The 144,179-nt window shown below is 41.5% G+C and overlaps 1 protein-coding gene across 2 annotated transcripts; it reads right to left on the bottom strand.

The window, feature by feature from the left end:
• Positions 1-10,484: 10,484 nt before the first annotated feature.
• ltbp1 (latent transforming growth factor beta binding protein 1) lies at positions 10,485-119,197 on the bottom strand. Of its 2 annotated transcripts, none has more exons than XM_029520884.1 (31): positions 118,443-119,197; positions 112,223-112,293; positions 98,966-99,326; positions 78,197-78,342; positions 70,471-70,641; positions 59,481-59,714; positions 58,276-58,577; positions 56,935-57,037; positions 48,581-48,640; positions 46,881-47,003; positions 43,226-43,393; positions 39,849-40,022; positions 35,282-35,304; positions 34,751-34,853; positions 33,402-33,488; positions 32,333-32,458; positions 31,719-31,844; positions 30,323-30,442; positions 29,047-29,169; positions 26,522-26,647; positions 26,283-26,411; positions 22,962-23,090; positions 20,280-20,417; positions 19,450-19,611; positions 19,260-19,349; positions 18,865-18,993; positions 18,359-18,499; positions 17,647-17,823; positions 14,796-14,954; positions 13,673-13,822; positions 10,485-13,590 (listed from the first exon to the last, which is right to left on the bottom strand). In XM_029520884.1, exons 1-31 carry the CDS (start codon positions 118,817-118,819, stop codon positions 13,418-13,420), a joined length of 4,701 nt encoding a protein of 1,566 aa, XP_029376744.1. In that variant the 5' UTR covers positions 118,820-119,197; the 3' UTR covers positions 10,485-13,417. The 2 variants fall into 2 exon arrangements, with proteins under 2 accessions (XP_029376744.1, XP_029376743.1); XM_029520883.1 differs by having other exon boundaries at positions 70,471-70,644.
• Positions 119,198-144,179: the final 24,982 nt, after the last annotated feature.

A 144,179-nucleotide genomic window follows, 5' to 3' on the forward strand; every position in this document is an offset into this window, starting at 1 on the left:
GTTTCACCATTGGTGATTGGTAATAAAAATTTTACTAAACTATTATTATTAAAAATATTAATGATACTTTTAATAAATATCAAAGTTAACCTTGTGGAACCACTCTTAAAAGGGAAACAATAGCCAAATAACCAATTCAGTCTCTTAAAATATTATTAATTTGGATCTCTAAATTTAAATAGCAACTACAGTCAAATTACCAGATCAAAGCAGAAGGATTCAGAGCTCTGCAGAGAAGAAGTTGGCGATATTCCTTCTTATTCATTATATATATGGCATTTATTATAAATTAACAAACTAACACACAGGTACTATTCTAATATGGGAGATATATATTTATGTGTGCACAATGAAGCTATAAACAAGATGGCTGCTGGGACCACATGTCTCCTGTGATCCTCTGTTAACACTAGATCTACCACAGCCATTTGGCTTTTCTACCCACAAAGCCCAATGGGCAGCCAAATGGCTGGATTAGTCTGGAACTAATATCCTAACTCAAGTGTGAACAGCCCAATGTGTCATCATTGTTCTGTAAAGCTCACCCTTCCACCACACACACCCAGTAGGCCTGCTTTTATATTTTCCATTAATCTTTATATGTACTTTTTATTTATCTATTTTCCTATTTTTTGTTTTCACCAGGATTTCAGCAATTGTCAGCAATAAAGATCAAAAATGTCAACTTTATTTAGGCTACTCAAAGCAACCTGTGTCAGCTTCGCTTGAGATGCGCTGCACAACACTCTTGCAGTCAGACATTCAGCCGGTCAAACTTTATAAAAACACCAGATTTTTTTCACATAATACACGTCTTCAAAGTTAGGTCTTTAGGTGGTGACAGGAATGCATATGAACGCACTTGGGACGTGTGAATCTAAATTTATTGAAACAGGTAGGTCGCACAAAGTGCGCCATGGTTATAAAAAAAAGTATGTACCGTATTTTTCGCACTATAAGGCACACTTAAAATCCTAAGGTTTTCTCAAAATCGGTAGTGCGCCTTGTGTGTGAATTCTTGTTGTGATTTCTGACCTCCAACCAATGTTATGTGGTACACTGCACTCAAAAATCTGTCAAAATGTTTTAGTGCCACAAAGCCGCTCCACTTGATGGATTGTCGGAGCATTCCCAGCTGACACAGGGACGTTGTATTATCATTGCAACGTCAGATAACGTTAGATAACTAATTATGTAGTGCTGGCAAACAAACCACCATCCAACATTTAGTCAGTGTTACCTTACTATAATTAGACTTCAAGCCAACGTTAGTTTTTTAACGTAAACCCAATTTTCAAATCCATATCATAATCCGATTATAATCAAATGTTGGGAGACTACGTTGTTCCAACGTCACACTAACTTCAGGTGTTTGCTGTCGCTGGCAACGACATAAACCAATCCGAGAAGAGTATAAAAGGAGTATGGCAATAAAACACTTCAAAATAAATAAAATAAAACCATATTCAATACTATCTACTAATAATATCAAATAAAAGCTAAAACTAAAAACTCAATGCATTTACAAAAGAAAGGTGGCTAACACAGAAGAGACATTATTTCTATAATTAATTTATATATATATATTTCTATATATTTACAATTGAGCCATAATAAAGAATGTTCAGTAACCTCAGAAGCCTATCTGAATTTCTGTCTTTGAGAGATATTATTTTGTAAAAAACAAAATGTTATAATCTAAAATTATAAGGAATGTTTGAGTAAACTGTGAATATCATTTAAGTAGGCTATCTCGTGGCCGGACCAAGTGTCCTCTTTTTTGGAAATCAAAATCAGCTGGCCTTAATTTAAGGCCAGCTGAAATAGTTCCAAGCTGCCAAAGTAAAACGGAAGGAAGCCCAACAGAGAAAGTAACCAAATCTACACCTGTGCTGCAGGTCTGAGTGATTGAATTCCTCCTTAGTTCCTTAAGTTGGTTGCAGTTAAGTTAGCAGTTGATGCTAACTTGAGGCTGGTTGCCTACTCGAAACAACAGGGAGATGTTGCATCAAGTCTGCTGGCGTTCATCTTGTCCACGCTTAGACATTTTAGGTAGGACCTCACATCGGGTCAGGGCCAACCTAAAGCTAATCCAAGGGAGGCCTCAAAGGACCCAAGCCCAGAGAGTATCCAGGAATCAAGAAAAGAGCCCAAGAGGGTACAAGGAAAGCGTGAGACTCAGGAGAAGAGAGGTCGAGGAGGAACAAACAGGTTGTTTTAGACTAGGTCACATGTCATACAGTGACCAATAGCAGCTGTACTTACAGTTTGTAATTGTCTTCTCACATAGCTGTGAAAAGATGAGCATTGTGGGAGGGCTGAGTTCAAATGACCCGCTTTGTCTGTGGAGCAAAGGAGCATGTTGTCTCGTCCATTTATTGAATGGAGTGTAGCCAAACACATAGTTCTGCTCTGTAGTCTCTGTGAGTTTAGACACACATGAACCAGTTCTCCACTGAAGCAGAACAAGGACCAGGAGTGGACCAGGAGTGTTCAGGAAACCACATGCACAACTGAAGATATTATTGTGAATTCAATCAAATCTGATTGAGATAGTGGGTTAGGGTTCTACCTAAATTTCTCCAAACAGATTTCAGTTCTCAGGAATAAGTTCTGCAGTCAGTGCTGATGCTGGGGAAGTAGCACAGCGCCGTTCGTCCAGTGCAGAACCAGTACAGACAAGAAACATGTCTACCCCTACATACGTTAACCCAGTCTCACTCTCATTAGTTAGTTAACACGCTATCATTTGGTTTCACTTCAGTTATTGTGCCTTTGATAAAGTTGAAAATAATAAACAAAAAAAGTTAGAACAATTTTCCATCTGAGAATCTGAAGAAATCTTTAAACACAAGCCGTTACATAATTATCTCCTAGGTCAATCCCAGGATAATTCATTGCTGAGATCAGCTAGAGGACTAATGGTAAAAACACACTTTGCAAAGCCAAGGCTGACTGAAGTAAATTGCAAACAACAACATGGAACACAAGATTTTCAAAAAAAAAAAACAAAAAAAAAAACAGGAAGTGTACAAGGCAACGAAAAAAATAGAGTCTGACAGTACCCCCCCTTTCAATGGACGTCCCTAGAGTTTTGTCAATAATGTTCCGTGCAGGAACCCAGGATCTCTCCTCAGGGCCATACCCCTCCGAATCGACAAGATACTGCCGACCCCTGCCCTGCCGGCCAACGGCCAACAGTCTCTCCACTGTGTAGACGGGGCCACCAGCGATGAACCGGGGTGGAGGAGGAGGGTCGGAGGGAGGGACCAGACGGCTGGTCCTGACAGGTTTCACCCTGGATACATGAAACGTGGGATGGATCTTCATAATGCAAGGGAGGCGAAGAAGAACAGCAGCTGGGCTGATGATCTTGGAGATCGGGAATGGGCCCACAAATCTGGGACCCAGTTTATGGCACTCCCCCCGAGTAGGTAAGTCACGGGTGGAGAGCCAGACCTTTTGTCCCACACGATAGGGAGGAGCCGTTTCCCGGGCAGAGGGCAGTTTAGGCAGGGCAATGAAATGGGCCATTTTAGAAAAACGGTCAATGACTGTAAGGACCACTGTCTTACCCTCTGAGTGAGGCAACCCTGTGACAAAGTCCATCGATATATGAGACCATGGCCGATGTGGAACAGGCAGGGGTCTCAGAAGTCCAGCTGGAGGGCTGCGGGTGACCTTGCTGCGGGCACAGACAGGACAGGCAGAGACAAATCCTCGGGCCACCAGAACCGCTGTGTGATCAAGCTCAGAGTTCAACTCATCCCGGGATGACAGCTCAGTAGGGAAAAGTGTCCCCACTGTAGAACTCAGGAACGGAGCGGGCCTGGGACGAAGAGCCGACCGGGGGGACAGCCATCAGGAATCTGGGTACCTGGGAGCGCACTCTGGACATCCCTCTCAATGTCCCAGGTCACCGCTCCGACCACACAGTTGGGGGGTAAGATGTTAGCTGCATCCCGGGGGTGATCTTCGGCCTCGAATTGCCGGGAGAGGGCGTCAGGCTTGATGTTGCGGGAACCTGGGCAATAAGACAGGGTGAAGTTAAAGTGGGTGAAGAATAAGGCCCACCTGGCTTGTCTTGAGTTCAGTCCTTTGGCCCCACAAATGTATTCCAAATTTTTGTGGTCGGTCCAGACCAGAAATGGATAGTCAGCACCCTTCAACCAATGTCTCCATTCTTCTAATGCCAACTTCACAGCCAGTAATTCTCGATTCCCCACATCTTAGTTGCGCTCCGCTGATGAGAGTTTCCGAGAAAAAAAAGGCACAAGGATGGACCTTATTGTCCTTAAGGGAGCGCTGGGAAAGGACAGCTCCAACTCCCATGTCTGAGGCATCCACCTCGACAATGAACTGGAGCTTGGGGTCTGGGATCTGGAGAATAGGAGAGGAAGAGAATCTGGACAGAAAGGTCTGGAAGGCAGACTCAGCCTCTCGGGACCAAGAAAACCTGGAAGTGGCAGAGGTGAGTGAGTACAAAGGGGCAGCAATCTGACTGTAGTTTCTGATGAACCGTCGACAGAAGTTAGCAAAGCCAAGGAAGCGCTGGAGCTGCTTACGGTCGGTGGGTACAGGCCAGTTGAGGACAGCATCGACATTCTCTGGGTCCATCTTGATCGATCCTGGTGAGATGATATATCCCAGAAAGGACACAGTGGACCTGTGAAATTCACATTTTCCCGCTTTGTCAAACAATTGGTGCTGGAGCAACCGTTGCAGCACCTGGCGGACATGCCCCACGTGCTCCACTTCAGATGGAGAAAATATCAGGATATCATCCAGGTACACAAAGACAAACCTGTTCAACATGTCACGGAGAATGTCGTTGACCAGGGACTGGAAGACAGCAGGGGCATTAGTGAGTCCAAATGGCATAACAAGGTACTCATAATGGCCACTTGGGGTATTGAATGCAGTTTTCCACTTATCGCCTTTCCGTATACGGACCAGGTGGTAGGCATTACGGAGGTCCAACTTAGTGAAGATTTGAGCCCCTTGAAGGAGCTCCTGGATGTATTCATCCATGGCTTTTCTTTCTGGACCAGAGAGGGAGTAGAGGCAACCCTTGGGCAAAACTGCTCCAGGGAGGAGTTCGATGGAACAGTCACATGGCCGATGGGGTGGTAAGGACATGGCTCAAGCTTTGTTGAAGACCTCCTTCAAGTCTAGGTACTCCGCAGGTATGCCGGTCTTTGATATCCTCTGAAAGGCACAAAGGTAAAACATGTCTGCCAGTGCCTCATTATTCCAATGACTCTCAGCTGCTAGGGTGCGAAAACGGATGCCGTGGTCGATGACACGGCTCCTGCCTTGCCTGAGGTTACCAAGAGCTCGGGCTGCCTCTCGGCCTGTGGTAGATTGGCCAAATACACAGGTGAATGCAGCAGAGAAAGCAGTCACAGATTCACAGGTGGGGGACTCCTTGGCCCACTCAGCCGTAGCCCATTCACGAGCTCTGCCAGTGAGGTTCGTTATCATATATGCCACCCAGGAGCGTTCTGTGGCAAAGGTAATAGGTTGCAGTTCGAAAGTCAATGAGCATAGGGTCAAAAAGGAGCGGCATGTCTTGGGAGAGCCATCGTACCTCTCAATGGGTGGTGCTTTGGGTTCAAAATGTGGAGATGCTTGAGGTTGAGAAGAGTCAACAGGATCATGTGCTGCTGGGGTCATAGAACCAAGGTGGGCCATAATTTGGTTAGTCTGGGCAGCCAAGGCTTGAAGGTGCTCCGAGAGTGATTGAACACCGGGCCCCAGGCTGGAGAGGGACTGCTCCAAAGCTGTAAGGCGAACTCTCTGAGCACCGATGGCACGGTGGATAGCATCCCCTTCTGCTGGGTCCGTCATGGCCAGATTGTACTGTCAAAGCTGATGAGAGTGAACCCAGGTGCAAAAAGGGGTAGCGAGGCAGAGGTAGTGAGTCCAGTAGGGCAAGAGCTTTTAATCAAAATGGAGGCAGGGGTCATACACAAAAAGGCTGGCAGGATCAGGCAGACAAAACAGGCAAGGAGTAGGCAGGAGAATCAAACACCAAAAAAAAAAAAACAGTCCGGTCATACACTGGGAGCAAACAACTGGGTACGCGAGAGAACTTAGCACACGAGAGGTAACAAAGACAATCTGGCAGAGACATGGGTAATGGGCCGGGGTTTAAATATACAGGAACTAACACAGGTGAAACAAATTAGGAGTCAACTCATGGCGGGAAAAAGAACTAAGAGGGGAAGTAAATTGCAAACAACATGGAACACAAGATTTTCAAACTAAAACAGGAAGTGTACAAGGCAACGAGTCTGACAGTTTTCATCATTAGCCATTCTACAACTGGACAGGGTTGTAATAGACTTTTTAAAATGAAGCATCTGTGAGACATGCTGAACCAAAAGGAGAATATGAGACCAAGCATAGTTGTTTATTCATTTTTATAAAATGTCTTGTAGAGTTTTGTAAGAAATTGTTTGCTGTTGATACAACTAACATTTTGATATTAGACCTGAGCATAGCTACAGCTGCATGAAAACAAAAGCGTATAACAAAACATTTTTTTAGAAATTAGCATACAGTGCTGTGAAAAAGCATTTGCCCCCTTACTTTTTATTTCTTACTTTTTTTGCACCTTTGTCACTCTTAGCCATTTCAGATGAATCAAACTTAAATATAAGTTTATAAAATAACTCAAGTAAACAGAAAATAGAATTTTAAGTGCCGATTTTATGAGTCTTTCACATGGCTGTGGAGGAATTTTGGTCCACTCTTCTTTGCAGAATTGTTTTGAATCAGCCACATAGGAGTGTTTCCGACCATGAACCGCCTTTTTAAGGTCATGCCACAGCATCTCAATTCAGTTCAGGTCTGCACTTTGACTACGCCACTCCAAAGCCCTCATTTATAATTTTTTTTTTTTTTTTTTTTAAACCATTCAGTGGAATTGCTGGTGTGCGTTGGATCATTGTCCTGCTGCAGAACCTTAGTGCACTTCAGCTTGAGGTCACAAACTGATGGCCAGACATTCTCCTTCAGGATTTGTTGGTAGAGAGCAGAGTTCATGGTTCCTTCAATCACAGCAAGCCGTCCAGGTACTGAAGTAGCAAAGCAGCCCAAAACCATGACACTACCACCACCATGTTTCACTGTTGGCATGATGTTCTTTTTAACAAATGCTACGTTTATTTTTTGCCAGATGTAACGGGATGCACTCCTTCAAAAAAGTTCAACTTTTGTTTCATCAGTCCACAGAATATTTTCCCAAAAGCTTTGGGGATCATCAAGATATTTTTTGGCAAAAGTGAGATGAGCCTTTATGTTCTTTTTTTGTCAGTAGTGGTTTTCGCCTTGAAACTCTGCCATGCATGCCATTTTTGCCTTGTCTCTTTCTTATGGTTGAGTCATGAACACTGACCTTTACTGAAGCAATTGAGGCCTGCAGTTGTTTAGATGTTGTTCTGGGTTCCTTTGTGACCTCTTGGATCAGTCGTTGCTGTGCCCTTGGGGTAATTTTTGTAGATCGGCCACTCCTGGGAAGGTTCACCACTGTACCATGCTTTCTCCATTTGTGGATATTGGCTCTCACCATGGGTCACTGGAATCCCAAAAATGTAGAAATGGCTTTGTAACATTTTCCAGACTGAGACGTGTCAATTACTTTTCTTCTTATCTGCTCCTGAATTTCTTTGGATCACGGCATCATGTCTTGTGTTCAATATGGCCTACGTCGCCTTGTCAGACAGGTTCTATTCAAGTGATCTCTTGATTTGAAAGGTCTGGAAGCAATAAGGCCTGGGTGTGGCTATGAAATTGAACTCAGCTTTCCACAATAATATGATTAATCACAGTTACCTTGTCATTTAATAAGGGGGGCAATTACTTTTTCACACAAAATCATGTAGGTTTGGATCGTATTTTCCTCTTAACAAATAAAATCATCACAGAAAAACATTTTACGTTTACTTGAGTTATCTTTTTTTAATATTTAAATTTGTTTGATGATCTGAAACAGTTGAGTGTGACACATGCAAAAAATCAGGAAGGGGGCAAATACTTTTTCACAGCACTGTAGTTACAGTTGCATAAAGAACTGCTTACCCTAAAACTAAATTTAATCATTATTCAACTACATGAGTAATTGAATAATGATTAAATGACATCAGTCATTAGAGTTTCTTTAAGCTATCTGTACTACCAGATTTGCTTTTGGGCATAGTGGTGTACCATCTCTTCCAAAGGTGTAAGAACATAATTTGTCATAATTTGTTGACGCTGTCGGATGCTGCTTGCACAGAGGACTCATGTCAATTAAGAGGGGGAGGGTGTAACCCAGGTGAAAACACCAGGTTAACTAAATTGAAATCTAAACCCTGAAATCGCAGATGAACAGTCTGCTTTGTGGTAGGATTGTGCCAGACAACCGGATTGGCACCAATTTGTGTTAGAAAGCGTGCACTCCAACGATATCTTAGACTTTGAAAAATTCTTACAGATCACACAACCTCATCTGATCTGACTAACAGTGACCTTGTCCAACTTTAAAGCGCTTGAACAGTGAGAAACACATACAGACATTTTCTTTTAAGGGCCCACTTTTTATTTTTCATACAAATGGTTATTCCTGTCATGTTGCATAATGTTAATGTTAATAATTAATGTTAATTACCAACTAAACTGACTTTGCAGTTAAATGAAAATCTGGTGTGTGTGGTTGTTAATGCACTCATAATCCTTGCTCACAACGAACCTAGAGCGATAGCATGTATTTATCCAGGAGTGGGTTACACATGCCCTGTGTCCCTGGCCTGATGATCTCAGGGGCACTTGTGGTAGGCTGCCCGGGCGGTCCTGGGGGACAAGTGGGGGGTGGCAGTGCCCTTTGATGTATTGATTTGCAGTGGCTGCTGGGGGAGCTGGCATGCTTGCGGTGCTACATTGCCCTGGGGGCCGGGGTCCTGGACCGTGATCCGCTGGATCCTCTGGGGGCCTCATCCCACCTGCGGGCCCATGGACCGTTGCACAAGCTTCTCTGGCTGGAGACCAGGCTCTCACTTAGCTGGCCTCTTAAATTGCACTTGTATCACTTTTCACTTGAAACACTTCACTGTACATAATTTCTCACAGGCACATTAAGAAACATAATAAACATCATACACATGACTTTAATGTATAACACCTTGCACCTTGGGGGCTGGACTGGGGCGGGTTCAGGGGGCTAGCCCTACAACAACTAACTTGTCGTGAGGGTTGCTGATAGTCACATACACACACTGAAAAATGTAAGATTAGTGCATCAATCTCATCAAAAGTTGACACACCGAGTAGTGTTAGTAGAAATGCAAACACACACAAACACATAAAAGGAAAACAACTTCCATAGATTTGTCTGGGCCCCTAGTGTTTAACCATAACTGTCTTGCACTTGAACACTGCCCATACAGTTTTAAAGACCACTTGTCAGACAGGAACTCTGGAGGAGGCATCTGAGTTTGGCACAAATACAATGTACTTTTCTGTGGACCATCTGTGTTACACTCTTGTAAAATTGTTACACCGTCTCCCTAATAAGCATCGTTCTGCAGTCTGTCAACATGCTAAGTCTACCTTTTATTTGAATAGCATTTGTGCCAGTGAGGGTCATCCCCCGTCAGTTTGTTCACAAAGTCTTTAAAATTTCAGACAGTTCCCAGACAGCTTTGTTCTTATAGGATATAGTTTTTTGGCGAAAACGTGTATTTTGTGGGGTACTCAGGGGTCCCTGAAATTGCTTGAGGAAAGGGCAAATGGCATTGCAAAAGATGCTAATGTGTGCACACCTATTCAAAAGACAACGAGGATTGTCATCAATCACTTGGTGTGACATGTTGAATGAAGATCTCCCCTTATAATGTTAGTGGAACTAATAAGTCTAATAACAACTAAATACATTAATTAAAGTTTGCCCCAATATGCCTTCTTAAGGTATCAATAATAATGTTATCAGATCAATTCCTATTTGCCATTGTTTATTGTGTGTAAGGTGTCCAGTTTGTCAATTGAATTAAGTGCAGAGGATGGAGATAGAGTTTATGACTATAACAGTACTGTAGAACAACTATGACCAGATGAACTCAAAAACCACCATATTCATATGTGTATTGTAAACACCACAACAATGTTTTTGAATGTATAAAGGTTATCATCAACTCTGGTGAACCTGGAGCATCTTAGTCCAATACTCCATCTCTTCAGCTCCGTGCTTGGTCTCCACCAAAGTCTAAATGTTCCAGTATTTTCACCAGCTGCTTTCCAACTGACTCTGTGTTCATCATCCTTTATTTGACTCATCACAGGTTCAATAGCCGTTTGAAAGCAGCTTCTAATTTCTATGGTTCTATGGTTACATTTGGAGAGCTACCCTGAACACAACCAACCATCTGAGGTTCATAGAATGCACACAATTCCAGCAATGAAATTCTTCACTTTTGATGTGGAAATAAGTCAAAGTTACAGCCCAGTCAGTATTAAATATAACAATTTGTGGTTTAATAACAAGGGGTTTCATGTACATTTTAATATGAATTCATAGAAAAAGCTATTTATTCATGTACAAATCACAATCACATCAGCTGTGTCTCCACTCTTCTGTTTAAATGTACATGAGTTTCTTCTCTCCCATCACTGTCCCATAGCAGCTTTGCCAACTGGCAAGACTTGGCAGTGAAACATAGTTAAGAGGATGAAAAATGAAACAGACACAGAGAGGAGGGAAGGCCAGTCTGGTAGCTCTCTGCAGGAAAACTGCATCTTCTGTCCTAAACCACATGTAGGACAGTGACAGGCTTTTCTTCATGGCAGACAGAGGTATGACGAAGGAGGAAGAGGAGGAGCAAACAGCTGGCCTCTTCACAGAATTAAATATCCACAATCAGTTTGACTAGGTACAAAATAGAACTTGATCCCCCAGCACGAGGCCATAGGGTTTGTCAATTTGTTAGATGAGCAAAACATCGGCCCCTTGTAACAGTGAAAACTCCACTTATAGAAACAAACATAGAAATGCAACAGACAAACATTTTATACGTCTGTGTTTCTGTCGAATAAATTTCAGTCTTCATTTCACGTAAAGAACTGTTTGTTTCATTTAGTCTGAATCTTCTACAGTGCAGAATATATGGGCTTGATTAAGTAAGTGTGTGTGTGTGTGTGTGTGTGTGTTGTATTCCTATACTTTTAAGGTCCATGTGCCATCTTAGGGCTCAAACTGGTTCAGCTTAACCTCTGCATTGCCACAATGTTGCAGTAACACCACCATTAAACATAATGACTCATCAAAGGGAAGATCTAGGTCAGTTTGAGAAGGTGGATTAATGTGGTAGTTGTGGTAGGTGTTGTTTGAGGATATAGGTTAATGTGTGCTGGGCAGTTTATTTTGAGGAGGGTTAATGTGTTGAGGCAGAGAACGTGGGATAGTGGTCTGGTTCACTCTGGTATGGATCATCACTCAGGCCCTGGTTTATCACAAAGAGCTGGTCTAGATGGTGAAGTTAGCTCAGGATGCTGTGTTGTCTGTAATATGTTTATCCCCAGACTTTTCCTTTGACTCACTCATCAGGTCAGAGTTACAATTTGTTATGAATACCTTAATAACTGCAGAAAAAATAACTGCATTAACATTCACTGTCATCTCCTTACTAACAAATGTCAGCGTGTTAACATGCTTCATCATCATTAGCTGCAGCATGAAGCTATTACCTCTGTGGCTGTGGTCTAGATAACTCTCTTGCCTGTAAAGGCAAGAAATGTGTCCTTCAGTGTAGCATCTTCTGCAGAAGCTTCAGCATTCTGTGACATGTAACCTGCTCACTACTTTTCCTGAGTCATATTTGTGGGTTTATTCAGAGAGCAGAGATCATCTTAACTCTCAATTTACCAAAAGTATTTATAAAACCACTGATACCTCAAACAAGATTGGTTATTGGCCCTCTTTGTTTGAGCCAGAGGTTTTTTATGTGCAGATTCTTATGGAAATGAGCAGTTACTGTTCTCAAACTGATATTTTCGAAAATGCAACAAGTTGTATTTCAATAACCAGGTCACAGTTGTCATAGCTGTGCAGGTGGACCTAAGAGCACTACAGATTCACAAGTAAAAAGAAGAGAAGAAGAAGAAATTAAACCACTGAATCTGTTCCTCTGTGTTGCAGGTACGTAACAGATTCATTTTTTCTAAATCTTTTTATCAATCACCTGTTTGTAATATGAACCTTCTGCTTTCTGTTGTTCTGACAAAAGTGTGTATGTGTGCTCTACCAACCAGATTCAAGTATGCCTTTTTTCAAAAAATATACTGATGTCAGTGTTGGAATGAATTTGTTTGGTTCACACTGTTTAAACACTGTGGACAAGACCACTCTGGAAGTGGAGTGAGAGAGCAGATCTTAGTTAATCTTTCGTGTGGTCACATCTGAACTTAAACCTTTCAAGCTTTCCTAGGATAGAAGTTATAGCCAGGTGTAAACTGGTCTGAATTGGTGTAAACTTGTCTAAAGAGGCATAACATGCCTGAAAAGGTGTGCATTGGTCTGAAAAGGTTTGAACTGGGCCTTAATTGATCCAGGTTTCTACACCACCTGCTAACAGCTTGTGTTAATGAAGACACTAAGCATGATGAATGGATGTCCCACACTTAGTACTTTGCCAGGGCACCTCTGCTGCTCTGCTAACATGCTAACAACATGATGTTCTACATGTATTTTGTTCCCCACACTGAATATAAATAAAACAAACGTATTCAAACTAAAATACGAGAATTCACTTTACCTTTACAAGTGAGGTAAAATTGAACAAACTCTGTGCTGGAGTCAGGATACAATTAGCGTAGCTTAGCATAAGAACTGGCTTGCTGTTTTCCCTAGCATCCCATCTTTGTATTAAGTTAGCTAACCACTCATCTGTCTGCCAGACAGAAAGAACAAAGAAGCCTGGAGCAAGTCACAGTGACAGTAGGTCAGTGGAAAGTTATTGAAAATATTATCAGGATTTAGACCATAACATTATTATTAAGTACTCTATACTATTTCTGTTAATTTTAAAATGCCCATGGTTAAACAACTAAAATGAATATGTGTAAAACAACATTGGAGGAGTAAAACCATTTGTAGCGATGCAGAGTACTGACAGTGGTGAACATATCTGTATTTGGATCAGGTTAACATTATGGAATTTGTTTAAAATCAGGATTAGGTAGATATGTAGATTTTAAACTATTAAAAGTACAGTAACTATGTGATGTTCCTCTACCGGACACCAGACCAAGTTCTGAACTCTGAGGTGGAGTTGGGACTTTGGAAGTGACTTAATGTTGTTAATGGACATCCTCGCGAGTATAGTAATACAAGCTTGTGCGTGTGATTTTGTGTCTGTTGTCGCCCCATAGTGTGTGTCCATGCTCACTGTGTGTGTGTTGATGTTTGGTGGGTTGCAACCTCCACACAGTAATTGGGTTTGTCTGAGGCTTTGAACCCTGGCAGACACACACACTGGTAGGAGCCCACAGTGTTGATGCACTTTGCATTCTTACACAGCGACATGCGACTGTTGAGTTCTGAGCACTCGTTCACATCTGTGGACAGAAAAGGAAGGAGGTCTCATCAGAACTACTGTCAGTCTGTGTCTGTCTTAGCAGCGTGCCACCACTCTCTTACCAATGCATGCCATGTGGGACATGTCTAAGGTGTATCCATCAAAGCAATCGCAGGTGTAGCCTTCCTGAACCCGGACACAGCGGCCATTCTCACAGCCATTGAGGATCCCACACTCCTCTGCTCGTAGGCCTTCAAATGCCCTGTAAGGATCTGATGCAGGGAGACAAGCGTTGAGAAATCAACACCTCTCACTGAATAGTAAACCAACAACCATATGTCTGGAGGACACAGTTTCAGGTGAGAGAAAGAGAAAGCCCCTCAGCACTCGATTGTCTCAATTTGGACTGACTTTGCAATAATCAAGCTACTGCTGGACCATTCTGTCTTTCTGTTGGCAGGCTGCTACCACAGGGCAGCAAAGTGCTCAAACAAGAGAAGCATCTCTCCTCAACAACTACATTATGACCACCTGTTTGTTATTGTGCAGCTACCTTTTGCTGCCAAAAAAGTAATCGTAGTAACATCCACATGAACAGGGGTTTCACAGCAAAGAATTTTCCGAAGCATCACACCTCCAATTCCCACAATGCTTCTTGTTGCCATGCCTTTCCCAGGTAAGAGACACACATAGCCAACAGCATGATTTAAGAGAAGGCAATTAATCACACCAGACTGCTTTCTTCCATTGCTCTGTGGTCCAGTTCTGTTGTGTCAACAGTAGGGGCTTTTGTTGGTTGGTGTCCACCACTGATGGGAACCAGATAATCAATTTTTGCTTCACCTACAGCAGGCCATGTTATATGATATGCTCACATGTAACCTGTTCAATGAGAATGTCTGCATCTATGCAAGCTGCATATTTCTCCCAACAAATCATCCCTGTGACTAATTGATTATTCACTTTACCTGGCGGTTGTCAAAATATAATGGCTATAATGTAACAGCTGATGATCTGACTTTTGACCCATGTTGCTGCAGCTACAGCAGGTGTTATAGTCATTGTGACTAAATTAAAATCTTTGCTCAATCCTACCTGAACACACGACCTGAAGACTCAATAAAGAGTTCAAATATCAGGTAGTCTGCTTTGAAGTGGATATATAACTCAGACTGCTGATATGAGTAATGTCACAAAGAGACGCTGACCCCAGGGACCAATTTGGATGCAATTTGAAATACTCACGCTCTTCATTATAGTAGGGCAGGGCAACTTGTTGCTCAGGTGATGGTGAATAGTCCTGGCTCACTTCATATTCATGGATCGGACCGGCAGAGAGTGCGTCATGACCATACAGCTGTCGCCCAACACCCAGAGGAAGGTTACACATGGTAGCATAGTCCTCTGAAACAGACAGACACATAAAAAATCAGAAATCTTTCACTTCAGTCAGTGACCTGTAGTGTTGATGCAGTGATTGCTGGCTGGAGGTGTGTGAAAGAAGAGTGTTTGGTCTGCTATCATTTCATTTATGTGTACATAATATGTGACAACATTCAAATTTAATATGGGGGATTTTCATCTTACGTTTGGCTCTTAAAACCGGGATCAAAGTCTAAATGACACAAATTCAATCACATCACTTTATTATTCATCCAGAACCATAATCTTGAATTTTTCATTTATTCATCTGCTTCAACTGCTTATCTGTTTGTGGGTCGTGGGGGTGCTGGAGCCAATCCCACCTCACACTGGGTGAGGGTAGGGTACACCCTGGACAGGTCGCCAGTCCATCGCAGGGCCCAATCTTGAATTTGATATCAGTTAAATCATAACATAATTTATGGGAACAGGAAAGGGTTTGAATGGCCCCTGACCACGTACAGGTAGAATCCATGTGTTCCAATCCTGTCATAAACCCGAAGCCTTGTCAGTTCAGAGAGCCACAGTTAGCAGTAGAAAAAGCATTTTAATTGTGACAGCCACTGCTAGTTTCAAGCTATTAACGTAAAGTGGTAAAAGATGCTAACAAACAGTGATGAGTATCAAAGGTGTTAATCCACAGGGAAATGCCCAGAGCCGGTATTCAGACATTGAACATCAGGACTTCTGGAACTTCTGTGATGTCTCAGCCAAGCAGTCACTGCTCTCAACCCCAAGACCCACCCACCTGGACACACCATTCTACCGAGCTGGATTTGGTTTCTCTTAGTGTTTCCTTTAAATCTGCTGTACTTTCAACGGATATGGAAATAGTCAGCCACTCAGTTCACTTCATAAACAAACACTGGAGTCTTTAAATGTGGGGTCTTTAAAACTAGGAATTAATTAGTTGCATTATATTATCAAAATACTTTTTCATACTTTTTTTCATAAATCACAAGGAACTAAAGTCCCAGAGTATCAGCTTATTCAAAATTATTTCAACTTATTTAACTTATTTATTTTATTTAACTTATTTCATTTAATTACCTTCACTTACATTATTTTACATGCTCGCATTTTCCACAACATCAGTTATGATTGACACACAATGTTTCTGAATTCAGTGCCACAGTCATAAAATCAAGCAAAGCTGAGAAGTAACAGAAGAGAAGAAAAGACACAAAATGTCAACCCATTTGAAGCTGCAAAAAGAAAAATAAATAAACAAACAACAGAGTAGAGTGCATAGAAATTGCCATAACAGCACGTCTGTCATGGTTCTGGTTCAAACCTTTATTTTGAAGTTCTGGTGCATTGTTCCACGTATTGTATTCTATGACCTCCAGACTTTCCACGACCATTCGTGTTTCTAGTTCTAAGCTAGTGATTATTTGTTGTTACTTTGTTCCTGAATTGCGTAGTTGTTGTGGTGATTTTCTGTTCATAACTTTTAGTACATTGCTTAACGTTGTTAGTGATTTTCTATCCCCTCCATTCTATTTCTTCTCGCCCAACCTCATCTGTCCCGAGTTCAACCCCCGCCACATTTAGTTTAGCTTTACTTTAGACATTAAACTTTAGCTCCGCTGTCTTTATCTATCTCTGTTTCTCACGCTGGTTGCACTCCAGTCTGTAGCGTGAAATACCTGCATTCGCGCAGCCAATGGGCGTATTAAACGTCATTACGTAGCATTATGGCACTGTATTGATTGGAAATGTAGAATCACGCTCAGAATCACTGCCAGGGGTACAAATGACCGAGAACAAAACATAGCGTAGAGTATATCTGACCGACACGATTGCCTCATGCATCACCGGCCAAACTGGCTAGTAAGTTTTTATCAACACCTGCCAAAATGAATTTTAACCCGCATTTGGTGGGTTGGTCAACTCAAGGTAACAAAGAGCAATGTAAACAAAATATTATTTAAAATATTAATTTTGTGTCATTGCTTATGTAGATGAAGGCTTGTAAGAATGGACTGTAATTGTGGTTATTTTGTAATTGCTAGTTAAGAACATGAGTCGATATCAATGGTTAGTAAAGATGTTCCAAATTTCCACTCAAAAATAAAATGCTGCTGCATCTGCATTATTATTGTCATGAATTTGTGAAGGCACTGAAGTTAAATGCAATAAATGGGTTTTTAGTTTTAAAGAGGAATGTCCATATTTAAAAGCCAATTGATCATTTAATGACAGAATCAGGGCAAGATGGTGGCATAGTGGTTAGCACTGCGTTCAGTCCTCCCCATGCTTGTGTGGGTTTCCTCCCACTGTCCAAACACATGTTTAGGTTAACTGATGACTCTAAATTGTCCATAGGTCTGAGTGTGAGTGGTTGTTGGTCTCTGTCTGTCTCTGTGTGTTGGCCCTGTGATGGAAAGGTGACCTGTCCAGGGTGACCCCGCCCTTGCCCAATGTGAGCTGGGCTTGGTTTCAGCACCCCACGACCAGGAAACGGAAAAGAGATAGAAGATAAATGAATTTTAGAATGATGTCTTTTTTGTCCTTTTTCTCATTTTTACCATTGCCATTTAATATGGCAAAAGAATTAATTAGATTACTCAATTAATTGATAGCATTCTAGAATACTACAGCTGTATTTTACATTCAACAACAGGATGTGACGCATAAACTAGATTGGAAAGGGCAGGATTTGTGTGTGTACCAGTGTGTCTGAGGGGACACAGGGCACAGTCCATGCCCCAGGCCTCTCCGTACAGGCAACAGCACTCTGTGTAGGTGGTCTTCCTGTTGAGACCCAGTGGTTCTGTGCAGGTTATGGTCTCTGTGACTGTCTGCCAGCAGATGCCTTGGTAGTCCACCTGCTCCTCCTCATGTGCCTCTGTGGACAGAGACGGCATTACTACACACACACACACATATGAAATGCTGTTGTAGAGATGAACAGACTGCAAGAGCTGTCCACATTAGCCAATAAAGTCAATTTTCCCTCATTCATATATATAGAAAATACAGCAGATTTAATGAAAGTTGTGAACGAACAGAAACTCGTGTCACACTGAAGTTGACCTTTTAACACACCTAGTTTTATCCATATAATTAGTAAATTGACTGCACCTCTACATCCCTTTCTGACCTACAGTTTACAAAGTAAACTGATCTCAGGAGCTGCTCTGTCTGAGGGCAGAGCAGCTATTTTGCAGCCTTAAATTTGTCGGCCATCTTTTTTTTTTTCCCCCAACCAGAAGAAACCATATCTAGAGGTGAAGTTAGAGCTAAGGAGTATTAAGGGGTGAATCGAAACTGCTCTGTACTTCTTATTGTCAGCGAGGTTGCCATGTTTACTTACAGTATGCCTTACAGTATGTTGGGTGATAGGCGTTTTGAACAAAATACCTACAAAACAAAATTCTTACCGACTGACTCAGGCATGGGCACACAGCGGTTACTGCTGGGATCCAGCACCATGGGGTGAGTGCAGAAACACATGTAGGAGCCATCTGTGTTCTGACACTGTCCACCAATGCACACTGACTCATCCTCACATTCATCAATGTCTGCAGAAAGACACAACACAAAACCATGCAATGAATTTATCGGATAACAAAAAAGATGAAGATGTGGACGCAGGGGTCATGTAATGTACTACTGACCAATAGATTCTTTAACTATGACTAAAGAAGTAAAACATTAGCATCAGGGAGAAAGAGGGGAAAATATGGAGGAAAGGATGACAGGTCAGATTTGAACCAGAGTTGTTGTGGTTAATTTAAAGTCTTCATGGTACAAACTCTACCAGGTGGGCCACCAGGATGTGCCCCATCACAGGTGCTTATGTACACATCTGTGAGGCCAGTACACTGGAAACACAGAATCCATCTCTCTCACACACACACAAACACACACAGTGTGTCCCTCTGACCTCTGCACTTCAGTCTAGCTGGATCATAGTCCTGTCCGGTCTTACAGTAACACTCATAGCTGCCCATAGTGTCCAGACAGAAGCCTCCTTTACAAACCTCCTGGCCAAACAGGGTGCACTCATCAGCATCTGTAAGCACATGGGTGAGACAGGGGTGTGAGGGGTGGCCCCAGGTGGACACATAATGGCTGCAGTCGTGGGGCAGCTGTGCCCCACGACTGCAGCCATGAAGGGATGATAATCATTATTGTCATCATTAGCTGACAACATGCCATGATGTTGTCATGGTCTGTTTCTTTAAGATGAGGGAGTGATGCGGAATGAATTCATCACTGCTATTTAAATAAAATCATTATGTTTGTGTGGCATGATGGGTGGGAGGAGCCTGGTCTCACCTGTGTAGTCGTTAGCATGGGGCTCTCCATACAGAGAGTCTGATCTGGGGATAAAACCTCTCCCTGATGGACACATCTGGTTAAACTGGTCTGAGAGGGACATAAACAAACATCATCCATCTGTATTGAGAGGTCCCCTTCATTAAATCAAACTCCTGTCTATGGAGGTGCCTCCTTCCCATCAACTCACCCGAGCTGTTGACGGGACAGGGGTGAACCTCACAGTTGTCACCCCAGCCAGCTCCCAGCGTGCAGCAGCACTCTTGCAGGGTGACGTGGCTGGTCAGTACGCTCTCGCAAAGGTTCTCGTCATTAAGGTGGTAGTAACACTCCTTACGCTCCACTGCTGATGCTGACACGAGGGTCAAGAGAAAGAAGACACACAATGGAGAGTGAGACTGCACACTATCCAGTCAGCTGAGGATGTTTGTTACTGCTATGGACAATGATCTTTAAGGTTACAAACTCACTGAGTTGCATCCGAGCACCAACACTTGATTTACTTCCACTGCGCTTGTCTGTTTAACAGTTTAAGACTAGAAATTGCAGATCAGTAAAGTGATCCTTCCTAGAACCTCAAAACCTGCAGTCACATGACCAACACTCACCACCTGGTCGGCCATTAAAATGTGTCTCCAGGAACAGATGCAATGTTTGATTTAAGAGGTGTGAAAAAGTCTGAATACATCTGGGCAGATGTGGAACAAGTTGTATTTGAAGATCACCTGTATAATTCCAGCCTGACACTACAAACAGTTTTCTCACCAGAACCTTCTTCTTGATGAACAAGATTTGTTTGATACTTCATAATACAGTGAGTTTTAGATTATTACCGTACAGATATGATGTATATATAGCATCACACAGTCCATATCTTGACAGAAGTACAGAGTTTTTATCCTCTTATGAGTATAGTGGGGGATTCACACTGTTTACTTCAGAGCAAGTGTCAGTTTATGTCCTGTTATGTGTATTGAGATGTGTCACTGTAATCAAAGCAGCTGTTAATCTTTGCCTCACCTGCAGGTACAGGTTGGCACTTGGCATTCATGACGTTGTAGTCCTGGCCACTGGGGCACTCACACAGGAAGGAGCCATCTGTGTTCACACACTGAGCTTCCCCACACACACTGCTGAGTAGCTCACACTCATTCACATCTGAGGGGAGGGAAACATATTTATTATGTTATTATAATATATTATCCTCTTCATTTTCAACATAGTCCATGAAGTGATTCATCAGTTGGCGCAAAAGAGCCAGCAGTTCAGGAGGTATGAAAGGAATGGAGGACTTAACAAAGATCATTTTCTCCCAGACACTCCATCAGTCAAGAGAAGTCATACAGTGGCTGTACTGCTGAAAATGTTCATCGAGTCGGGAACAGGAGTACTTGCCTTGTCCTTCTATTTACTGTCTGATGTAAGAGTGGAGTGGTTAAAAAAGTGATTCTGAGGCACTCTGTGTGTGGGAGCACAGACAATCGGACTGAGGTGATGATTTAGTGGAAACGGTGCCTCAATGCAGTACTCAGCTACAGCACTGCTTTACACTTCAAGTGGAGATTATATGTGTTCAGCGGTCTACTAGGTGAGGTCAGAGTGCCAGATTGAAACCAGCTGAGACTAAAATGAAACCCAGACTAGCCACATACTGTGTTTTGTTATTGTACTTTCTTTAATATCAGCTGAGTTACTGTGAGCTTGATTAGGGACTCTCATTTCTTCTTCTACAGTGTTCAAGTTTTTCCAGTTTAAACAACTCTTAAATCTGGTAAGAAAGATGTTAAACTGGCAGAGTAGTGGCAACACCCCTGTGGTGGGAGTGAAGAGGAAGATGAAATGGAGATCCATTTCAGTCCGGAGGGCGGACTCTTTAGTAATTTTCAAGACCAGGCTTAAAACTTTCCTGTATGACAGAGCTTATAGTTAGTTAAAGTTAAAGTCCTCTACTCCTTAGCTATGCTGCTGTAGGCCGAGGCTGCTGGGGGAAGGACTGAGCTTCTCTCCCTCTCTCTCTCTCTCTCTCCCTCTCTCCCCCTCTCCCTCTCGCTCGCTCGCTCTCCTTTCCTCCCCCCTTGCATGCACTGATAAGAATCATCCTTCTTAAAAAACACAGTTTCATCCAGTTCTAAGCATTTATACTGCATTTACTAACCATGTTCTGCCAAAGTCCCTCTCTCTCCCTGTCCTCATCCTGCAGGTGGTGACTCATCGCCATCCCATGTTCCTGCAACACCTGCTGTTCCCATATTTCATGAATTCTGTATTACAGCTCTACTCCATGAACTTCATGCAGCAACATGTTCACCCCCCAATTCCTATCTCACTCTTTCTCTCTCTCCCACTCTCAACCCAACCGGTCGAGGCAGATGGCCGCCCCCCCTGAGCCTGGTTCTGCCCGAGCTTTCTGCCTTCCTCTTAAAGGAAGTCACCAAGTGCTTGCTCATCGGCGGGTCTGTTGAGTCTCTTTAAATAAATTTATAAAGAGTTTGGTCTAGACCTGCTCTATATGTAAAGTACCTTGATGTAACTTTATTATGATTTGGCGTTATACAAATAAATCTGATTTGATTTGATTTGAGATGATGGAGAGATGAAAGTGAAAACACAAGTGAGTGAAGACAAGACACTTAGAGGAGAGGGAACAAAAAAAGTGAAGTAAGAGAGAAAAGTGGTTTGTGGTATGCCACTGTGCGTATTTGTGTGTGTGTGTGAGAGAGAGAGACAGTCATCTGTAAACCACAGTGCAGTGATGGCTTGGCTGTTTGTTGAACTGGAATTGGTTGAGACCCAGAGGACACCGTGTGTGTGTGAGTGTGTATCTACAGTATGTGTGTCTAGAGTGTCTGTGTGTCCAGAGTGTGTTTGATTGGATGAGACTGCAGGGATCCAGTCAGCCCAGGGAAACCACCAGCACCCAACAGCTCAGACTCAGTCCAAACCACAGTTGAGGAAAACCAATGACTTAGTCCACTGTTTTTTGAATTGGATAGCAAGTCTAACACTCAGAACCTCTGCGGGAGTGAAGAGTTTTAGCTCACCGGGCCTTTAATCCAGATGTGGAACATCATAGTATAAAGTCAAAATGATCTCAAGACCATTTCTGTGTCTCACTGCACTTTGTAGCAACTTAATTCTCTAAGTTGACCATTTGGCAAATTTTTCTGAGGTAATCACAGCTCACGGTGGCGTAATGGTTAGCGCTGTCACCCCACAATAAGAAGGTGGCAGGTTTGCATGTTCTCCCTGTGTCTGCCTCCATGTATTCCGGTTTTACTACGTCCAAAGACATGCATGTCTAGGTTAACTGGTGACTCTAAATTGACCGGGGTTGTGAGTGTGAGTGGTTGTTGGTCTCTGTCTATTTCTGTGTGTTGGCCCTGTGATGGAGTGGAGACCTGTCGAGAGTGTACCCCGCCCTCACCCAGTGTGATCTGGGATTGGCTCCAGCAGCCCCATGATCCACAAATGGAAAAGCAATAGAAGATGGACAGATATTTGTGTGAGACCTGTCCAGAAAGCACCCCACCCTCACACAGTCATGGATGGGTTCAATTGTATGTGTAATGGTTTTTCACAGGTGTGAGGAGTTTCAGGTGCCGTGAAAGATGTTTTGTTGCATTCATGTAACAGTCAGACTAGAGCCTGAAAGCAAGTTTATGATGATCTAAGGTCTCATTAAAGAAACATACAAATACTTACCCATACAGCTGTGGCCATCCTGGGATTCCTGGTAGCCCTGGTCGCAGAGGCACCTAAAGGAGCCCAGCCTATTCTCACAGAAGCCGTGGGGGCCACACAGGGTCTCGTTGAGGCCACACTCATCAATGTCTGGAGGGTGAACCAACACACGTCAGATTGATCTGTCCAAACCACAGTGCTATGTAATACTCAGTACCTCTTGATTATCTGCATCTGTAATATTGCCTTTGAACTCAATATTTTACTGTAAAACACATAAAATTACACCAACACACACACAAATTCCCCTGTGTTCTCATACATTTCCTCCTCAAACATAAAGGTAATCAAAACTGAAACTTAAAGCACATTAAATAGAACTGACAGCTCTATTCAGTATGCATGAGAAAATCTTCAGCCAGAATAGCATCTCTCTTCTCCTCCTTGAGTTATCATGATTTTATTGCTTTTTCATGAGTCTAAACTTCCGTTTCTACTCCAGTAAATATTATAGCAGACTTCTAGCTGAAATCTTTTAAAAATTAGGTTTTAGCAACATTAAAGAGACTTGTTGCCTCACTGCTGTTTTTCCTCTATGGCTGAATCTATGTATTAAAAAAAACTGTCAGTTTAATTTTTACCTCACTATCAGAATCTCTATATTTACATTTTAGAGGTCAGTGACCTAGAGGACACTACATTAGAGCTCAAGTACAGGTTAATTCTCAGTGATCATGCGAGTGGTGACTTCATCCCCTGGTATGTGAGCCTCCTTTCTGAAGCATCTGATTCCAATTTCTATAAAAACTACAAACGTCTACTACAAAAAAAAAAAACAAAACAAAACCATACATTATGGTTGGTGGCGCTTTGTTAACAGAAAATATCAGAAATAAAACTTTTTAGATTGTCAACCTCACTTCTCCATCACTGAGCCAGTCAGTCCCTGGATTCTTATCTATTTCAAAGTCCACCTCCACTTCCAAGTCTCGAGAAAGTTTTCTCTATCTACCTGCTGACTCCCCCAGCATCTTGATTCAAGATGGACCCAGACTCAGACTCCAACCAAGATTTGTGTGACCTCTTCAGCTCAGTCCAGATGTGGACTCTTATTACACAGTGTCTGCCCAGGCTGTTCCTGGTCTCGTTGGCCTGGCTCATGTCTTCGTCATCATTCCCCCCTGCCTCCTGAACCTGCTTAGAACCTTGCTCTCCCAACCTCCTCCATCTGGCCCTCCACCAAACTCTGGTGTGACTTACTGTACAGGCAAACCTTATTCAGCAAAGCCCTGCCCTTCGCTTGCTCTTCATAGAACACACTGACTCATGGTCAGCCTTATTGCTCTGCCCAGCGTTGGTTCACACTCACTCAAAGTGAACCTGGAGGTATGGAAAGCTTCAGGCTGTGTGTTTCAGCCATTATAACAGAGACATTCAGAAAGACAGCTGGAACTGGTTTTAATTTTAAAACTCTTGGTTTGGTTGTCTGGGCAGTACAAACCTGCAAAGTGTCATCAGTCATATTCCAGACTAACACACCATCAGGAGAGACCAAAGATGACAGTCAACAGTTTGCTTCTTCTTACACAAAATCACAAGGTAGCATATGAAGACAAAACTCAACAGAGGGAGAGGCACATAATGTGTATAGTCCTCAGCCCTTCTCAGAGTCAACAGCCATGCTTACAGCTAAATAATAACACAACATGCTGACGACTAAATATAAACACACCGTGCTAACGGCTAAATACTAATAGCAAATGGTTTGAGCTTAATACTAACTAAACATGCTTATAGCTTAGTGCTAACACAACATACTAATAGCTTAATACTGACAAAACATGGCAACAGTTAAATACTAACGCAACATCTTAACTTGGGTCACCAACTTAAAGTCAAAATAAGGGACAGGATTTTTATTTTTTTATTTATTTTTGCAGGTGTGAGACGTGTATGCATAACATTATATTTGATGTGCACACAATATGCTCAACAAATATAATGCTTTACATCTTCATGGGTGCATTATTATTTTACTCACCATGCATAAATAATATACTTGGTTGCAAGAGGCCCCATTCATACCAAATACCACATCTATATGCCCATGCACTAAAACACAAAACTGAATTTGATCAGTTTCCAAATGGAGACAGGTGAACATACATTAACTCAATGTAACAGACTATGATTTGTTAAGTGCAAAATAACAGTAACATTCTGACGGTGCAAAGAACCATTTTACATAATCTTTACATAATCTTTGGGATAAAAAACAGGTCACCTGAACAAAGTAACAATTAGGGTTAGAGTTGAGAGTGTATTTGTATTTCACAAATACATACATTACATCCAGAACCAATAGCCATGTGTCAGGAAGTTGGGTCGCAGGCACACCATAGCACACCATATCTTTCTATTGGTCAAAGAGAACCAATAGAAATGAGAATTCTAGTCGCTATAGTGACACAGTGCTGTTTCATTGGTCAATAAGAAGCTCATTTCAGACAGGCAGAGAGTGGTGGTCCGACACGCAGTTTCATTGCAATAAAAATCACCCAACATGGATTTTTAAGAATACAAAAAACGTCCCTTATCCATTCAATTAGGAACACATCTTTTAGTTTCCAAAAATGGGACAATTCTGTATTTTAAGGGATGGTTGGCAACTCTACAGCTCAATACTTAAATAATAAGGTAACAGTCTCACAATATCAGTCCTGAGATGCTAGTGTTCAGCAGCTATTTATTTAATTTATTTCTTTTTTACTATATTAGTTGTTCTAGCTAACATTCCTTAATAAGTAGTTAATCCAATGTACACCAGAGACTGATGGGAGTGCAGTATTTGGTCACAAAAAGATATTAGACGAATTAAACAGTTGACTACCAGCTTCAGTGGAACTACATAAATGTCTGGACAGGTTTTCTGGAAAGTCATAATCCCTCTGGAGTTAACAATCATCACCACTACGCCACATCTGTATAAATTCACTGCTGAAAATAATCCCAACACATGTACTTAGTTTCCTCATGTAAAAATAATATTTGTGGAGCACCACATCAACTAGCAATTTGACAAAACTATTGAGCTTTGTGTTGAAATGCAATTTCAGACCTATGACAAATATTGAAAGCCAATATTGGTATTGATGTCTTGATCGATCTTTGTTGAAAATAACAGAGAACGGTGCACTTATTCACTACAGCAGATCAACACAGTCACAGTCAACCTAAATGAAGAATACATTTTATAAGGTATGATTTTTTTTTATACTCGTTAATGCAGTGGAATCCAAACTGTGTGTGAATGCGTATGTGTCTGTGTGATTTGCATTCTACCATCACAGGAGGGTGTATCGAGGTTGGCTGTGAATCCGCTCTCACACACACACAGATAGGATCCCTGTGTATTGAGGCACTCTCCGTTGGGGGAGCAGAGCTCTGGGCCATCCACACACTCATCAAAATCTGGAAAATGACATGCATAAACCCACTGAGAGACATGTTTGTTCATCTAAGCAACTCTAAACAAACTAGGTCACTGCAACAGAAACACTGTGGTGGTGGTGGTGTATCACCTCTGCATCTAGTGCTGTTGACCTGCTGGTATCCTTGTGGACAGGTACAGGTGTAGGAACCCAGGCTGTTGACGCACTCCCCTACATCCTCACAGGGCTGAGCCTCCTCTACACATTCATCCACATCTAAAACACACACACGCACACAAACATGGATAAACATATCATCCAGCAAACAAGAACATGAGTCCTCTTTGGTTTCAAACACATATTTCTAGCAGTTTATTGCCAATTGAGTTTTATACATACACACACACACACACACACACACACATACACACACATATATATATATATACAGTACAGGCCAAATGTCTGGACACACCTTCTCATTCAAATGAATAGGAAAGTGTGTCCAAACTTTTGGCCTGTACTGTATATGCGTGTGTGTGTATATGTATATATATATATATATGTATATGTGTGTATCCCTCAGCATACAGTATGCCGAGACTGTGGCATAGCAATAACTATAAATAATGTCTAACAAGATAAATTTGAGAAAAACTGAAAGGCTTACGAAAAAAGAAGATATTATAATGCTATGGTAAACACAGTAACTAAACAAAAACTAATTACGACACAATATAACCTGTTAAGTGTACAGCAGCAGAGTAGTAACATGCAAAGAAAGGTAATGTGCAAAATTGGGTTTAATACATACAATGTACATTCAGGTGTACAGAGCACGTTAATGAACTCCAGTCTCACTTCAACTAACTTATTGAAGGAACAGGATTAAAATCATTAATCACTGATTTTTTTATATCTGATAATGGACTAGCCAGTGTTTACCACCACTAGTTTCTCTTTTCAGTTGGATGCTTTGGTCAGTGATGGAGGAAGGATTTAGATCCTTTATTGTAGTAAAAATACTAATAAATTTTTCATTTCAGGTCCTTTGTGAAAAACGCCACTTAAAGACAGTATTTGCTTTTCAGCCTCAAGGGACCTTCTGATAGTCACCTGTTTCTGATCTCATCAGTATGACTTTGTATATCATTTTATAGCAATGGTAACGCTTTACTATAGTGGAAGTGGTGGTGTTCTACTACTCATGATCAAGTTGACAAAAAGTTGTAAAAAGTTGCCCATACTAAAGCTCCTCATACTCAACACAACAGAAGCACAAACTGCACAGTCAAAGATGAAATTCAAGTGCTTAATTAATTCAGACCTTTCTTACGCACAGTGTTTGCACTCCTCCCTGTCAATGGCACATTGCAGCCACAGGGTGGGAGCAGTTCCTCAACATGGCTAAAAACAAAAACCATTTGGTTTCACATGTTCTCTGCACGGTGATGGAACCCTAACCCTGCCCAATATGAGCTGGCATTTGCTCCAGCACTTACTGCGACCTGGAAAGCATTAGAAGACGAATGATGTTCTCTGCATGTTCCAATATACAGTACAGGCCAAAGGTTTGGACACACTTTCCTATTCATTTGAATGAGAAGGTGTGTCCAAACTTTTGGCCTGTACTGTACAAGATCATATCCCTCTGGTTCTTAGTGGGACTGCAGATGTGGGTGAAATGATTTAACAACAGCTTATTGAGGTGCTAAAAATTTTATATATTTGATCATAAACCTTTGCTGAAAAAGTTCCAGTCTGATGTTTAACTCCTGAGGCTGATAGGTAATCTAACCTAAAATAATCGCAAATTCGTACCCTGCTTTGTTTTCTAATCCTTTTTCCTCTTAAAGGAAGCATCATTTAAAACATGATCATGATGTCGCATTGAAGAAGACTTGAAAGTACAGGCTGAGACCATAAACTAAGTGAGAGGTAGGGACATTTTCACATCGACTGCAATGCAGTCTGATATCAGTCCAAGTCATCTCCTGATACTTGTTAGATAGTATGAAGTTTTAGGGTTCTTCAGCATTGGTTTCACTTTACAGTTAATGACCTCCTTTGCACACAATCTATGGTTGGCTCTCAGTAGCTAACACCAGCCTTCACCTGTCCACCCCTCCACATATTCTCTTCATGGCCGTTATTGCCACTGATCCCTGTCTGTTTGTTATGTCCTGGGCACCCACAGACTCTTTATTACAGGCCTCTGTTCCACCATATGAATTTATAACCTTGCCATATTTCCATTTTTTAAAGCTTTTAAGTTGTCTTTTTGAGACAGGTATTAGACCTTTCATAACGCAAATATAAAAAAGTGCTGAGGGCAACTCAAACCTTTTTTGTGAAAGTTTTTCATTTGTGAAAATCTGTGAGAATTATTTTTATTTGCAATGAAGAGCAAATAAAATACTGAGTTCCCAAGATTCATTTCATCCATACTCATTCCAGTCTAAGGACTATTCAGAAAAACATATTTTCATTTGAATTCCTCTTATTATTATATTATTATATAATATTATTATTGCTATATACTGTTTTTTGATTAAAACCTTTCTCCTTAAGGCTTCCATACTGCTACAAATCGTAAAAACTATTTTTTTCAAATATTTTCATTTGCAATTTCATTGGATGGTCCACCTGTTCTTTTTCCTGACTCATGTTCCTACCATCACATTGGTGTCCAGTCGTAGACACTCTGAAGCCTCGCCCACATTGACAGATGAAGGACCCTTCATTGTTCAGACAGTGGCCCCTGGCACAGACCCGTTGATCTTGACACTCATCGACATCTGAAACAGCACAGACAGTGGACCCAAATCATCACACAGCACATAAACATGGAATTTCTTTCACAAACAATTGTGTTTAAAGCTGGAACCTTTCTGTGCGGTCAAATATTATGATGTTTTTTATAATGAGTGATGCACTTGACAGGCAGCTTCCAGAAGCTCAGTCAAATCCACTAATAAAAATGGTTTAACTGGGCCATCAGATTGTATTCATACAGTTGAAATGTTGAGTGTTGGAAATTAAAAACTTTCATTACAATAGTTGAAGACTGACACTGGTCTTTTTCATCTGAACTCTGCTCATCAGTCTAAACACCATCGCTGGTTTTTTCCACTGTTTGGATTAAAGGTTTATTTAGAGTCTGTTTTTGCATAAGTAAAAACAACGGGTTATTAACTTTTATAAATGACTCAGCTGCATGGCCTAATTATTTCCTTTTACAACCATACCATACCACATACCACACAGACCACACCTGTGAGCAGTCAAACCTCAGCATATGCCACAGAAAATGGAACAGCAGTAAACTGTAAAAGAGCTGGGATGGGACACACTTCTGGTTTCTGGTTGGAGCACAAGCACTTGCAGGAAAACGCGGCTCACACTGTGTATTCTCTATATTTGTCACTGCTTTCATTGCTTTGACCTGTTCTTTCCCGATTTCTGCTTGTGATGATGGCGAGACGTTATACTGTACACTGCAAAGTTAACATGTAATGTAATTGTTCCATAGTTGGTCTGCATAAGTGCATGTATTATATCCAAATCATTCAGGAAGTAGAAGTGCTGTGTGTTTGGGTGTTAACAGGGTTAGGTCTGCTCAGGTCTACTCTGGATTAAATATTATGCACACCCAAAGATGCGATAATGCTATTATGTTAAAGCTAAGAAGAACACACATGAAAACAAATATACACAACCATGCAATGGCTGAGATGGTCTTAAAACAAAAAATCATAAGAAAAGATATACATAAAAGTAAAACTTGGCCTTGAGGGTGGAGCCTTACTTTAAGATGACTTAAATTAAAGGAGCAGTCATAGTGAAATTCCAAAATTGTGAATTTCAGTATGAATAATTGTTTGTCTTCAAGTTAAAGTCCTTTCTGAAGCTCCTGTAATCACACAGACACATGCAGAGTGTCAGACCCACCTACACATTTGCCTCCCTGGGCTGTAAAGCCATCAGGACAGGAGCCACAGTTGTAACCCCCTGGTACATTGTAGCATATCCCAGAAGGACACACAGTCCTGTTCACACATTCATCCATATCTGTAAGATATTAGGAACACACACAGTCAAGTGTTTAAATCACACACCAGCCACCCTATAACTAATAAGTGGTCAGGTGTTTCTACATAACTAATAAGTGGTCAGGTGTTTCTACCTGATGGAATAAAGTAACAACATAAATGTGAGGAGGAATGTCCTGAGTGTTTCTAGACCAGCCTGTCTTAGTGCCTCTATAATCTGAGATTCTGACATAAGGGAGCCTTGACAATGACAATGACAGCAGTAGCAGCCCATTTCAGCAGTCAGAAAAGAGCTGGAGGAGAATCTGGTTGACTTGCTCTTTTTTAGGATTGTAAAAACCCCTGCTCATCAACCTGCTTTTGTATTTGTCTTATTAATAGATACTTTGGTTACACATAAACTTTAGACAGAGACACAATCTGATCCATCATCCTCCAGAGCTGAGGGAGGAGATTTTTACAGCAGCTCTGTTTGCCATCACCATGCTAATTCAGTACCATTTTGGTTTGTGGGAAAAGCTGCGTTGAAATGACAGGAAACCATGTAATGACAGAGTGTCTCATATTTATATCCCAATAAGGGGATGGAGCAGGGAAGAGGGTGGTGCACAAGCTGGTAACAGTGTGGTCACTGATATCGTCCAACATTCCTCACACTTATAACTCTATTAGTGACCATTAGTGTGTAGAGCCTGTTAGGCCAAGCAACCAGAATCAAAGGAAACTCAGCCCTGATGTAGCATGTGTTGATGTGTCTGTTGTGCGCACTGATCACTTTGTCTCATAGACTGCTTTGATTTGCTAGCCTCAAATGTTGTCATAATCAAGCTTTGTCTATTAAATATCAGTGAGAATGACCAAACCAGTATTTTTACTTTTATACTTGCCGAAACTGGTGAAACACTACAATGTTGGTCTTATATACACTATCAGTCAAAAGTTTGGACACACTTTCCTATTCATCTGAATGAGAAAGTGTGTCCAAACTTTTGACTGGTAGTGTACATATATATAGCTACGACTTGCAACAGCTGTCACAAATAAGGCATTCTATCCATTACCATGGTGACATCTACTTCATGGTTCCAGCAAAATGTAAATGGAGTCCCGATCTCGAGATACCCTCCACCCTTTATTAGAAGTGCCTTCCTTAGAAGGAAACTTGATAGTGAGTGACACTTGGCAGAGAAGTGTTGGAGGGTCGGGTCGGTTCAGGATTGGGCCAGTCTGTTCAGCATTTTTAGAACTTTAAAACTCACAAATCACTGAAAAGAAATGAAAAGGGATACTTTTACCAATACAACTGGTTCCCTCTTCGTCGACAAGGAAGCCCCATGGACACACACATAGGAAACTTCCCTCTGTGTTCTTGCACTTACCCCCAGAACACAAAGATGGAGTCTGCAAACACTCATCTACATCTGGACACACAACAAGAGTATGCAACACAGTGGAATAGAGGATTAGAGTCTATTACAGCAGCTCAACTGTCACTTTAACATGCTAGCCAAAAGTGTCACTGTACACAGTGCATTTGATGTCTCATACCAAGGACCTTTGGCTTTCAGGGGTGACATTGAATTAACATTATTGAAATGTTACAAAACTAATTGTTTCACTATGTGGATGATTTCAACATTGTAGCATAAAATCAGCTTTGTTCTGTTGTGTCAGCAGAAAAAGGTGGTATGTTAGCAGTAGATTCAGGAACAATGATGCAAAATGAGAATTTTGTGTTCTGATATAAGCTGACAGCAAACACATCAGTGCATGCCAGCATGTTAATAAAGCCAAATTTCTGTGTAATTTTTGAAAAGGCAATATTACCAGATCTGTTACATGTATATATCATTGTTACTGAAGTTCCTCTCACTGATCATGAGACAAAACTTGTCTCATGACTTCTCACCTACGCAGGTGAGTTGGGCATCATTCAGGTGGTATCCCTCATCACAGTGGCAATTGTAGCCTTCAGCTGTGTTGTAACAGATTCCCTGGCCACAAATGTAAGGGTTGATTTGGCACTCGTCCACATCTGGAAAAGAACAGACAGCGAGGGGCGAAATGCAGCAGCAGTTTAAAAACACATAAGTTGTCTCAAAAAATATTAGACAGAGCTATGACATGTCATTCATCTATCACAAGTTCATTGAATGTGCTACAAAGTGGCCCGTAGAAGCTTACAGCAGGGTGAAAGGAGCCCATCAAATAAACTGAAGTCATGCTGTTTGGAGTCTGAAGGGAAAAGAGCATTACAGCTGTTTTATATCTGTAACTTAACTCAAAAACTAATTGACTCCAATCTAATTTTGTTCTATTAAAAGCTAATTTTCCTCATGATCCATCCTTTTCCAGACCCTCCAGATTCCAAGCAGTTGGTTTAAAAATTGGTGACTTGCTCAACAACCCAGTTGTTCTGGATGAAATAACAAAGCATGTGACGCATGATGTTTCTCATACTGGTAAGTTAGCTTGGACACAATAAAGCACCATAGCACCAAGCAGGAAATGACAAATGGTCTAAGAGCCCTGTATTGCCCCATCCACATTTCATTTCCTTTCTTTATGATACACCTGGAAAAAACTGTTAATTTAATTTTACAGAAAATATTTAAATGTCTCAAATTACAAGAAATGATGCTACTGAAACTAATTAGTAGCCTTAATGCAGCTGATATCATTTATCATTTCTGAAATGCACAAATAAATTAAACTAAAACAAATCTCTTGTCTATGAATAATAAATGAAGCAAATTGATATCTATATCAACAAAGAACTGCACAGCATGACAATGACTTCCTGTTGACGTAACTGTTTCCCAGCAACTAATTTACACATAACTAAAATCTTTATGAGTCTTCTACAGTTAGCAAGAACTAGCAAAACCCAGGACAGAGAAGAGGTGAAAACGAAAAAAAAGAAAAAAAGAAAAAGAAAAAGAAAAGGCTAATGGAGAATAAGGACAATTTAATTTTACCTGTTGATTGGGTGGGTGCAATGTCCTGGCCGGCGTTAGATGGGAGGATCTCCACTATTGCAGGTGGAGAGCTTCTCTCAACAACCTCTATGAAAGTAGAACACACAATAACACACATTAAGTTCACTTTTTATTGTTAATATTATCAAACTCAATGATTATTGGTTATCATCTACATCACATCTTCAGCAGACTACACTCTGTAAACTATCAACAGAAACAGCATAGCATCAATTCTTATAAAAGTAAACTTCAACTTTATATCTCTGGATTCTGGAGATGAGGTCCAGTGGCAGAAAATTAACAAACAGAGAAGAAAGACCAGGTCATTAAACTGATGATGACTGCTCTTCATCCTTTTCCTTTGGACAGCTGTAGTCTACATACAGCAGGTATTCAGTTTATTCTTCTGTCTGTCTGCAGAACTGTAGCAAGAGGAGGCAATGCACATCCAAAACACAGAGGATACCCAGTCCTGTTTCCTCAACTGCCATTACATGGAGATGGACTCTTCTTTATTGACCACACACACCCTCATACAAAATTGTCCTCCTAAAGAAGTCTTTGCTAATAATATCATTTCCTGACCATGGAAAGATCAGTCAGGCAGGTAAATGCTGAGGTATGTTTCTGTTTTACCAAGTCTTGAGCAAACAGCCCAAATGACAGACAAATTAAGTTGTCCATCCTCTGGCTTCCACAGTGATGAAACCAAACGCTATGGTGAAGAGAGATGTCAGCAAGGTTTAAAGAGGCAAATCTTCAAATCTCTTGGTTGTTGCGATATGACAGTGTCCTGGAACCACTGGAGCTAATACAGAAAGTCTGAGGCTGTATTAGGCAAACTACTGAGGACAATGGAAACATGGAGTGAGAATCAGCTGTTCAACTTGGTCTTCATAGGTGAAATGTTTCAATGCTAAGTTCATGCTCGTACACAGCAGCAAGTGGGCTCTGCAGAGTGAAACCACAATAAACACTCCAGTGGTATCATTGAGGAAGAGGCTGCACAGGATCCGAAAATAAACAAAAAAAATTACTAAAAGCCATCGCTGTCAGGATGTTTTGGCTTAAAAGACTATTTGTGGTTTTATTAGTGGCTTGTAACCCTGGAAAGAATAATGGGATTCAGAAGGCAAAGGAATCAGTCAATCAATAAATTATTAGCTATTTTGTCTCTTGCCACAGACCATAGAACAGTGGCCATGCAGTTTGTCAACCTCACCTTAGAACCTTTATTTTCCTAACACATTTGCTACTTAGAGCTGACAAACTATTACTGAAGAAAAACTGACATGTCCTATTCTAGCCACTGTAGCAAAGAAAATGAATGGTAGAGAAACAGACACCTGGGTAGGCTGCCTCCATCTTGACAGTGGACACACCCGGAGACAGCTGGGGTTGGATAGGTTCAATTACTGGCCTATTACTAAACACAGGAACTAGCAGCTCCTTCAACGACAAGACACACAGTAACAGCAAAGGGACAAGGTCAACAAAGCACCATATGCACATATTTCAGACCAACATCAATGGCTTAAGCTTTGCACTGCTACTGACATGCAACACAGAAGTGGTGAAGGCAGATTAGCATTTATCTGGTATGGCAACTGGCTGAGGTTTAATAACAGAGCAAGAGCAAACAACTCAGTAAGCAAGCCAGGAAGACACTGCCTGTCCCAGTCAAGGACTTTAGTCCAGGTCTGTTTTGATACTTACTTGTACATACACATATTAAAGGTGTACACACTGACTCACTGCTCTGTGCTGACCAGCCACAGTCATGCAGCAATGTTGCTGACTTCATGCAACCCCTCAGTGTCTGGGAGGAGTGTGTCTGGCATGCTGCTGCAGCTTAGCTCTTTAAAGCAACAACCTACCTGATCAGGTGCAGCTGTTGCTACTGACCAGGAAAAAAGAAACACAGAAACAAGGGTATAGGTTTGTAACATGATAAACAGAGCTTTAATTTACTGATCATAACAAATAAGTCTCGTATTGATATGTTGATGTCCATAGGAATGTATATTTTTGGTTTTAAAAACTATCTCACTGTAGTTTTACTGGAACTTTTTTTCTTTTTTTTTTTCTGGAACGCTACCACAGACACGTTGGTGAGCCAATCAAATGTAAGGATCTGATGCTGGACATAGAACTGACACTTTAACTGTATTAAGATAGAACTGATATAGAACTGATCTGTGATCTGTAAATATGTGTAGCTCTCCTTGTAGACTGTTTAGAACTTTAACATTAAAAGATACACACTTTAATCACCTCTTTCTAAAATGTAATCATGCGTACTTCCTGTAGTAGAAGAATGGGAATCTTAATGCTGTTTTTATTATAATGAACTAGAATCAGCATTTAGTGAGCTTTACACAGGCACTGGTTCTAACTGGATAAGTTCACTTGTAAAACTGGTCCATGAATATATAGAATCATTTTGTAAAGAGTCTTTTCCTCAAACATCTGGACAAAGCAGTTTGTGACAAACATTAGTTAAACTGTGGAAACAGAGCATTTATTTCAACCACAAACTTGGGGCTCTACTGAGTGCTGGAGGAAGAAGAACAGTAATAATAAACTTCACTGCCTGTCCTCCTCGTAATGACCATGTCAGCCAGTACAGCCCTTGGCTTTTTGACATATTCAAACAGGAGACATCTTTCAAAATCATAAAATAATTATTCTGTAATCACAAAAGAAGCCACATCCTCCATGATTGGGAGGCGTCATACATAACTAATTTCAACAATGTGAAATGCTTTCATTGCATGAATACTTCTTGCTAAATACCCTATAATCACTTGCAGGCCTGTGTTTCCATGTTGTTGAAAGATCATAAACATTGCAGGCCGCATTCTTAAGTCTGAAACATATCAACACTGAGGATTTATTTAAAAAAAATAAATAAATAAAATAAAAATGCTTCTCTTTTCCTCCCATCAAGAATAGCCCTCTGCTGAGCCCCAGTGACAGTGTATGCGGCCGCCAGGCGCCACATTACTCTCTGGTTGTATCCAGACACTAATCTACGCAGGGTCTGGGTGGTGGATTTCTGTCAGATTGTTTTTAGGGCCTGGAAAACTCAGCTCTCCTCTGCTCCAGCGAAGTTCAGCAGTCATTTGAACTCTGTCTGGCTTTGGCTGAGATGCAGCAAACTTTCCCCTTCCCTTAATGTCTGGCAAGCATGTCCTGAGACTCCTCTCCACTCTTAAACAGGTCTACTCCCCCCCCCCCCCTTTCAAAGGGCAGTGAGCTGGACTGTTTAAAGTGAATGTCAAGTGTCATCTACAAACAAATATCACAAGATGGATTTGTCTTTTAAGATCTGGGTCCTAATCACATGTAGGCAGGATCATGCATCACGATTTGTTCTATTACCTTCAGAGCTGTAAAATGTGATCGGTGTTTGCCCTACAGTGAAACATTTTAACCAGGACACTGGCAACGTGATAAATTTATACCAGACTTCAAACAAAAGAAATTCATTTTAGAGAGACACAAAGACAATCACATGCCTCTTACTGCATACCATTTCTAGAGCTCAAGAGTGAAGACAATTAGTTGATCATCTCATGCCATGAATCATGTGATTCACAAGAGGCTAGCTCCACCCACAATATATAATCTACATAAAAAGTGCAGTGTTGAGGGGCTACTGCAGGCAGTTTTCTCTGTAAGAGCTATTATGTAGACTATTTGTTTTGACTTTTTATTTATTTTGTGATTACTTACCAGTCTTTTCTGTCCTCTTTTTGGCTTTTTTGCCCACGTTTCACCTGTATTCAGTTCAGAAATCTGAAATCTGTCTCATTGTATATATCATGGTTGCATTTGCCAGATATTAACCCTATTGAACCTGCGCTGAAAGTTAACCCTCCCAAATCGCCTTATGACAATAGAGTTTTAACATGAACTTCACTAGTTATGAAAACATGTTTTCTTCATGTTTTGAATCAATTTTAACATTTTCTCTTATCTGATGATATGAATCAGCTTCCAAAAACAGAAATAATTGCAGTCATAAAATTATCTAACCGCAAACACAATCACTCACACACACACACACACACACACACACACACACAACCTAGTCATTCTCTCTTTCTCTCGCATTTCAAATACACTGAGGAATTTGAATTTTGTTTTTTGTGTTTAAGATTCTAATGTTTTCTATGTTTAATGGTTATTATCATTATTATTGTTTTAAAATTGTTATTGCAATTATTTTTGTGCATTGCAATGTGTCTGATGGTTGAGTGTGGACAGCTGCCTGTAAAACAAATTACCTCTCTGGGATAATTAAGTTTTCTTTGATCTTTGCAGTGTTTCAAATCTTTGCTTTTTTCCTGGACAAGTAAGGATCCTACTGATGGATTCAACCTGGTTCAATGTATTTTAGAAGATTCATGCACTGTTAAAAGACAACAGGAGCCACACTTTGCAGCACTATAATAAAGATGGAAAAGGATGCTGATGTAAAGTAAAAATCCTTCAAGGATCAGATTATATCATTTTGGCGTGATCTTGGTTGTCCACAATGGCTACCAAAAGCCACAGCTTTGTGGGTAGTCTTGATTTGAATTCATTAATTCATTCACCTTCTACCGTGACGCAGGGAAGCTGCTGATGCCGATCCCAGCTCATATTGAGTGAGGGCAGAGACACCCTGGACAGGTCCCTGGACAGGTCCCATCACAGGGCCAACCCAGAGACAGATGGAGACCGACAACCACTCACACTCAGACTCAGACCTACGGATAATTTAGAGTCAATAATTGAATTCACCAAAAGGAGGAGGAGGAGGAATTGAACCTGCAATTTTCTTATTGTGGGGCAACAGCACGAACTAGTGATGTGTCATTAGTAAATGATTTGTTCATTTTGAACTAACTTTTTGTATGACTTTGTATGACATTTGATTGATTTGTTCTTTTTTCCTTGGTCCGTGCATGCCCACAGGCTCAGATTTGTTCATGAACGAGTCGTTCTGCTGTATATTCTCAGTGTAGGAATGACTAATTCATTCAGAACTAACAATAAAATAGGCTCTCCGGGTCTGAGTCTCTGACTGCTGAGCATCCTCAGTGTAGGCGCGACTGTTTCATTCAAACCAGGTATCTATGGGTCTTCGGGCCCTGAGTCTGCTGCACAGGCTCAGTGTAGAAATTTGTGATTTGTTCAAGAATCATAACTGGGTCTATATGGGTCTTCGGGTCTTTCGTTCATTGTTCATGTGGTTACAGCAGGAACATGACCAATGCTGTTATTACTGGTGAGGAAAGGTATCTGACATTAGCATGTAAGTTAACGTTAGCTTTGTAGCTATGGGGTGGATGTTTTATTTGCCTTTCCGTTGGAATGAAAGGCTATGGTCTTCAGTGACAAGGTAGGCTAAAGTGAAGAGTCATCATAGAATGAGAATTTTTTAATGATAGGCGGAGCACTCTCCTCCTTGCAAATTAAGTAATCATTTCAACTTCTGTAGGGTATGGCCCAAAAGGGTGCTCAATAGTTTAACAAAAGCAAACTTGTGTATTATATGGCAAGTGAAGCAAACCAATTTATTTTCCAGTGTTTGAAAGCTGCTCTTTTTCAGTCATTACTCAAATGACAGCTACAACACCACACTGGTTCCAAAGAATGAAATGGCGAATGACTTGAAAAAGGATTAGTTCATTTTACTGAATGAGATTAAAAAGACCTGAGTCAGAGAAAAGATCTGACCTTCCCATCACTAGCGCTAACCACTATGTTGCTGTGCTGCCTATTGGTTTGATTTATCTTTGTTGAAATTGTTTTGGTTGTTTTTTCAAGTCAAGTCCTTTTCCAGTGTGATTTTTGGTTTTAATGCTCCTTTTCTTTACCAACCCCTGCTGGAGGAGCCATTTATGGCCTCAGGTATAGATTACTAGATTAAATACTTTTAAAAAGTTTTTAAAAAGTTGTCATAATTCAAACTCTACTCATCTTTTTGTTATGGGAATACTTCATGAAGGAGTTTGTATCTTTCAGTCCTTTTTAAATTTAAAACCTCTCTGGTGTGGATCAGACAGAGGAAAATTAAGTTGAACATTAGATTTTACTGAAGTGAACTGTAGAAACACAGAACCTCAACACCAGGAACTAGTCTTCCTGCTGGGAGCTTTATGATGATTTTTTCAACATCATCTGGCTTATGAGGATATTTAAGTTTGAACCTTTCAAGAAATCGCTAATGTAAAATTCAGCCTGAAGAGCATATTACAAGAATATGTCTGTGACTGCTACATGGAGTATCAGTTGCTGTAACAGTCTTATGCACTGAGGACACAGTAGATTGAGTTTGGTGATTGTTCTGTTTCCTGGAAAAAAATCATTTTAGAATGTTCAGGGCCTGACAGACACAGGAGGAACTGCATGATGGCACATGCACTGGGGATGTTACAAGTAGATGCTCACCTGGCACGATCTCCTCTTGTTTCCCAAAGGCCTCCACTGGTAGTTCGGGTGTTGGCAGGGGCTGGGGGGGTTGCAGGTGTGTGGGCCTCTGGTATACGGTGACTGGCTTATTGATAGGTGGATTTGGGAGAACTGTATAGCCCATTCCACCAGGACAGATTTCCTTGAACTTGGCTACATGGTGAAAAAAAAATAAAAGGTCAAATTTAAAGTCCAGACGACCTTATTTTCAATTAAACAGATACACATGTCTGTTTTAAGGGCAGTATCTCTGAGAAGACTCACAACAGTCATGCTCATTTGAACTGGAATGAAAAAGTCAACACAAGTGAGCTCTGAAACAGAATCTCATAATGGTTAATGTCTGCTGCTTGTCACCCTTCAACCAATTCTCGCAACTCTCTTTCTTACTAAAAACTAAGTGACTCCGCTTCATGAGCATCATTATTCAGACGGACTACAGCATGACAGCAGACAAAGCTTCACCTTTACCTCCATCAGTGTCTCTCAAATAGTGGGGCATTATGACATGTCAGGGTGGGCTGCGTGTGGAACAGACTTTAGCTAATGTCTTAGGTTTTTCATTGTTGCACCAAAATAAGCTAAATTGCACAGCAGCTACCATAGGTGGCAGTGGCGCTTTCATGTGGCGTGCCATTAAATGGTGGGTGAAGTGTGTATTGTGTCTAAAAAAGCATGTAGCCAAATAAATTAAGGCGGCACTTACAGACATTACACCCCAATCACGCTGATAAACCGCTTGAGTAATGCCATTAATCCTGTGAAAGACGTCATTTATTTGTTTAAAAAATCAGCATAATTTATTTTGTTCATTTTCTTTTTGTAGGTTAAAGTGTTTTATTTGAATCCAGCATCAAAACTGCAGCCAAAATCAGTCACGCAAGTCATAGAGCTGACTTGCTATTTGCGACCCTGCGAGGGGAAAGAAAGAAGGAAAAAAAAAAAAAAAGGTTAAAGTGTTTTATTTATTGTGCTCCAGAGGTAATGTTGATGATAAATTGTATTTATTATTATTTATTAGTTTCCATCCATCTATTGCTATCAGCTTATCGAGTCGGGTTGCAAGTATTTATAAATTTTTAATGAATTATTAATTACATTTATTTTGTAGTAACAAATGGTTCAAGTAGTTTTTGTTGTATGTTTGTGTTATTCATGCAGCAGTTGCATTAATCTTCTTGATTAATAAGTGTTTAAGGTTTACAAGGATTTAACTTTGTTGAAGTTAATGCAAATTGACGCACTTCTGAAAATGCATTCAAGTTAATCTTATTGTAAGTGGATCTGTATTGTCTTTTAGTTTTCTTTAATTTTAATAAGCATACAATGTTATGCAGAGGTGTACTTTTAACAACAACACCCCATAGTTGGCTTCTGTTGTTAGCTAGCCTATAGTGGTAATTATGACATCACTAGAGGAAGTCAATGACTTTGAGGTCAACAAAACAGAAACCACTGGTAATTTCTTATTTCAAATGTCTCCCTTTTAATGGTCATGTTGTTTCCTTAATGTTCCATAACCTTAAACACACTTATCATTGTACCCATGACAAGTATCCAGCACGCCTGAAGAAGGTGCTCTCCTGAGGGTCATGTCCAAGAGTGGGGACGAATATATACCATTCAAGCTATGAAATAACAAACGGCAAAGCTCAAAATTCAAAATGAGTATGGTATGATTCCTAGATCATCTGCAAAATTTTGAGCAACAGCATACAGGTAGGATAACTCAGTGTGATTAACAGAAATACTATAGCCATATTAACTGGTATGAGGAATAAGTGTGCCAAGTCAGAGTTACGGAACCATAGTTCCCTGTTTCTATTTCTCTTGAAGGCTCAGATCTCTAAAGACTCACCCATTAAAATTTACTGCAGTCAACACTTGATTACATTGGTTAATTCTATAGTTAATTTCTGCTGAATCAAATAAAAAACTACACGTATTCATAATTCACAGACAACAGAGGTGCTTCACCAAAACTAAATCTACCACTGGCAGACACCATCCAGATCTGATGCCATGATGGCAGCTTTCAATAGCTTTTGTGAATGAAGCATATTCTAGAGTCTACAACTGTCTGCAGCATAAGATTGCAACATAATGGTAACTGTAAATAATTTTAAACCTCTAAAAAGACTCAGCAAACCAGACATCCTAGTTACACTCTCTGAGGTTTTAGAGGTGAAGGAGATGGTCAATCTGATAAAACTGTCACCAGCCTTACAATAGAGGTTTGTAAGAAGTCCTGCTGGATCATCACACTAGCCTTTCAGCCAGTCAATGAGGGCTTCACAGAGAGGCACAGCACCAGTGTCAGGGCTACCAGCGCCCCTGCCCCCCCCCCCCAAAAAAAAAAAAAAAAATTGTAGTAATAATAAATTAATATGTCTGCTGGACATCATCATGTATTTGCTTTATCCATCTTTTCCCAGGGACATCAACTCACTACTAGTGCCTGCTCATTCAGCGCTCATGGCACCCCTGCTCCCTCTTCTACGTCAAAATTCTACAATGGAATCTTAGATAGAACGCCCTTCTCTAGCATGTTAGTCCTCTAAAATGTTGTATAACCTTAAGGAAATGCAGAAACTATTTAGAAACGCACAACAGCAGAAACATAAGGGAAATACTTATTATTTTTTACTATTGCTTCGGCGCTCCCGTGCATCACATATAGTGCATACCCACTTTTTGCACCACTGCTTCTACATACATCGTCTGCTCAACAAACCGCAACACTACCACCAAGTTACTGAGAAATGACTACTGTAGTGGTGCTACTGCCCAACACTGTTAGCATGCTAATATCTCTTTATTAGCACTAACCTCAATAATGCTGATGTGAATATTTAGCAAGTATCTGGTCACCAAAACAAATGAGACCTGATTAGTAATTAATGATGATCAAAACATATAGTTAGTCTCATCAAAGTTAGGAAAGTTCATCAGGAGGGAAATGTGAATCTCACTCTATTAAGTAGTCCTCAATATATTTTCATCAAAATTACGAATGCAAAGTTTACAATGGATCATCAGTCACTATGATACATGATTTCGGAGCCATGAATGCCTGCACCAAGTTTAATGTGATCCAAGAAGATGTTAAGAAAATACAGACCAACTTGTGGCAATGTTGCTGATATCCTACTCAAAATGCTTAACAGTCCTGCAGGATGCTTGTCCACTGGTAAAGACTTAATGGCTCAGCTATAATAGATTACTGAGGTAGAATTATAAGGTTAAACTAACCTGCAAGATTGTTTAACAAAGTTAAGTTTCATACTCTCCATGCTTGAGTTTTCGACCTTCGGTTCTTGCTGAGACCAGATAAATCACATAGCTGGTGGCCTTACCTGTTCCTGGAGAGGGGCATTTTTCACAATGTGGACCCCAGGCTTTGCCCACACTACAGCAGCAGAGCTGTTTGCTCAGCTGCGCAGAAACTGGGTGCAAGCACTGCTTCCCTGAGCTGACCAAACGGAAGCAAGCTCCCTTCTCCTCCTGGATGGCAGGCGTGTTGGCTGAAGAGGAGTGCAGTAGATAGACAGAGAGGAGGAGGGGGGGCACAGGAAGTGGTGCCCCAGAGTGTAGGAGACACATACATGTGGGAAAGAGAGGACAGACAGTGGAGAAATAAAGAGGTACCCTCCACCAAAGCAACCTTCTCATCTATACCTATACACTAGAGTGCATTAAGAAATTGACATTTTACAGTGAGAGGCCAGGCAGCAGAAATAGCTACATCCAAACAATTAAAGCAGAAACACATTCAAACATAACATAGTGCAACAGAATGTTTTCATGCCAGTACTTCATGCACTACCACAGTCAAGACTTGGCTCAGATTCAGACATGCAGCAGAGTTTGGTTTGAGTCTTAAAGTTGACCTTTTTGTCAGAAATTTGGAGTAATTAATTTTCCATCAATATATAATAATACTGGTTTTACACATAATCAGACTTCTTGTCATAAAAATGACTGGAGTAAAAGACTGAGGATAAATTCAGCCAAACTTCAGCCACACAGACAGTTATTATTAATTATATTTTAAGTTAAACAAATTGATAAACAGCGGTCTTGCAACATATTCAAAGGCCTCCGTGTTTTGCTAATTAATGATTTGCACCCAGAGAGTAATGAGGGTGGAGTAGGTGGAGAAAACTAGCAGAGACTGGATAGCTAGTTAGCTTATTTAGCTGGGCGGTGATATACTGCCACAGCTTATTAAAACACTAAACCTACAACTGTCTATGGTGCAGCATTCAGTGGTCATACATGGCGAGCAAAATATAGTGAGTATTACCTGTCATTTGAGTCAGAGGAGCACTGCTGTGAGTGTCCATACTGCACTCAGCTCAATTCCAATACAATGGGGAGATGTATTTAACTACATTGAAACTGTTTTCATTACTGAACAATTTTTATACATTTCAATTGCTGCTGTGTGATAGCTTCAGCCTGCCAGCTTACAAACCACACCTGGTATTTGCATGCTGAGATGCTATATTCACCATCTTAGTTTAGCATACCATGTTAGGTTATGTTAACAACCACCTGAATGACAAACCACTCAACTCACCGACCACCCAAATAACTAACAAACATCTAACCTTAGCCTAACATGTTAAGTGATGTTAAAAAAAACTCAACCAAAAAACTGCCCAAGTAACAAGCACTTAAATGACCAACCAACCAAAAAAACAACTTGACTGACCAAACACGTAAATAACCAAGCACTCAACTGACCAACTACACAAATAACCAATATCTTTGAGGGGCCTTCGTAATGACTACAATCAACTTTGACTTTCAACTGTCAAGATAATTCATTTAATTTAAAAGACATACACCTACATGAAGGAGCAGTCCTGGGTAAAGGCATAAAAAGGAGCAAAGTAAGATCTGTAATTAGAAAATGGAAGAACTCAGAAGAAACCAGGATGTTCTTCCTACAGTAGGCCAGGACCTTGATCAGTCAGGTAACCAAGAAATCAAAGACCAGAGGGATATTTGTTTGTGCAGCTTTGTGCCAGACTGGCATTTACAACAAAGTGAAGAGATGGAGCCACTCCAGGGGAAAAATTAGGTGACAGATAAATGGGCTATGTCAAACTGCACTTAAAGGACTTCAAAAAGAAAATGTGTCTGCAACTTGATGAGATGGAAATTAAGAAAAAAAGAAACTGCAGACATAACATAAATATAATGTGGGCCATATAAGTTTTTCAATGTGAAGTAGTCATGGTCAGATCAAGATTGAGGCAAATGAAAAAAAAGAAAATTGAGAAAAGTTCTCCAAGACAGCTCAGACTTAAGGCTTGTTGGATTCTACAGAATAAAGGCACCTGAAATCCCCCAAATTTTACAAGATTACCATTAAGAGCGCAGAATCTTAATGTCAAGTTTTTTCACTTTGCAAAGAACAGAAAGTTTCTAATTCCTTAAGTCTAACAGCTGCAAGTCTGAACAGAAAAAAACACAAATTAAACAGCCTTGGAAGCTGAAAGTTCAGTTCAACAGGACTTTAAACAATAGAACTATAGGCAGTGTTGGGCAAGTTGCTTTAAAAGTAATTACAGTTACTAGTTACTTCTCCCAAAAAAGTAACTAAATTAGTTACTCAGTTACAAATTATAGAAGTAACTGGTTACTGGGGAAAGTAACTATTACTTTTGCTACTTTCAAGTAAATGCTTAAATGCTCAAATGTGTTGGAATTCGGAGCCCACCTCCACTCCTTTTTAACGGAATCTAAAATACATGTGCATGTTCAACTAAATGTTTGAGTATGTTTGAATTACTTGACACCGATGTGGAGAGGCACTTTTGTCCAGGGCATAATGTGCTTTCATTTCTTGGAGGCAGAAGTACTGGCTATACTTCCATTTGGAGAAGACTACTACTGTATCTCATTAACTGACTCACTTGCTGTGTTGTTTGTTGTGTGTCCAGCTATGCGTGATTTCAAATTTCTGTAAACAACACACACCCAACTCTACCTCTGATTGGCTTACCATCAAATTTTACTCTACCTCAGCCAATCATCATTTATGTGATTGTCTCGTGCCCACTAACCAAGGAAGAACAGTAAAAAAAAAAGCCTTTGCCTTTCGGCTTAGAGATCTGGTTGGTCTGATGAAAAAAACATTTTCAATTACAGTAACGCACTTCATTTTGGCAGTAACAGTTACGGCATTATAAAGATGGGAAAAATAATCAATTAGATTACTTGTTACTGAAAAAGGTAATATCATTATTCCCATCACTGACTGTAGGTCAGCTGTGAGGCCATGTTAACAAAAATTGTACAGCATGGCACAATTAAAGCAGGAATCATTAAAAACCCATAAAGTGGCAGAGCAGAGGTTAGTGCTGGAGGTGTCCTGGGTACTTTTCTTGGATTAGTCTTTCACTTGTTCTACCATAGGCCAAACTGATTTGCCATGGTGATTAATATTCTTATTCCAGGTCAAACTCTGCTCCTCTGTGGAGATTAAAATAAATGTAATATTGGAAATTAGTGGTCACAGTAACGAAGTTTCAAAATCAGTGGTGGTGATGAATGGACCATTTGCTTTCATTATGAAGACACCCAACAACCCCTTCACACCTATAACACACACAGACAAACACATGCTCAGCAATTGACACAGCTGCAATAACCTGTCTGATTTCTGCCTGTGTTACATGCTGGAATAGGAGTCTGGACATCATGCTTTCATCCATGCACTGTGCATATGCATATCATCAAACACACTATTATTTTAGCAGCATTCTTAGCAGCCCTTGCTTGCTTACTTGTATTTTGGAGGAGGCGGCAGGGGGAAGTCAAAATACTTAAATTTCCCATGTTTCCCAGACAAGATTTCTTTTGCATATCATTGACAGGCATGCAAATTTACTGCAACTTCTGTTTCTGCTCAGCCTGACTTTGCTTGTTGTCAGTTTGATTAAAAATGAATGTGACAGTGTTGAGAGAGCGAAAATGATAGAAAATGTTAGCTCTTACATATGCATGTGGTGAGTGTGGGGTCAGGGACATAGCCAGCTTTGCACATGCACCTGTAGCTGCCCACGGTGTTGATACAGTTTCCATTGGGACACACAGTCTGCAGCTGGCATTCATCCAGATCTGTGGACCATCAGAAGAAGAGAACACACAATAAGTCCAGATGATCCACAGAAATCTTCACTGCTGTTTCTGGGAAACCTCCCACAGGATTTTATACTGATGCCTTCTGTCAGCTGACCATCATTAGTTTGACTGCAATAGTCAAAACCTACGGTGGCCTGGAAGTGCAAATCACAACAGCAAAAGAGAAACGACAACCAGAAAGGGTGGGTACCTTCGGACAACGTGAATCATCGCTGATTAGACGAAGGACACCGCTCTGTCCTGTATTCACTTTGTAAATATTTGCTAGTTGCTGATCATGATGTATTTGTAACTGCGGCATGCAAATATTCCTTGTATTACCAATTATCTATACATTGATCTTTAAACATTACCCACTAACAGTCCACTTTTTTATCTTGCAGGTAAATAATTGCTGGTTTGATGACCATTGACCATCAAGCCTCAGCGTGGGAAAAGTCTGCTTTTCCACGCATCCTGACATCACTGCCTCAGATCTTAAGGACTTTAATAAAGACGTTAAAAAAGAATCTGGTGTTTGTTCCATGGGTCCATACATTCATCCAGGTCATGCTGCAGAACATTACTGAAGCTAAATCTCAGGATTCATATATTCATATTAAACAGTTGAAGAACTGTAATTCAAAAAAGTGAGATTAAGCATTTGGCTAATATTGTTGTCGTTTCCCTTTTGTTGTTGTGTTTTTCGATTTGTCGTTGTCATTTCTCTTTTGCTGTTGTGATTTGCACTTCCAGGCCACCAAAACCTCATGCCAATATTAGGAGGTCACAAGAGCAGATTCATCTGGCAACTACAGCCATCTCCACTCAATGCTATTGTGGAAGATCAGTACAGTCATTATGACACTGCTAACATGAATTTTGCTGTTAATGCTTGTAGACTATCAGAACCCATAGAGTCAGTTTGCTATGGAGCTGCTTTATTTCCTGCTTGAGCCCCTCACATTTTTTAAACTGAACTGTGAAAAGTGTCGATACTTACTCCGTCTTATTTTCTCCAGTGAGAACACACTTGGCTCATACAACAGACTGTGACTCATGTCTCTGTCCCACTGTGGCTTCCAGTTCATAGGTGAAAGTGAGCACAGCATTTTCAGCCAGCATGTTTTAATAGGCTGTTAACAACTGACTTTGCTGATCTTTTATTAGTGTGTTTCACTTTTTTCTCCTCCTACCAAAACCCCAGAACCTTATATCACAGCGCAGGCTTTAAGCTCAGGACAGGAGACCTGAGAATTCGTCTACTTCTTGTTCTGTTTTCAGTCTTCAGAATATACACTTGTATGTTTTTGGGTAATTGTAGGGCAGTAGTTGTTTGTTCCTGTCTTGTGATGCTGTGATGCTGCTGTTTGTTGTTGTTATCTGTGGTGTGTGGGATTTTAGGATAATGACTGTTGTAATCATACTCAGACTCACACTATGTACATGCAAAAGCCCACTATGGACAAAGGCCAAAAATCAGTGACAATGGACTGATCAATCCATAGTCTGTAGTAAACCTACACCAACCCCCCATACAAAAAGTTCCATGAGACTAACAACAAAGGTCTTACCTTGGCAGTGAGAGCTGTTGACTCTCTTGTAGCCCTGAGGACAGTCTATCAAAGGGATGGCTGCAGAAAAAGTAAGACAAGGAAGGAGGAAGATGTCAGTCTGAACTGGAGAACTGGAGGATCTACAGTAGTCCTTTCTCTGGTCCATCAAATTTGTCTACTTAACACCTAAGGAAAAATTATTCTGTGATCAATATTTTCACCATTATTATTCAATTTATTACATTTTATGTTATAGTGTTTCAAAGATATTTTATAATTCTCCATTCTGGCTGTCTCATTTCCTATTCAGATCCCAGCAGATAAACAGGTTCATTAACACATGGTGAAATGTGGTAAAATTGTTAAGGCTGCCCTGACGTTCAGAACCAGGAGAAACAACACTTTGAGAAGAAGGTGGAGATGAGGAGGAGTGAGAGCTGGATCTCACCTGCTCTGTAAACCATCCTGTTTGTGTGGTAACATTGTACAGTCTGTTTTTCTCTAATTGGGACGAACATTGAAAAACAAATCATGTTATTTACTTGAAACTAGCGACTATCTCATCAGGAATATGTTTACATCAATACAATGAGATCTATTTTTATAATCAGTTGAGTTTATCCCTGATGGCTTTTCCTTAGTGATTGTTGCAGAGTGTCAGGGGCATTATACTGCTGATATAAGGGAATACTGTTTCCATGAAGTGCCGGACTTGCTACATTGCAAAGTCACATCCACATGAATGCAGCACCCAAGGTGTTCCAGCAGAGCATTGTTCAAAGCATCACACTGTCTCCACCTTGTCTTATTGACATAATGCATCCTGGAGCCATTTTACCCACACACATGCAACAGACCACATGACGTAAAAAAAACTTTCTTCCATTGCTTCATGGTACAATTCTGTTGCTTATGTGTCCATTGTATGAACTTTTGTTGGTGGGCAGGTGACAGCATATTTTTTGAGTTTGATGACACAGTATCTTGTAACAAGATTAAAACTCTGTGTCTTCCCCGCTAAAATTTCTCTTAATATAGATTAATATAGTTAAAAAAATGGAGAGGAAAAAAGCAGGGGGTAGAGCTAGAAAGATGTGACGTGGTCTATAATGACCCTTGCAAGACAGCTGGAGACCTATATCACAACAAGGAAGCTGATCCTGGAGGGGTGTCAGCCCCAGAATCTGAACAGATGTGCTGACCAGCTGTGCTGGAGTCCATAGAAAGTTCTGATGCCAAAGAGTAATCTCAGTTCCCAGTAAGCAGTTTGGGTGACACCTTCTACAGACTTTCAGTCACTGGCTCCCTCCTCTGGACCCCATATCCCCAGGAGGTCTACCTTTCTGTCCAACCTCCAAGCTGTCTTCCAGTTGGCTTTGTCACTTTGTGACACACGCTGGGCCATCTACCTAGTGTCTTCTGCTCTTGAGCTGTTCCCCTGAGATCTTCAGCTCCAATCTTCATCTTCCTACTTACTTGCCCTTGGACCCTTGGCTGATCATCAGCCCCACAGTAAGCACTTCCATCTGACCTTCATTCATTCTTCCACTTTGGATGAAATGGCTCCCCTGTTTGTTCTTTGCCAGTTCTGTTTCAGTTTTGAACTTCATTACTCCTGCAATCTTTGTTTTGTTCTTTAGTTTTTCAACTTACTTGTCATCCTATCTGTGAGTGAACTTGGTATTTATTTCCCATTAAAAGCAGCTTCACCCCTTCAGCCTTTTTCTATCATTTGAATTCTTTGCTCTTGAGAACAAGCCAGTAGCACAGTTCACTTAAGGCAAAAACTTTGTAAATAACGCTATGACACTGAACCATAAATGCGTGATGTACTTAAGTAAATTTATCAGCTGGATGTTCCTGAACTAAATGAACATTAAGTATCATTGACTTTTCTCCTTAGGTTAAACCAATTTTAATTCAGGTTTAGAACAGTTGATCAATTATTTATCACTGGTACAACATTAATTGGCATTTTTTTGGCAATAATAAATCATTTTTAATCTTGGGTCTCCTAACGTGCTTGTTACCATGTAAACTGATGTTTTTTTTTTTTTTTTTGCAATTTACAAATTTCATTTCTATTTGTTTCTACTTGATTAATTTCTTGTATTTGTATGTTGTATACATCATGGTAAATCTGACTTAAACAGACTTAATAATAAATAACAAATAAAGACACGATTCGCTGTGTGAACAGTAGATTATTATGTTATTGTGTTTTTTCAAATCAAATACTATTCATCACTCTTGCATTTTTTGTTTTGTTTAGTTTTTGGACTTACATGTCATCCTATCTGCGAGTGAACTTGGTCTTTTTTCCCATTAAAAGCAACTTCACCCCTTCAGCCTTTTTCTATTGCTATCTTCTTTGCTCTTGAGAACAAGCCAGTGGCACTATGTTTTTGTGCTTTTTCAAATCAAATAATATTAGATCAACTATATGTGTATGTGTTTTTTCGGTGTGTGTATTCTGTGATATATTGAGTGGGTTTATGAATTTGTTCTTAAACACTTTGGATTAAACCATCATCACTTGTGCTCATCTGAACAGCAGCTCATATTCCACACTGAATCACCTCATGTCCTATATCCAATAGTTCCACTCATATATCAGGCTTGAATTCATCATATATATGCAGGTTATCAGATCAAATCAAATAAAAGTATATATATGCAAAATATGGTGGGATGTTGCACCTGGCGACCTTTACAGTCACCCCGCCCTGCACCATCTGTGGGTCAGCAGCCGTGCTCTCTCCTTTCCTTCTTCCGTCAGGGCCCCACCGTGGTCCGCATACCATGAACTGTAAAAATCCTCTGCTGCTGTAACATACTATATATTTACCATGCATCCTAATGACTCAGATGAGGTGAAAAGAGCATATACAAAAAAGAAAGCACATTTTTGTTTGTGCTAGCATGGTGATATTTGCTAAATGGATTGGTTTAAAATGTTCTGTTTGGAGCTCTTGAGGACATGGGGCATCTTTAATGGCCCATAACTATTAGTGAAATATCAATATTTATACATTATCATGCTTTACTTGGGCACTAATTAATAAATGTACTTGCACTTTGACACTTTTTTGGCTGAGGTCTTCTACCAATCCTGTCACATTTTCTTTAGCTTTTGTTTAAGTCAGTGAAGTTTTGATGCATTTCTGTGTTAGCAGACTCACTCACAACATACATGATGATGTCTGGCAGATTTCTGGAGAGGAGGGCACCAAGATTGTTGCTGCATACCCCCCTGACACTGGGTAGCTGCACCCCTGCTTAGCTTCACATATTGTGTTATTTTCCTTTTTTTGGTCTGAATTTGTCCTCATAGTTCACAGGGTGTCAACATTGTCGGAGATTGATGCAGTCATAGTCTTGCAGCTAAATATTTTATTATTTCAGTGTGTGTATGCGACCATCAACAGCCCTTCCTGGAAGCTAGTTTGTGATCTATATTGAGTGAAATGACCTTTGTGGGACAGGAAGGGCAGTGCTACACCACAGTGAACACAGGGAGGAATGAAGGACAGAGAAGATGCAGAAGGATGGACAGGGGAAGGGAAGTAGGTGGAGCTGGTGGAGTGAAGGATGGTGTGCTTTTCCTGTTACCTCATACTGGATTAAGAGAGTCCAGAGGGTTTATGTGAACTGTGGAGAGATGGAAGTCCAGGTAGATGAAGATGTCCCAAAAGAGGAGCTGAGTCAGAGATAGGGTATATAGTGATGGGATGAAAGAGCAGCACCACTGGACCACCAGAGCAGGGAAGGATGGCCCCACAACCCCCCGCCATTCCCATCTGCCACCGACCTCACACACCTCAAGCCCCAACCCTCTTCCCCCAGATGAGCCAGAGGCACCCTACCGACCAAAGAGACCCACTTGGAGGCCACCCGCCCGCAGATGAAGGGGCATGTCACCTCAGACTGGCCAGCACTGGACTGATAGGGGCCACCAATGAGCCATCACCGACTTAGCACCACACAGCGCCAGCTGGCAGAGTCCATCCACGAGGACGTGGAAGACCCCGGGCAACCGGCCAAGCTGGGCGTTGAAGGGACCCGAGGCCACCAAACACAAGCACCACCCCACCACAGAGGACTAGGTCCCCCGAACCATGCCATGATTTGTGAAAATGCCCCTTATACCATGCTTCTTCAATTCCCATCGAGGAAGCATTGTCCTGTACCATGATTCTGTGACTGTGGAAATGGTGTGGTACCACAATTAAGTTTGGGAGAAAGAAGAGGAGGGAGAGGGAAAGTCAGAGGACTGCAGTACATCTCTGTCCTCCAGCCTACCTGGACAAAGTGCCCCTTACACCCGCCCTGAACTATCCCCCAAAGTGTGGTGCTTTAAAATCTTGTGTACAGTGTATGTGGTGTACCTATCTGTCATTGTGGGCAGTAATGTAGTGGCAAGTGTGTGTGGTGGGTGGAGCATGATTAGGAGGCAGAGAAGTGAGGGCCCGGTCCCCAGCCTCAGGGGACCCATAGGTGGGGCGGGTGCCAGAGGGAATCCGGAAGTGGCCAGCTGTAAATGGGCACCCACCCCCAGGAAGCACAGGAACTCCAACTACCACAAGCCCCCCGGCTACAGCACGCTGGAGACACAGGACACACCCATTGCTACACCAAGAAGGAGGAGTGGCCACCTCTTCCCCACAGCCATCGGCGGCAGAATGGGAATGCCACTGAAGAGTCAACCCTGGGGAGCAGCCCTGAGCCCGCATACAGGGGCCCCAAGATCCCCCAAGCCATCCAAATTAAGGTTCAGAGAGTTGCTGAATGCAGCCCATTTTTTTGTAAAGAGAGCCAATTGTTTTTTGCAGGTAGCAGATATTTTCTCCAATGATGTATATTGAGCAAGAAGGTTCAGCCACTGGGTGATGTTAAGAGACTGTTTATCTTCCCAGTTAACTAGGATAGTTTTTTTGGCGATGGCTAGAGCCACAAGAACAGATTGGGATAGATGGTTAGGTAAGTTGGTTGTTGTTAGGTCATCAATAACCCTAACCCTACTAGATTGAGGAGGAGAAGGAGGAGGAGAAGACACAAATTCAATAGACAATACTTCTACTCTGTTTTGGGCAGGCAACCACTCTGATTGAGGTGCAGAAGAAAACTGTTAAACTGCAGATCTGCCTCCAGGTGTGGACTTAGGAATGTCAGTTTTAACTTTCTAGTAAATGTGGTCAGATTCGTTGAGATGAGAGCAGCCCCCTCCATGGTGGGATCGATGCCATCTCTCCTAATCAGACCAGGGGTCTGTATCACAAAGCTGGATTTCAGCTTAGTGGGGTAACTTCCAGGTTAACCCTGGGATTTAAGCGTCATGAAGGTGGTTTACTTTCTATCAGGATATGTTGCCTGGTATGTTGGTAACTTAGGAATGCCTAACCTGCTCCGGAGCAGATTAAGTTCAGGATAAGAGCTCAGATGGTATATAAGACGGCCCCCCGACTAATCTGTTATCTTGGAAAATGACCTACCCGTTTGTACACAAGCACAACCCCACTGATGTGGGTGGTAGAATTGTAAGAAGAGCTCTGAAGAGACAGAGGAAATTCGATGACAGAGTTATCTTGTCTGATTTTCCAGACAATGTTCTGTATGAGAGATACAGATCCGCATGTTGCTCAGCCATATGCAGGAAACAACAGCTTGCTGACAGCTGACAGAGCTCCAGACTGGATTTGTTGCGCTGCGGTTCTTTTTTTCAGGTTTGAAGTTTTTCTCTTTTTTTTTTTCTGCCTCTTAAAGCAAGTTTTTCCACTTTCGCTAAGTGCTTGCTCGTGGGGTGTATCTGTGGGGTGGATCTGTTGGGTCTCTTTGGATAGTTTTGTGGGGAGTTTGGTCTAGACCTGCTCTGTGTGTGGGGTGCATTGATGTTGTGATTTGGCGCTGTGTGGGAAAATCTGATTTGATTTGTGTTTGATTTAATATGCTTGTATTCTCTGTCAGGCGACTTTAGGTGATCTGAAAGGCGCCATATCAATAAAATGTATTATTATTATCATTACAAATAATGCTTCAAGTTTAAATTTGCATTATTGGTATCATATATTTCAAATATGACTATATTTAGACTGATTAATTCTAACTTCAAATGAATAAGTCTTTTCAAAGACACATTGTTGCATCATTGACTCATGCTCCTGCAAATGCACTATGCAAAAAGTTTGAGCAGTGTATGGCAACTGTACACTGAATTTTATCTTCATTATGTTCTGAAACTGTGTTCTGTGATACTCATCAAAAACCTTAATGAGTATCACATAACACAGTTTCAATAACGTTTGTTTTTAACTTTAGGGCAGTTCAGAGGAATGCTTCTGGGTGAGAGAGGTTACGCATTCCACCCATATTTGATGACCCCCTAACCTAACCCTGGTGCAGGGCCACAAATCCAGTTCAATGTGGCCTTCTCCAAACCAGTGTCAGGATTTTGATGACCTCTGGGGGCACCAAGGCCCATTTGAGCTGTCTCTGTGGGCTGAGGATGGCCCCAGACTGGGCATGCAAAATAATTTCTTCATGCATTGTCCTACACAATATAACAACCACCCAGAAGGAGAGGACCACTCCTGCCAATTCCTCACCCCCTGATGTGGTAGACTCCATCACCATTGATTACCCCTCAGGGAGGACAATAGGAGAGGCTATAAGTGAATTTTTTTTTTAGTTAGGCATGAAAAGTGTGTTTTTCTTCTTTTAATTTCACTGTTCTGTTCTTTTTTTCCCATTCCTATAAATTCTTCTGATCTTAATTTGTTAGAATCTGTATCAATGTTCAAGCTCAATTTTTTTTTCTTTTTGTAAAGTGCTGCCCCAGTGTAAGCCCCCACCAAGGTACACCAGGGTGTACAGGAACGTACTCCTGAGTAGGAGTTCTCACCCCCCATTTTTGTTTTTATGTCACAATTATTCCTATGGTCTGCAAACAGTATCAAATCATTACCTTTGTAATCATCCTACAACAGAGACAGTGTAAAAAAAAAAAAAAAAAGAATTACAGCTTCATACAAGTTGGTTATAGCCCACAACATGGAAGCATAAACAGCTTATAAAATATTATATTAGACCTACTGACCACTTTGAACTATGTTCTTATATTTGTTTTTTCATTTGCTCCCAAGTTGTTTTTGCTGCACAGGGTTGCAACTCAAATCAAGATTCAAGAGGTTCAACTGAAGGTCAGCCCATCCCAAATACACGGGACCAGCTAGCTACACCACCATAAATGACACCCCAGCTATGGTAAGGAGCTGCGCCTCCAACTCATTAAGTATCACCTCCGTGTCTACAAACAACCTGCATTCAAGACATTTACCATTATCATTAAAGGAGGCAGAGGAGTAACTGAACATGAAACACACAGTGCAGGAAAAAGTGAGCGCAGAGGAGGGAGAAGGAGAAAGAGGAGAGAGAGAAGGAGAACGACAGGCCATTGCTAATAGCTAAGCTAAATTAGCAGAGCTAAGGAATTCCCGGAGGGATTTAGAGTGAAACAAAATACTTAATGGTTAGTTGAGTGAAAATTAAGTGGTGACAAAGTGACGAAGCATGCGGCACACAGCTTAAAACGCTGGATGTCATTTTAAACACAAGAATGGCTAAATGCTGCATGTTTTGAATCACTTTATGATAAAGATGAGTTAGGGTTGCGTACCCAGCACGTAGCCTTAGACTTTAGATACACCTGTACATTGAACAGGTGTATCTAATGAAGCCTAGCAATCAGCAGCATAACTGACTTTCAACAGCAACACATTGGGAAACACAGGCAATAGGCCTCTGTTCCCATACAATTAATTTAGAAAAGAGATGTCCACTACATTCTGAAATGTAGCTGCACTCATAATTGAAGTCTACTTTACTCTCAGTGCAACCTGATTACTGACATTTTGGTGGGTGATGTAAATGTATTTAAATGTATTAGAAACAGGTAATGTAGGAACCTGCAGCAAAAATTAGGGTCTGCAATGTTCTGTTTAGATCACTTCTCTCTGACTGAAATGAGATCATTTTACTGACAGTGAAATCAACTGGGATCATTAATCTATCTTTATGTAGAGTGTAAAGGATGTGCAAAAACTTGTTTTGACATATAGAACCATGACACCATGACACATCTCATTATCAAATACTCAGTTACCAAGTGTGCCCATGTGAGTTGAACAGATAGGTACAGTAGAAAAGAGTGATTTATTACCAAGACATGATAATACATGATAACACAGCTGCTGAAGATGTGGCTTTTAAGAGTTCTCCAACTCTGACATCACTTATGTTTAGAAACTGTTGTTTCAACAGAACTACTGATGCACCCATAGAGGAGTTAAGTGTCTACACCCAAAAAAGGCACTTACATGGTTTCTTTGGACACTTCTGGCACTTATGGAAGCCCCAGGATGTCCCAATGGTCCCACAGCACTGCTCTTGCTTAGTAAGACCTGGAAGAGCCTTCCCACACTGTGGAAGGACGAGGGTGCGTTATCGTTTTTATTACTACCAAACTATATTTATCTTCTTTCTGCTTCCTCAGGTGACACAAAAATCAAATGGACACATGCAGAACACGCCTCCCTCACTGACACACACTGATCAGGCAACCCTTGCTCTATAAAATTTGACTTGGTGATGGAATGTCTTTTACGTCAGCTCCAACCACAAAGTCTAAAGCATCATAAACAAATCTATTTCTACAGCCAAAAAGTCTTGTTTGTGCTGGAAAGACTGAAGGAGTTTTTCAGTTTTGTTTGTACTGGCTGCACCGGGATAGATGCTTTTTTAGTGTCTTTTCATGACTTTTTATGGCACATCCTCAAAAACCCCCTCAGGAAACATGTTCATTCATTTGTTAATTCATTTTCTACCCCTTATCCATTTTCAGGTCGCTGGAGGGTGGGGGCTGGAGCCAATCTCAGCTCACATTGGGCAAGGGCAAGATGCAGCATCAACAGGTGGCCTTGTTCCATTGCAGGGTAAACACATAGAGAAAGACAAAGGCCCACACAAGCGCAGAGAGAACATCCTAACTCCACACAGAAAAGGCCCCAGGGCCCCAGGAACTGAACCAGTGACCTTGTTTTGAGGCAACAGCGCTAACCAATATACTGCTGTGCTGTCCAGAAAAATTTTTCTTTGTATGAATAGTGACTCTTGAGGTGGTTTAAAATTCCAGTTCCTAAAGTTCCATTACAGCAGGCATACAGGATATTTGTTGACCCTGCTGTAAAATGCCACCAGGGGTCGTAGTTGGTCCATGTAGTTTTTTTTTTTTTTTTTTTTGAACTTAACTTGAACATAGCTGCTGCTACACTGTCCTATTCCAAAGGCTCTTTCCCATTCAACCAACTAATGTGTCCACCTTTTCTAGCGAAACAAAAACTCCAATGGGTGGATCTTTCACAGTTCAAGCTATCAAATGATTCACTGTGTGCTGGTAATGAAAATAATATGGCAGCAAATACACAAACTTCAACCCTGACAATTAGACAGATGTAATTAATCAGTTTTGCAAACAGTACAGCTGCCTAGAACACCAAGGGCCTTAAAGCCTCAGGTTTTTGCAGAAAAATGTTTAGCAATGTTAGCATTGTGAGGGTTCTTTGGTAACAGCAGCAGAGCTTATCTTAAGAGCAGGAACAGCTAGTGACACAAAACTCCACCATAGACCAGACAGCTTTGTTCCAACAACAGAAATGTACCTGACTGCTTGTGGTTTCCTGGAAGCAGCGCCCCAATGTGTTTTTAGAGGTGACTGGTTGGTACTGAGGAACCTGGTAGCCATGCTGGACAGGGTAGACTATGTTGTAGCCATGGTGCTGAATCTTCTGGCTGCTCTCTGTGTGGTGGTAGGTGTAGCTAGTCGAAGTGGAGGAGCCAGTCTGTGGCCCTTTCAGCTGGTGCCCTTTGTTGTGGTAGTTGTCCAGTTGAGATACCTGATGGACCTGTACCGAGGCTTCTGGAGGATGTTTTATGTGAATGTTGACAATGCTGGGGTTGAACACTGGAGACACATGGGACAAACAAGAGTAATAACATGAAGAAGAAAAATCAAGAAGGAATATAGAAAGAATGCAGACAGTGCCTGATCTAAACCTTAAAGATGGGCAACTGGATCCACTAAAGCTGTGGCGCAACTAAAAAAAACTCATGTTCAGTTGTTTTATGAGGTCAGCTGTGGCAACTAAGTAATTGGGCAGACAGCCCCTGGTTGGAGAGTCTGGAGAACAGTTTCTTCCACATTGTTCTGTCCCAAAGTTGGCTGGTTTACTTTGTCACCAAGAGCATACAGAGAATACCACGTCTGTGAATAACCTGAGATGTATATGTCTGATTCAGATTATTTTCTGATCTCTCCAAGTTTCCTGTAATTCCCAGGTAAAGAAACATCCAAACAAATAAAAAAGGTGGTGTTTTGTTGCAACATCACATCTCAGAAGTCCTGACAGTGGTTTTTAAGGGTCAGTTTCTGAATACAGACTGTGAGGTTTTCTGTGAGGACTGAGACCTTTGATACTTTCACTGTATTAACAAAGAACAAAAGAGAAATGGAAGTCAAATAAAAGACTGAAGTGCTCATCACTGAATGAAAAGATAATTTTTGTCTAATCACGGTCTCATATTAGTGGACAGTGAAATTGATCTGTTGTTTGAAACATGTTATCAGTGTTTAATCCTGTTTCAGCTCATTTAGCACTATTTATCTCCACTTTCCATGAGTCCTGACCACCATTCAGAGCTGCAGCACAGCCTTTCCCTGTGTGACTGTGTGCTAAGTAAATGTCCTTTAGAGAAAGCTGATTGATAAGGAAGAAAGACGTTTTATAGCTTCACTTTTCCACCTTTATTCCCTATCTTGATCACACAACATTTTACCATCCCACTGACATCACTGCCTTTTGCTCACCAGAACTTTGGCCATTGCTGTTAGTCAGTGGCAGTGTGTGTGTGGAATGGACTTGTGTCTGGCTGTAGCTGCCTGCTGTATGCTGGTTCTGCTGGTGTTGCTGGTGTTGCTGGTGCTGCTGGTGCCCGTTGTTAACTGGGATCTGACAGAACTTGCCGGTGAAGTTTGGAGGACACTGACACTTGTCTCTGGTGCTGCATTTTCCTCCATTCATACATGGGAGGTGACACACCACTGAGGAGAAAACAGGGAGGCAATCATATTTATGTTCAACAACATCATACAAAGACACACACACTGAGACAACAGCCCCAACATTATCATGTGTGAGTATCAACATAGCTGTTGATCAAAAGGCTTGAAGATACTGGGAGACTCCATCAACTCATCACCATGGGGTTCACAGCAAAACATTCATTACATCTAAAAACTTTCATTCAGTTCAACATCTTACAGGGTTATGATTCAACTTGTCACCTCCCCAATGATGCTCCATCATCGTGGGTATGTTTGATAAAAGCTATTTGAGTAGTAGGAGAAATTTCAGTGGTTGGAAAGACTTCAAGTTAATTGTTAATTTTGAGCAGTCTATTCAGCATAAAAAAATACTAATACTTGAATATTTACATTCACAGTGTACTCAGCAACATCATCACTAAGACATCAGGAAAAACTCACTGCTGCGCATGATGGCACATATGATGTACAGAAGGTTCATTCGTTCATTCATTCATCTTCTCACCACTTATCTGGTTTCTGGTTGTGAGGGATGCTGGAGCCAATCCATCGCAGGGCCAACATACAGAAATAAAGACGAACAACCACTCACATTCACACTCCCTCCATGTACCAGAGCCTCCTATACCTGACAGAGTAGTTCCACAGCAGTGGATTAAGTAGCTCCCAACCAGCAAACGGAGCGAGTGGCTGCAGTTTGGCCAGGATGTGTCCAACATTATCCATGAAAGCACCAAAAAAGACAGATCACACCAACTGATAAAATCCTGCAAGACTGGACCATGGCTGGATTCATTATTGTGCAACAAACTTACAATGACTGTGTCGTCAGCAAATTTTAAAATGTGCCTGTTTTCATAAAGACTCTTGCACATGTTTGTGTGCAGGATAAAAAGTTAAAGGGAGAGAACACAACCCTGAGGTGAGCCAGTGAAGGAACATTTAACTACTGAGTCACTACTCAGATAAAATGCCATTCACTTTCACTCTTTTTGTGTTCTATCTGTTAAAAAATAGTGTTAAAAGCTGATGAAAAATCGATAAGTTAGTCTAAGGTGGGTTTTGTTCCCCTCCAGATGCTTGAATAAAAGGTTTAGCAGGGTAAGTATGGCATCCTCAACAGCTATGTGGGACCTGTGCAGTCCTCCCTAGATGTTCTGACTTGACAAGTTTTTCAAATTATTTAATTAAAAGAGAGGAGAGGGCGACCGGTCTAAAATCATTCAGAGTTTTAGGTCTGTTGACTTTAGGAACAGGGATAATCTCCTCGGCATCTTTTGCTGACACATTAAAAATGTGATGAAAGATAGGGCTCAATTCTTTTGCACATGACTTAAATGAAATACCACTGATTTTATCAGGCCAGGGCTTTTATTTGTTTTTACAGAGGAGACACTTTTCCACTTCTCTTTGTTCTAGTGCAAAGTGTTGATCATTTTTAAGATCGTCTCTCAAACTCTTAACTTCTTTGCTGAAGTCGAACTGGTCAAATCGTAGATAGAATTTACTGGCTAAATCACAGTTTGACCCAAAACCATTGATGGTGATGTAAGTGCTCTTCGTATGTTTTATGCCTGCTATCGTCTTCATACCAGACCAGGCAGCAGAAAGGGTACTCTTTGCTAGTTTGCTCTTTACTTTGGATTTGTATTTCTGTTTTGCCTATAAAATTTCAGTTCTCAGCTGTCTTTTAGCTACTTGTTGTTCAGCAGGTCCCCCATGGGTGAAGGAGAGCTTCTTCTGCTGTAGATGAGCCCTGACTTCCTTGGACATCCATGGATTATTATTTGGGTACACCTTGATAGTTTTAGTGGGAATAATCATATTCTCACTGAAAGTCACATAAGAACAAATCACATCGGTGAGTTCATCAGTGTCTGTGCAGGAGTCTTTAAACATCTCCCAATCGGTGCAGTCAAAACATCCTTGGAGACAAGAAGTTGATTCCTCAGACCAGATTTTGACCTCTTTTGTCTGTGTTTTTTCAATTTTAGTACCATTTTGTATGTAGGAAGAAGAAGAACACAGTTTTGGTCAGCAGACCCTAGTGGAGGCAGCCGAATTGATTTATAAGCTTCCTTAACTGTACCATAGCAGAGGTCTAATGTCTTCCCCTTCCTAGTTGTGCAAGTAACATACTGATAAAAATTCTTTAAGGACTCTTTCAAAGACACATTGTTAAAATCTGCCAGTATGAAATGTGATGCTTCAGGTGACGTGGACTGCAATTTCTGCACTACTACCGCTTGCTGCAGAAGGCAGATATGCTTTGGGGGGAATATACACTGTTGAGATTAATATCCGGGCGAATTTCGGGGGCAGGTATGAGTGACACTGACAGGCGTTCCACGTCAGAGGAACAGAGGCTTTCCCTCATTGTCACAGAGCTGCAGTAGCACTTGTTGACGTATACGCACACGCCCCCTCCCCGAGATTTCCCTGTCATCTCTGCATCCTGATCCTCATGGAATGGGACTCCAAATCCATCAATACAGAGATCGGTATTCGAGTCCTGCTTTGTAAACCAGGGCTCTGTGAAAGCCATGACGCAACAGTCAAACATTTCCTTGAAGTTTGTCTAGTTTATTCCGCAGTGACTGTGCATTCCCCAGTATCAGCGAGGGCAGGGGGAGGCGTGTTAGCTGCCGCTTCTTCAGGCACAGCCTGACCCCTCCCCTTTTACCCTTCTTCCTTCTTTTAATTCCCCTTGTATAATTGTTGCCAAAGTTCACACTGACATCTCGTTGAATCTCATCTGGTAACTCTGTCAGATGAAGTCTGGTGTTAGCCCAGCAATTCAGGTCTGTGTGTTCCACTGCAGCAGGAAATTCTAAGCATATTTTGTCCTTGGACAAGGAAGTGCAACCCTGCTGAACCCCAACAAAGAGGTTGCTGAAAGTCCGCAAAGTCCACAAACTGACAAGGATGGACATCTCTATCACAGCAGATCAATGGGGAAACGCATAGAAGCACTAGTCCATAATGATCAAAAGCATAAAAATATATGAACCATTCATAAACCTCATCCCCAAAACAACAGTTTAATCAGAAGGAACTAAGTCTAACGGAGGATGAAAGAGTCATCAAGGCAGCTCGGTCAGCATCTACCCCACGCCCCAGTGTACTCTACCTCGTTTATAAGCAGTGCTCAGAGCTTCTCCGGCACCTCTGGAAGATCTTGAAGGTGATTTGGCAACGAGGGAGAGTTGCTGAAGGGGTTTGGATCCCCAGAGAGCAGAAGTCAAGAAACATTGACCAGTTTAGGACAATTTCACTGCTGAGTGTTGAAGGGAAGGTGTTTTTAGCATTGTCTCTAGGAGGCTGACAGAGCTACTCCTCAAGAACAGCTACATTGACCCCTTGGTGCAGAAGGTTGGGGGCTGAGGGTCACTTCTGGGTCAGAAACATCAGACTGGCATCACCTTGAAAAACAACAACAGGCTGTACCACCTCTGTTATCCTTTTCACCCTAGTGATGAACATGGTGGTAAAGTCAGATGAAGTGGAATGCAATTCCTAATCTCAGGATCATTCCATCCTTTACAGAGATCCCGCCACCATCCAGAAGTCCACACAAGAGCTTGACACTTGGCTCACCAAGGTTGACAGGTCTGATCTACCTGGTAGATTTAAAGCCTGGATTTACCAGCACTCCAACCAGAGTCTGCCCAGAGTCTTGTAGCCCCTGCTGGTCTACGCAGTCCCAATAACAACAGCTGAGCCCCTTGAAAGGAAGGCAAGTAGATTTCTCTGGAAGCTTTCCACACAGCCTCACCAGTATAACTTTGTACAGGACACCTGTACAGTCTCCCTCTCTCTCTCCCTCTTTCAACCCAACCAGTTGAGGCAGATGGCCGCGCCCCCTGAGCTTGGTTCTGCCCAAGGTTTCTGCCTCTTAACGGAAGTTTTTCCTTGCCATTGTTGCCAATTGCTTGTTCATGGGAGTAGATGTTGGACCTGCTCTATATGTAGTGCTTTGATGTAACTTTGTTAAGATTTGGCGCTATATAAATAAATCTGATTTGATTTGACAAGCAACGCCTTGCAGCTACTGTTCAGTGGACTCAAGGAGGAATTCATGGTGGCTCACATGTGGGAATTCTCCGGGGATGCTAAAGTGTCAGCAGCTGGCATCGCCATAAGGACAGGAAGTGGAGAGCAGAGAAGGTAGTGGAGGTTGCAGAGTCATGCCTGAGACAAAAAGTACTGGTGGGCACGGTGGCAATTAGCAATTGGCAATTAGAGTGAGTCCATGTATACTTCCAAAAGACCCAGGTCTGCAAGGTCCAGGGCAAGGAGAGACACAACCTTCTCCAGGAAGAGGACCAAGCAGGTGTGGAAGGATATTGACTGAGCAGGGCAGTAGGACTCCAGCAGCAGGGAAAGTGAACCAGATGGGAGAATACACTGCAGCACAGGATCACCTGGTCAAATGTCATGCAGGCAGATTTCTGTTGTGTCTGGTTCCTGGCCCAGGCAGTCTACAACACCTTACCAACCCCAGAAAAACTCCACATCTGGGGAAAGAGTGAGATGCTCTCCTGCCTTCACCAGGTGCTTAAGGCAGTTGCTGAGAGTTTAGCTTCAGCCATTAATACCGGAAAACACCACCACACACCAAAGAAACCTTCATCAAAGCTGGAGAAACAGCCCAGACTCAGCCAAAACCAACAACAGACCTCCACACAGCCTCTGATTGGCAGCTACAAGCTGACTTTGGAAAGTGGCTGACATTTCCACAGCACATTGCAACAACTTCACTCTGTCCAGACATGATCACCACTTCAGAGGCCCAAATATACCTGATCATTTTGGAACTGACAGTGCCTTGGGAAGAGCGCATTGACGAACCCAACAAGAGGAAACACACCAAGTACCAGGAACTAGTGGAGGACCACAGAGACAGAGGCTAGAAAACTTTCTATCAGCCCATAGAAGTTTGCTATATAGGATTTGCAGGATATTCTTTCTGTGAAGAGATCCATTTAATCTGCCAATGAGGCCACAGAAAAAGCCACTAGGTGGCTATGGCTAAAGAGAACTTATCCATGGGTAGCTGCTGGGACGCAAGTCGGGGCCCGATCAACCCTGGCTGGGTCGCCTGGGCAAGGGTGTATGTTGCGAGACCTGAAATACCTCATGACCCCCGGTCACAACATTGATGACGCATCCCAGTGCATCCTGGAGATACACACTCAGACCTACGGGCAATTTAGAGTCACCAATTAACCTAAACCTGATGTCTTTGGATGGTGGGAGGAAACCGGAGTACCTGGAGGAAACCCAGGAAAGCATGGGGAGAACATGCATACTCCCAACAGAAAGGTCCCAGGCCCAGGAACTGAACCCGCAACCTTCTTGTTGTGGGGCAACAGCGCTAACCACTATGCTGCTGTGCTGCCCTGTACACAAATCTATTGACTATAAAATGAGAGGCATGGTGAGGAGCAAGCCAAACTCTTTGAAGTGCTAGACCTGTTCTTTCCTTTAAGTCATCCTACCTTACCCTTCACCTTCATCACTCCTCCTTAATTCTATTTGATTCAATCCAACTGTAAATTATTTGAAACCATCTGGACTGAAACTAACACAAATGAGCTGGCAGCTGCAAGCGTCTTTAAAGAAGGAAGCGGGAGCTGGGGGCCAGAGAGCTCTCAGCACATGGCAAGCTATTGTGTCCACCTGGGAGAAAAGATGCCAGAGGAGCTGGAAAAATACCAATTAGAATGTCTCTCCAGAGGCAGCAGTCAGCCAAATGGAATACATGCACGCATACGCACATGCACACACACACATTCCACAGCATAAGGCCTCTAAAAATTCTCATAAAACTGTATGGAATCATTCCATTAATATTATCTGTTATCACCAAACTATCAGCCAATGGCCATGTCAGTTTCACCTCACCTCAGAAATCTATGCATAAATGTGTAAAATGTTTGCATTGTTTGTCACACAATGTAACCCAGATGTTGATGTTGATCATGTTATCAAACCCTTGATCATTAGATTTGAAAACAAATCCTGGTCTCAGTTGTCGTTACTGGACACACTTCTTATACGGAATCACAAAAATGTCAATGCCACCAGAAACTAAAAGCTCTGAAAGAAACGAAAGAAAACTCTCGTTATTTTGTAATCTCTTGTATCAATATGGATCCAGATAGTAGCCATATTCTTTCAATAAAGGTTCCTACATATAGTTCCAATGGTGTAAGGAATAATTACAAAGTCAAATCAAATTTCTTTATATAGCTCGAAATAACAGAGTAACATCAAGGCCCTTTAAATATAGAGCAAGTCTAGACCAAACTTTTTATGGAGTTGTTAAAGAGACCCTATATATCCCTCCAAGAGCCAGCACTTGGCATCAGTGGCAGGGAAAATACTTCCTTTAAGAGGCATAAATGTCAGGCATACAGGCTCAGGGAGGGCAGGTAGGGGTGACAGAGAGGTAGAGGGACAGAGAGACAGCAAGAGACAGTGAGAGAGTCAGAGGCAGAGAGAAAGATGCAGTGAGAAAACATGAAGGAGAGGAAAGGCTGGGTACTTTGGTGCCATAAAAATGCAAATAAAGCATACATACGCAAATCATGATTGAAGTCTGACAATAAGTGTGCACCAGCAAATAGTAGCAACAGGGGAAGAAGGCAGATGAACTAACAATGGGAAATGAGTTGTAGAGTGTAACTAAAGAGTAACAGTAATTATACTTTACATTTTTAACTGTAGACTTTGCCATAAAGGAAGGTTTTAAGCCTTAATCTTGAAAGCTGCCCCCAGACTGCTACTGGGACTTGGTTCCATAGAAAAGGAGCCTGAAAGATCTTCCTCCTGGTTTACTCTTGGAAACTCTAAAAAAGATAAGTAAATATCCATCTAGAGAGTGAAATGTCTACTGGCACAATAAGGAACTATCTGCTTTATAAGATAGGATGAAGATTTGTCATTCAGAGCTTTCTATGTTAGGAGAAGGATTTTGAATTCTGAATTTTAATTGGAGCCAATTCATAGAAGCTAACATTTAAGAAATGCAATCCCTTTTTCTAGTTCCTGTTAATATTCATTCAGCAGCATTCTAAATCAACTGAAGGCTTTTCAGAGTATTGTTGGGACATCCTGATAGTAATGGAATTGCAGTAGACTAGTCTAGAGGTAACAAATGCATAGACTAGTTTTTCTGCATCCTCTTCAGACTGGATGTTTCTGATCTTTGCAATATTGTGGAGGTGAAAGAAGGCTGTCCTAGAGACTTATTTTATATGATACAGGCCAAAAGTATGGACACACCTTCACATTCAAATGAAAGTGTGTCCAAACTTTTGGCCTGTACTGAATATTTGTACAAAGCACATATCCTTGTCAAAAATTACTCCAAGATTCCTAACAGTGGAGCTGAATGCCCAAGTAATTACATCTAAGGTGGTCTAATGATTAGATAATGCTTCTCTAAGGTGCTTAGAGCCAAGTACAATGACTCCAGTTTTGTCTGAGCTCAGAAATGAAAAAAGTTGCAGTCTCATTAGCTCTTTAGTTTCATCCGGCTTCATTGACAAGGATAACTGAGTATCATCTGCATAACAGTGAAAATTGATGCTGTGCTTCCAGATTATGTTGCCTAAGAAAAGCATATATAGGGTGAAAAGGACCTGTGGAACTCCAGGATTAACTAAAGTGCAGGAGGAAGAGCATATTTTGCTGGACATGTCTTTATTGCATCCCTGAAGTTCCAGACAACTTTTCGTAAATATCTGGCTTGATGCCAGTAACTTGCTCATACTCTTCTGGTATCCCGAGTCTCCACCTCATGTATGGATCCAGATTAAATAAATGCAGCTGAATTTTCCAGCAATGAGATGGTCTGGTTTCCCCAGAAGGCATGCCATGTTATCCAGTGATACCGTATGGACAGCTCTCAAGGAAGAGGTCAGTACCAAAATACAGGAATTCCATAATGCAACTCCCTTCCCTCATGCCAACAGATTTTGGCAAAGGAAGTCCCAGGGGATACTTCTGGAGCTCTGCATTAAGTAGTCTGCATCTTTGTTTCAATCTCTACCTCACTGGTTGAAAAGGCCAATCCAAAGGGAATGATCTTCATTTTGAATGGCTGATCTTTGTGATTCACAAGCATTACATGCTGCCTATATTCTGATGCCTATACTCTTCCGTGCTTCAAAAGTGACCAGCAGCTGGTCCGGACAGATTTCATTCAGACTCAGTGCCCAGAGATCCCAAAAGCCCATGTCCATCGTTTCCAAAGCCAGACAAGAGAGGTCATGGAACTTGTAGTTTTGATGGGCACAGTTTTCTCCAAACACGTTTCCATACCAACATCAGCTGCAGCTGGGACCTCATAGTGTGGTCCCCGCTACCCATGACTTACCCTGGATTTAAAAACAGTAAAATACTTTGAAGTACTTTAACAGTTTTGTGCATATTTACAAATGTGGTATAATTTACTGTAACCGTAGAAATTGTGAGATAAAAGAAATAAAAAGGCAAATACAGCTAGTATCATTTATCAGACAGATAGATTAAGATTATAACCAGGAAATCCACAGCCATGAAAGAATTATTCTAAATAGTCTAAACTCTGAATTAAAATGAAAATGTATTGATTTTTCGGTTAATATCCCCCTTTGGTTAGTCTCTGAGGATTGAATATCTCTGTAAACGTGATTGTGGACTGTGGGCAAGTTTCAACACATCCACCCTCCTCCAGACTCATGAATCAACACTTTGCCCCCATCATCTCGCTCATCAGTTGTGATAAATGTGATAAAGAAGCCAAGTTTGGTTTATTCTGTCTGTTCTCTCTTTGAGCTCAGTCTGGACTCTCAATAAACTTGCATCCACCCAGCTAAGCGCTGCATCACAGGAAGGAAAGAAAGAGTGAGGGCAGGAGAGGAAGCAAGTCTTGACAGGCTCATGAGTTGCGCCATTGTAAGTCAAAGCCAGGTGCAACTGTTTCTGAGAATGAACATTTCAACAGCTGGTTGAAAAAAAAAAAAGGAAAAAAAAAAGGCATTTGTTTTACAACCTACAGCCATTAAACTGACCAACATGTCTTTCACTACTTTTGGTTTTATATAAGATGCTGTTAACATTAGGTCACAGATGAAACAGCACCACCAAAAGAAACATATGCTCCAGTCTTTTTCTCTGCCTTTAAACTATTACTTTCAAACATTGTCAGCGCGTAGTTTAGCTAAGCCCACGTGATTGTGCCAAGTTAAATTTGTAGTTCAATGTAAACTATCCATTTCTGCGTAATTTAAGGTTTTTGCTCAAAAGACACTTCCACAAATAACCCAACAAAAGAAAGAAATCCAGAAAGATAAATCCTTTATTTCAATATGGATTATTAATGCTACTACATATTCTCCGACTGCAACGGCCCTCCCTCCAGTAGTCATGAATCAAAGTAGATCAAACTAATGTTGATGGTTATTTTTAATTCAATATCAAGATACTACCAACAAGATACTTTCCTCGTTTTTTTTAAACCATTTTTTGGAAAATACATGTATCCAAAATGTGTCGATCACCTCAGTGTAGGGTCAGTAAGACAAGTCAGGGGCAGGGAAACAATGACAAATTATAAATGATTGAATGAAAATCCTTTGTTCTACCTTAAATGAAAAAGCACTTAAAAATTTGTTTCTGATTCATCTAATCACAAACCCATACAGTATCTCGAAAAACACACTCGATTAAAGAGTCTTTTAAATGAATCCTGCCAGGATAAAAGGCTTGTTCTAATATCAAGTTTTTCCACCTTCTTGGGGTTGGGTCACAGTGCAGCTATTCGGTCAAACGCTCAAACTCAAATTGCATATCTGATATGGAAGCAAAAAACAGAAAGAAGTAGTGACCAGCCTCCAGTGAATCCACATGTCACAACAGATCAGTTCCAGTAAGCAGAGGAGCTCCAGGTCATACAGAATTAACAGTCTGTGGTTTTCTGTCTTTGAGCTGTTCTAACTCAAGTTATACTCATTTGTTAAGCTGAGTTATGCAGGAATTCTTCTTGTTCTGCTCTCCCCATGTTTCTACATGTGTCAGAGCCAGACATAGATCTGCTCCTTGTAAGGGCAGGGGCAAGTTCAGACATTTTATCAGGTCAGTGAAACACCCAGCTCCTGTGCTCCACAGGAGCTGATGTCCTGACTATATTACTGGAAACATTCAAATGGATAGTTACCCCATCTTAATCAAGTGACATCCATGCAGGCTCTGATACACATTAGTGGACAGGTACCTACAAAAAGGTGAAGGTGTTGAGCGAGCTATGAGCTGATTCACAATTCACCAGTCCAACAGTGTCCTGCAGACAGCAGCCAGTGAGTGTTACTCTTTTCATCAATACGTCTGTCAACCAGCCTGACTGACCTTCATTCATCTTCTATGGCTTATCCATATGAGAGGCTCATTCTTGCTGTCTACACACATCAGTAAACCCATTCATTTAATGCAATTAAACAATAGAAGTTTGATGTTGCAGCTAGAATTCACTGATGTTAGTGTTAACAGCTGCCTCACACCACAGCGTTAAACTGAAGGACATTTTTAAATCCACCTGATTTCAAACAGTGAACACTGTGTGTGGGTGTCAACACAGATAAAGTTCAAGACTCTTCTGTGTTTTCCACCAACAACTTCAGTATCACAGAAAGAGGTAAACAGGAGTGCCACCCACAGAGACCCATAGTGTGTATATGCACGTGTGAGAGGGAGAAAGATCACTCACCTACTCTGAAGTTGGGTGCTGTGAGGGTGTCTGTGGCATAGCCATTCTCACTGATGATGGTGGTGGTATTTCCCTGCTTGCAGTTGTTGTGACATTTACCTCCAGTACAGGTCAGTTTGCAGATAGTGGGTGTGAAGACCACTTTGATCCTTCCTGTGTGGTTCCCCACCGCTGCTGGAAAAATGGTGCAAGCCATGAGAAGGGGGAGAAATTTGGTTGCTCTCTGATCCATTGAGGAAAAAAAAAATAAATAAAATAAAATAAAATGTGAAATCACTTTAAGGTTGAAGCTTGTCTCAATCAGTTGGCAAGGCTCTAAAAACATTGACAAATTATCTATTAAGTCATTTTCAATTTTGAGAAAATGAAACGCTTCTCCCTGCAGTTATTTACTTTATCTGCTCCTCCTACACCGTTCCTTTGTACAGTGGTGCCTCTGAAACATGAGCAGCACAAAAAAAGGACAAAAAAAAAAAAAACATCTGAGAGGGAGAGAAGTCTGCAAACAAAACTCTGGGATGTGGTCCAGTTTGCCATCACACTGTATGTCTCAGAGCTGGATACACAGCTTTCTTCTAAAACACATGCACAAGTGTGTACGGCACCATAAGAACCATTATTTTGTTCTCTATTGATCTTTATTTTTTATTTAAAAAAAAAGGAAACACCCCTCAGCTCACTTACCGACCAGTAGCCTGAATTGCTGTAAGACAGTAGCCATTTGTTTGTTCTGACCCTCTTAATGTCAGCCTTCAGTACTGATTGAAAGAAAGGAGAGATGAGACACTGTTTCCTGTCTTTTAGAATACCTGTCACACTTCTTCTGTCTACCTGCTTTGCAGCCGTGTCTCACATACATTTCTTCAAGTACATTTGAGCTGTTATTAACTTCTCAATGTGCCGTGGCTCTTGGCTGTGTCAGATCCAAACCCCTGTCTCCAGCTCTCAGTGTGTCTGCGTCTGAGGCCATGAGGCCGTCAGCTGCTCACTCTAAAGAGCACAGATGCTCTGAGTGAAGTGGAGCAGCCAGAGGAATGTTTTCTGAACCCGAGAGGCAGGAAAACCGCTGATTAACATGTCCCAGGCTACCTACACATTCACAGAGTGCCCAATATGATGTAGTGATTACAACCAAAGACTGATGGAAACTGGATTTAAAAAAAAAAGCTGCCAGGATCATATATGGAGCTCCAGGATGTAAAGTCTAAACATGGGCTGCCTGGATGGTTTCAGATGGAGACTATTTCCAAAAGGAAATGAAGGAGGCAAAGAATGTGACAAGGTTCTTACAACTTTGATGGACCAAAGCACAAACAAACATAAAGAAAAGCTTTGAAAAGATAAAACCACAGTATGCAATAACAATCTGTTACCTCAGACACAGCTCTTTCTTTAAGTTCTTAAAGTTTGCTGATGCTGTTAAAGTTTTAACATTAGACTGCAGTTAAAGATGCATTTTAATAAATAAAATAAAAAATAAAGCCTCTGTGATATCTAAGGGTGGCTCCCCACTGTTGCTGACTCCACACATAACTAGTGGGTGACGGGTGTGTGTTGCAGAAGACATATTATAACCTCTTATCTTTAGTACGTTTTCATAAGCAGAGTAAGTTAACAGATTCAATGTTGATGTTGGCTATGTAGTTCTCAAAACAAATTGCACCTAAAGAATTCAACTTTGTTGACCTTCCTAGTTCACTTCACCAATGCTGCTATTGTTCTGCTGAGGTCATTCTGTCTCTAGTATTGGTATGAACCCAAGAGGCAGGAAAACCAGGATTTATATGTGGGGACTGCCGTATGTGAATTCTTAACTCATGAGTTTTCATTCTCTTATTATTATTTTTATCTTTAGTTCTCTTCAACTCCAGTGTTTTCCTCATAGAAGCCCTCTACACCAGGAGTTGGCTGGTCCACCTACAGGGGTGTCATCCTGGATGCCTTTCTGGCCTAGTCGGCTGGGGGCCCTTTACCACTGCTTTACAGCCATGTCATGAGCGGCGCCATGTGTGGGCGGGGACTCCTCTCCACGTGGATGGCTCCCTAAAACATTTCATCACCTATTTCCTCAGAACCCCGTCAGTTTTACTAGTGTGTAATTGTGTATGCTGTATGCTTTTTATTTTTTCTCTGGTTTCATTTCTTTCTTCTTTTTGTATGTGTTTCTACTTGTCTTCTTTTAGTTTTTTCTCTTTTTCATTCTTCTTTCCTTTTTAACTTTTTGAAGTACTTTTTGTTGCTGATCTGTATGAAAAGTGGTATATCAATAAAGTTTGATTTGATTTGATTTAGGAAAAACAGAAACAGCCCTACCTTCTTTTCACACAGAAAGTTCTGTGCAAGCATAGATCCTCTAAAACCTCTCTGCCTCTTTCAGTGCGCAAATGTTGCTGGCAAAATCTGCTGGTTGTGTTGAGCATGTGGAAAGAGAGTCAGTACAGCATCCCAGACAACACAGACATTCAAGCCGAGGGAAGATAATGTTGAAGTGGTGGCTCAGCCAGGGTGCAGAGACATGGTAGACACACTACTGCAGTCAGGGGGTGATTTCTACCTTTCTAATGTTTTTTGACTGACAGGCTTTGAGCTTTATTTATTTGAGGCAAAAGGGGGAGTATAAAAGGCCTCAAGAGTAGATGTGTGGCAGTAGAGAGACAAAAGTCGGGACTGGGTAAAGAGTACAAATGTGCACCTTGGTAGTTACCATCTTACACTCAATTAACACAAACAAAGTCTCGATTGTCATTGGTCTGGCAGGATAAACAAAATAAAATTTTATGCTGAGCAGAGAAACTTCTTGTTTTAGAATTGCAAGCACTGATGTCATGCTGCCCAAAAACCAGACATGTATATATGTGGATGCTTTCTCCAGGACCCCCTCCCTCCATCCTGCTGGTGGAGCTTCTCTTTGGGACTTTTGGACTCTTTGGGCATTGTGATGTCACAAAGAGAGAGCTATTTTGATTCCAATAAAGTTCAGTGCCCTCCTTATTCACCTGAATCCAGGAAAACACCTTGGGGTGTGGCAGAACAAATACATGATGTCAGGGTTTGAGTCTTGTGAAGTTACTCTTTGTTTAGTTTTAGTTCAGTTTTGTCTAGTTTAGGTACTTCCTGTTATATTGTGAAATGTGTGTGTTCCGCTGTCTTCCTGTCAAGCTCCCTTCCCAGGTGTGATTGCCGCCGTTCTCTAATGTATTTCAACTGTGTCTCGCTCTCTGCTTTCCCTTGTGTATTTAAGCTGTGTACTCTTTCAGTCCTGTATCAGTTTGTCTTGTCTTCATTGTGAAAGCAGAGGTCCATCATTTGTTCTGCGTATGACTTTAGTTTTAAGTTCCCTGGTTTTCAAGCCTAGCATCTTTGTGCTTCATCCTGAGTATTGCATGTCTGGTCACTGACATCTGGACTGTAATAAAGACCCTGAAATTGCCCCTTGCCTCTGTGCTGTTGCATTGAGCGAGTTAGAAAAAACTGGCCATGATTGATAAAGCAGGGCGCAAAACCCTGCAAAACTGCGCTCATTCCTCAAAGCACTCAGACAAAGAATCTTAAGACAGGAAAAACAACTTGCCCTGGTTCAATGGGAAGTCTTAACAATGGGCTGTCAGAAACACTAAGGGATCATCTAGCCCCTTTATATCCTCCCGCCAAGTTGTATGCCTTCATCTCCTTGGCCTCCTGCGTCAACAAACAAGTGGCAGAATAGCAGCAAGGACAACTGGGATACTCACCATCTTCCACCTCTAGCCTACCTACGCTCTCAATTACTTCCATGGAGTAATTCTCGGTGGTAGCTTTCTGGAGTGGTGCCCTGGAACCCTTGCAGATTGAGCACACTTGCCTGACCCCCACATAGTGCCACTGATGGTTTTTGGAGGAACAGTGCATATATTCCACCCAGTATATTATTTCCTCTTGCCCCCTCAAGAATTGTCTTCCTCTCTGGTGAGTGTCACAAACTGCAGAAACCAATTGAAAGTATTTGACCGAAGTAAGATTGACTTCACCATCCTCCTCTCTTGGTTGCACAACCCTAGTGGTTTCTGGTGCTGGCACAAGTCTCATGTGCTGTTGTATAAACAGCTTTGGTATGGGAATAACACCCCCCCCCCCCCCCCCCCCCCCCCCCCCTTAACCCACAAGACCTTATTGAGCAGGCAACAATTAGACAGGCAAATGCCATTTTAACAGACAGTAGTCGTGCTGAATAGTGAATACGCTTTTCTGAATTCTGGGAAGAGATATAGGCTTCCCTTGTGCAGGCACAATCGATAAAGACATTCCTTTGTTCTTGTATCAATCAAGCTTCTTAACATTCGGAAATTATGTTTCTGAGTATGCATATGAACATATGTGTACAAGGAAATTAATTTACTGTATATTTAGGATTTCAGCTTTTGTAGGGATGCATGTGAGTGAATGGTCCAATGTATTTTGCGAGGTTATGTGATGTTGAATTCAATGTATGTTATTCCAGGTAGTATATGAATATATGGGCGTGCTGGTGTGAGTTATAGTGTATATGTAGGATTGCCCAGTGTTGGTCTGTGTTTTAACTTGATGTAAGGTTGTACTGTATGTTTTTTTTTTTTTTTTTTGTACATCTTTTATGTGTGCAACTTGCTGTCTATCTCCAGGATAAATTTCTCCTGGTGGAGACCAATAAAGCAACCTTAGCCTTAACCATCACCTTGACATTCAAATTTTTTTCTCCCAGATAAAGACTCCCATTTTAAGATGGTACGAGAGGTATTGCTGAAGCTGTTACAGCATAACCTTTTCGTGAAAACTGAGAATTGTGAATTTTACCAATCACAAGTGAGGTTCCAAGGCTATGAGATCTCCAAGGATCACATTGAATTGGAACCAAGTAAAGTCTAAGCTATCAGTCAGTCTGTCTATTAACTGTCAGGGGACAACTCCACCAGTTGCAAAAACAGATTGTATTACCATAAGGCAGAGAATGGGCAGAGTGCAGTTAACATGTGACAGATGGTACCACGCATGGCAACTTGCCTAACAAAGACAGAGTCAGAGCCAGCGCTCACTCCTCCTCAGCTCCACCTTCAGCTGTAAATACGGCTTATTCTGGTTTAAAAAAATAAAATGGCTGACAGACAAATTACATACTGAAGCTGGAAAACTGCAGCTCACAAACCACATCATGGTTGGCTGACAACTGATTTGACAACCAGATTCAGCTCAATAAAATGCTACCAAACCCCATCCCCATGTATATTTTACAACAGATCATCTTGAAGTTGGCTTTTCTTTCACTGAAAAAATAAAATAAAATAACTGCAAAACCTCAGAAGGACAGCAGCACAATCAGTTCACCACACCCTTTAGATGTGGAAACCAAAACTGCAGTTAAACTTAGCAGATATTTAATAACTTGTGAAGAGCTGTGCTGTAATTTCATGCAGGTGAATCCTCTGTGTTTCATTTCGGAAGGAGAGGTGGTTCAAAATTAAGACCTTTACAGCACTGAAGGCATCTGGGAGAAGTATTTATTTTGAAATAAGACAGGGTGACCAGTCTTTGCCCTCTGTTTTCCCCACAAATATACTGAACATGAACAATTCTGAAACCCTGGCTGACACCATCTCTTCCTCTCCATATGCGCCTGTGTCCTCTTTCCCTCTATACCTTTGATGTCGGGGCATTTCTCTGGCATTTACATACTCATGGCTGAAATTAAACTGAACTGGGGAGGTTATTTTGAAACTGGTTCTGGCTCACTGCGGCCAGGTCTGGGTCTACACAGACAAACACCAGCCGTGTTCTGTCAGCTGACCTCCCATTAATATCCCTCAAGTCATAGGCACAACCCCTCGAGCTGGAGTCTGCAGAGAAAAATACTGATTTATTCATAGTACCAGAGAGTCTGGTGGTGGATTCTGGCCTTGAATTTATGACAAACGACAATATCCAACCACCAGCTTGTGAATTATGGCTGTTGTTGGTCTGTAGGAAAATGACCACTAGTCTATTCTCACTGACATGCAAATTGTGTATTCATACAACTGACAGAGTTTGCACAAAGTTCTTAGAGCTTCTACGAGATGGTTCCGTCCTTTCTCTTTTCACACCGTTGCCCTGCTCTTCATCCAATCCTCTGTATACCTCTACTAAACATGTGGTTGAAGGCAGATTACTAACAATCCCACCCCTACCATAAATTTTTGTTGCTGGCCAAGGACGACTCAGTCTCCTTTTGCTGTCATGGTGCATACAATTATATTTACTCCTTTTTTAAAACCAGTTTTTACTGGTGTTTATGGGGGTAAACAAAATACAAAGATTTCTTGTGTGTGACTTTAAATTCAGAATGACACAGCAGTGCAGTGGATAGCAATGTCACCTCATGCACAAGCCTTTGTGTGTGGAATTTGTCCCTGTGCAAATTCAGTCCTGATCCTCTCTTCTGTAGTCATGCATGTAGTTTACTTGGTGAAATGGCTAATGTGTGAGTGTCAAAGGTCATTTGTATTTCAGCTCTTACATATTCTGATGACCTGCCCTGGGTGTAGACAGCCTCCTCTGGACCCTCCATAGATGAATGATATAGATATTAGATGGACTGATTTCAGTCAATGACATTTTTTTTTTTTCACTTCCTTATCCACTAGTTATGAAACTGTTCCTGTTTCTATAAAAATCATCTTGCAGTCTTGAACGTTGACAGTCAACAAAATAGCCCAGCGGTCCCCGACCCCTGGGCAGCGGACTGGTACTGGTGACTCGGTGCTGCTGGCTGTAGCTATTATTTGCACTGAAAAAAGGAAAACAGCTAAGCTGGATGAAGAAGTGGTTGGGGAGACGCAGACAATGTGGGTTGTCCATTCTACTCCCAATGATCATTTCTGGTCCCTCGTAGGCAGCTCTCTCTAATTGGCTATTGTCATCGTCAGCAAAAATGAGTGGCGTAATCACCCCAATAAAAATCAAACACTGATTGTCGGGAGGACCGATCGTGGGGCTTAACATGCTCACACTAGAAGATAGTCTGGTCTGACAATCTGGGTAAAATCAGCCGGAGAATCCTGTAGTGTGAGCCAGGCAGAGGGGCAGAGAGGATGCTACTCATGTTAAGTTGTTTGTGCAATTTTACAAGAACACTTTGAATACAGTTGCAGCGTCCTCGTACACAGTGGATTCATGTTTATTATTATATTTACAAAATACCACAGTTTTTATGCTGGTTAGGGTTATCTTTTTGTTGTTGGTGTTGTATTTATCTTCCACATCTCAATGGCCGGTCTGTGAAAATATTGTCATTGACATTAAACCAGTCCATGGAGAAAAAAGGTTGGGGACCCCTGCAATAGCCCACATGTACACTTTAATATTTATCAAAATTAGTGAACAGTGATGTTTATGCAATCCAGTTGTATGCTTGAGCCTGGATAAATGGAGAGTGTTGTGGCAGGAAGGGCATCCGGCATTAAAACTGTGGGCAAATCAATCAAGCTAGTCACAAAGCTGACTTGCTCTAGCAACCCAAACAGGGGAAAGCCGAAAAACAGAAAAAAGTGATGTTTAAGTGTGGACTGAACTGAAATTCAGAGTAACATTTAGTGGTGATACATGACTGTGATGGATTGAGTCTTTGAAGGCTGATTTTTTTGCCAAACAAAGGAAAGTGGTCACCTGACAGATGGCAGATTAAGTACTGGAAAAAGTTTCAGAATTATGAAATTATCATGAGAAATTTCCTACTCACCGTGGAAAGGGTTGTGTCCCACTCTCAAGGGGATTGGTCTCTCTAGTTGAGACTGGACATGCGTCTGTGTGGTGTGTGTGTGGTAGTATTTGGGCTTTATAATGTATTGCTGGTTCTGTACTGGATGCATGGACATGGGCCTGATCCTGGGAGAAAGAGGAAAACATAATACAGTAAGTACATTATTTGAAAATAAAATCAAATGTCCTTAAATGTCCTTAAATCTTTGGACAGTTGCATTGTGTATTCTCGGTCTTTGAATCTCACAACATTCAGTTGTGTTATTCTGAAGAGCATAGATTTTGTGAGGGGAATCATTTGGATAATGAAGAAAAAGCTCTTTGTGACTGTAAAGTAAGTCAGGGTGTAGATGATATTTTGCTTATCAAAAATCACAAAAACACTTGAAATCCACAACCTTGGGGGATTTACCACTAAATGTCATCCCCGGTGAGACTCAAGAGTCCAGACAAAATTGGACAAATGCTGTCAACATCATGGAGGGAGAAAATTAGTCATGTTTCCATATCACTGTCAAGACTTTTTTCATGATTTTTTTTTTTTTAACATAAACTAAGCACAGCGTGATCAGAAGGTGGCAGTAGAGACTATGTTAACAGACACTAAACAACCTGAAAAGACAAAAGAAATGAACATGGGGGCTATACAAATAAGATGCTGGAAACAGATTATACTTTGTCTTTGGAAAGTTTGTCTGATGCAAAACATATGCCAATGGTGGCAGCCATTGGTAGATACACTTGCAATATCACTTACCAGCAGACAGGACCACTCAAAGCAGTGGGACACTTTTAAGAGAACAATACAGACAAACACCTGGACCCCTGCTAGTGCAGTGTTTTCTGTAAGAACTCTCAGGCAGTGGTTTGGGATTCTTAAATTGTTTTTGATTTTGATTTTAATTTCAACCTGCAAGGACATTGTGAAAAATGAAACCATCCATTAAAAAAGTTTTTAGTAGTTTCCAATAGTTCTAGTTGAAGCCTGGAATTTTGAGAACTTATGAACTAGATAGTTAATCATGCTGGTGAGACTCTTCTGACTCTCAGCTTTTCCAGTATTCTATTCAGGTTCTGGGTATTGAGGCTGATATTGCTGCTGCAATCTGCCTCCTCAGGATGAGGCCCTGTCTCTATGAAAATATTTTTCAATATTTGTTATCAGATTCATATTATCATCTTGCAGGAACAGCTTGTGTTTACTAGCAGCTATGGTAATATCTTTTCTCAGGTTAAAAGCCTACAACAACAATCAAATTCCTGCTGTACATGATCATCACTGTTTCTGTTTTAACAACAAAACATTTCCTGTTAGACACAAAACCTAGACATAAATGAACATTCTGTATTTTTGATTTCACTTGATACCAGATTGAAACCTATTGAGGCTAGACTGAATGATAGTGGGATGATTTCATCCATACAATGCTCAATCCATCTTTTGGACCAAAATATCCTTTCTCTTTGTGGTTTTATTATCTTCTTATTGTATAATAAACTGCTAAACATAATTCTTGTCTTGTTACTTTGAGGCCCATTAGAGATAACTATTGTCACAACACAGATGGAGGATGTCAAGAAGCTGAAAGTTTTGAATAAAAATCAAATATAATCAAATTTTGTTATTTAGCGTGAAATCAGTAACATCAAGAGAGAAAACAAGAGCAGATGCCATAAAAAAAATCAAGCTAAGCATTCATGTCAAGGGTATAATGATAAAGGATTTTGGTCAAAATAGGGACTTCTTTAACATTCCATTATATCTATTGCCATAGTGTGTACAGGTGTAAAATAGTTACAGAATTACATTTTATATGTAAACACTTTTAACAGGACTCAAAGACGCTTTACAGACAGATAACAGTGCAAACTTGACAAAAAGTGTAAAGAGACAGATAAAAAAAAAGTGCTCAAAATACAAATGTTAGGTGCAAAAGAATAACATAAATAACAGAATATTTACAATAGCAGTGACAGTATAAAGGCTAAGCAAGAATCAGATAGATGGGATGAATGTTGGAGTTAAAAGTTAACTGCAGAGTGGAACCGATATGTTTTGAGTTGAATCTTGAAGAACGTAAGTTCAGTGCAGTCACGTATGTTTTGCGGGAGGGAGTTCCAGAGGGTGGGGGCAGCAATAGAGAAAGCTCTGTTGCTGCAGGTGTGGTGCTTTGTCTTAGGGATAGTAAGGAGGTTGGCGAAAGAGGAGCAGAAGGTGGCAGAAGTGGTGTAGGGTTGGAGCAGGTCTTTAGGTTAGGAGGGGGCCTGGTTATAAAGAGCTTTTTGAGTGAGTGGGAGGATTTTAAATTGGATGCGGTAAGGGAGAGGGAGCCATTGTAGGTTCTGGAGGACAGGAGAGATGTGATCCTTGCCAAAAGCCTCTCTGTAGTGGAAACAGTTTAGAAATCATTCTTTTAAGAGAAGCCGTGGGTGAACTATTGTTTCAATCCAATTTTTAGGATTTTAGGAGTTCCTTTAATACAGAGTAACTAAGCGATTGATAGGCCAGAAGGTCCAACCTCTTCACTTCCTCCTGCAGTCTGTTGTTTTTCATTCATGAGGAATTCTCCTTTATGGTGTACTGTTATGTTCATGTGTTTGTGTGTGTTTTCATTATGTGTGTTCAATATTCAAACAGGATGGGGGTACAGTATGTCCACACACTTTATCCCATTATATGTTGGTGGGGTGGTACAGTCTAAATTCAGACAGACATATAGAGCCTGTGTGTTTTTATTAGCATTCTCTCTAAGTCATGGCTGATGAGCTCCAAACCACTCCATCATAAAAATAAGTTTCAGTTAATACAGCTCATGGGAGTACAATGCATTTATTCAAGACTTTGGCTCCATTTACATTAGCCAGTCCTCAATCTCCCTACCAACACGCATTACATGACCAGTCACCAACACTGAGCATGTGAAAGTTGGTGTAAACAGGAAGCAGATTGCAGAATTTAAACATAATTGAAACATAAAAATAAATGGAACAACAGCTGCTACAGAGAGTTCATTAACATTAATTCATCCTCCATGTTTTCCATTCATTGGTAGACCAGACTGATTCAAACCCATCAGGGAATGACTAAGGGGTCTTTGTCATTTCCAAAGGTCTCAGATTCTACAATGCAACCCTGGAGTTTTCAAAATAAAACAAGTCCAGTTGCGCTCCTGAAAGTGTCTGACTCATGTGAATAAACAGGGAAAATGTAATTTCACAAGTCAGCTGATTGTCCTCCCCAGATCCAATATTCATGCTTAGTGCGCTAGTGTAACCACATCCTAACTCCACAAATTTAGCATTGTGCTTTTGCAATGTTGTTAAGACTTTTCTATTTCACACATCTCACTTGTGAAAAGCTGGTACCTACATTGACCTGCATGTGTCCAGCTTGGTTGGAGATTCAGGTGTAGTCTGAAGCTGTGGGCCTGACGCCGATGCTGAGAGAGATGTTTATGGTAATGTGGAATTGTGTCTTGTGACTGTAAAATGAGGTAGGAGGCATTTCTGCTGCAGACATGAACTCTATCCATATGAAGCAATATGATTTCTTTTACTCTCATGAGATGTCTTTGGACTAGAGGATGTTAAAAGTCAGCGTAAACACAACCATTACTTTTCGCTTTGGCTACATCTGCTCCTGATTAATCTGCACTAATAAATATTTATACATCTTGTTTTCAAGTGTTTCAGTCAGTGATGTGAAAGCAAGTTAGAGGTTTCTTGTTTTTTCATGATAAAGCTTAGTTCTGTTATCCGATCAACCAGCAGACATATAGAGGCCTACCTCTAAGTATATTATTTAACCCTGAGCTGTGAGACAGAGAGAACATTGACTGAAAGAAAGAAGTTCTAAACATGAGAACACACTCTAGTCTCAGGAAAATATCTGGAACAATTCACTGGCAATAACTGCACCATTAAATGAAAAAAGCAAGAAAAGTCTGGAAATGGTCCAAGGAACAGTTACAAGAGCCTGCAAGTTTGAAATATCAGAATGGAGATTTCACTCCTTTCTACATAAACAGATCAATGAGTTAGGGTGGAGGGAGTGTGAGATGCGTGTGTGTGCTTGAGGGGTGGGGGTCCGAATCTGTTCAGTCTCGGAGTCACTCTGCTCTGGCCGCAATTACAATCCACCACCAACCTCTACGCTCTACTCGTCCAAGTCTTCTTCCCCACAGGAGTTGACATACTCTGGTCCACTGAACCCACTGAACCTCACCAAAGTACTCTCACGTATTAGCAGTGCTGATGTGAGGGCAGGCAGACTGCAGGAAGGGAGAGAAGGACAATGTCTCTCTGGACTGACTGAAGGGATCACTTGGATTTCTCTCTTTAATCACTAACAGAATTTCTTTGAAAGGCTGTCACTGTTTGATGATACAAATGCTAGTAGGAATAGCGCGTTTGCTTTGAAACTGACATGACAGAATTATCATCTCCTATTGTGTTATAGAATATATCCATCCCTCCAATCTTAAATTTCCAAGAACATATCTTAGTGTGGGAAGCATTGAGAGGAAAGTCCTGTGATGATTCAGTACTAACCACCTCCACTTAGCTTGCTTCTTGCAATGGGAGGCTCAATTGGATGTTTGAGCTGCACTGGCTGTCTCTACAGGTGAATCCAGAGACCCTGTGGAGTATCTGATTTCAGTAACATGAGCCCATGATGTCCATCTCTGCATACACAGAGCTGAAAGAGTTGATCCTGATAAGGAAGGTAGATATTTTCTTTACTGCATTCTATTGTGTTTTATTCACTTCATTCTGTTTAGCGTGAGTTTGACAGATTTCAGTTTTGGATTTTTAAATTTGAAAAAATGAATAAAGTTATGTCGGTCTGAGAGCAGAGCAGTGCTTCTCAAATAGTGGCGTGCAGTGCGATGCCAGGAGGGGCGTGTGTGACCACGCAGAACATGCTTTTTTTTTTATTGCCGTACTACAATAAAGTGTGATCTATATTCCTTTCTTTTTTTTATGATAATAAGAATACAATGTTTTGCATTATAACAATTTTATAGATAAATTATACTATTTATAGTCACGGCAGAGGGTGGGGGTGGGGGAGGGGGGTGCTTCTTCCTAGGGGGGGCGTAACAGAAAATAATTGAGAAGCACTGGAGTAGAGAGGAGCAAAGCTGTCAATTTTAAAACAACATAATAAAAGGAAGACTTTGGATTGTAAATCTTTTTTAACCCTCTCAGATGGATGGACTGCCCTGCTACTTAAAGCAGCTGGAAAATAGCTCACTGGGAGTGATAAATCCCTTCTGAAAATTGAGAGTAGCTTTCGAGGACATGGATCTGGAAGCAATTATTTGTGCCTACGCATTGTATTATGACAACCCACTGAACATTTTACAGAGTGCATGTGAGGCACAGTATTTGAAATGTATTCATCAACGTCTTAAATATTACTCATCAGTATCACAGGCCTGTCTGATGTGTGCTGACATTAATGACAAGATGTCAGGAACATTTTCACTTTGATGCAACTGCTTATTGCAGTCTGTGGCGTCCTACTGTGGCCAACAATTAACTACAGCAGGAGTTCGAGGCATTTATGAAAGTGCCAGCAGGAACTCTAACCATTATTGATGGAGATAGTGGGGCATACCAGCAGTGCAAGCTACATTGCAACAGCTCTTACAGGAGGAGGTTCCTGTTTTAAAGGTCTCATACAGTCTAAAGGCAGCACTAGATGTCATCTTTGATTATTAAGCAGGTCTGGTTCTATATGAATAATGTTTAAGTATCAAATTGCTACAGGGAATTGTAATTGAGCCTTGAGTTCTGGAGCATTGTGATGTCACAACAGAGTTTACATAAGTTGTGCGATCAAAAAGCTGGTGCTCTTCCACGCACTGACTGTGATGTTAGCAACATGTCGTGCCCTCTAATGTTTGACAGAAAAATTATGGAATGGAGTGTTCCAACTGATAGTCACTAACCAACCATTGGGCTTGTGCTGAGAGAAAAAAAGAGAAAATGCTGATTAGGCCAGTTATCAGGCTGGTCCAGAAAACATCTGGATGTTCTGAACCTGAACTGTTACAGGTGCCAAAGTGTGTGTGTGTGTGTGTGTTAGTGTGGCTGTGGTGTTTTCTTTTCTTTCTCTCTCTCTCTCTCTCTCTGTGTTGCTGTCGCTCAGGTGAGATTTTTCTGTGCACATTTTCAAGCTTGTTTTTTTGTTGCACTTGATTTTATGTTTGCGTTGCATAAACAACGGAGGCGGCGTTTAAGGGGTAACAATAACACATTTTGATTTTGAAGTGTTTGTGGCTGAGCCTACTGTGAATAAGTTAGCTGACTGCCGTAAGAGGGATTGATTGGAGATCACGGCGCACTCTGGCATCTGCTGGAGCAGGTGAAGTGGCATCTCCCGTGCAGGACGCGTCCGAGGTGCAACCGGTGAGTGCTACTCACAGCAGGCCACACCTGCTTCCAAGGAGGATGCGTGACTCAAGGTGCATCTTGCACCAGATGGAGGAGGTGTGAGAGAGGGAATTTCACCTCTGTTTGCTCTAAACCTGTCGCTCTCTCCTGCACTTAACACTTTTGATGTCAGCCAAAATATTCCACTAGTCCTGTTTTTTAGAGAAACCAAAATGGAGCAATGGCGCCACGAGGGGATGGCACCCTCTGTAAATTTTCTGGCCACCCCACTCGCCAGAAGAGATCGTAGTAGTGCCAGTTATGCATTTCTTCCCAAATGTACAGCCAGCCGGGCAAGCAGCTCTTAACCTTCCATCACTCCCCCCCCGATTCATGCTACCTACTGACTTTGACGGGTGAGTTTGACGGAAAAAATTAATTCATGAAGTACTGCAACAGGACCACGAAATAATTATATATATTTTTACATTACATGAACTGGTATTTTAATGAATTAATGACATTTAATTATTTATTTGTATATTTAATTCTCTCCCTTTTGTTCCTCTATAGAGGACTGCCAGTAAGTAAATAAGTGAAAATATTCTTTACTAAATGAACGGGGGAAGTATGTGTTGTGACATGTGCTTTTTAAGCGCTAAATGGTGCTGTTACAGCAGCTTTTTGACATGTTTTTGACATAAAACTGAGTTATGTAGCAAACGTCAGCTGCTGCTTGTATATGTTATGTCAATTTTCAGACAATGAGGAGAAACTCCACAGACATCTCTTGTTATTTTAAGAAGAAAATTAGAATGGGGGGAGAGAAAGACACGACAGGGAAGCAACAGGGGCTTAGTGAGGAGGAGAAGGAGGAAGAGAGGAACAGCCAGCCAGCATCAGTAACAAAGCACAGTGATGAGGAAGAACATCGGACTCCAGCAGACCAGGAACAGTCAACACTGTCTTTTATGGCTTTTAGTTTTGGTGTGCCACTGCAAGATTTTAAGTGGCCCCATCTGGCCACCCCTATGAAAAATATCTGGAGGCACCACTGAGACAGACACGTATTTCAGTGCTTTTGAGCGCATAGCAACTGCGCTGGGCTGGCAACAGGATGTCTGGACTGTAGTGGTGTAGTCCATACACCATGTGGGAAACCCCAGGAGGCTTGCGCTTCCCTCTCAGCTGCTGACCGCTTAAGTTATGACACGCTGAAAGGACCTATCTTGAGAGGAGCTGGTGCCGAAGGCATACTGGTAGCACTTCCATGGGCTCAGGAAGAGCCAGAACCAAACATACACCAACTTTGCCAGGGAAAAGGGATTGCTTCCTTGTGTGAGCTTATTAGCATACAAGAGTTTTAAACCTGCACCCCGGACAGGATTATGAAATATTTGAATGAACACAAGCTTACTGCTCTACAACGCATGTATAAGCCAATGAATTCTCTCTTCACATCAGAGAGAAAAGAACACATAAGAGTGCTTTCACTAAGCATGACGTACCCTCGGCTCGCACCCCCACCCCAAAAGTCAACACTTCACAGGTGGTTCCCGTTCCCCGTGCTGGTGTGCCAGGGATGAATCAGAAGGTGAGGCCATGTTTTTATTGTTTAAAGCCAGGTTACTTGGTAGCAGATTGTGAGGCGCTAAAGTGGAGACAGCAGGCAGGTGCGGAAAAACAGCCTAGAGATGTCAGGTTAATCAGCACAGTGGCAACCACCCTTCCAGTCAGTCAGTTTCCTGTTATCTCCAGTCTTGATGAAAGTTTTAAACCTGTTCTCAAGTTCTCAACACAAATCCACTTGATAAGTACATTTGTGTTGCTGCACCCAGTTACCATTCCTTGTGACACTGATGGCTCTCAGTCTTTTAATCTTGTCTGTCTGGGGTCCTGCCTTTGGGGAGCGAGTCCACCTGTGATGGGAGTGCCATGGTGAGGGGTATTGGCATGAATTTCGTGCTGGCACATTTTCACCATGTATACATGCAATCACACTTAGTGATTTTTTAGTTTCTTAGTGAGATCACGCTGCCTTTAAATCGTGATGCCCTGATCAAGGATCAAGGAGTGACTGCACTCTTGATACCACACTTGACTCTTGAAGTGCTTTGTTGCTGTGGTTGATGTTAGCAACTCCCCTGCTACTGTTAATAACAGAGCTGTTTATTTGAAAGATGATGGACTGTTAGTCCAAAGGTGGGTTCTGCAGCTGGGACCTGCGGATGCGGACTGGGGTGCTGTCCATCAGATTGTTGTTCTGGCTGGTTGCAAGCAGCATGTACTGGCGTTGGCACACAAACATCCCTGGTCTGGTCATCTGGGCGTGACGAAAAGGTATGACCGGATTTTAAAACACTTCTTTTGGCCAGGATTAAAAATGGATGTGGCACAGTTCTGCAGAACCTGTCATACCTGTCAGGTAACTGGGAAGCCGAACCAGAAGGTTCCTCCAGCTCCTTTGCACCCCATTCCAATCGTCAGGACCCGTTTTGATCATTTCATTGTTGACTCTGTTGGACCCCTGCCAAAGACAAAAGCCGGTAACGAGTTCTTATTGACTGTGATGTGCATGACGACTTGTTTCCCTGAGGTTATACCTCTGAGAAAAATTACTGGATCCCTGGTGAGTTAAGCTCTAGTTAGATTTTTCATCACTTTTGGGTTACCACGTGCCATGTAAACAGATCGAGGCCAATGATTGGGCAAGTCACGTGTCCAGGTTGAAGAGAGTGTCCCAGTGGTTAGTAGAGGTTAATCTGACTTTGAACCTGGCAAAATGGGCATTTGGTGAGGCCACAGTTTCTACAGAGGGTCATGGGCAGGTCCGCCACGTGGAGGCTAAGATCGCGGCTGTGGTGACATATCCAGTCCCTGCCACCAAGCCAGAGTTTCGCCATTTTCTCGCCAGCATATTACTGGTGTTTATGTAGAAATTTCTCTGTTGCTCCTCTCACCACATTGTGCAGTCCGAAGGTCCCTTTCATGTGTACCACAGAATTCCAGCAGGCATTTGAAGCAGCCAAATCCCTTCTGTGCAGTGCTCCTGTTTTGGTAGTGCAAAATTTCTTTGTGTCCTTCAAATTAGAGGTGCGTCTGGTGCTGGAGCTGTGGTAAGTGTGTTACGTCATTTCCGGTGTTCTCTGTGTCACCTCTTGTGTTGTCTCTACTATTCTTTCCTATTCACCTGATTAATTCGACAGCAAACTGTTGTCACACTAACACTGGTATAGAACTCAATATCTCTCCCCTTTCCGAAGCTTATAGCCAATACTGTTGCTCCGCTAATCAAACTACACGATTGGCAATGGCCTGCCGCTCTCTCTCTCCACTCTCTCTCTCCTTCTCCCTCTCTCCTCTCCTGTGCTGTGCTGTGTGCCTCATGTCTAGCTACTCTTCTGCCTCCTTTTATGATAGCACCTCTTTTCATAGATGCAGGAAGATGGTAGAAATGGAGGCGGAAATTAGCGAGTTAGAGTCGCGGCTCCACACCTTATCTAGCCCAGCCAATGCTAGGGTAGCTAGCCGCCCCCTGTAGCCGGTGTGGGCCAGCACCTACGGCAGCCGAGAGAGTTTCCTCCTCCACTGTGGCTCCAGAGCAGCCGTGATCTAGTCAGGGAGGCTGGGTGACTGTCCGAGACAAGAGGCATTGTCATAGGCAGCAGCCCCGGGTTCATCACCAACCAGTTCATGTTTCCAACAGGTTCTCCCCTCTCAGCGACACACCCACTGAAAAGCCAACTCTAATGACTGGTGACTCTATTCTGAGGAACATGAAGTTAGCGACACTGGTGGCCATAGTTAAGTGTATCCTGGGGGCCAGAGCAAGCGACATTCAGTCTTATCTGAAACTGCTGAATAAGGATAAACATAAATATAGTAAAGTTGTTATTCACGTCAGCAGTAACGACACCCGACTTCACCAGTCGGAGGTCACAAAAATTAATGTGGAATCAGTGTGCAAGTTTTCCAAAACGATGTCGGACACTGCAATTTTCTCCGGCCCCCTCCCCAATTGGACCAGTGATGACAGCCGCATGTCGTCATTTAACCGCTGGATGTCGAGGTGGTGTCCTGAAAACAATGTGGGCTACATAGATAACTGGAAGTCTTTCTGGGAGAGACCTGGTCTGATTAGGAGAGATGGTGTCCATCCCACCGTGGACGGGGCCGCTCTCATTTCTAGGAATATGGCCGATTTTATTAGAAATCCAAAACCCTGACAGTCGCAGTTTAACATGCTCTTCTGCGCCTAAGTCAGAGAGGTTATCTGCTGAGAATAGGATATTGTCTCTCCGTCTATGTTTAGGTCTATAGAAACTGTGTCTGTGCCCCGACCACCTGAATTTAGAATTATTACTAGACCCAAATTAAACAGAAGAGGAACTAACAACAAATCTTAACTGAAATCAAAACAGCCACAAATTCTGTCTAAAATAACACTGCATGTGGACGGTTCACTATTGTTTGTTATTGAAGGATGAGTATGTTTGTCTTAATGAAGCTACACCCAAGACTCGTGTTAATTTTCATTGGTGGCGTTGGCGATATTTCAATCAAGCCTACTAATCAACCCCAGACCAAAATCTGACTGCAGGTCTTTTGAAAGCCTCACTCTTAGTCTTAGTCTGGAAAGGTGAAAAATCTGTTCTGTTAGTTACAGTATACCGTCCACCTGGTCCATACTCAGAATTCCTATCAGAGTTTTCTGAGTTTATATCAGAGTTAGTACTCAGTACAGACAAAATCATTATACTGGGAGATTTCAATATACATGTAGATGTAGAAAGTGACAGCCTTAGTTCTGGGTTTCTTTCCCTACTAGACTCAATTGGCTTTTCCCAGCATGTGAATGAACCCACTCATTGCTTCAATCATATCCTTGATCTTGTTCTAACATATGGCATTGAAATGACAAGTTTTTCCTCAAAACTCTCTTGACCGACCATTACCTCATTACATTTGAATTTACTTTAATTGGCTGCACAGCATCAAGGAATACATTCTTAGCTTTAAACAGGGATGATTTTATGGACTTTTTTACAGATAAAATTCTCGTAATCAAATAATTCATCAGCTCTTACCAACATTAGACAATAATCTTCTACTGAATACAGCAACTTCTGAATCAACTGCACCTACACCTACTGTACATCTGGAGTCATTCTCATCTCTGAATCTCTCAGAGCTAGCTTCTATAGTCTCATCATCCAGTCGTCAACCTGTCTATTAGAACCAGTAGCAACTAGCCTCTTTAAAGAGATTTTTTTACTTAATTGAGCCATTCATTCTAGATCTGATTAATTTGACTTTATCTTTGGGTTATGTACCTCAGACTCTTAAGACTACAGTCATCAAACCTCACCTTAAAAAGCCAAATGTTGATGCAGATGTTTTGACCAATTGTACACCCATATCGTCCTTCCATTCATTTCTAAAATAATTGAAAAAGCAGTAGCAAACCAATTACATGACCATTTGCACAGGAACGGTTTGTTTGAAGAGTTTCAGTCAGGATTTAGAGCCCATCATAGCACAGAAACAGCACTGAATAAAGTCTCCAATGATATTCTAATGGCTTCAGACAATAGATCAGCCTCCATACTTCTCTTAGATCTTAGTGCTGCTTTTGACACCATAGAGCAGAACATTTTACTACAGAGACTGGAACATGAAATTGGCATAAACAGAACTTCACTAAGGGGTTCCAATCCTATTTATCAGAAAGACATCAGTTTGTTCATGTTAACAATAGCTCCTCCTCATGCACTGTAGTCAGTTATGGAGTCCCACGGGGTTTGGTATTTGGACCAATCCTCTTTACACTTTATCTGCTTCCTCTAGGCAACATTATCAGGAAACACAGCATCAACTTCCACTCCTATGCAGACGACACTCAGCTGTACTTATCAATGAAGCCAAATTAAGTCCGTCAGATAGTCAAACTGCAGACATGTCTTGAAGACATAAAACTCTGGATGACCCAAAATGTTTACTCCTAAACTCTGACAGAACAGAAGTTATTGTACTTGGCCCTAAGTACCTCAGAGAAACACTATCTAATCATCTAATTAGTCTGGATGGCATTACTTTGGCTTCCAGCTCCACTGTAAGAAACCTTGGAGTAACATTTGACCAGGACATGTCCTTTGTCCCTCACATAAAACAAGTCAGTAGGGCAGCTTTCTTCCTCCTGCGAAACATTAGGAAAATTAGAAACATCCTCTCTCAGGATGATGCAGAAAAACTAGTCCATGCATTCGTAACTTCTAGGCTGGAGTACTGTAACTCATTACTATCTAGATGTCCAAACAAATCTCTGAAATGCCTTCAGTTGATTCAGAACGCTGCTGCATGAATATTAACAGGAACTAGGAAAAGAGGTCACATCTCTCCTGTGTTAGCTGCTCTTCATTGGCTGCTGGTAAAATAAAGAGAAGAATTTAAAATACTCCTGTTAACATATAAAGCTCTTAATGGCCAAGCTCCATCATATCTGAGAGAGTAAATCAGGAGGCAGATCTTTCAGTTATCAGGCTCCTCTTCTATTGAACCAACTTCCAGTATCGGTCCGGGGGGCGGACTCCTTAGCAATTTCCAAGATCAGACTTAAAACCTTTCTGTATGTTAAAGTCCATCTACTCCTTAGATATGCTGCTATAGGCCTAGGCTGCTGCGGGACGGACAATAACCACGCTTCTTAGAAATCCCCATTTCTCCCAGATCTAAGCATGTGTACTGTATTTACCAACCGTGTTTTCCTGAAGTCGCTGTCTCTCCCAGCTCCTCTCCTCTCTCTCCCTCTCCTCACCCTGCAGGTGGTGACTCATGGCCATCCCATGTTCCTGCAACGCCTGCTGCTCCATTATCCCCATGAATTCCATACTACAGCTCATCTCCATGAACTTCATGCAGCATCATGTTCCTGCCTACACCTGTTTTGAATATCCCCCTCTCCTGCTCTCATTCTTACCCTACACTACCCCCCCCACCCCCCCCCCTCTCTTGCTATTTCTCTCTGTCTCTCTCCCTCTCTCAACCCAACCGGTCGAGGCAGATGGCCGCCCCCCTGAGCCTGGTTCTGCCTGAGGTTTCTGCCTCTTAAAGGAAGTTTTTCCTTGCCACTGTCGCCAAATGCTTGCTCATCGGGGGATCTCTTTAAATCATTTTTCAAAGAGTTTGGTCTAGACCTGCTCTATATGTAAAGTGCCTTGATGTAACTTTGTTAGGATTTGGTGCTATATAAATAAATCTGATTAGATTTGCTGCTCCTGGACGATGCTGACAGTATTCCACAGCCAGTGTTTTTTTTTTTTTTTTGCAAAGTTTAAGAAGTATCAGTTAAGCTACTCAACCAATGTGAAAGAAACAATGGCTATGTTACTTGCATTACAGCACTTTTACGCCAGATCCAGTACGTTACTGGTGACAGTGTACACTGATCATTAACCACTTGTCTTCCTGACCCAGATGTACGGCCACAAGCAGTACCTAATTCACTGGGTTTTATTAGCCCTGTGTTACAACATTGAAATTCGGCACAAGCATTGGGCTGATATGCATAGGCTGTGGTGCCTGATGCTCTGCCCCAGATGGCTGTTTTGGTTGTGGCAGTGGCCAGTGGCCCTTGCCCACTTATTTTGTGTGTGGCAGGGAGGGCAGTGCTACACCTCAGTGAATATAGAGGGGGATGAAAGACAGAGAAGATGCAGAAGGATGGACAGGGGAAGGGAAGCAGGTGGAGCTGGTAGGAACTGGTGGAGTGAAGGATGCTGTGCTTTTCCTGCCACTTCACTCTGGATTAAGACCAGATAAGTGAAAGTGTCCCCACAGAGGAGCCGGGCCGAAGATAGGATAGATAGTGATGGGATTAAAGAACAGCTCAGCTCATTTTAGGCAGGATTCATCAATTCTTCATGATGTGACCCAACACAAGCTAGCAAGTGAAACCAGACATGCATGTGCAAATTCCCTAAATATGAGTGAGACCATCACCAGGACCCAGTTGGGTCAAGGGCCCCGGCTCCCCAGGCCCACCACCCTGTGTGCAGGAGAACAAGACACACCAAAGCCACTTGGCACGCCACGGTCCCCAAAGTTCCAGGGGGGAAACAGCGACCACCTAACCACCCAAGCAAGCACTCGTAGGAGTGGGATAGGAGGGCCCCCTGCCTACAGAACCTATCGCACTGTAGGAATCCAAACCAGGAGATGCTGAAGGCGATGATTCACTAACCCTAACCCTAACTCCAACGATCCCTAGCAACTTCATGGCATTACCCTACACCACATATATTTTGTTATTGCTTTGTTTAAAATAGTGTTACATCCTGTGCATTTAAGTCATCATTAGCACTGATCCTCTACCTGCACAAGCTCTCTTCTTTCCCACATCTATCTGCTGAACCTCACTAAAATGGCAACGCAAACACGTATTGACAAAAGAAGGCAATAACATGGGGGCAATAACCCTAACCCATTCAAATATGAAACAGACAATTTGCACAATTGTATGATCTTGTTGTGTAATGTAAGGTAAGCTAAGCTAAATGTCAGTAAAAAAATGGTTCACAGTGCTGAAACTAAAATGGTAAGCTGCTGCTGATGGCTACCAATTGGACAGGTTCCCAGTAACAACTTTTATCCAAAGCAGCTGGAAAGAGAGGACACAAATTAAATGTCAACATTGAGGAAACCAAGTACTAGATTTATTTTAAAGGCTTATGATAGAGTTTTATTGGCCATTGTACACAGGTACATTAGAATTCAGGTGCTCTGGCTACTCAAGCTGCTAAATAAAGAAGTTAACAAAAAGTGTATAGTTAGACGTGTTTGGGTGTTTAGCAGATATATGATATGCTCTATGCCGTGAAAAGGCCTGGGTAGCCAATTTAGATCCACGAGTAGCTGAATGGCATAACCCCCTGGCAAAGACCAGAAAGGCTACTACATTCTCTTCCATCTATAATCTGCCTCTGTAGCACTGAAGATAATCCAAATAACCATTGTGTGGATCAAGAGGTAGGAAGTTAAGTTAGGTAAAGCCAGGTTCTTCTGATGTCTTATAAAGCAGCATGACCAAAAATTTAATGCATTGTCGTTAAAGAAGGATAGTTCAATTTTGAACATTACTTTCAGGTTTTGACATTGGTTGGTTGGACAAAGAGGATATTTGATATCAATATTATCATGTAAAAAACTTATAAAGAGGGATGAAGAGGGATTTCACACTTTGAGAGGGTTAGCTGAAGTGGACATTGCTTCATCCCTGTGGATAAGACAAGAAGTGGTGATATATTAGCGACGTGAGAAAACATGCAAAGACATGAATGGGCACAAGTAGGTGGTGCAGATTCCAGAGAGGGGTCCCAGTACTAATCCTTGAGGAACTCCAGCAAGGAAGGAAAGAAAAAAGACATTTGCCACAATAAAATGAGGAAGTGGCCTGTTAGGACAATGTCAGCCTGTCAGTCATGTAAGGCAGTGGGCCCTAACCTTTTTTGCATCATGGACTGGTTTATGGTCAGACAATATTTTCATGGACCAGCCTTTAAGGTGTAGCAGATAAATACTACTAATTTAAAATAATAACCCTAATCCTAACCAGCAAAAAATTGGTATTTTCTAAATATACAAGTGAATAAAAGTGAATCCACTGTGTACTCGTGCTAGGGTTGAGCCGGATACTTGACTCAAACGAGTATCCGGTACGGATATAGCAATTTTAACAAGTATGAGTCCCACAAGAGTAATATGAGTCAATATTCGTGCTCGGGCTGAAGGTAAATCCTCCTCAGGGCGTCCTGTGATAGAGACAGAGCGCAATGCGTCATACTCTGAAAGTCACACCCACTGGAGGGGAAAACTATCAGTGTCACAATTTAAAATACACAGTCCAGTAGTTAGCTTAAAACATTATTTCAACAGATTATGCCACGATTATTTTAACACGCTAGCTGAACTGGAGCAAAAAACGGTACAATGAAAAACTCACATTTGTGGTTCTTACTCATTGTCCCTTGTGTTTGCCTTAATTTTTATGGAGAAATGATCCCACTGAATGGCCAGAGGTGACATACATCTACCTGATCGATTATTTCAAAATAGCTTTTTATAAACTAAACATTTTAAATCTGTTCCACTTTATGTGGTTATGAAGTAAAAACTGGATTCGTAACAGAAGCGGTGCTTGTGTGACAAGACAGAACTGCATGCAGCCCTCATCACGTTTCTCCTTCTCACTGTTTCTTCACCGGGTCAGTTTTTTTCTGGTTTGTTCTTCTTACCTTAAAAATAAATGTTTGTACAAACCACACCCACTTCCGGTTTCACTTCACTTCCAGCCCTGCCCTTGTGGGTACAAATACGGATACGGATCATGTAGATGGTTTAACAGATACAAATAGCGGTGTACTTACTCATCCCTATTAGCATGAGTAACATCCTCTCTGCCCCCTAAAACTCTCTGGTCGCTCTGGTAACATTTAACATGCCTTCGAAATAAGATACACTTCAAAAACAAATATACAGTATATACGTTATTTATTCTTTTTTTTCGGCCCGGTACCAGTCCACGGCCCAGGGGGTTGAAGACCACTGATTTAAGGCACAGATTTATTTGATTTTGGAAAGATTATGGTTTGGGTTAAAAACCACAAAAGTTGGGGAACTTTTTAAGTAAGAAAACACAACAGTGTTGAAAGAAACCTGGATCTTGACCAAACAGGACCAGTTAAGCGATTGATGTAAATTTTTTCTCTTCTGGTGTTTTATGGAATCAAGAAGAAATAAAGCTGCAAGCGGCAATGAACAGGCCCGCAACTCGGGGTCCATCCACATTAATAACTAAAACATTTCGCTGTGGATGATACACGTGCAACACTCATTAGTGTCCACTGGAGTTAGAGAATGCAATCCGATTATATGTCATGTTGTATTGCACGATGTTGAGAGCACACCCTGTAAATATCTTCCTATGTCCAGTTAATGCTGCTCTAAATATGAGTAAGTACTGAAAGGTAGATGTGTTCAGATTGGGAGTTGTATCATGCATACCAAATTTGGGGGCTGATTGGACAATGAATGCCCGGAGTACAATAAGGACTTCCTGTGTTATGGCGACACAGAGAAATTTGCAGCATTACCTTGCAGAGCAGGTACAATGAGCAAAAGAGGTTTTGATAACATTTAATCTTCAAGGTCTTGAGATTTGCTGCCAGTGGTGGAGTCTTGGCACACCTGTTATCAATCAGCTGCAGTATAAAGTCGTGGTTCATCTTCCAACTCTATGCCAGATAGATCCGCTACGTGCTTGGTAACGCCAGGCTTTGTCTCGAACAGTTTGCTCTTGAACTTTTTGCCTTTGTGAAGACTTGCTGTGTCTAACTGCTCTCTCCTGTTCACCCTAGTTTTGCCTGCTCCCCCTGCCGCTGCCCTGCCTCAGCTCACTTGATCCTGCTCCTCATGCACTACCTCCGCTTCTGGACTCCAGCTGCTTCCCTCCTTCCTTGGAACTCTCCCCCCTGACCCAACCACTCCCTCCCTGCCTTCAGTTTGATCATTATTAAAATCCCTGTGTGTTTACTAGTCTCTGTGGTCAGTTCTTGGGTCCCACGCTCCAGCCATGACAGTTCTCTGACTGATACTATGTCTTAGTTCTTCTTTGTGCACAAGCACGTCCTTAAGATAAAGGAAAGGAACAAGATATAGCAAAGGAATACCATCTGCTACCAAATATTCAATGAATTTCAATGGAGGGGCAAAGTAGTGAAGTGTTTGGACTTACACACCTCCAAAAATATCTAAATACATGAAGGCAACAAAGATAACTTCATTGAAAGGGAAGTGGTCATTTTGGAGGAAGTCAGTGCTTTTGACCCAGACAAGAGGAACAGTTTAAGATTCAATGACAATTTCAGATACCACAACTCTCTCTGATCAAGCCACTGAGTCAGAAAAATCTGTTGTGTTACTATTAGTCACTGGTCACTTGAGAGGCCCTTTGGATTTGCCTTTCAAACTAGCATAAAGGAAGTTGGCATGATGATGCAAGCTTAGTCAGTCAGAAATCCAGAATTAAACCTGGAGACCCCTTGTCCAAATATATTGATATGTGGGGGGTGGGCTGTCTCATGGCACTCATGTACTTTGGTGCGAACCTCTTACCAAGCAGTGGTCCATATCACTGGATGAAAACCATTACCTACTCGGTGGGCCAGCCAGACAACCACCACACACTTGCTGGACAATCCAGCTAGGTTAATTTAATCTGAGATGATTCCAAAGTGTGAAGACTAAGGACATTAGAAGAGTATGTGGAGGTAACTGGTGACAAGCCAGAAGTTTACAAAAGGCCTTTTAACTCTGCACAGAATTTAAGGGATTTAACAATGAACTATACATCAACAGAAAATGAACTTGCATATGGGGACAGGAGAGCATTTTAGACCTTTACATCTCACAAAATGTTGCCTATATCTGGATCATGAGAATTACTCCCAGGGATGCCCTAAAATACAGTTTCATGACAATGGATCACCTGAAAGATAAAACAGCAAAAGACCGGGGTCTCAGACACAAATGCTGGACTGAGAGCAGAATCGACACTTTGCTGTTTTTTCCCCCTCTCTCGCCCGACCTGAGCAGTTGAGTTGGCATTGCCAAGTGTTTGCTTTTGTTGGGTTTCTGAATCTTGGTGACAAGGAAGGTAAACTTATTTTTACTTTATGAGAACTGTCTGAAATATAAATGTCAAATTAAAAGCATTTATTGTTTTCCATGATTATTTTAAATAATGTTTTTAAATGTTAGAGTGCTCAGGCAGCAATGAATGGTCTTGCACACCTGTGCAACTAAGAGCCACCATCCAATAGCCCATGTGGTAGTGTACAATGCAGAAAATATAGCATGAAAATATCACGTAAATCCAACAATATCTGTGATATGTTTGGTAACGTACACTTTGGGTCTCACTGCTGACATGTTTGTTCAGTGGGGAGAGTTTTCTAAAGTACGCGCTGTGGCAAAATGGGCAAAAATTTTAAATTCAAGTGAAAATGGCTGACTTACTGTTTGAGTTAGATTAACCCTTCTACACTGAGCGTACCATCCGCAGCACATTCACACAACAGAATTTCAAATTACAATTTCAGTTGGCCAATCTGTTCCTTCATTGTTAACTGTTAATACACACTTTTGACATACTGTAAAATGCCAGATATTGAAGATTTTAAGTGTCTAAAAGTGTCTTAAGGGACTAAAGCACTTACAGACAGGACATTTTCTGGCCCTTTATTGTTGAAGAGGTGAAAAATAGGAATCTTCTGTGTTACGGGGTTAAACTTTATTGTGTGTCTGGCCATGGTATGTATGTGGGTCAAATCTAGAGCAAGGGCTCAATTTCTTTAATTTTCAAGTTGACGCTGTTGAGCCATATTGTGAACAGCATTTTTGCAAAATTTCACACATTCCTGAAATGCTGTCTGGGTATGCTAAAGTCCTCAAAAAGGCAGTCGAAGTGACGGAAGAATATTAAAAAAAAGAACTCTTTCAGATGCAATGGGGCCTTCATGCTGTTGAGTGCTGGGGTCCGAAAAAGGCATTCCTGAGTGACACCTCAAATTCTTTGTTCTATGGGATCTGCCTTTGAAGTGATGTTATGGTTAATTAACCAACAAAAACCATAACATTTCTTAGACAGCGTGTAACAGCAAAACACAAACAATGCAATTAATGCATATTTAAAAAAAACATATATACATTTAAATTATGAGGAATTACAAAACACAGTTTCTTTTATTGAACAAATTAAACAGAAAATGCTGCCACACCTCCAACTTTAAACTGGTCTGTGCATCCTCAATTTCAAAATCAGTTGTTACTGACACCATGTCTCTTGTTCCACTTGAACCAATAACTGACAGTTACTTATGACCTCACCACATAGTGATGTGTGACGTTGAACAAGTGAACTCAAAAGTAGATTCTGTCCTCTGCTGTGTAAATTGGGAATCACATGGGTCGCCCATAACATAGTGGATAAAGTTTGTGCCCCATAAACATAATGCTACAAGGTCCTCATTGGCGATACTATTTCGGTTCCATTTGTCATTTACCGCACGTCACTCCCAATTCTCTTTCTCTCATTTCCAGTCACTCAGCTGTCCTATCTAATAAAGACAGAAAAGGCCAAAAAAAGGGCATCACGATTAGCCAGTTTGAGTCATCACACATTTGTTTCGATTTGTTTCTCACCACGCATTGTTACCTCCATCATTTTCAGTGAAAGATATTTAGTGAAACTATACTTGAAGTTGGTTAGCAGGTTAGCTGCATTTTCCTTGTACAAACAAAGGATAGTACTTACTGCTGTTGGATGTGTTGCTGAATGTAATGTGGTCGCACAAGCTGGGGGCCCGGCTTGACGGTTAGTTTCATCTGAGCCATATTGGTTGCTTGTGCAGGGGCAGAAGCATAACCATTGGGAGCCACTTGTTGAGGTATGGGCCGTTGTGGTACGACATTGTGTCCATTATTATAATCAGCGGTGTGTCCATTTGTGGGACCATTGCTGTGCCCATTGGTGGGTTCATTCCCAGGTGGTGCTGGGAAGGAGTGTGTGGACCCAGTCTTCTGTTCACATGCCTTCCCCTTTGAGCCAGGCTTGCAGACACACAGCTGAGGCCTCAGGCACATTCCTCCATTCTGGCACTGAGGGACGCAGTTGGCTACAACACAAGACCCAGGCAGAGGAGAGAGGAAGAGGAAGGAGAGACACAGAGAATGAGAATGAGGGATGACCTTGAAATGTAGCACAAAGATAGGACTATCGACACAAGCATATGGATACACTGGATGCAACTTATTTTGAATGCGCACTGACAATTCCCATTATTCATTTATATCTGTATCTATAGATGCTATGGTGTATTTATTTTACAAACACCTTCATAAATATAAATGAAATACAGTAAATATCCCACCCAGCACATCCCTGTCCTTTCTGCCCTTTTCCTGCACAATGATATAATGATGTGGCCTCCGGTAGAGGTTTAACCAACAGATGAAGAGATAAGAGATGAACCAATAAGAGATAAGGAAACACATGAGGACAAAACAAGAAAATCCTTGATTAATCATCTGCCTGGACCACTAGATCAATTAAACACAACTACAGGCATGAGAGAAACCTGTCGTTCAGCAAAGGTTTAACAGGGTCAGACACGTTTTCTAAAAGGGGGTCTGACACAGTGCTTCATTCTAAATGTAGTGTGAGCTCAGCTAGCAGCACTTTCCAGTCATTGATCACAGCAAGCTGGTTAGAAGATTCTAATCAAAATCATCACTACACATGGAGACACACAGAGATCCATCAGTGCTCACATCATGAACACAATACAAACAGAATGATGCGTTTTTGCAATATAAAAGATGTGCACTACAATTTTGATAGTTTATTTCATATAGATTTTCATCTTCATGGTGCCTCAGTCTGTCTGGGATATTGGTTCGATAGTATGATGGTGAGGGGCCCCTAATACAGTAGCTATTGTACTACAAAGGCTCAAGCCCAATCTTGGCCATGCTCTGGAACTGTAGAGGACTAACATTAAAGCATTGATCTTTGCAGTCACTTGTTAATTCAACCTAGAATGTGAATAAATGCGGGAATATAAAATAAAAAAATATACACAAAGAATAAACTAAAAACATAGGACATACATTTTTCAATGAACAGTGATATGATTCACCAACCCAGCTGTCCCATTCTTATTTAGTGGATGCAACTAAAGTATGAAATTATATTCATATGCATGTGTGTGCAGGTATTTGTGCATCTGCACAAGGGAGCAACAAAGAGCCTGTAATTACAAAAAGATCAGTCCTCTGCAGGTAGATGATGAGGGGGTGAGGGGTGGTAGTGGGGGAGGGGTATTGTCTCACAGGCACAGACAGAGTTTTACATTCTCTGCTTCTGTCCACACCTGTAAATACATGCACAAATATGTTAAATATGTTAATATAACCATACAAAGGATGATGACAGATGGCATACATCTGCATGCACACAGTTACCTTCATACACATCATAGACTAGTTCTCAATTATGCAGTGAGGCTCTCCAGAAGTCATCTTGTAGAGACATAAAATGCACGCGCACACACCTTCAGACAATACACATTATTGAAACCACTGTGTTTGTTTACGTCTGTTTGTGTATGTGGTGTGCATACTTGTGGGGTCTGGCAGCTTTGTGGGGACTGTGGCTAAGACCTAGTGTTAGGGTAAAGTAGTAATGGTTAAGATTAGTAAAGGCATTATAGAAAGGATGGGTCTCCAGAAAGAAAGCTGCTCTAGGATGTGTGGGTGTGCGTGCATGTGTGTGCACGCTTAGCTTGGTAGTCTAATTAGCTTATTTGACATTTGTGAAAATGATTAATGAAGGGAAATATAGCAGCTAATGAAAAGCATGTGCTGTAGTGGCCATATACTAAGCCTTCTATTAAAGCCCCAGTTCAGACAAGTGCATACAGATGTCACCCTTGTATGATGATGGTGCAGTCTGACAGTGTATGAACAGTTGCATGAAACATATCACTGGGTGTAACAAGGAAAGGCTTTAAGAAGAGACTGTCCAACTATGTGCTATGCTATCTTCAATATATATGACTGTGTCTTGAATGACTGCAAGCTATTTGCACCACCCTTTAGTGTGTCCATTTACCATAAGTTTTTGCATTATATATTAAAAGCCATCAATGGGTTAGGGTGAAGAGTTTTGAGGCTTGGCATCCTGATGCTGCCTCTAAGTCCCAGCTAATCCAAAAATGGGCAAAGAGAGGGGCTATGTGTGGACCTGAGACTTCGGTTTATGTTTGTACAAGCATAAGCTCACCTGTCAATCAAGGAGGCTACGCCCTAAATGAGGCATAATTTTATGGCAAGCCACAGCTTCTCAGGCTAAAAAAGGTAAAACCAGAACTGTGGAGTGAAAAGCTACAGTTCCTCTAAAGACCACTAGTGTGTGGTTGGTAAAGTAAACTGGTCCCTTAGACCAGTGGTACTCAACCTTTTTTTCAGTAAGGTACCCCTTGTAAATATTTTTTTCTGAAAAAAAAAAAAAAATCCCTAAACCATTTTAAAGACTTTTGAATTGATTGAAATTTTTAACATACAGTAGAGTGCACTCAAGTACCTCCAGGGGCATGAGTACCCCCATTTGAGAACCACTGCCATCGACTACCACGTTGAAGTGTAGAGCTAATTTCTTCCCACTAGTGATTTTACATAAATCTGCTCTGCATTTCCGACAGTGGTGGTGTAGTTTCTCTGAGTTGTCATAATTCAAAGTATCATCAACCTCTGTCTCATGAGCGGCTTTGTCGTTCTGTGTTATGTCAGCTTTGGAACAGTATGGGCTTCCCTGCTCTTACCTTCATGTAGCTGACCCTGTCATGAACATCTTCCAATAGGAACATGTTTGTGCCCACTAAAGTTGGGAGTCCACAAAAATTCTCTGCCTTCACATCCTCCTCTGTAGGTGGGCCAATAATATAACTAGTCAAACATCAGCATGTGTGTCTTCTCTCCACATGGATGTTAAGTTTGGCTACACCCCTCCTCCCCACAGGATTACCTCAAAGATGGCCTCATTGCTGTCTCTCCCCCCTCAGAACTGAGTTGTGTAAACATTTTGAAACAACCCCACACCTCATTTTCCACTTGGAGCAAAGCTCTTCATGCTTTCTTTTCCAATGAGTGTAAATAGTTTTCACCCCCGACACACATAGACTTCCCACCCCAACCCTCTCTGACCTGGGACTGGGTTGCCATCTGTTCTGTGTATAGTTACTCTCTACCACTCTACCACCCTGAGACTGAGGTCTTCTCCATGAGCACTCTGTGCTCCAACAGGGATGACATCCCAAGTGATGCTAATTTACTTGTTAGCTGGGGAGATATATGGGTCATATACATGACATTGTGCCTTTTGATCAAAGTGTGCTTTTACAGGGAGTGGCACCACACCCACACCTCAGTGTGTGCCGGTCTGCAAGAGTTAAAAATAATGTGGGTGTGTGTGAGTGTGTGGTGGGGAGGTATAATGACTTCCTTTGTGTCACAGCCTTGATGCCTTCAAAACACCAAAATGGAGAACAGAAAACTGCTGCGTAACTGCTGCAGTCTGTGCGACTTTGCATGTGGCTGCGACAGATGTTCCCTGAATTTAGAAGCAGGTAGTGGAGAGAAGATAAGACATGGATATATAAGGTATTGAATTCCACACTATTTGAGTCACTCCTGGCTCTTGCGGCTCAGATTAGCTCTGATAAGATGTCTGTTGAGGATCTCAATAATCCACTGAGTGAGAGATGAACGTATGTTTCCACTGGCCATGAATGTCAGCATTGAGGTTCCCTTATATCAAGCATCATGCAATTCAAAATAATTCACAGAATCTACTCTAACAAGATAAACAACTACTTCACATACAAGACAACTCAAATTCAGAATATTACAGTCAGTCAGTCATCAGTGCACATCAATTGTTTTGAGAATAAATCAGACATCCGCCCCTTCTCTTGAACCTAACCTATAACAGTTGGCCAATCAGGAGTCTCTTCAGAGAGACAGAGAGCATTTCCTTTGCCTACGCAACCAATTCTGTTTCAGAAAGAGTCAGAGGAGTTTGTGTTCTGTGGGTAAATTCACCATGGACATTGTACTTAAAAGGGTTGTCCCCTAGGACAGCCCACTCAGTGACCTCACATTTTGTGGGTTGACCCACTTCACCAAGCATTCAGCACTATGCTGAGTAATAGAATAGTATTATATAGTAATTATATGACCCAGCCTCTTTGTACATCTCTGTGTTGCCAATGTGAAGTGTAGTGATTTGTGGATATTTTATGCAATGCTACTATTTTTGTGAAGTTATTTTTCCTGTGATGTGTTTTCTTGTGAAGCAAGGAAATTGAGCACTGGGCCCAAGACAGATGTCCCCTTAAGGGAAGCTAAGTTTACTCTTACTCCTAACTTTTCAACTGCCTCAGATCAAAAGGCTGTCAACTCGACAAACCCAGTCTTAAACTGCAGAAAGGAGATGGCACCTAACAGCCACTCCACTTCTCACTGTCAACAGCCTGGCAGGAGAGAAACAGCATTTCATAAATGAGCTGCAACCAGGATCCAACCTCATACTATTACTGTGTGGTTTTCACCAGTGATGAACAAAAATATGAAAACATGAGGTCACAGGTGAAGCATGAGTCATGTTCAATGTGGGAGCTCAACTAACTCTACATGTACAGAGGAGTTAAGGAATTGTGTCGTCTTTGTGTAGATAAAGCAGATTCAAGAAGATACTTCATAGCTTACATGTTTGCGTCTTTCCTAGTAGTCAACACACATTTTTCCTAAGAAGATTAGTGACGACAGCGGTGACGCACACACCACATGCTTGTACTTTTCTGGCCTTATATCTCATATGTTCTTGCTCCTCCTCTGCTAGTAGCCTTTCAGTGCCACAAAGGAAAAGCAGTAAACATGACACTGAGCAACAGCATTGAGCTTATCAAAGAAATCCAGCCTCTCTTGTCGGCAATGACACCACAGCTGAAGACTCCATGACATCAATACCTGCAATAATATATTGACTTAAAAAGCAGGAAATCATCAAATTATTGAAACTAATTCAGAAAGCCTGTGTCTGCAGTTCTGGTTAAATGGGGTCTGTGTGGAAATCATATGGACACAGGACCCCAACAGAGTCCTGTCTAAATCAACTTGACTCCCCCTTGGTATATGAACTGAGGCGTGGGGCACTGTTCGTCTGCATTCCGCAGCCCTCCAGTCACAGTGCTGCTGATGGACACAGTAACAAGCTGTAATCAGCAATAAGGACCAAACTCTCTGAGTCAGCAAGGTGACAGATGCTCGTACACTGACATGTAAAATGACCTGAATAAGAAAGAAAAACACCTTTGTAGACAGAGATACTAGGTATCTATCTACAAAGGTAGAGATACGTTCTGATATTATTATTATAACATGCAAATAACAAATGTTCATATTAAATGATTCTGTCCACAAATACATGAAGAAATATTTATTGAACAGAGTTTCTTAATCCAGTCACTGCCAGACTGACTGGGTCTTACCCTGCATTCAGGGTAAGAATTACCAAAGCAAGCGAATACAACCAACAGTCTATTTTAGTTACTGATGAGCTCAGTGTTTTTTCTCTACAGAGAACTCCCTGGATAGAGGAGAAATAAAGGAGTGAATGCGTGAGTGATTTCAACCCAAAAGTACCATGCATGTCATGTCAGTTAGTTTCAGGCTAAATGTGCATTACCCTGCAGTGGTACTTGGTCAGGTAGGTACATCCCATTGATGTTTATATGGAACCCCCTGAACACGTGTAGATACTGACACATAGGTTTATATGTCAGCAGATAAAAATTTTAACTTTTTTTCAATGATCACAACAAATGTAGTTACACTCAACCCTCTTCATCTTCATCAGATCAACTTCAGTCTACTCCTCCAGAGTGGCAGAGCTTTCCTCAGAAACAAACTTTGACTGAGTACAGACTTGTGTATCTGCTATCATGTTCATCATGAAATTAATAAATTAATTATCGACAGTTAATGTGAAGTGAGATGCTGCCGCCTGAGGGTTTGTACTTCTAGAGTCAGAAACAGACTTCAGGCACTTTGCCAACCCAGAGATCTGATATGACGGGTGGGGTGAGCCAACACTCAGGGTTTACTTTGAACATCTCTCATCAAGAGAGATGCTTTGGCTGCTTTTACTCAGGGAAGTAAAGTAAATCCCAATTATAAATACATTCTGTCTGTGAGATATATGTTGACATCAGGAGATCTGACAAAGCACTATTTTGCCTTGTAATGTAATAATCCACTGATGTCTGACTTCACCTGGTCTGGAGGAGGAGCTGGAATGTCCCTCCTCAATCATTTTGTGGAGCAGACCACATGTTGTCAACTGTTGCTACCCAGAAAAGAAGCAAAACAAAAAACAAAACATCCTTCTCTCTCAGGCTTCTCTGTAGAGCTCTGGTATCCAATCAGTCAGTCATTCAATCAGCAGAGAAGATCTGAGCCAATCAGAAAATAAACCAAATATCCAAGTTGTAAGTATTAAAAGAAAATGCCTTTAACAGGTGCTAAATGGAGGAAAAAACAACTGACACAAAGCCTGATCTCATAGACCAGAGGATTGAACAGACTAGACAGATTGACCTCACTCTGAAACTCTACAGTTTCCAGCTTAACTGGGGTAACTGTGGCACAGCGCTGGGCAAGGTAATGCAAACACACACCACAGCTCTAGGTGGAAGATCCCAAGGCTTTTTCCAGGACAGCCATCCCATCATCTAGTTTGAGTCTACCCAGAATCCAACCCATGAAGAATCCATCTTAGAGTGAACAAGTAGTTCCTTCTGGAGGTACTAGCTCCTCACCAAGTCCCTGAGAACATTTCAGAATACTGTTGTGAAGTGGACAGATGTCCTATAGCAGAGGTTCATCCATCCATCCATTCATCCATCCATCTTCAACCGCTTATCCAAAGTCAGGTAACAGCTTTAGCAAGGAGCCCCAGACTTCCTTTTGCCCAGCAACCTTGGCTAACTCTGACTGGGGGATGCTGAGGCGCTCCCAGGCTAGTGAGGAGATATAATCTCTCAACCTGGTACTGAGTCCTTCCTTGAGGTCTTCTACAAGTTGGATGTGCCCGAAGCACCTCCCTAGGGACACCCCCTGTTGGCATCCTTGTCAGATGCCCAAACCACTTCAGCTGGCTCCTTCCCACGCAAAACCACTCTTTTGCATGGAAAGCAGTGACTTTACTTCGACTCTCTCCTGGATGACTGAGCTTCTCACCCCATCTCTAAGGGAAACCTCAGCCACCCTGCAGAGAAAACTCATTTTGGTAGCTTGTATCGCTGATCTTGTTCTCTTGGTCATGACCCATTGCTCATGACGATAGGTGAGGGTGATTCCAAGGTCAGTACATACATAACCCAACCTAGTTCACTGACTCAGGTTCACATACTACAGATCCACTACAGATGTGTTGTGCATTTAATAGCTCATGGGAAAAATTCAGTTATGGGAAAACAGTATATGAAAATGCGCAAAAAGGCCTTAGAATAACTGAAGTGCGAGGCAAGGGTTTTGACTATGAGCCGCCTACCGGCCCGAGCAGAGCAGGTAGAAATCAGGGTTGAGGTGCAGTCCTTAGGCTCGGGCTGCAGGCCTATCTTTAGTTCGCCATCCAACCTTGAGGACCTGGCCTATATAGAACACAGGACCCTGAGTTCAATAACCAGAATAATGTGCACAATAAATCAGTTCTCTTACTTATCAACCCTTTCAATAAATAAACTGTACTCAAAACTAATTGCAGTCTGAATAAGAAAACATTTTCATGTACAATGAAATATCTTAAAATGCCACAAGACTTCAACTATCAACATATGTAGATATAAGTAATAACAAAAAATACACTTTTATTCCAGAGGAAATACTGGAGAACCCAGTGTTAAAACCTGATGTTAACCATCCATGCAACCAATGAAAGCGGCTAGTTGCTAATGATAGCAAACAAATGCACTCACCAACTCCGCTTAATATCTGGTACTCAATAATGCACCTACAAGTTAATAAATGGGTACATGGAGTTCGAGACTTGTTTTTTTTTTTCAGAAATAAAGCCAACCAAGAACTTTAAAACATACCAGCTTCAGACTCCCCCGAACTAGCCTCCGTACCTCACAGCCATCTTGGATTTGTCGCCGCTTATATCAACTGCAATTGGCTGCAACAAGTCACGTCACCAGGTAAAGCAAATACTCTCGAGATTACAGCCCAGCGTAAAACATACCCATGTTATGCAAGACTAAAGTGCCGAAATCCCTTAATGACTTTCAGCCTGTGGCACTAACTTCTCTTATCATGAAAACCTTTGAGCAAATCATTAAAGATTAGATCTTGGGTGCTGCACGTGCTAAATTGGACCCATTCCAGTTCGCGTAAAGGGCAAATAGGGGTGTTGAGGATGCCACATGCAGCCTTTAAAACATGGACCTCGCTCATCTGGATGGCATTAAGAATTTAGCACGGCTCCTTTTAATTGACTTCTCCTCAGCGTTTAACTGCATCCAACCTCACATTTTAGCAGATCGACTTTTTACCAGTACCCACAACGCTGACCTTGGACCAATATGTTGGCTGGTTGACTTTTTAACAGACATATCTCAGAAAGTGAGATTAAACGGGGTCCTACCAAATGTCCTTTCATCTTCCACTGGCTATATATAAACACACACACACACATCAGAATCGTTAAAATCCTAACGAGCCCCAATGCTAGTCATACAACAATATCTGGGGACACCACTGGACAACAAACTGACTTTTGATTCCCATACTGATGCTGTCTGCAGAAAGGCCCACCAGCATATGTATTTTTAGCGGAATCTCAGAAGTTTTCATGAGAATGTTTTATTCTTGTATTATTGAGCCAGTTTTACACTTCGTTTTATCTGCTGGTTTGGGTCACTTCTCCTGAAAAACAGAAAGACTGAAGCACTGTTAGGATGTGCAGTAAAATTGCTGGCACAAACCTGGAAGATTTCTCCCTGTTATACAGGGTCAGAGCCACAAAGAAGACCCAGTCACCCCTGGTGCAGGGAGTACAAGCTGCTTTCATCAGGTTGCAGATATGTTCTACCCAGGTGCAGGACAAACAGATTAAAAAATTCATTTGTCCCGGCTTCTATCGGCTTCCTGATCAGCTTCTTGTAACTCTTTGTCCTTTTATGTCTCGTTTTGTGATTTTGTTCGTGTGTGAGGTTGGAGTTGTTCAAAATATTTTTATTTTTTACTCCTGGCTGTGCAACAAATAGTCCCTAGGGGATAATAAAGTTTACTTTGACCTTTGACCTTTTGAAATTGACCTGAAGATCGAGAGTTTCACCTGGTGGCTCAGCTCTCTTTTTGTCACAGCAGTTCAGTACAGCAACTGCAGAAACCTCTCCCACTGCTCCAATTCTCCAGCCAATCTCACACTCCAAGGTCTCCCCACTCATGAACAAGGCCCCGAGATACTTGAACTCCTTCACTTGGGGTAGGGACTCATTCCAAACTTGAAGTAGACAATACACCAGGTTCCTGCTGCTCAGCTGTGAATCTGTCCAGTGAGAGCTGAAGGTCACAGACCGATGGTGCCAGCAGCACCACATCATCTGCAAAAATCAGCAATGCGATCCTGAGCCACCCAAACTGCAACCTCTCTCCTCCATGACTACACCTAGTTTGGTGACATGGCACAGCCCTGGTGGAGGCCAACCCTCACTTGGAACAAGTCTGAGTTACTGCTGAATACCCAAACGCAGCTCTCACTTAGGGCATAGAGAGATTGGATGGCCCTTAGAAGTGACCCACTCACCCAATACTCCTGCAGCACCCACCACAAAACATCCCGGGGGACCCAGTCATATACCTTCTCCAGATCCACAAAACACACGTTGACTGGATGGGCATACTCCCAGGCCCCCCTCCAGGATCCTTGCAAGGACTATAAGCTGGTCCATTGTTCCCACGACCAGGACGGACCGCATTTTTCCTCTTTGATCAGAGGTTCGACAATCAGCCTGACCCTTCTTTCCATCACCTTGGAGTAGAATTTCCCAGGGAGGCTGGGTAGTGTGATACCTTTATAGTTGGCACACAGCCTCTGGTCCCCCTTTTTAAAAAGTGGGAACAGTCTGCCACTCTTTTGGCACTGTCCCCGTCCCCAGGCAACGTGTCATCCACTACAGCCCCTCAACACCCAGAGCCCTCAAGAGTTCATGACGCATCTCGTCAATCCCAGGGGCTTTGCCACTGTGGAGTTGTTTGACTACCTCAGTAAATGAAAATATACACAGACACTACCTTAGCAACTTGATGATGCCCGCAGCCTCCACAGGGATGAAAAAAGCTCCGCCGGAGGTGGCAGTTGAAGGCCTCATGGACAGGGGCCTCCTCAAAACGTTCCCAGTTCACCCGCACTACACGTTTGGGCTTACCAGATCTGTCCCGAGGATTCCCCCGCCATTTGACCCAACTCACTAACAGATGGTGATCAGTTGACAGCTCAGTCCCTCTCTTCACCTGACTGTCCAGAACATGCGGCCGAAGATCTGATGATACGATAAACATTGACCTTCGGCCTAGGGTGCTCTGATACCAGGTACACTTATGAGCCACCTTATGCTCAAACATGGTGTTTGTTATGGCCAGTCCATTACTAGTACTAAAAGTCCAACAACAAAGCACCACTTGGGGAGGGGAGTCCATTCCTCCCAATCACGCCTCTCCAAGTCACTCCATTATTACCCATGTGTGCACTAATGTCTCCCAGTAGGACTATGGAGTCCCCCACTGGAGCCCATGCAGGACCCCATTCAGGTTCTCCAAGAAGGGCATTCGGTGCATACACACAGACAACAAACAGAGTTTTCCCCCCTGCAGCCCTAAGGCGCAGGGAGGTGACCCTCTTGTCCACCAGGGTGAATTCCAACGCGGCATTCAGCCAGGGGCTGAGGTGCACTCCTATCAAGGTGCATGGTTTCAGAGCCTTGACTGTGCCACTGCAAGCCCCACCAGATCCAACTGGTAGCACTCCATGTCCCCCACCAACTTCGATTCCTATTCCCAGCGCCAGCCTATGCCACCAGGGTCCAATCTGCCAAGACCTCCAATCTCCACTGTCACCCATTTAGCAGTGCACCCAACCCCCCTCGGTCTTCTCTGTGGGTGGTGGGCCCACAGGGTAGAGGCGCAGTTGCCAAGTAACATTTTCGGTCCTGGCCTGGCCACCAGGCTCTTGCACGTGGGCTCCCCATCTGGGCCTGGCTCCAGATGGGGGTCTCAGACTTCCTCTGGGCAGGGTCCCTTTACTTCTTCGTCTGTTTTTCATGGGGTCTTGGTGGACCATTATTTGTCTGGCCCCTCACCTGAAGCCAATTTGCCATGAGAAGCCCTACCAGGAGCACAAAGCTCCAAACATAGCTCCCAGGTTCACAGGGACACACATACAGACATCTCCGGGGGGACCATTAATCTCTAAAAGCTAGTTTTTGACTACGTACTTTTCTCATTTTTGAGCAAACCATTTTGTCTCATTTACTCGTTTCTGGCATGCTCTGGTGCTGAAAGATAAAAAAAAAAAAAAGACCCTGATGACACTCCTGTCGTATTAACTAGATTAGCTGAGCATAGAGTCTGTAGCCACAACCATTAAAGAAAAAAGAACAATGAATGATTTATTTTTTTATTAAAATTAACATTTTCATGGGTCTGGGATGAGCCATCAGTGGGTCCATGCTCGAGCAAGCAATGTATTTTACACAAGTATAAAAACTAAACTGTGTATGTGAACTCAGGACCCCATCAGGAGGTACTCTGGAGGTTCTCAATTGTTTTCCCATGCATTGGTCTGGACAGCCAACTGAAAATGGTGACAAAGTTGCCAAAATAAAAGCTCAGGAAACATCATGTCCTTTGACTTTCACATTTTCAATTTGACTTATAATAGTTGAGACATTTGCATTTATATCAACATTTCTGTGTCTGGTCATTGCCTTTGGATTCACCCATCAGACCCCAACGACACTTGCAGCAAAAGAAAGCATTGTGGTCCCATGACAACTCGGCTGCTAGGCTGCTGGGCCACCACAGCTGCTGAATGTTTAATGTTGCAGCTAAAATCAAAGATATATTCTCTCCTTATTTACCCAGATTCAGTACAATACAATGACAAGTAGAAAGCAGACATTAAACACTGCCTGCTCTTCCTCTCAAGGGAAGTATAGGCAAAAATTTGAGAAGCCAGAGGACAACCCCACCGCCCGACCCCCCTCCTCTCTGCTGCTGCTGGTTAAGCAGAACATTATGTAAAAGACAAAAGAAGTCTACAGACAACTGCGTAGACAGTCTCCTCCCAAAGGTTATTGGTATTAATGATAATTGGGAGAGGAATATGTTTTCCCTTAATATTCCCATCCATCTAATATTTCCACCATTTATGTGTGAAGGGTTCATTTGGGGCCTGGTGCCTGGGGCCAATTTGAATTGAGATTGGGTTAGAGCTGGGTTCACCCTGGAAAATGTTTCTTCTATCAAGGGCCGACACATAGAGACAAACAACCATTCACACTCATATTCCCAACCTACAAGCATTTTGGAGTCACATATTGCCTCAATGTTAATGTGTTTGGTCTGTGGGAGGAAGCTGGAGAAGCTGGAGAATCTGGAGGGGAACCCACACAGTCACAGGGAAAACAAATGATTTCCACTCCTGATAACTACACTAACAGATAAGGTTTCTTAAAATAATGGCTTTCACTAAAATGTTCAATTTCAGAAATATATTTTAGAAATTCTGTAAAACAAAATGGAGTGTAATACAAGACCCTGTAGTATCACAGTTAGAATAACAGTAGAAACAGAACAGTGTTCAGTATCATGGAGCTCTCTGGCTGCCTCCCATTGTTGCTGCTATTTTAATGTGAAAATGGGGTTAGAGACATTTAGATATAGAACTTACGTTTGGTGCAGCGCTGCGATCCTTGAGCTTTACTCCACCCATGACAGCACTGACCTCCACAGACATTCACCCTGCAAACAGAAATCAGATTAAACAAGCAGACACACACGGAAACACACATGAAAGGGGAGGAACACAAACACACTGATGGAAGACTTCCTCTCCCTCCCCGTCTTCTCCTGTGGCTCAGTTGAGTTATTAATGCAACTTTTGCTGGGCTGTCACTGGTCTTTATGTGTGGTTTTTACACATCAGGCAGTTCCTGAATGCATTAGAGCTTACTTCATCTTTCATGACATTTCACGACAGTCCATATTTCATCTGAACTTTGTGACAACTACAGTGGTTTAACTGCAGCCCAAAGGGTTCACAGGGTTTGAGACCAGTCACGTCATCATCGAAATGTTCCTCCATAGTTATCTGATTTTTGGGACAAATCTGTCAGACTCCACCATTTCTCACCGGATATTTTCCAGACTTGAATGCCGTCCCAAACACAGCACTCATGAGATGTGGTCTGGGCTGGTGAGACTGAATATGACTGGGGAGGCAGGAAGTCTCTACAATGCTGAGGTTACTGAGGTGTAGTGTTTATTGGGGAGGTTTGTTACCCTCTCAGAGCCAACCTCAATCTCACTGACTTAGTTTTACTACAAGAATCTGGTTTGGAAAAGGTCCCTTGGGACTTTATTGAGCCAGGATGTTGGAGGCTGGAACAAACTGGGAACTCACAACTCACATCATCATGTCAAAAGGATGAGTCACCACTTCTTTAAGAGACCAAATGAGGCTCAATACAGAACCCAGACAACTGCATCAGGTCAATCTGTGTGCATCAATTGAAACCCCTGAGCTAAAGAGAGACTAGAGAAAGACAGAGAGGGCAAGAGCAAGTGCGAGAGAGTGTCCATACAACACTATCAACTTTACAAATCACATTTATCTAAAAACTGTTTCCTTAGTCTGAGAAGTCAGAGTCTGAAGTCAGACTGACTTCTCAGACACATACTTCTTCACATGTACTGACACAAATGAGACTGTGGAGCTAATCACCATCCCACTGCTGAAATCTGGTAGAGGCAGAGAGGAGTTTTCAGCACAAGGGACAGGGGGAGTGGACTGCATGGAAGGTAGGCTGAAAGGAGCAAATGTAAAGATGCTTAAGGAAAACCTGGTTCAAAGCCCAGGATCTCAAACTGGAACAAAGATTCTCCTTTCAACCTTACATTACCCTATGTACTAGTTATCTCATTAGTCACGTTTGGACTGTCAGATATTCTATTATAAATTTGCCATTTTATTTGACTTAAACACTTTTAGAACTTATCTGTCTACATACAAGTTTTATCATGGAAAAGATCCTCAGACCTCCCCACAATCACCAACACCAAGTATACCATACTCTCAGCTTTTCTTTTAGTGACACTGGACTTCCCGATCTCCCTGCCATGGACCAGTCATTCTCACTGTGGGTGACTTGGCCCCACCTTACAACTCATCAGCTTTGGGTGAAGAGGCCTGGTTCAGCTTTGTAGCAAAACACCAATTTTCAAGCATGTTCAACACTAAAGACCTGATGGTGAGGGATAAGTAGTCAATAAGTAATCAATGTCCTTGATGAATAGGAGGTGAGTAATGCCCTTCCATGGCATCAGCTATAATGTTATCGAAGGAGACACACCTCTTTTGCAGCTCACTCTTCTCTGGTGGAAAAATTCTGCTCCTGATTTCCAACTTCCTCCTCTGTCAGTATAAACCATGGTGCATCATAAGTCATTATAATGAATCACAATGACTACACCAGCGTTCTTGCTGTTAGGTCATCCATTGTCTATCATGACCACATCAGGTGCCTTGGTTAGAGATATAAACATATCTGTCCCAAAAATTACAGTGTCACCTCTTATCTAGCTTGACTTTAACATGTAACAATTTCAAGAAGCTGAGACACAACTTTGTCTGCATCACGGATAGTGCTTTTTACACCAGCCAACAGTACATCAATTCCAACTGGCTTGCCTCCATCAACTTTAACAACTTTAAGTTGAACTGCCAAAATGGGTACACATCTACATCTACATATCTCTCTACATTTGAAACCCAAGTCATGCAAGCTCTGTTCTTTTATCTGCAAAGCATTCATCTCATGACATGACAGAGAGAACACACTCAGCCCCTCATGTAAAAATGGAGTATGTATAGACAGACACTGTTTTTTTGTTTTTTTTTTGTTTTTTTTAAACATGCTGGGATGGATTTCAATTCCTCTGCCTCCACTTTCAAACCGATATATACAGTTTATCACTCCACTCTGCCCGTACGTTCAGTACAATGGACGGAGGTTTCTACTTATTCATGAAAAACCCCAAATGGAAGCATGCCATCATACATGACTTCCAAGATGCAGAATCCTGTTCTGATTATTTCTTTCTTCTTTCCTCCTTATTTTTCTCAGCCAAAAAAGTGAACCAAAACTATATCCTGAACAATACACTAAACAAATTTCTAAAAAATCCCAGCCTTTGCACATTACAAAGTAGCACTGTAAGAATCAATGCTGTCACAATCATCTCAAAAGCCACTTAGTGAAGACAAGTCTTTCGTCATCTTAATCTCTTTGTTTCTGGTGTTTTGCTATGAAAATGCCAGACTTTTTTCATAACACAAATGCATGCCCTTTTCCTTAAAGTTGTGAACAGAACTGTGAAGGCTCAGCTGATATGTACTAACAAGTTCATACAGGCCACCAACACTGGTTTGGCCTACATCACAGTCCCAGTCTGAATGTGTGATGACTGAACAGTGCAGTGTCTCCCACAGTGTTTGGAAACTTATATGAGGGGGGTGAACCATTGAATGCGGGGAGTGCTGTTCATATACCGGTGAGACGCACTTCACCTCAGTCAGCCATGAAACAGCACCTGTTACATAAAATATTTAAAAAACATGTTTATAAATAAGTCACCAAACATTTAAGAAACAGCCAATGGGGGTGGGGCATAATTAGAACTAAATAGCAACACTGGTGTTATAGGAACACAATTTCTGCGTCGAATTATGTGGTGCTTCTATAAGGAAGATCTTCAGAAAAAGGCCCTTCGGACATAAATTACACATGCCTTTCACATAGATCGCATTTTGTACAAAACTGACATGAGACATTTAATATAAATGCAAAAAGGCACGCACACCATGACTACCTGATCCTGTAGTCTGAGAATGACACACATCTAAAGGTTAAGACTCAGCAAATGAAGTCCAGCTGCTAGCCCACACACACACACACACACACACACACACACACACACACACACACACACACACACACACAATTGACCTCGCCTTTCTGTACTGGTTGTTGTCTCTTCCCAGCTTCCCATTTAGTCCATTATTCAATCATTGAGTCATTCAAAGAAGGGTGTAGCTTTTTTTTTGTACATCGTCTTAAACAAATGCAATAATATCAGCCCCCTCAATCAGCCACTATATTATGAGCTGACCAGATTCTTGTCCATCACATTTAGTTGTTCCCTTTTGTAAACCTACATGTCAAATAAACTTAAACTTGACCAGTCAACAACTTAAAAGATTAATTGAAGATAACGGACTGTTTGGAGGGGCAGCATGGTGGCATAGTGGTTAACTGTTGCCTCACAGCAAGAAAGTCTTGGGTTCGACTCTGTGTGGAATTTGCTTGTGTAGGTTCTCCTTCAGGTACTCTGGTTTCCTCCCACAGTCCAAAGACAAACATCTTTCGGTTGATTGGTGACTATACATTTCCTGTAGGGATGAGTGTGAGTGGTTGTTCTCTATGTGGCTGCCCTGCTATGAACTGGTGACCTGTCAAGAGTTTACCGCCCAATGGGAGCAGGGATTGGTGCCAGCAAACCCCCCCACACAGGACCCAGAAAAAAATAAGCGATAGAAGATAAATACATGAATGAACGAATGACTGTTTGAAACCTACAAATAAATATACCTTTAGTTAATAACTGGATTGATTACTTTAAATGGAATCTACCGCTTCTAAAACTAAAATAATATAGCATACTGGTTGTGGAAAACATATCAGAAACCTCTTAATGTTAATGTTATTAGAAGCACCCCTGCCTACCCCAACATGAGTCAAATAAAATTTAACAATATAGTGAATGTCAGTATTTAAGTTTAAAAACATCCAAAAATGGACTAAAGGTATCAACAGAATGTGAGAAAAAAAACTGTTTCCGCGTTATGTTGAGGATATCCTTGCAATTCAGATACATATCAATTGAAATCAGCATGTTAAGATTTAAGAACCCTCAGAGAAGAAAAATAGTTACAGCAGCTTGCAGTAAAAACAAGACAATCACACAGAATAAAAACAAGATCGAAAGAAGGAAAAGAAACAGCGTTGAGATAAATAGAAAACAATTACATAAATAAATGTTTGCATGATGTATATGTACAGTTAAGCCCAAAATTATTCATAAGCCTGGCAAATTTTTACTTAAAGTTGCTTTTATTCAACCCACAATAGTATTCTTTTTTTATTGGAAATGAGACAGGCTTCTCCCAAAAGACATCATTGTGGAAAAAAAAATATTTCTCAGCTTTCATTTACATTTGAACAAAAAGTAGCTTGTCCAAAATGATTCGTACCCTTCTCAATAATCAATATAGAAAAACCTTTCCTGACTATCATAGCAATCAAATGCTTCCTGTAATTGCCACCATCTTTTTGAATGTCTCCACTGGTATTTTTGCTCCAACACTTTCAGGTCAGAGGGTGTCCTTGCTATTACCCTGATCTTTAGCTCCCTCCACAGATTCTCAAGTCAATTCAGCTCAGGAGTCTTCACCACTTCTGTTCTGTGTCCTGGGCCACTGCCATATCCAGTGATGCCAAAGGCCAAGTTTCTCTGCAGAGTGCCTGATGTTGTTGGTGCGAATCTTGATTTCATCAGGTTCCTCAGCCCACTGAAAAACAACCTCAAAGCATAAAACAGAAGACCAGAAGTCGTCTTCTGTTTCCCGATGAGGCCAAGCAGGCTTTTGTGTGCCTTATCTGGAGAAGTGGCATCCTCCTTAATCTGAGGCTGTGGAACCCAGCAGTGTGCAGCGTCCGTTGGACTGTCTGCCTTGATACGTTGCCAACAGCAGGGCCAAGATTCTCCAGGATGGCCTTGGTGGTGATCCTTGGATTCTTTTTCACCTCTCTCACTATCTGCCTGACCAGCACGGGCATCATTTTCGGCTTCCGACAGAGTCCTCTGAGATTTTCCACAGTGTAGAACGTCTTGTATTTCTTTAAATAATACTTTGCACTGTATCCCTTGGAATGTGAAAACATATAGAGATGGCCTTATAGCCCTTTCCTGACTTGTGAGCAGCCACAGGTCCTCAGTGAGCTCATTTGTCTTAGCCATGACTGTCAACAAACCAATTGCAGAGACTGTTTTTCACCATGAGGTGATTAAAAAACCTTTTCCCAATGAATTATTTAGGACACCTTAGAACAGTTTGGACTACTTGGAATGGTATAGAACCTTGGATTTCCCATTGACTGTGACTTTTTGTTCAAACAGAAATAAAAGTTGAGAATTATGATGGAAAAAAATCTTGTTGGTTGACTAAAATATATATATATATATATGAAAAAAAAAAAACTCATTAGGTTTGTTCACACTCAATGGAAACTATCAGGTCTGAGTGACTTGGTTCAGTTAACAGCAGCATGTACCTCCCACACAGTCCACAGGACAGGTCTGAACACCTGTGGAGCTGAACCAAGAGTGTGTATGAACTGTAAACCAATTGCATCATCTGTCATTTTGTTTGCTTTTGCAGTATACAATAATCACAGTGACATTTAGACATTTAGAACAGCACACTGCAATGCAGTGATTTATGCATTAAATTATGTTTTACTTGGGAGTACGGTGCCTGGGTCAACCTGCAGAAGACTGCTGGAGGCTTGCAGAGAAACTGGGGGATCTACTAGTGAAAGAAAAAAACAAGTTCACACAGGACCTGATTTCTTTGGAACGTGAAAAACTGCGTCTGGTCAATGCAGTTAAACAACATCTCTAACGTTCAATTAAATCAGCAACATGCTGTTGAGTCAACAGGTCGACCATACCATTGTTGGTTTTTGATATAAGCTGAGAGGAAGCCATTAAGTCCCTTCCCATTTCCCTACAACTCACATTCCTCAGTCCTGAAACTGGTCCAGACTTACCCGGACAGCTGCTTGAGGAGCTGCTTGTGCTGGCTCTGCTCCAGTCCGCTCTGCCGGACGACCGGCTGCTGCTGACTGAAGAGTGGGACTGGAGCTGCTTGGTTCCCCATCCTGCGGGTCCGGACCTGGCCGCCAAAGTTAGCGGTGAGTTCTACGTTGTAGGTGTTCGGCTGCCCCGCTGCGCCGCGACGCGTCGAGATGGAGCTAACCCGCAGCTCGCTGTCAGCTCCGGCAGAGCCTGCCCCAGGCCCCGGCCCCGGCTGGAGCACGTACAGCCTCCTGAAGCCGCTGTGGCCCTGCTGCTGCTCCGCTGACACACTCACCGGGGGGAGAAACACACCGAAGGCAAATAAAAGGCCCCATTTGATCCAAGCCATATCTACTCTGAATACCGAGTCAAGTTTATGTCCGGGATTTCGGATCCGTAAAAACCCCCTTCACTTGTGCAGAGTAAGAAAGGCGATCGTGTTCCTGAGCATATTCCTGTAGGCGCAGACCCCCAGCCGCGGTGTAGGAACACACCAAACCACCGAGCGTTAACCAAACACCAAAGGGGCTGCACTTTTATAAAGTTTCAACGGAAACAGAGTACGTCCCGTCAAATGTTTCTGGGGTGGAGGCGTGAGCCAAGCCCCGCTCTCTGTCCTCGTGAAGCCTGCAGAGTGTCCAAGTCTCGGCGGTGTCCCCCGGGTCGTGGTGGCCTCTTTCCGCACTCAGAGCCGGAGAACTCCAGGAAAGCGTCTCTGTTGGAGGTGAACAGTGTCAGCGCACAAGCTGCCTGCCTCCAGACGTGACGTCAGGAGGGGGAGCCTGCACTCCAAACCCCGACAACTCTTACTCAGAGCTACTTGGGGCCCAAGGGTTACAGGGGACCCATACCGAAGCCCCCACCCACGCGCTTACTCACAGAATGACCCACCCCAACACCCACACACACACACATTCCCACTCAAGTCCGTTACTTGATACTGACGTCTTCCAGCTCAAAAGTGCACCCTCCACCGCACATTAGTAGGCTAGGTGTAGTGTGTTGGCTGGATCAGACCTCCGCAGGTGATGGTGATTGCCGCAGACATGGAGGTCAGAGCATGAAATGTCTGCCTCTTATCTTCAGACAGATAGCTGTTCTCATGTATGCAACTTCACATCTCTTGTCAAAACAATGATTGTTTTCTGTATTAAAAACAGACATAATCTGAATCAGCGTTTTCTTCAAATCTCAAACATTACTTTCATTTGTCCAGTGCTTCTTTGTTTAATTTATACAGTTCAGATGTTCCCTTTAATGGTATTGCAGTAGTTCACATTTGGTTGTACTTTCTAAATGAATGAAATGTCACAATAATGACTCACCATTATATCATCAAACTATACAAGTAATGAGTCAGCTCTAAGGAAATCACTACACTTTATGCATACACCAACATACATGCATATATACATATATATAATGCTCATATGTAAATAAATATGAGGCGAATCATTGATTATCTGGTGCCCATCATTAGAAGGAGGTGAACATCTAGAACTGAAGTTGGTGTTGAAGGAGGAAAAATGGTCAAGTTTGAGGTTCTGAGAGGCTTTGAGAAGAACCAAACTGTGTTGTGTAGTTGACTGAATCAGAACATCTCCAACACTGCAGCTCTGTGGGATGTTCCTGGTCTGCAGGGATCAGGACCTACCAAAAGTGATCCAAGGAAAGAAAACCAGTTATCCACAAAGAGGTTCTGTTCAGCCAACACTCAGTAATGGTCATGGGGAGTCTTTACTGGACGATTTGGTCTCATCCAACAGGAAAGTTACTGTAGCTCAGACTGCTGAAAACCCCTGATCACTGCCCACCACTGAAAGCTCCTGCAATGGACAAGTGAGAATCAGAACAGGACCACAGAACAGAAGACACACTCAATAAAAGCCAGTATTCTTTAATGGCAGTGGCCTCTTTCAGCAAGATAATACTCCCTGCAACACTGCAACAACATTATGAGAAACAACAACCAGTTCAAGGTGTAAACTTGGCTTGAAACCCCCCAGATTCCATCCAGTCCAGCATCTGTAGGATGTGCTGAACAAACAAGCCTCTTTCATAGAGACTCCAGCTCACACTTTCCAGGATTTGAAGCTGCTGCTAATATCTTGGTGACTGGTCTTTTGTTGCAAGAGTAGTTGACCTCAAGTTTCTGAGTTTTCATGATGTTTTTCTAAATGGTCCCTTACACAACACTGGATTAGATCACAATAAAGTGATCTAATATAAATACAGTAAAATATAAGGTTTCAGGTCAGCTCATTGAAAGTATTGTTTTACTGATTCATATTTTATGATGGGCGTCCTCAAAGACAAACTAATAACAAGTGAATTTTAGCAGTTGTGTACAGCTGTTATGAGAAAGACAGACAGTGTCTTCTTAATTTTATACTTCAGTAATTCTTGACATAATCTAATTTCTTCAGCACAATAGTGAGCCATGTTTGACAAACTGCTACTTCAAAAGTTAAACACTTTTAGCACCTAGCTCTATATATGGCAGTTAATTTCATACTTTTGTTTGTTCATTTGACCAATCATAAAAATGCCACATGGAACTTCACAAAGTTCATTCATATCTCACTGGTTGATCTGGCCTTATATAAACTGGGTACAGCTGGGAGAGCAGTTGACAGTAATTCCACTGGGTAACTCCTCAGTTCATGATACTGTGGTGAAAACGCATTTCAGTTGACTCAAACAGCATTAGACTGAATTCAGTTTGAGGGAATACATGCAACTTGACCAGTTCAAATAGCATTTTGTGATTTTTTATTTTTTATTTTTTCAATCATTCACAATCACCTTCTACTCATTGGGGTTAGCTAGTTAGCTACATATTTGTTAGTGTTAAAATGAAATACATTATGGATTATGGATGGCAAAGAATTGTGGTATTAGTTTCGGATTATACCACAGTGCATATTATAGCTCACAGTCCTGAAGAGGACTGGCCATATAAGACTACCAAGTCTTCAAATTCGGCAGGTAACGGACAGTGAACATCTCTTAATGACAATTATTAATGAATCAAACCAGCCAAGAACCAGGCCTGTCTTGTAGGTAGATAGCTTGCACTAAATTCGATAGCAAATTTATTTTATCAATGCTCAGCCTTTCACAGGGTTGTCAAGTCTGTGTTAACTCAATTCACAGTGTCAACTGTTCTTGTCTGCCTCAACCTGTTTATCTTTGTAGAGGATTTAAAGCCCTCAGCTGAGGGAAGTGGCTAGGCAGCCTGAGGAGTTGTAAATACTTACAGTAGATCTGTTGCTATGATGAAATGATTGAATGACAACTGTCATTTATCCCTCCTGAGGTGAAACCAGTCCAATGTTCCGTTGAGCTCTTCTTCTTCTCTTATTCTGCAGACTAGATGGTACTGTCCTCTGCTGTTACACTTAAGTACTACGCTTGCACAATTGAATTCACTGGTGTCAATGGTTTTTGCATCATTTATAGCAACATGACATCAAAATATGTACCTGCTGCACAAAATGCACAGAAGTTAGCAGGTCTGCAAGAAGAATACATGTTTTTAATAATGTGGACATTTACTAGGTCTGCATTACTTATCTGGAGCTGTTAGTTATAGAAATACTTTTTCAATGCAAGGTTCTCCTGAAGTGATTGTGTTTCTCTGATTTGAAATATTGAGAAATGACTTTCATCATGTTGGATGAATTATTTATAAATTCTTTTAAAATTTGGAACAATTTATCAAATTAGCACTAAATAAAAATAGTATGGCTGTAAATCAGACGTAAATAGATGCTCAATTGTATACGTTTTTTTTTTTTACGGATGACAGATAATAATAATTATTATTATTATTATAATGATGGATGAAAGTTTTCTCTCTCTCTTCAGCGATCCTGTGATGATTCTAGCACAGAAATCACTGGGCTCCTCTGAGAATGTATAGGCCATTATCTAAGAGAATTGAATGGGTGGTAGGTGGTCTTATAGACCTGCTGAGCTCCTACAACTGAACTTAACCTGCATGTTACGCATCTGGCATAGATTACCATGGCACATACCCCAATAGAAAGTAAATCACCATCGTGAGAATGAAAACCCAGGGTTAACCCTGAGGTTGCTTTGCCAAGATGAAACCCAGCTTTGTGAGACAATCCACTGCTCCTGACCTGGTTGGGCTTGCAGATTCAGTTATTATATTAACTGACTGAGTTTAAGTTACCTCCTTCTCTGAAATGGAAAACTCAGTCTTCCTCAGTTTGGCATTAACAAACTCAGATTTTGACATTCAGATATTTGGCTTTAAAACAAAGTATCTGAGAAGTGGAAACTTAAATCAGATGACTGTGTCAGATGAAAAGTTAAGGGACTACCCTGAGGGACTCAGTTGTTTGAATTAACAAGCTATCTACCAAGGTACATGGAGTTTCCTCCAAACTGCCAAATAAACTGATATATAAAGTTATATTTGCAGACAATACTAGTCTATTTATGTCCTATGTCCTTATGTCATAATAATTTACATGAACTTCAAGTCCTACTTAATGATGAACTTGATAAAGTAGCTACTTGGTTCAAATGCAATATATTATCGCTAAATATAAGTAAGACCAACTATATTGTATTTCAGTTAAACAAAAAACTTGATGATCACATCATTCTTTAAATGGATGGAAAGGAGTGAGAAAGGAAAAAGTCCTCAAAATTCCTGGGAGTCCTCCCTGATGAATCACTTAGCTGCAAATCTCACATTGAACACCTCATAAGCAAATTATCAACATATGTTGGTTTATTTTTTAAAATCTTGCTTTCAACTGTATACTATGTGTAAAATGCAAAATAAAATCAACCAATTAATCAAAAAATCTAAATCAGTTCTATGTGGGTGTTCGATTGTTCCCAGAAGAACTCATCTTGTATAACAGAGTTAATCTCTTGTGTTCAGAAGTAGAGAGCTGTCCCAGCTTTCATCTCAACTGAATCGCCAAAGGGAACAACACCAAACATTTGGATCCTGCCATCACAAAATCCTGGGTCACAGTCTTCAACTGGCAGGACGAGCATAGACTGCTGCGTTTTCCTTTTTTTCCCCTCAAACTCGGCGCGGACCGCCGCGCGATTAGCTGATCAACGCGCTGTGGACACTCGGAACGGATCTCTCTCTTTGTCTCCCTCACTCCAGAGGAGCGGAGCAACCAAAGTAAGAGGCTTTACGTCTGGGCAGAGACAATTAGCATAGCGTGCATTGCATTTTGTTTTGCCATGTCTTTTGTTTATTTGGTTTTCAGTTTATCTGTTTGCTTTGTTCTGTTTTCAAAAGTGATTGGTGCTACAGATCTCGTGTCGGCCGTCACCGTGATCAGTGATTGAGCACTATCACTAGTTGAAGGACCAATACCTGACCCGTGAACTCCGTTCGCCAGCTTGGCTATTGTGTAGTGATATTGTAATAATCAACTGAGGTAACGTCGTCTGCAATATCTTTCTACTTCCTCTTCTTCCCCTCACACACATTCAACCGCGGCGACCAGTCGCCATCTTGGCTCCGACGAGCGCGTAGCTGACGTCACTCCGTCGCCATCTTGGCCAGCGCAGACGTCACTCACGTGACACTCCGGCCATCTTTACCGCTCGCACACTCCCCTCTCCTCCCCCCACACACGTATACATCCTCAAGATCCATAGACTGATGCGATTGCTACTGCTATTTATTAGTGTTGCAGCATATGATACCATTGTTACTGCTATAGCTATCACTATCGCTAAGGCGCATTGGCTAACGCATTCTTATTACATGTGTGTTACCCGTTTTAGATTAGTAGTAGTTGTGTGTCATTGAATAATCAGACTATAACAGTCATTTATCCAGAGTGATGTCATTCTGAATAATTATTGCTGTGAATAAATTCTGTTATATTTTAAACCATCGTTGTTCGTGATGTGATCAGTTTCATGCTCATTGATATTAGTTGCCAATCTCCAAATTACTCCTACTAGTGCACAATATGTACAAAATGAAATTACGTTCCTCACTAAAAAAAACACACCTCATCAGCAAAGGCAGAGTGCAATCAAATGATAAAACCAGTCTGGTAAATAAATAAGTAAAATACAAGTCAAGTCTGTTCCTCAGTCAATTGTCAATTTTCTCTTAGCCTGAAAACTCTGGGTTGGGTGACAGCGTAATGTCTATTATTTTCTCCACCTTCTTCCTGACTTTGTCCAGTCCGTTCCTCTCCACCACAGTACTGTTCCCAAACCATGAAGTAACACAATAGGTCAGCAGGCTCTCAATAGGTCACTGATTAAAAAATGGTTAGGGATGATGTGGAGAGCTTTGCCCTCTTCAGCTTGTGGAGAGAATGGATCTGCTGCTGGGTCCTCTTGACGGTGGTAGTGGTGGTGGTGTTACAGCTTGTGTCTGGGCAGTTAAAATTCCATGAATTTCCAGGCTCGAAGCTTTCTGGATCCAATCACAGAAACAAAGGTTCATCAGTCAGGCCAGATGGACAGAGAAAAAAAAAATGAAGCACGTAAAAAGTATCAAATTCAACAACAAAAACAGTAAGTCCTAACTTAGATATCATCGGTAAACATACAAGAACACAAGACACTTGAGGGGCTACGGTCCTTCAAAGCACTAGTATGTCCCTATGAGGTTATTGAAAGGAAAAAAATCTGCGAATCAGAATAAATGAAACAAATATTCAGTATTAGCAAAGAGATGATACACACAACATACACCAGTAATGCCGTGGTTCTGCACCTCACTTGCCCTGCCTGGAGTCTCTCACAGTAGTTTTCAACTGACTGTCTCCTGGACTACAGCCACTCCCCCTCTCACCACTCACCTGCCTCTCAAATTAAATCGACACGGTATGTATATATAGATCTATATATGTGTGTATATAGATCTATATATAACCCCCTCACTCCAGTCACTTGTTGCCAGACTTCCCTGATCCTGATCTGTCACTTCTGCCTGATCCCTGGTAAACCTGCCACCTTTCTGTCCTCAACCACAAGTATTGCCTCAGCCCTTCCTAATTCCCATCTGCCTGGCTGTGGGACACATATGTTGGTCTGACCGGAGGTTTGGGGATTCCTGTCTCCCTGATTTCTGAACCGACTGGACTCACTGAACATACTTTCTACTGCTAGGTGTTTGCTGCTTGCCTGGCTGCTGTAAACAATAAGGTCATTACCCACTCAGCTTCAGTCTCCTGCAGTAAATGACTTGTTCCAACATCAGCAGATGAACATCTGTTTTGGAGAGGGTTAACGCACGTAGCAATCTGTCAGGTGCAGGGATCTAAGTCCAGATGTATGTCTGAATTCCAGCTTGCACATTTTTGGTTTGAACTCTTTGAATCCTCAGGCTGATTGTAAGACAGAAACACTCTAACTGAAACAGAACAGTGATTCAGTAAAAACTACTTTGGGATCAGAGAAGACAAACAAATTATTCAAACCAAACAACATGAGCTCATAAAGAATGTCTGGATTATTTAAGAGCAATAGTTTTTGAAACTATATATTACTAATGGATCAAAAAACTATACCTAAGCAGTAGTTTTATATGAACAATAGTTCACATAATGATTTGGAATGTGGAGGATAGGGCTCACTGCCATGATATCATTGAGATTTATCTCCCAGCAACACAATATCTTTCACCTCTATAGTTCCTGATAGCCCTTTGCTTTACTGTTTGGAAAGCCTTCACAAGCTACACTGATATAATTTTAAAAATCTGTGAAAGGACTTAAGCATTTTTTATATGCTTAATAAATTCTGTGTGATTTAGAAGAGTTTCAGTTAGTTGGCCTCCATACTTTTCCTGTTAAATCTTTAGCATTAAGACACCATTCACCATAATAATCTATTTCAAAGACTGAAACATGAAATCAGGTTTAAAACCTTCTTTTATGACAAAGCCTACAATAAAAAAAAATAAGTATAATTACTATTTCTGTAGTTGTGCTGCTAAAGGAGGAGACTTCTGAGAGCTGCACTGAGCACCTCTCTCTGTCTCACCACCATGCAAATAAATTACATCATTATGTCACTATTTTCTTTCCTTTTTTTCTCTTGTCCTCTCTCTGTCCCAATCCTACTGCTAATATTCACTAGTGCACATTTAGAGGTATGAAGCTTCAATCACTATTTACTTCTGTATGTCATCTTCTCCTGTTCTACCACTTATCCATTTCCAGGTTGCTAGCCAATGCTCTGGGCAAGGCCAGGGTACACCCTGGACAGGTCACCAACACTTGACAAAGATGAACAACCATTAACACTCACTTTTGAGATCATTTGAGATTAAGTTGTCCTATGCCCATAGGCCATTCAGATTAATTAATCCAAACATGCATGTCTTTGGACTGTGGGAGGAAACCAGAGTACTCTGACAAAACCCAGTCAGGCACACAGAGAACATGGAAACTCCACACAGAAAGGCCCCAGGCCTGGGAATTGAATCCTTTTGAATCTTTCTTGCTGTGAGACAACAGCGCCATACACTCTGTCACCATGCTGTTATACATCATAACATAACCCTAACCCTCTTTTTTAAGAAGTACAGAAATGTTGTGGAAGTAGGACCCTCTCTGATGAGTCATCACAAACTTCAGGAGCAGAACAACAAATCATGTGCTGCACCTCCTCAATGGCCTTGAATCCACCTTAATTTTTTTCCCCTCAATTTAATGTCGATGTGTGACTCCAAATCTCAAATCTCAAGACTTTTCTTCAGTTTTCTCCCAAACCAACCTTGAACTAATCATCAGTGTTGGGGCTCTGACCAGGTGCTGAGAACATCGGGAGGCTAACAACATTGTCCAAACCTGGCTAGTGTTAAGCCAATAACAAAGGATTCTTACAAAAACACGCCAACTTGCCCAACATATAAGGGCTTGACTAAACCCAGGTTTAGCTGCCTCTGACCAACTGGGTTCCCCAGTTGGTCAGAGGCCCCTAAAAATTCTAGTCATAGGACTGCTCCGAGAGCATAAAATGGAGAATCGATCCTAGCAAGCTGAGTGTGTCGTGCAAGAATATTCACAATAGCAGCTGCATGGAAGCATCCAAAAAAGCATCACTTGTGTGTCCCTTGTGTGTCTTCCATTGTGGTCTGGATCGATTTACTTTTGATTATATTTTCCTTTTTTTTGTGTCCAGAAGAGACCGCACAGCAGCTGTGCCAGTCTCCACCTTCAGAAGGGCCATGCAGAAATTGATAGTTTAATAATTTAATACAAACTCAGGTTGTCTGAGCACTCTAACCCTACAGCACAGCAGCGTAGTAGTTAGTGCTGTTACCCTGCAATAAGAAGGTTGCGGGTTCGGTTCCTGTCCTTACTGTGCAGAGAGCGTGTTCTCCCCATGTCTCCCAATGTTTTTTTTTTTTTTCGTACTAGAATAAAGTGTAATTGCACCTGCACTACAGTAGATGGAAGTGGCGCTCTCATTGTCAGTGTGCGCAGGGAGTATTAGCAGGGTTTTTATTGCAATTTTATATACAAATGATACCATTTATAGTTATGGCAGAGAGTGGGAGTGGGAGTCGTGGGGGTTGGCGCAAAATATTTTCTTGTTCCTGGCAGGGGCGTAAATAATTGAGAAGCACTGGTCTAGGTTAAGTGGTTAAGTGGAAAATTGACTGTAGGTCTGAATGCGGGCGTGAGTGGTTGTTCGTCTCTGTGTGTTGGCCCTGTGATGGACTGGCGACCTGTCCAGGGTGTACCCCACCCCACAGAGATTAATGGATATGCTGTTCCTTCCTCCCTTCATCCTCCTCCTCACTCATAATCTGTGCTATGTTCTCCTTTTATAAGTAAGGTTTGCTCTGTGTTAGTTGGTTTCCTTTACATTCTAATGTGTGGACCAAAAGGTGGCCCTTTGTGATGTCACCCATCAGTTTGTGAGTATATTTTGAAGCCCCTAATTTGTAATTTGGCCATTAGCCATCTTGGTTTTTTGATACAAGAGCAAACTGTTTTTAGAGGAGAATGAGCTGAGGAGGAATGATAGCTGGATCTGACCTGCTCTGTGCGCTGTATCATCATTGGGTAGTACAGCTCGCCTTCTAACCCCTGCTTTGTTCTCTGTTTTCCTCCAAATGAGACTATTATTAAAAAATTAACCTTGTGCTGTATTGAAATTTTTAAACTAGAGACTGAGTGCCACAATCCATGAAAGGTTTTGCCTTTCTCTTTACCTGCTTCACCCCTGCTCATCAGCTCAATCACTTTCATGTGCACCTGAGCCGTCATCTGTATCAGTACAGCATCAGCAGAAATACTCTGCTTCCAGGTTGTTCTTATTATCATGCAAGACCTTCCAGTACTCATCCCCAGACGGATCTCTTGTTGCCTACCCCAGTCAGCCCACTTTGTCTCTATCCTGGTTAACACACCTGCCTTCTGAACCTGACCTTTCCTGCTACTTGCCTATTCCCTGTCTGCCTGTGTTCCCTCCCTCTTTTGCCTACAAAGATCTGGGCTTCTCAGTGCCAAGTGAGTGGAAGCCCAACTAATGCATTTCCTGCTTATTTGTGACGACTCTAAATATATGTCATGCTTGTCTGGTGCTCCAAAATAGAGTTAAAATTAATCCTTCCTGCTCCCATGTTGTATTCCAATTGGGTCCTAAGCTTTACCCTTTGCTGAGACCGTGAAATCTGAGATAATCGGGTGAGAAGTAGGAACATTCTCTCATAGATACCAATTCAATCTGACTTCCTTTTACAGCCAGTGGCATTGCCCCCTGACGACCATTAGATAGAAGGCAAGTTTAAAGGCACTATACCATGACTTCTATGTCCAATTTTGTAGATAGTCTGTGTAGACCCAGTCAGCCTTCACAGGAAGGCAGAAGGCCACTGTCATCCCCCTGCTTGTGAGTCTGGGAGGTGATGGTGATGGAACATTCCCTCTATATGATACACCATGAAGTTGGTGTTGAAACATGACTTTCAAATCCATATTTCTCATATCAAATAGCATCCATGATAGCTGAGTGACTGAAGGAGGATTTCCTGACCTTGTTTTGAGAGGTTGCTGTTTTCAGTGTAGGGGGAAACTCTGAGCTCTAACTTTACTGAGCCTTTGAGGAGGCACGGGCATTTTTTTTTTTTTTTTTTTGGATATGAGCAACTACCAAAGGAGAATAGGAAAGTACGTCATAGTGTCAGAGACTACTGTATCTGGTATAAGTCAAAGTTTCCATGTATTGTGGGTTAATCGTGAAGAGCAATCACTTGGTGACAGCGGCAATGAAAAAGCAGAAACATCAGGTAGAACCAGGCTCAGTATGGGCGGCCATCTGGAGGGAGAGAGGGAAAGATTGGGGGGCAGAGGCAGTGAGAGAGAAACAGTGAGAGCGTGGAAAGCGTGCATGAAGGAGAGGAGGGGAGGACTCAATAGAGGGATGGAGAGAAAACAAGAACAGGAGGAAAGAAGATGCCATGAAACATACAGAAAACAGACAGTCTTTGCAAGCTGATTGCACAAAATTTGCACTGGTAAATATTAGCAGTAGGGAAGAAGAAGAGGTTACAATGGGAAATTAATAGTACACAGTAAAAAATGGAGTGTCAATATTTCAGAGTAAACCTATTTTAACCTAGGTACAGTATTTATAACTATATGGAGAGTAAACTTGCTCTAAGAGCAGAGTTAAAGGTCCGTGTAAAATTCTGCAGACAACCAGGGAAAAATTAAACTCTACACAGTGATGATTACGTGCCTGTTTGCACACGGTCCTGGGAGCTCTGCTGGCAGAGGGAGTTTTCATTGGAGTGGTGCTACAGTTGGTAAGCAAGTTAGCATTTTTGGCAACATCGTTTAATAACTGTTTCAACTAAACACGTATCGATATTTTCATCAATGTCGATTGAGGACATTATGGCAACATGTACCCTTCTGTTTGATGATATTATCCAGCAGCTACATGCTAGCAGTTGCTAACAGTTCAGGAGTTTACAGATGCACCCATATAACAAGTTAACTACGTGTTAACTATGTGTTTTTTCTGACTGCTGCAGAGATAAGAATGAATGCTGCCTGTTTTATGGCAAAGTTTTAACAACCAAATTATGGTCTATTACTGGCTAATTGCCAGTAAGGCTAATGGCTAATTTGTCTCCATGCTAGGTTAGGTGAAATTTAGGAAGCCTCTGTGCCCATTAAGTGAACTACTGGATTATGTTTATGTTGTATACAAACATTCCGAGCCTAGCGAGAATGCACGCACAGCTTGGGGTCAGAAAATGTGAGAGCAGAACATGGATGTCGATGATCCTCCACCAAATTACTTGGATTATTCGGAATATGTGCTTTCATTGTACATTAAGGACCACAAGGAATATCTAAAAGAATTACTTTTAGCCGACAATAGTCTGCCTGACCCAGCTTCCTTGAAAGATTGGGTAGAAGATGTTTGCAAGTCAGCATTTAACGTAAATTTTACTTTCTCTCTCACTGTTCAACATAGCATAGCCTCATCTGTTATTTTAGCCTACTTAGCTTAATCCTCTCTTGGTCTAACTCCTTGTCCACGATCACAGTTATATAAAAACATCTGCTGTCAGAATGAAGCTGACTGTTCTCTTTAGCAAATAGGCAAGCGCACATCAAAATTCCACTTGAATGGAATGCTTCGCCCAGTCAGAATCCAGGAAAGTCATAATTTTGTTTATTTTTTCCGAGAAACTTGACAGAACAGCAACCAAAACAGCACAGATATTTACTATTTATTGTTTCTTTAGTTAAATTAGTTAAATTAGACCAACGGCTTAGGCGTTTAGCTGTCCTGTTAGAGCTTACGCAAAGTGACGTTCTCCCATAGACTTTCAGTGGTTTTCTGGCCCCAAGCTGCATGCACATATTTCTGTGGCGTTGCATTCGAAGGGATCTATACTGTTTTTAAGCCAAATGAAAAAGCAATATACTGAACTAGATTTCCTAGTTTCACTCCTTATTTAGTCAGTGATGTGTATTTTGCATTTAATATAAATTACAGTGAGCTATAGTTTGTATTGTGTATTCAATTTAGAGCACAGTAACATTACTCTTTATCATTGAGCTCAGACAGTTTTAACTGTGGTAGTCTGTGGGAGTTATTATTCACTTTGTAATTACAAGCCTCTAATCAGCAGTTTATCTGATATGCTAACTTTGAGGGAGACTGCAGATGAAGATGACTTCATGGACTCAGAAGTAACTATTTTATTTTAAGGGCAATATGATACAGTTCCATTTTGAACCTATAAATTAAGTATAACCTAAAATTATTATTATTAAGGTGATTATTTAAAAGTACTGATTTATTATCAAACCAGAGTTAAATATGTTCAGCATCTATATCTCTCTGTAAAAGTATAGAGCACTATATGCTCTTAAATCTTTGCATAGACTGTTCAATTCAAATGGGGGAAATACAGATAAGCTGACATGTAGGCAATACATGTGCAAAAGATGGGCTATATAAATAGCAGCATAGATATAACCTCTTAAATTTGCTCTCAGATTGCACCAGAATGATACATTTGACTTAAAAATGTACACATTTTCTGCACAGGGAGCATGCCCTCAAATACCCCTAGCATGTCTCTGGACTGAGGTCCCGCCATAATCTCTCAAAATTTTGTGGGAAACACTGGGGATGATAATTTAGTTAACTGATGCTATCAGTTAACTAAACTAGTATGATAGATTTGTTAATCATAACTCAGCTATATCAACTTTGCCTTGTTCACAGAAGTTCACTAACCCTAACCCTAGCAGCTAACCTGTTACTTAATTCTTCTGTCTTCATACTGTAACAGCTAAGTAATATTAAGTTATTTTTCTATTTGAACATAAAAACATCACTTCTGAAGCACGTTAATAGGTAACTCTTTGTTAAACAATTTTTTTCTCATTGTTTATTTTACCAGAACATGCTGTTTTGTTTGGTGGTGAGCAGAGGTATGCTAGGCTGTCTGACCTAACATTCGATGTCTTCATGAAAGGTTAGTTAGTACATCAGGATAAATATCACAACTTTTTACTTGGCTAAAATATGGAGGACCAAAAGGGACAGAAATAAATATATAAATAAATCTTTAAATTACTTAAATTTGTCATTAATTAATTACAATGGAAAATAAATACTTAAATGTTTCATTAATTAATTAAAATACCAGTTCATTTAATGTAAAAATATATATAATTATTTCACTATGTATTTAATTATTTCATGGTCCCGTTGCAGTGCTTCATGAATTAATTTTATCTGTCAAATTCACCCATGAAAGTCAGTGGGCGGGGCTAATGTGAATCGAGCCAAATTGATTGCTTTGTTCAGAAGCCTGGAAGTCTTTGAAAACATTGTGGCTATGGACTATGTGCTTCAACTTTTACTGGAGTTGGTTAAAGAAATTTTAGACCTGACCCAGAGCATGTAGTCAGTGTTTCCCCTAGGATTGCAGCCTTGGGGAGGGGGGGGGGTTGTTGGGTGCTTATTTAATAATTAATTTCTTATCTAGCTATTTAATAATTAATTTATCTAGTTATCCCATCTACCTATCTATCCATCTATCTATCTATCTTTTATTTATGTAATGTATGTATTTAATTACTTGTTACTTTACTTACCAATATCAGTCTTGTACAGGCATGGGGAACATTTCCCCTATGACAGCCAAGCTGAGTCAAAGCCCGACATGCAGTCACTTTTGCTGCAGGTCGTGCAGAACTGTCGCTGATTGGACCTGGAGCAGGAGAGCTGCTCTGACTGCTACTAACAGAGGAGCGACTGGTGTTGCCATCATCACCCTATGAGCATTTAAAAAACGCTGATATTTTTGCAAAATATGCACATTTTCTGAAGTTGTTGGCATTATTTCTGCACTTTCTGACCAAGATAATGACCCCAAATTTAGCAGAAGTACTCCATCGCTTCAGACACAACAACACACACAAGGACAGGTAAGTTTGGTATTTAACATACCGACTGCAGTTCTGAAGCACCGATTTCTTTCTGCTAAAAAAGCTTGTTCGGAGTTTCAATGAAGACTATCAGGAGACGCATGCAATAAAGCGATCTAAGGGATGTACACTAAATTCATGAGTTTTAAGTATATGAATTGCATCGTACACTAAATTCATTATAAAGCCACAATAATAATTGTTTCTGCTGTGCATTCAAATGGATAAGAATGACCCATTGATTTCAGCTTCATCTCATCAGCATTTTGTGAAGACATGAGGTTTACTACTTAGTCGTCCCTTTGATTCCATTTAATACTTCTGCTTTGTTCATATTCCTTAATGCACAGATGCTTCTCTCTCATCATCCTCAGCAGCATCTGATGATAATATCATTCTGATCTTCACAATGTGTGACTCAGGAAGAAGCAGCTGCTGCTGAAGGAAGTCAATCTAAAAGGCTATACCACATAAACAATGATGCAAAAGCAGTAGGTAGTGGACATTGTTAAGTGTAATCTGGACGTTGCTCCATTTCAGTGTTTTTATGTAATAATTTGTCAGTCTTCTGTATGGTTTGAAATTTTCTGACTGAATATTTTATTTCCATCTAAGTTGATTCAAGAAATCCTAACAACAAAGCCCGGCTGTGACCACATCATGCAAAAATCTAATCTCTGACAGATGCTACCAGAAGACAGATGATAAACATACTTGCTGTTGAGATGACAGTAACACATGGGTAAGAATGATACATGTAGGCTATAAAGAAACATTGTTAGTCTTGAATTGTTTTTAATTGTGTTGTCCATTGCCAATTGAGGGACCATCATCATTGAACTCTTACGTTAGGACATGCCCCCCTACATAGAAGAGGCCTGATAACTGAAAGTTCTGCCTGCTGGTTGACTCTTGGAGACTCTAGGAACCAGTAAATCTCCATCCAGAGGGAAAATTAACCTACTGGTACAACAAGGAACTATGAGAAATCCGAGATATGGTGGAGCTTGGACATTAAGAGCTTTATACATTCGGAGAAGGATTTTAAATTCTATTATGAATTTTACTGGCAGCCAATACAGGAAAGCTCGCCCAGGAGAAACTTGATCTCTTTTTGTAGTTCCTGTTCATATTCATTCAGCAGCATTTTGAATCAACTGAAGGCCTTTCAGAGAATTGTTGGAACATCCTGCTAGTAATGAATTGCAGTAGACTAGTCTAGAGGTAACAAATGCATGGACTAGTTTTTCCTGCATCCTCTTCAGACTGGATGTTTCTGATCTTTGCAGTGTTGCGGAGGTAAAAGAAGGCTGTCCTCAAGATTTGGTTTATATAAAAGGGACATGGGGCATGTCCTCACCAAAAACGAGTCCAAGATTTCTAACAGTGGAGCCAGAGGCCACAGTAATTCAACCCAGAGTTGTTAGTGTCACAACCAGGCTAGGACTCAGAACACAGGTGCAGGGTTTAGGTGTCACAATAAAGTCTTTATTGTTTACTTCCACAAGACTCCAAGATAGAGATAGGTACATAGCCTGTTTTGTTTCTTGACCAGTCACCCCTCTTCCATATGAGAAAAGGTGTGGCAATTAAAAATATCAAAATAATAATCACTCCACTAAAAGGAGGAAAAACACAATCGGCTATTTGAGCTTTATTAGTAAAGGAAAAAACACTGCAGCTACAGAGGAAACAAGAACTTGAAATAAAAAGGCAGAAACAACAAAAACACACCTGAAGAACTGGAGGCACTACTTTCTTAAAGATAAGGAAACAAAAGGCTATGAAAACATTAACTATGGACTAAACTAAGGTATGAAAACTCAATAACACAAAACTCTCACTTGGAGGACGAACACAAAAATCCAGACAAGGCTGTGGCAAAGGGCTGGGCTGTATGCACAAGGATGAAACACACTGGCGCAAGACAAAGGGAGATGCATGATGATATTTAAACACAGGGTAATGGAAAACAGGGGGAAGTGACCTGAAACAAGAGGAGAATAACTTTTCAAAATAAAATAGGAAATGAAACACAACATGCAGACAGGACAAAGACCCACCTTGAACTCACTGCAGTGTGACAGTTAGATAGTCAGATAATACTTCTCTATGGTGCTTAGGGGCATTACAATAACTTCAGTTTTATCTGCGCTCAGAAGTAAATGAGTGCAGCTCATCCAGGGGCCTCATTTATATGTGGAGTATGCACAAAACGGGGCGTACGTCACTTTCCACGCAAAGGTTTTGATCTATGAAAAACAGACTTGACGGGAGAATGTGCGCACCCCTAAGCAACCTAACAAGCACAGTGATCCTCAATATAAATCCAAAGCAACCAAAGAAGCTTCACAGGTCGGAATGACTACAGTACATACATTCATCATGACTCTGATCCATGGCTTACATACACTTTTAGTAACAATCCCATGCACAGTTTTATAAATGAGGCCCCACGTCTTTATGTGTGTTAGACATGCCTGAAGTCTGATTAGCTGATTAGTTTCATTCCACTTCATTGACATCTGCATTACAGTGAAAATTGATGCTGTTCTTCCGGATAACATTCCCTAAGGGAATGTTATGAAAAGGATTGCTCCAAGGACAGAACCCTGTGGAACTCCAGGATTAACTAAAGTGCATGAAGAAGAGTCAGTGTTAACATGAATGAAGTGATATCCGTCTAATAAGTATGATTTAATCAGCTCCATAATGTTGAGTTCTCAAAGTGAACTCGCGCATTCGTTTGATGAAGGATGCAGGAGACGTCCAAATCAATTTAATATATTTTATTTGAACATTAACAGTAAAATATTATATAAAAAAGAGATAGTTTACAGAGCTCTGGACCTGAACAGCAGACAACTCCAACATCAGTTCACAAAGTCTGATGCTCTATCTTTCCCTGGTCCAGCTTATGTTATGATTATACAAAGGAAATGAGGTATGTGGGTGTGACTTCTTCAGGTTGCACACTTCCTCTTTGTATTATCTGGCTCCATTCCTGCGATCAGCCCCTAGTGGCTGTTGTAGGTCCCTGTTTTCTGTGGATGAGAAAGGAGAACAGACACAAACCACAAAGTCCACAACCCTAGTGCATCTTCTTCATTCAATAATAAAAAGGCCAGGATTATAATATACTGTATATAGATATTTCATATAAAATCATGTAAGAGGTACAAAATCTGATATTAAAACAATATGAGATTCATTAGGTTAAAACATTATGATCATCAACCGTACAAAAGTATGTAAATAGCATAGGGTCAGACATCCCTACAATAGTCTGAAGCCATTAGAATGCCGTTTACCGGTACTGGTAACTTACCAGTGCTGTTTCTGTGCTATGATTTACTCTAAAACCTGACTGAAATTCTTCAAACAAGCAACTGCGTTTTCAAGAATTTAGAAAATAAAAGGGTTAGGGTTAGGATTAACCTTTAACCTTTAACCCTAACCCTAACCCACCTTTATTTATATAGCACATTTTAAAAACATGGTTTTCCAAGTGCTGCACAACAAATGCATACACAATGCAGCCAACCAGAGATTCAGTTGCAATACAAAACAGACACAAACAAAAATAGAAACAAAACACAAATTATCATGCTGGATTAAAAGTGTAGGAGTAGAGGTGAATTTTAAGGCAGGATTTAAAAGTTTCCAGGGTAGGGGCCTTTCTGATGTTAGAGGGTAGCTCATTCCATAATTTAGGAGCTACCACAAAGAAAGCCCGCACACCCCTAGTTTTCTGTCATGATTTCGGGGCAACAAGCTGCAGCTGATCACCAGACCTTAATGCCAGACCTTAATGCTCTGGAGAGGGTGTACATTGTATGAGGTCCATGATGTATAGAGGCGCCAGCCCATTTAATGCCTTAAAAGCAAACAACTAAAGCTTAAAATTGATTCTAAAATGGACAGGGAGCCAGTGGAGGGAGGCAATAACGGGTCATGCTTTTGAGTTCCTGTGAAAAGACGTGCTGCCACATTTTGGACTAGCTGTAAACATGCAAGGGCTGCCTGGTCAATACCAATATAGAGAGCATTACAGTAGTCCAGGCAGGTCAAGCTGAAGGCATGAATCAAGCGCTCAAAGTTATTAAAAGATACAACACTTAATTTTAGATGAAAGCCTCAAATGATATAAACTAGCCCTAACTACAGAGTTAATCTGCTTGTCAAGTTTAACAACACTGTCCATTTTGATGCCGAGGTTGGTGACTGACACCACTGGACTGGGACTGAACTCAAATGCACGACTCAAAGACAAAGTATCAACAATCCTTTAATGAAAAGTACGAACAGAATAGGGGGAAGGGGAAGAAGGGAGGGAAGAATATAAGGGGAGCAGCTGAAAACAATCAGTGAATGGGAGACAAAGACCATGACACATGAGGATGGGCAAGTGACCTGAAAGTAAAACAGGAAGTCATGAGACAAGACAAAACTGCAACATAACATGATTCCCTTGACATGACAGCTGACCGGTGTGTTTTAGATATGGCTGGAGTGGACCCAGATCTTTAGGAAGGACATCACAGGCCTGACTGGGTCCAAACACCATGACCTCAATTTTGTCCTTATTTAAGTTTAGAAAATTATGAGCCATCCATGCCTTGATATCTTCTAAACAATCTAGCAGAGGTATCAGGGAGTTGTTGTTATTTCTTTTTAGTGGGGGGCAGATTTTCGAGTCATTTGCATGAAAGTCCTAAGAAATGCTGTGTTTTTTAAAAATCAACCCAAGGGGAATCATGTACAGAGAGAAGAGTATGGACCCAAGAATTGAGAGACTCCACAAGAAAGGGGAGCAGAAGATGACATAGCATCACCAAGTCTCACAGAGAAGCATCTCCCAGACAAATAGGACCTAAACCACTCTAAGGCAGAATCCCCAATACCCACACAGTGTTCCAGATTAGAAATAAGAATTGTGTGGTCAACTGTGCCAAACGCAACAGAAAGGTCTAAAGCACAAGAATGCTAGAATCACCAGAGTCAGTAGTTAATAAAAGGTAAGTGCAGACTCAGTGCTGTGAGCTTTGAAACCAGACTGAAAAATCTCAAGGATGCTGTTTACCTCCAAAAGACTGCCGTTGTAAAAATATATCCTTTTATAGGATTTTTTTTAATAAAAGGAACCTTTGACATAGGTCTGTAGTTATATAGGACCGCGGTGTCCAGATTAGGTTTCTCTATGAGGGGTTCCACAACAGCTTCTTTAAAAAAAACACCTGAAACAAGACATTGATTTTTTGGACATTAGGTCCAAAAGCAGGGAGGAATGATGTGGGACAAAAAGAGGGTTTGATTAGGCAACCTGTCAATAAAATAACAGAGAAAATTTTCACAGACTTTAAAAGAAGCTTCCAGAAAGGTGGGTTGGGGAGCTTTTCAAATGGAATCAATAGTTTTGAAAATAACACGCGGTTTATAAGGTTTTGGGAAATTATCTCAGAAAAATAGGCAGTTTTTCTGCTTTGACAGTTCTGTGGTATGTTCTCCAGCTTTCTTTAATAATCTCATGGGACACATGAAGGTTATCTTTATCCCACCTGCACTCAGCACTTCTGCACTCATGTCTGGCAGCACGAGTAGTGTCATTGAGCATTGAGGTTCAAATTTAGGTCTCGGACGCGTAACTTTGAGAGGTCAAGAGTGCCGGCACAGGTGGAAAGAAAAGTTGATGTAAATTGCTCAGTGTCAAGGGCAGAGGGCCTTGTGTCAGACTGATTTTTGTTTATAAAAACATAAGAAAACTAAGTAGCAGCAGAAGGCTTTAAGATATGATATATGGCACGTAGGAGCGCATGGGTAAGCCATGTGATTAAACTAGTTATAGCGTGTGTCTATGTTCTTGTGTGGGTCCAATAGCATATTGCACTAAGTTAAAAGCCTCAATCAAATCTAAAAAAATCTTTAGCCAGCAGCTTCAAAGGGCAACAGACATGCACCGACACACCAGCCAAGATATTGGTGAAGTCTTTAATAAAATGATTGTTATATTTCGGTGGCTAGTAGAAAACAGCGCAAAGTACTGGGTCCGACTGACCAAGTTTAAACAGGCTCAGTTCAAAAGAGGAAAAGGGCATCGATGGCAAGGGCTTGCAATAGGGGTGTAACGACTCATCTATTTCATTGATGTATCGATTTATATATTATCTATATGACATTAGGAAAAAACGCATTGGATTGACTTTATTTAGATGTGTTTTCTTTTAGTACTTTTAATGATAAAGATGTTAAACATGACTCAATTCAGTCTTTCTGTCTGTGAGGTCATGACCAAGCGCCAGCAGAGCAGACAACAAACAGAGGACAGAGGAGAAGCCACCAAGGGAGAAATTATCAGGCCGCCAACACTTTGGATTTTGTAATGACAGAGAAGTTTTAAATAAGTCACTTGTTTGTAGGATATGTAAAGGTCAAGTACAATACAATGGCAACAAGACTAATCTCTCAAACCACCTCCTAAGGCGCCATGTAACTTCTCACAAGAAATTCCAAGAAATTTGACCTTTGTTCTACAAGCCAGAGTTTTATGTAAAGCCCATACTGGTAAAAATATTGGTGCGTTACTGCATGAAGCCTGCATGGAATGAAAAATCTCAGACAAGAATCCTGCCATCATCACTGTTAACGCCAGGAACCAGTTAAGTCCACACATTACCTGCTTCGCCCATACAATTAACCTTGCCTCACAGAAGGGTTTTGGTGTGGATCATGCTTCCAAGTTGTTGGGGAAAGTGAGAAAAATAGTTAAATATTTTCACCGTAGCCCGATTGCTTGTAACATCCTATGGGAAAAACAAAATCTAATGGATTTGCCACAACATAAACTGATCCAAGATATGATCACCAGATGGAACAGTGCATTCAAAATGCTTGAGCGTTTTTTGGAACAAGAGCCAGCTATAATGGCAAGTCTGACATCCAAGGATCTGAGCAAGGGGGTTACAAATGTAGGCACGTTGAGTGAACATGATATTGCCGACAAGAAGGAAATTGTTCAGTTGATGGACAGGACCCAGTTGATGGGTCCTGTCAAAATGGCAACCACTGTGATGTGTGAAGAAGACCAGCCAACTCTCTCTGTAATTGCTCCTCTTCAAGCAAAACTGTTGAAACACCTACAGCCATGCAAAGACGACTCAACCCTGTTTGCAGAGATTAATGGCCAATGACCTCTCAAGTTTGAATTTGACTTGACTTTTTTCATATGGAAAAGTAAATGAAATATCTGCAGTACAAGTCATAGTTCATGGTGGCTTTACCTTATTGCAGTGCCACATTTCTTAAAAAAACATACTGACCATCTAATGCAATGTCAGGTTAACTTAATGCAATGCAATATCCTTGTTATTTTTTTAAGCAGCATCAGCATTGGACCCACGATTTAAAGAACTGCCCTACCTGGAAAAAGAGGACAGAAAACAGGTCTACGCAAAACTGGTTCTTGAGGCATAAGTGTCCCACCAGGTAGCTCTTCTCTCTTTTTTCATCCCCTCTTTTCTCTGCTTTGTTCTCTTATCCCCCTTTCACTTGACCTCTCTCAACTTATCTGTTCTTATCTTTCTTATATTTATGTGTGCAGTCTTACAGAGTAAAATGTTTAACTGTTCACACATTCTTGTATCCATAGATGCAAGCAATAGGACACCAACAGTAAGATGAGGGAGGCTCAAGCACAAAGCTGTCAGGATTCAAGGAAGAGACCACAAGTATGTTTCATGTGATGCCAACAAAAGATTGTTATTGTTTTGTATTAACAGGAAATGAGAAACGTGACTGTATTTTGAAATACATTTCTTATATTGTAGCTCCAAATGCGTCACCTCCTTGTAAGAAGAAAGCCTTTGATGAACTGTTTGGCACTTCCTTCACCCAAAGAGAAAGAAAATCCACAAGCGAGACAGCCAGAACAGAGGTGATGAACAGAGCAAAAGATGTTTGCCTTTGACTGAAAATGCCATACAGTGGTGGAGATCTCAGGAGAAAGAGCTACCTCTACTTTTAACCCTTTGCTAAGCAGTACGTTTGCATTCACAGTACCAGTGTAATAGCAGAGCGAGTGTTTAGTACTGTTGGCGACATAGTGACCACACAGAGAGGTGTTCTGCGGCCAGATCATGTTGACCAGCTGATATTTTTGGAAAGAAAAAAGAAAAAAAATCTGTAGTCATTGAGTATATGGTTACACTTGAGCTTTTGTTGCAGTTGCAGTTTTGTCGCAGTTGCACTTATTTTTTTATATTAAAGTTCTATTTGTAATATTTTTATGTTGAAAAACAGCAGCGGAAGTAGCAGTTAAACCTAGATTTAATTCAACCCTAAGTGATGTTGCTTGCACTTTATTTTTATATTAAAGTTGTAATATTTTTATGTTGAGAAAACAGCAGAAGTAGCCTAGAGGAAGCAGATAAAGCGTAAAGAGGATTGGTCCAAGTACCGAACCCTGCGGGACTCCATGACTGACTACAGTACATGAGGAGGAGCTGTTGTTAACATGAACAAACTGATGTCTATCTGATAAGCAGGATTTGAACCACCGTAGTGCAGTTCCTTTAATTCCAATTTCATGTTCCAGTCTCTGTAGTAAAATATTATGATCTATGGTGTTGAATGCAGCACTGAGATCTAGAAGGACAAGTATGGAGGCTGATCCATTGTCTGAAGACATTAGAATGTCATTGGAGACTTTAACCAGCGCTGTTTCTGTGTTATGATGGGCTCTAAATCCTGATTGAAACTGTTCAAACAAACTGTTCCCATCCAGATGGTCGTGTAGTTGTTTTGCTACAGCTTTCTCAATGATTTTAGAAATATATGGAAGGTTCGATATGGGTCTATAGTTTGCCAAAACATCTGGATCAAGATTAGGCTTTTTAAGCTGGGGTTTGATGACTGTGGTCTTAAGTGCCTGAGGTACATAACCCAGAAATAAAGTCAGATTAATCAAATCTAGAATGAATGGCTCAATGAAATAAAAGATCTCTTTAAAGAGGCTAATTGGTACTGGGTCTACTAGACAGGTTGACGGTCTGGATGATGAAACTAGAAGCTAGCTCTGAGAGATTCAGAGGTGAGAATGATTCCAGATGTAAAAGAGGCGTTGCAGCTGATTCAGGAGTTGCTGTATTCAGTATGGGATTTTTATCTAATGTAGGCAAGAGCTGATAAATTCTTTCTCTGATCGTGAGACTTTTACCTGTAAAAAAGTTAATAAAATCATCACTGCTTAGAGCTAAGGGGATCACTGGTTCAACTGAGCTATGGCTCTCTGTCAGCCTGGCTACAGTGCTGAGGAGAAACCTGGGGTTGTTCTTGTTTTCTTCTATGAGTGCTGAGTAATATGAACTTCTAGCATCTATCCAGGCTCGGTGAGACTCTTCTGACTTACTGAAACGCCAATTTCTTTCTAATTTCCTTGATGTCTGCTTTAAGGCACGGATTTGGGAACTATACCAGGGAGCCAGCCTCCTCAGGTTGAATACTTTCTTTTTGAGAGGGGCAGCATTGTCGAACTTCGAACGCAGTGTGGCCATAGTGCTAGTCACAAGGTCATCAACGTATGGGAGAAATCCTCATTTGAATTTAGATATGGCATTGTTGGGTATGATGACCAAATGTTCTCTTTAAATTTAGCCACAGCAGCAACATCTTCTATAGCTGAATTTATTCCTCAATGCTGTGGAGCCCATTAAAGTAAACTCAAATGAGGTAATGGTCGGTCAAAAGAGAGTTTTGGGGAAGAATTGTTAGCTTGTCAAGTTCAATGCCATATTTTAGAACAAGATCAAGGTTATGATTGTAGAAGAGAGTGGGTTCATTCACATGCTGGGAAAAGCCAATTGAGTCTAGTAGGGAAAGAAACCCAGAACTAAGGCTGTCGCTTTCTACATCAACATGTATATTGAAATCTCTCAGTATAATGATTTTATCTGTACTGAGTACTAACTCTGATATAAACTCAGAAAACTCTGATAGGAATTCTGAGTATGGACCAGGTGGACGGTATACTGTAACTAGAAAATTCCAGGGAAATTTTGAAGTGCCACGGGACCCGGGGCCCGTCGTCCGTCGCCCGTCGTTTGTTGCCCGTCGCCCCTCGCCTGGACGAGCAACCCGCGTACCGTCATGCTGTCGAAAGCCATTCTGGTGAAATTTACGTTCTGAGAACCGATTGAGCTCGATTCAATGAGTGTGCCTGTATATCTGTCTCTTTGTATGTCTGTGTATATGTTTGAGTGCATCTGTATATCAGTCTCTATTTATGTCTGTGTATATGTGTGAGTGCGTGTCTATATCTGTCTCTGTGTCTGTGTATATGTGTGAGTGCATCTGTCTATCTGACTGTGTGTGTCTGTGTATATGTGGGAGTACGTCTGTATATCTGTCTCTGTGTGCGTCTGTATATCTGTCTGTATCTGCATCTCTATATCTCTGTGTGTGTCTTTGAGAAGAAATCATTCAAAGTGATGGCCATAGCCAACAGACAGAGTGAGATGAGACCGGCATGACAATTGATCTATGATTGTGTAGTAAGCGTAGGAGCTATGATAAAGTCTGTGTAAATGTGTGAGTGCAGCTGCATATCTGTCTCTCTGTATGTCTGTGTAAATGTGTGAGAGCATCTGTATATCTGTGTCTGTGTATGTCTGTGTAAATGTGTGAGTGCATCTGTCTATCTGACTGTGTGTATGTCTGTGTATATGTGTGAGTGCGTCTGTACATCTGTCTCTGTGTATGTCTGTG

Source organism: Echeneis naucrates, chromosome 15 (genome assembly GCF_900963305.1).
Source record: "Echeneis naucrates chromosome 15, fEcheNa1.1, whole genome shotgun sequence".
Taxonomy (NCBI): domain Eukaryota; kingdom Metazoa; phylum Chordata; class Actinopteri; order Carangiformes; family Echeneidae; genus Echeneis; species Echeneis naucrates.

Bases quoted from the DNA above. Each gene is read 5' to 3' on its own strand.
- ltbp1 (XM_029520883.1), bottom strand. From the start codon at position 118,819: ATGGCTTGGATCAAATGGGGCCTTTTATTTGCCTTCGGTGTGTTTCTC. The intron at 99,327-112,222 runs GTAAGTTCTATA...CTTGTGTTGTAG, and splicing joins ATCGCAGCGCTGCACCAAAC to CCAACTGCGTCCCTCAGTGC. The intron at 43,394-46,880 runs GTAAGAGCTAAC...ACTCCTCTTCAG, and splicing joins CACACTCACCACATGCATAT to CCAACACGCCTGCCATCCAG.